Raw genomic sequence first — 144179 nt, forward strand, 5'->3', positions numbered from 1 at the left:
GACAGATGATGCATTTATGGATCACACTATGAATGCGTTTTCTCGCCCCGACGATCCAGAATCCTGCATTTCTGATTGCACCTTCTGTAAAAAGGCGACCTTGGTGTTTGACCCGTTCATGAAAGTGTCTAGTGATGAGAAGGGCTATGTGGCTTTTCCCAGGAATGATAACAGGATGCTTTTCTCCTTGTTCTATAGGAGCATGCTTGAGTCTGCCACCTACTCTCAGAAGCCCATCTCGGTCAATGAAGGGGTTCAGAGTTCTCAGTCCACTGTTTTTTTGGATTTCCTTTCCTTCAGAAAGACGAGCAAACTCAACACGGTAGCTCTCCTGTTGGATACATTGTAATATTACAACTTTTGCCTGTGAAAGTTCCTCTGGGAGTGCTTTGTCACAAAGATGCCATTTTTTACAGGTACTTGCTAACTCCGTTTCGAGTCTGAATGAATGAATGATGTGAATTAAATTGGATATAGCTTGTAAGAGACATTTCCAGGTCGAAAAGCGCTCAAAGCGATGTGAGCCAAGTTTAACAGGAAAGTCATGGAGTGTCAGATCTGTACGGTTAGAGTGTACTTCCACATCTGAATCAGGGCCAATTAGTTCGTATGATGGATTGTCTTCAAGACACTGTGAATCAGGATGAGAAAGAAATGCAGGCCCAGAAAGCCATGTAGAATCTTTCAAGTCTGAGGCAGGCACTGAACGGGTTGCGTGATCAGCAGGGTTTTGACTTGTGGAAATGTAATGCCACTGTTCTGGCCTTGTAGATTTCCTAATCCGCTGGACTCTATTACTCACGTATGCGTAAAACCGTCTGGTTTGGTTATGAATATACCCCAACACTACTTTACTGTCGGAATAGAATTCTACAGCATCTGGAGTAATATCCATCTCACCTTGAATGAGTTCTGCCACTTCTACTGCCAGGACTGCTGCTCCAAGCTCTAATCGAGGTACAGTGTGAGCAGACAGTGGAGCAAGCTTAGCCTTGCCTATCACAAACCCTACTGTACATGATCCATTGTCATTCATCACTCTCAGGTAAGCTACTGCTGCAATTGCCTTTGTGGAAGCATCTGAGAAAACGTGAATTTCTTTCCTTTTAGCTGAAGATAGCGAAACCTTTGAGTACACTCTGGGTATTTCAAATTGAGCTAGATCTTGCAAAGAGTTTTTCCAAGCCTCCCATTCAGCTTCCCTGACTGTTGGTAGAGGGGCATCCCAGTCTTTGGTGTCTGCTGTCAGGTCACGAAGAAGGAACTTTCCTTGTATTGTAACAGGTGCTGCCAACCCAAGAGGGTCAAAAACGCTGTTGACAGTTGCTAAGACACCTCTACGTGTAAAAGGCTTCTCTTCTGCATCAACACGAAAAGTGAAAGTGTCTGTTTTAAGATTCCAGCTCAGACCAAGGCTCCTCTGAATAGGTAGAGTATCTTTTTCCAGATCGAGGTCCTTGAGATATTTCACATGGTCCTCCACAGGAAAGGCATTCATTACATCAGGACTGTTAGATGCTATTTTATGAAGCCTCAGGTTGGAACTTGCTAGCATCTCCTGAGTTCTTTTCAACAGACCAACTGCTTCCACAGCTGTGGGCACTGATTTCAGGCCATCATCCACATTAAAATTACGCTCCACAAAGGCTCTTGCATCTTTCCCAAACTCAAGTTCTCCATGTTGAGCTGCACGATGAAGTCCATAGATTGCTACCGCGGGAGAGGGACTATTCCCAAAGACATGGACCTTCATCCTATACTCTGTGACATCTTTCGAGAGGTCATTGTCCTCAAACCACAAGAAGCGGAGAAAGTTGCGGTGATCTTCTCTCACCACAAAGCTATGGAACATCTGTTCAATGTCAGCAGTAAATGCAACTGCTTCTTTACGGAAACGCAGCAAAACACCTAGCAAGGAGTTATTCAGGTCAGGTCCTGAGAGAAGCACTTGATTCAAAGAAAGGCCTTTGTACTGAGCACTAGAGTCAAAAACAACTCTGATCTGTCCTGGCTTGCGAGGGTGATAGACACCAAATATAGGCAGGTACCACACTTCCTCATTTTTCATCACAGGTGGAGCTAATTCTGCATGACCTGCATCGAAAATCCTTTGCACGAATGTGATGAAATGTTCCTGCATTTGAGGCTTCTTCCTTAGTGTCTGTTGAAGTGACAAGAGACGTTTCCTACTCAGGTCCCTATTGTTGGGTAGCTGTTGGCGTGGAATACGGAAAGGAAGAGGTGCCACCCAGCTGTTAGAGCTGTCAATGAACATTTCCTTGTCCATCAGTTTCAAGAATGAACGATCTTCAATGGAAGGGGCTATCTTTTCATCGTCTTGAGTCCGTTCGAAAATAGTGTTACCCAGCAAGTACTCAGGGCAGGTGGATGGGTAAAAGCGACAGCCATGTAAAGAGATGGGATGATTTTTACTGCTTAGCTTCTCTTTCACCTGTATCTGATTAGGACATGGCTCACATATGCTTGGGCGTCCATTGAGAAGTATGTTTGTGCGGAACACGTCAACTGTGCTAGGTTTATGTGCTGACCCCAAGCAGACATTTCCCACTATCACCCAGCCAAAGTCGAGTTTTTGGGCGTACGGTGAATTATTCAAACCGTTGAGCTGTTTCCTCACTTTGTGGACTTGGATGATGTCTCTCCCTAAGAGAAGCAGTATCTTAGCACATGGATCTATCTCTGGTATTTCGTGAGCAATAGATATCAAGTGAGGGAACTGGCGTGCAATGGTGGGAGATGGGATCTCAGAATGGTCGTCAGGCATATAATTACACTCGATGAGTGTTGGAAGTGACACATGTGTCTTTCCATCCATAGATACAGCTTGAAACCCAGTGGCTCTTCTTCCTGAAGTTTCTGTTAACCCAGCACAAGTTCGAAGAGTGTATGGATGCTCTGTTCCTTTTACTTTGAATAGATCAAAAAACTCAGGTCTAGCTAGAGATCTATTACTTTGCTCATCGAGCACTGCGTACATCTTGACCATAATTTCTGGATGATCCTCATGATATACTCCTATCAAGCATATCTTAGAGCATGATTTGGGTATAGGACTGTCTCCACAAATCTCTGTGCATTGTGAAGTTACAGTAGGAGAAGGGCTTTTATCCTCCTCCCCGCCATGATCTGATGAAGGGTCTTTGTTGGCCCACGGTGGAGGACCAGGATGAAGTGCAGACATATGTCGGTCGCTTTCACATTCGTTACATTTGATTACTGCCTTGCAGTTCTTTGCCAAGTGAACCGTCGAAGCACAACACCTATAGCACACACCATTTTCTCTAAGCAGTGTTTGCCTTTCTTCTAGAGTCTTCGCTCTAAACCCACGGCAACGTCTCAGAGGATGAGGTTTGTTTTTATGTATAGGACACTGCTTTTCAACATCAATAGGTTCATTTTCGGAACTTCTTGTGGGAAGAAATCCGGTTGACGATGTTACACCCGTCTTGTGTGTAGACACGGCCATCCTTCTTTGCAATTGTCTTTTAACCAACGGTTCTGCTTTGATCTGGGTTGTACAGACTGCACTATAGCTAAAGCTTGGATCGTTTCGAGTACGTGCTTCCTGACAGACAAAGTCAGTAAGAAAGGAGAATGGAGGGAAGGTAACGTTGTACTTCCTTTTGTACTCAGAACCCTGATAAATCCATTTTTCTTGCAGGTGATAAGGCAGCTTCTCCACGATCGGATTGACTCCTCTGGAGGTGTCCAGATAAGAAAGTCCTGTCAAGTACCCTTCAGCTTTAGCAGACTGAACCTCACGTAGCAGATCTCCGAGCTCTTGTAATTTCAGAGGATCTTGTTTATTGATTTTTGGAAATTTCTCAATTTTGTCAAAAAGTGCTTTCTCAACCACTTCCGGGGATCCATACATCTCTTCTAGACGATCCCATGCCATTTTAAGCCCTGCATCAGGATACCTTATATTCACTGACCTGATGCGTCTCACATATTCTGATGACCGACTGCCTAACCACTTAATCAGTAAATCCAACTGCTCACTGGAAGAGAGTTTGAGCCCACTGGTGGCATTTAAGAAAGAGGATTTCCAAGCCCAGTAGTTTTCTGGGTGATCGTCGAATATTGTGAGCCCGGAACTAATGATCTCACGACGGGCAAGAAATCTTGCCAAATCACTCATTTCAACTTCTCCGTGGGAAGATGACTGCATAGGAACGCCGGAATTGAAAGTCTGTGCAAGGGGCCAGTAATTAACTGGACTGTACGTGGCAGACTGAGGCTTTTCAATCTTGTTAGCGTAAGGCTTTGAGACTGAATCGTTGACTTGTTCAACAAAATCAGGTGGCACACTCCTATGAGAGCTTTCCTTTAACTGCTTGTTTTCACTTCCATAAAGGTTCATGAAATCAACAGGTGGAGTGGCTAAACTTATTTCCTCAGGAGGAACAACAATGGAGTTATTTGTGTGCTGCTCCACATAATCACTCGTGCGCTGCACAGGGTCTGCAGCAGGAGCAATCGGGCTATGTGAACGATAACTGCCTTCCTCCATGCTCTCTACAGCCTCCTCTAATATTCTTGCCTCGGCCATAGCGGCAGCAGCCTCCTTTTCATGTTCTAGTGCTGTAAGACTGCCTTCCATGCGAACTTTTTCTACTTTCATTTCAGTTTCTTTCTTGACATAATATGCACGTGTACGCTCTGCCTCAGCTCTAGCTCGTTCTTTGGCAGCAGCCATGCTAGCCGATGTCCTACTAGACCTTTTTGATGATGCTGTTGAACGTGTAACAACAGAACTAGTTTTCAGCATCTTCTCAGTCTCAGATTTCCTGTCACCCTCCATGACATAAATCGCATAGATAGTACCTCAAAGTTCAAGACTTGATGAAGAAATGAAATATGAGGAGATCATTCACTTGAGAGCAGACTCTGTAGCTTGAATGAAGAGATTCCGTCTTTCTATTGCATTGAAGCTCCGTCTTTTCACTATTCTGTCCCTGATGCAAGTATGTTGCACCTCAACAGATAGTTAAACAGGATGAGGGTTGAAGAAAAAGACGAAACCAAAAAAAGGTTCTTTTTCGGTGTTTTACTTAGAAATCTTCTTTCCCACAACGTACATTTTTTTTTGTGAAACTACAATACAAACAGAAAACGTACATTAAGTATTAAGTATGAATAAAAGTAAATAGTAAGAAAGATAACAATAGTCTTCTTTGAAAATGTACAGCAAATGTTTTCTTAAATCCTATGAAATACTCTTTTTTATTAACATGGATGATATTAAATAAACACTTACAGACGATGGCCTCTTTGGCATGAAATAACAGAAGAATATATCTTTTATCAGAGAGACATCTGCTGCTGCATCACTGCTGTGGAGAAGTGAAAACTAAGATGGCCACCACGACCTCTAACCTAAGTCACATGATGCATCTTAACCAATTAAATAAAACCAAAATTAAATTACTACATAAATAGTCAGAACACTGTCGCTTCCCACATTCCTCACTCATTCTAACTTAGTATTTTGACAATCACGTCTTTTCAAACGGAGAGATATATGAATTATGAGACCCCTATCAAATCAATATTCCATCTAGCTAGTAGTAATATGTTAAAAAACATGGTCGCCTTTCGTAATTATAATTACGTTATACTGTGATATCGAACAAGTTAGTGAACTGCATTTGAAGCTACTTTACCCAGCTAGATATAAAACAAATGTACATTTACATGAGAGCTAGTCCGTCTGCGTTTTACACAAGACATCATCGTTTCACAAAATATACGGATAGATAAAGTTAGCTGAATGGATGCATACCTGTTTATCAGAATGCAAGCGAGTTCGTCATCTCTCTGTAGTTTCAACTTGTCATGAAGCTCTCTCTATCTTGGAAATGCAACTCCAATATTTACCCGTGTCTTGTTGCTTCTCTTGTCCCAAAAACATCTCGGGTCATTTATTTCACACGCACGTTTGCGCTTCACAGAACGTGCAGGCAAAGCATAATCATGATCCATAACTAAGTTATTGATTGAGGTTTAAATACGAATATAAACAATATAAATATAAAATATAATAGTCTCGATCAAGACTAGCTACTACTTTTTCTTCTTCGTCTCGTCTTTGTTTCTGTTCACCTTTGTATTTGGTGGTTCCGCAGGAAGTTAGATAAACTAGAGGGGTCAAAGTTTATATGACACCATAGACGGGCGACAAAATGGAAATAAAGAAACGTGCCGTGTCTTCTTATTAAACTATAATTTTTTCCAGATTTGAAAGTTCGTGGAAACTGTCTGGATGATGTAAGTACACAACTAAAAAATATTTATAACATAGATATAGCGATTTCTGCTATTTTTTAAAGCAGAAAATGTACATATTGCGCCTTTAAAGACCCATCTCTTTAACCTGGCTTACACATAACATACTAATATGCTTTTAATATCCAAATCCGTTAAAGGATTTTTAGGCTGCATTAATTAGGTAAACCGGAACCGGAAAAACTTCCCATAACACCCTATGTACTTGCTACATCATCACCAGATCCAGTCTGTATCCAGATCAGAGGGTCACTGCAGTCACCCGGATCCAGTACGTATCCAGACCAGATGGTGGATCAGCACCTAGAAAGGACCTCTACATCCCTGAAAGACAGCGGAGACCAGGACAACTAGAGCCCCAGATACAGATCCCCTGTAAAGACCTTGTCTCAGAGGAGCACCAGGACAAGACCACAGGAAACAGATGATTCTTCTGCACAATCTGACTTTGCTGCAGTCTGGAATTGAACTACTGGTTTCGTCTGGTCAGAGGAGAACTGGCCCCCAACTGAGCCTGGTTTCTCCCAAGGTTTTTTTCTCCATTCTGTCACCGATGGAGTTTCGGTTCCTTGCCGCTGTCGCCTCTGGCTTGCTTAGTTGGGGTCACTTCATCTACAGCGATATCATTGACTTGATTGCAAATAAATGCACAGACACTATTTAACTGAACAGAGATGACATCACTGAATTCAATGATGAACTGCCTTTAACTATCATTTTGCATTATTGACACACTGTTTTCCTAATGGATGTTATTCAGTTGCTTTCACGCAATGTATTTTGTTTAAAGCGCTATATAAAGGTGACTTTGACCTGCCCAGAGCACACAGGTCGCCCTCAGTGAGACACCACATCGCTCTGAAGACATGCACAGCGAGTAGCGAGATGCTCCAAACCTATACATAACTCTCCACATTACACTCCAGTAGAGCAGGAACTGCTGAAAATGACAACCAACCAACAAGTGTAAGGTCTCTCAGAAGTCACTGACTGCATCCGAAATCACCCCCTAAACCCTCATTCACTATTCCCTGCATTAGCTCACTCATTCAGTTCACTGGAAGGAGTGAATGAAAACCAGTGAGTGAATTTAGACATTGAGTGCAACGGAAGTTTCTTTCATAGTTTGTACAGCTGTTTAACAATCATTTGAAACCGTAAATTGGCTGCTCCAGTAGGATCTTGAACTCTGTCATGGAAATGATTTATAAACCCTATTAAAATGATTTAATAATCAGTTTATAATTAGTTTCTACCTGTGTTGTACTGGACTGTCACAGGTCGGAGTGTACCACAGATGTCGTGAGTCTCGCCCCTCCCTAGTTTCCACCTCGAGGAGGTCCCAAGAACACCCCAATGACCAGACACACGAGAGAGAGTGAATATAATTAAAACAACTTTAAATAATTTAAAAGGTGTTAAGGGAAGGAAAAAGGCAATCTAAAATCTAATAATTCTGATGAATTGGGTGGGGTGCTTACCTGACGCCGTTCGCCACGAGATTCTGGGTCCGCGGTTGGAAACACCTAAAAGGTCCACAGGTAAGTATGCAGGTGAATATATTGGGGTCTTGGCCTTTGGTGTATAGTTAAATATGCAAGAAAGATACACAATCCTTAACTTAATTTTTGTCCAGGTAAACTCTACGGATGGAGTTTACAGGTGAGTATGCAAGGGCGATGCACTGGTATTTCACTCGGGGCGTACAAGTAAGTATGCAGAAGGACAACTGGGTCTTTACTTTGGACGTACAGGTGAGTATACAAGGGCAACTAGAGCTTGACTCTGGGCATACAAGTATACAAGGACAATACGCTGGCTCTTAGCTTTAGGCGTACAGAGGGGTATACAGGTAAGTATACAAGGGCAATATGCTGGCTCTTAGCTTTAGATGTACAGTGGGGTATAAAGGGGCAACTGGAGCTTTGCTCTGGGCATGCAGGTGGGTATACAGTGACAATACTGAATGGATACAACCTACAGACCCTCGAAGAGGTGGACGTCAGGCTTTAGCCCTTTTCAGCTCGGGGGTCTAGAGAGGGTGTATATGTCACGACAACTGTGGTCTTCTTCACCCGGGACAGACTTCCCAGACCAACACTCAACACGGTCACCTCCAACAGTGGAAACACTTCCATGACGACTCAGAGCCTCAAGCTCAGACCTGTAGGACTGGTAACGGATAGACGGAGTTCCTTCACAAATCTACTTAGCTTCAGTGAATATATGGAGAAAGACACACCACCTCTCGTATTTAACCAAGATTGGATAGAAGTACAGATTGAAGTTGCTGCACGTTGGGCCTTCCACGGCCTCAGCTGGTGCCACCACGCTGGGTGACTTCAGGTAGGTTTGTGCAACCGGGTATGTACCTCAGGAATGACTCAAACGCTTCCCTCTCCTCTCTTCCAGACAACGGACCAGAGATCTAGACAGGGGCGAACCTCTGAAAGCACTCCACAAACAGGTATTCATACACAAGGGCTACACAGCTGGATGTTCATATAGCAGCCAACACTTCTCTCAGTCGTCGTCCCCCACAATATGCACACTGTTCCTTACTTGCTATTGTTGACACGTCACCACTCGGTGGAGTAGGAGTCCAAAGCCAAGAGCGGGCATGTATATAAAAGACGGTCGTCTCACAACACCGGTGCACATTCTTCTCCACAGGGTTTTCTCTCCCAGCCTACAGGGTGATTACTGACAACATGACACAGCACGACACTGCAGACTTCAAGTGTACACACAGCAAAGAAAAGGACTCACCCACTGCACTCCACACACTCACAGTGAATTAGGGTCAAAACCACATAGGACCGGGGACCAAAATGAATGGACCACATAGGACCAAAATGAATGGATTAGTTCCTGGACGTTGGGGGCACCAAAGCAACAGACGGCCAGAGGAAACGTCACAGCCACGACAAGGCACCAGACTCCTTTTTCACTGGTTCCGGCTCACCCACCAATCCTATTACGGTGGGGCCGCTCACACTGGTCACAACTCACAAGAGGTATATGGATATTCCACACTTGCAAAATAATAATGAATAAATAATAATGAATATTTCAGTTTACTCACACTTTCATTAACACTGGATCTTTCCACTTCTCTTCCAGATAACTGACATCCAACACAACTGGCAGCACGATCTCCTTCCTGCAATCCTAGCAGATCTTCAATGTGTGTTAACTTCACATCACACAATGCATCTGAGCACAATGCTCCAATAAAGATATTCGTATACTCAGCCCTGTGTGTGTGTATCTCTCTATGCCCAAGCTCCACAGTACCCCCTCTCTCTCCCCCTCTCTCTCTCTCTCTCTCTCTCTCTCTCTCAAAATGAATGGATGGATGATTCAGCTGCAGGTGCCATCTACTTGAACGCAAAAATGCAAATCTTTCGGGGGGACACACAGTGCATTATGGGTATTCTCTAGCCATAAGCAGTAAGTGTGCATTGTGGGATTGAATGATTGCACTCGAGAACATCCACTATCGCTTTGGACACCACTAAAATGGATGTCCCCTATTTGAGGGTTTATATATGAATACAGTATTGTTCAAAATAATAGCAGTACAATGTGACTAACCAGAATAATCAAGGTTTTTCGTATATTTTTTTATTGCTACGTGGCAAACAAGTTACCAGTAGGTTCAGTAGATTCTCAGAAAACAAATGAGACCCAGCATTCATGATATGCATGCTCTTAAGGCTGTGCAATTGGGCAATTAGTTGAATTAGTTGAAAGGGGTGTGTTCAAAAAAATAGCAGTGTGGCATTCAATCACTGAGGTCATAAATTTTGTGAAGAAACAGGTGTGAATCAGGTGGCCCCTATTTAAGGATGAAGCCAACACTTGTTGAACATGCATTTGAAAGCTGAGGAAAATGGGTCGTTCAAGACATTGTTCAGAAGAACAGCGTACTTTGATTAAAAAGTTGATTAGAGAGGGGAAAACCTATAAAGAGGTGCAAAAAATGATAGGCTGTTCAGCTAAAATGATCTCCAATGCCTTAAAATGGAGAGCAAAACCAGAGAGACGTGGAAGAAAACGGAAGACAACCATCAAAAAGGATAGAAAAATAACCAGAATGGCAAAGGCTCAGCCAATGATCACCTCCAGGATGATCAAAGACAGTCTGGAGTTACCTGTAAGTACTGTGACAGTTAGAAGTCGTCTGTGTGAAGCTAATCTATTTTCAAGAATCCCCCGCAAAGTCCCTCTGTTAAAAAAAAGGCATGTGCAGAAGAGGTTACAATTTGCCAAAGAACACATCAACTGGCCTAAAGAGAAATGGAGGAACATTTTGTGGACTGATGAGAGTAAAATTGTTCTTTTTGGGTCCAAGGGCCACAGGCAGTTTGTGAGACGACCCCCAAACTCTGAATTCAAGCCACAGTACACAGTGAAGACAGTGAAGCATGGAGGTGCAAGCATCATGATATGGGCATGTTTCTCCTACTATGGTGTTGGGCCTATTTATCGCATACCAGGGATCATGGATCAGTTTGCATATGTTAAAATACTTGAAGAGGTCATGTTGCCCTATGCTGAAGAGGACATGCCCTTGAAATGGTTGTTTCAACAAGACAATGACCCAAAACACACTAGTAAACGGGCAAAGTCTTGGTTCCAAACCAACAAAATTAATGTTATGGAGTGGCCAGCCCAATCTCCAGACCTTAATCCAATTGAGAACTTGTGGGGTGATATCAAAAATGCTGTTTCTGAAGCAAAACCAAGAAATGTGAATGAATTGTGGAATGTTGTTAAAGAATCATGGAGTGGAATAACAGCTGAGAGGTGCCACAAGTTGGTTGACTCCATGCCACACAGATGTCAAGCAGTTTTAAAAACTGTGGTCATACAACTAAATATTAGTTTAGTGATTCACAGGATTGCTAAATCCCAGAAAAAAAAAATGTTTGTACAAAATAGTTTTGAGTTTGTACAGTCAAAGGTAGACACTGCTATTTTTTTGAACACACCCCTTTCAACTAATTGCCCAATTGCACAGCCTTAAGAGCGTGCATATCATGAATGCTGGGTCTTGTTTGTTTTCTGACAATCTACTGAACCTACTGGTAACTTGTTTGCCACGTAGCAATAAAAAATATACTAAAAACCTTGATTATTCTGGTTAGTCACATTGTACTGCTATTATTTTGAACAATACTGTACATGCTTTGAATACATGACCGTGAACTGTTCTCACACACACACTGATCTAATCATACTCACTATCCCTTAACCCTCATTGGAAAAAAAATGGCAAAAGTTTTCTAATTCAAAATGTGAGGTGTCCTCATAAACCATATTTAAATCATAATACAAATACCTTTACACACAATTATCTTTAAAAAGCAAGCATACAAGCACATATACAGTCTCACTGCAAAACATTTTATTCTTCTCCATGGATTGAATGAGTCCAATATGAGATCAGAGATGATAGCCTAAATTACTTTCTGCTCCAAATATCATAAAGCAGACTTAATTGTATCAACTTTAATTCAACTATAATTAAGTTAAAACTGTACTATTATAATTTAGAAGTAAAATGTTTACAAATGCCGTTGTATTTGACCATTAATGTTATGGTGCTGATGGTTTTCCTGGCATGAAGTTTTCTGACAAATTTTCCTAAATTTTTTTATAAAAGATTTCACAAGATGGGTGCACAGACAGTAAAAGAAATGTACACAGCGACCACATTGGATTCAACGGAGTAAAGTCAATTAGAAGCACGCACTTACTGGGGGTGGAGCGTACTGCGCAGACTCAAACTGAGCTTGATGACATAGATGCCACGTGAGAAACCTGTCTGACAATTGTAAGTCTTCTAATAGCTGTGCCAAGAGAAATCTGAATCACCGACCGAATCTTGCAGACGTTGTTGCATAATCTTGTCCCGTTGCTTTTATGGACTCTCTATGGGCTTCTCCCTTGACTTCATGCCTCCACGTCCCCCCGATAGCCTCATAGACAGAACAAGATTGCCTGCGAGCTTCTCCTCTTGTCCATATGGTAATTTCTCTACTGTGCGACAAAGAGTCGCAGGTTGAGACACATTCGTTAGCCTATTTTTACAATAACTGCTTCTACGGGACCATAACGTAAGATACAAGGTAATTTTTGTTTTTCTTTAGAAATAATTAATGGACAAATTGAGTCTTTAAATGGCTCAGATGTAAAATTATTCGCTGTCAAAAAAAAGAATGGGAGTCAATGGAATGCTAACAGCAGGTGGGGGTCTGCTAGCCAATGGCGGCGCCCAGGGATGCTTAAAAAAAATATGAAACCCTGCCCCCCTGGATGGGTGTAGATTATCAGACAGTATGTGCCATATGTGAACTGTGAAAAATGTAATCCGTGAGATACATAAAGGCTTTACATGTAATTCTTACTTGTTGTATAACTGAGAAAATGTTATTACCAGTCCATAGGACAAATTACTAAATATGGCAAGCCGAATTGACTTATCAAGAATTCATATCCTTCGAATGAATATCAACAATTACATTTTCACTAGTTAAAATGTTTATTCTTGATATTAGGAATTCAATTTCTACTAGTAACAATTGCTATTTTTAATATCAGCAATTACATTTCCACTAGTAACAATGTTAATTCTTGATATGAACATTTATATTTTCACTAGTTAAAATGCTAATTCTTGATTTCAGGAATTATATTTCAGCTAGTAAAAATTATAATTCTTGATATCTGTAATTGTATTTTCATTCAAATTTAATTGTTGATATCAAGAATTACTTACTAGTTGAAATTCCAATTTCACAAATCAGAAACAATTCATACTAGTAAAAAACTTTATTTTTGATATCAATAATACAATGGTTACTAGTACAGACTTATCGTAAGGCATTTTAGCATTTAAAACTTGGTTTTGACTATCCATAAATGTAATTTCGTATATTCAGATTTGTAATTCGGATAGTCATAATTATAATTTGACATAATGATAATTAGAGATATCTGCAATTATAATTGCACCAGTAAGAAATTGGATTAGAGATATCTCTAAATACTTTATGACTAGTCAAAACTACATTTAAGATATCTGTAAATACTTTATAGATATCTTCAGTAGACGCATCATACATCCACAAATGTAATTATAGATATCTCTAATTCCATTTCGACTAGTCACAATTATAGTTAAAATGTTATTACCAGTCCATAGGTCAAATTACTAAATATGGCAAGCCGTATTGACTTTTATTCATTGGCAGGATATGAATTCTTTATATCAATATCTTGAGATATCTGAATTGCAATTCTCCTAGTCGAATTGCTGTTGTGTGATGTCAGAATAAATTTACTCCGCTCCTCCCCGCTTACTCTACTAACTGCTAACAACATAATAAACGTCTGCTTTTGTTGTCACGGAGAGAAAAGAAACTGGATGAAGTGCTTCATGGATTATTAAATAAATCTGGATGGATCTTGAAATTATATTTACACTGTTAAAATAGCAAGATTTTCTGCTATTTATACTACTTATTTATAGTGGCAATTATCTGCATCTCAGTATTGTAGTACATTATAAAACAGTACACAATAATAACGTAGTGAGTGTAAATGATCATTTTAATTAACATTTTTAAATGGATGCCACCTTACTGGGACAAAAAAACCCTGCCCAATGGCTGACATGAGGCTTATACATGTGTTCATTTGTAAATAAAGGCTAACAAAATGTAAACCACAGCACACGCGTCTCAACTTCAAGAAATAAAACAGGACAAAAGCATTTTACACATGCTCCAGCTACATTTTTATTTCCATACTTTTTAATGAATTCTGTATAGAAAAGTTTAAAATCACCCAAAGACACAGGACCTTTATTATACAACTCTTAGACAAAATTGTGGATGTCAATGGTTTCCAAGCTAGGATTGGTTAGATAAAATGTTTAAGGTGGGGCTCAGCAAAGGTGTATTTGCATGCACATTGTAGATATCTATAAACATATTTTGACTAGTCAAATTGTTGATTCCAGATATCTACATTGCAATTACGCCTAGTCACAAAGCTAAATGTAGATATCTCTAAATATAGTTCTTCCCAGTCAAAAATCAGATTGGGATATCCATAATTAAATTGCAGATATCTTTAAATGTGTTTTTCATATCTTTAAAAATTTGGAATTAAAGATATCTTAAATTGAATTTTGACTAGTCAAATCATATTTAAAGATATCTTGAATTGGAATTACGACTAGTCAAAACTCAATTGAAGATATCCAAAAATATTTTTCAATGACTTCCATTGAAAAATATGACTAATCATAATCACATTGTAGATTTCTTAATTCCAATTACGACGAGTCATAATTGGACTATAGATATCTGGAATTACAATTGTGACTTTTCGATGTCTGTTCTTGATATCAACAATTTAATTGTCACTAGTGGCAATATTTATTTCTGATATCATGAATGTGATTGTTACTAGTAAGAAAGCCATTTTAGATATCAGAAATTACCCTCCCAATTGTTGATATCAGAAATACATTTTCAGATATCAGAAATAAACATCACTAGTAACAATTACATTTTTGATATCAATAATTAACATTTTTACTAGTATGAAATACAAAGCTGATATGTGCATTTAGAATTGTAACTAGTAACAAATAATTTTGATATCTGTAATAGTTTTGGCGCCGTTTTAACATTTAAACATATGAATTGTTGATATCAACTATTTAATTATTGATATCAGGAATTATATTTCCACTAGTAATGTAATACATTATTGATATAAAAAATGATGTCATGACTCACAGGAATGCGTTTATCATATAAAAAATTTAATTACAACTAATAATACACATACTTCTTGATATCAGTAACTTAATTCTTACATGTTAAAATTTAATTTTCACTAGTAAAATTTTTTATTTTAGATTTCATGAATTCCCTTTTTGGATATGTGCATAATTTAATGACGAATGCAACCCTTTATGAATGTTTATGGCGGATAGATGACAAGATACAGAGCCCAACAGAGAATGGGCACATTCGATTGCCCTCTCATGAAAATAAAACGCTATTTTTAGGCTATTTTTTAATAATTATTTTGTTTTTATTTTGCCAGAGGCTATTTAACTCCAAAAAATACAAAGAATACAAAGAGACCTTGACATCCTGTCACATTCAGTGGCGAAGATGGTAGAGCATTAAGGATGTTTTTAGACGCGATGGACCCGGGTTCAATTCTGCCTTCTGCCGAGCTCTTTCTTTATCCTTTTCACATTGGAAAGGCATATATTTTCAATAATCAAAAAGTGAAAAATAATGTGAATAAGGTTAGGGCTAGTTGTAGGGGCGGCGTCCATTTAATCATTTGTAAACAAAAATTATAATTTACACTCAATGTGCTATTATTGTAGCCTATAACGTTTTAAAATGTGGCCTACTACAATAATGAGGTGCACATATTGGTCACTATTTGCAATAAGTAGTACGAACAGCATCAAACTACAATTACCTGTAAGAAAATACTCATATTATTAAAGTGTAAATAGAATCTATTGCTAATAAAATGTGCTATTTTCACTTAGTGTAAATATAATTAATTGTATTTTAAATAGATGCAGTAAATAAATGCAGTAAATGTGTATAACCGTAGTTTAATATTAAGTGCATAGAAATGTGAAATGCGTGAACATAATTTACCCCAATAAAACAAACTTGATTAAATATACAGTATCTTACAGAATTGAGTACACCTCTCCGATTTTGTAAATATTTTATTATATCTTTTCATGTGACACTGAAGAAATGACACTTTGTTACAATGTAAAGTAGTGAGTGTACAGTTTGTGCAACAGTGTAAATTTACTTTATCATTCATCTTGTCCACTGATGCTTCAAGAACTGGACATGTTAACTAAAAATAATTCCTATTAGGATACCACTCATTCATATAGCTAACAATATAAAAGTCCAGTAAACAGTTTGTATGATGCATTATTATCTGTAATGTTTTCCTTTTAGTTATATTTTTTATTTAATCTATTAGAAGAAAGTGTAATAAAACCAAAAATAAACACCTGAAAAAGCGACATGAAGTTATTTTAAACTAAATGAATGCCTTGTTCACTTTAACTTTATCCAAAGGACTTGGTGGACAATAAAAAGAAACAGCATAAACTTATTTATTATTATTATTTTTTTTTACAATTAAAAAAATAATAAAAATAAAATTAATCCAGCCATAATATAATTTTCAAGTTTGAATGACAAACATAAAATAAAGGAGAAGCCGTTTCTGCACATGGATGTTCTTCTGCCATCTCTGGCCAATGCTGACGCTAGAACGTGGCAAAATCTAATTAATATTCATGATTTCATTACCTTAGCTATTCTTACATGTAAAAATGGCATTTCTACATTTCTTATTTTTACTAGTTAATGTTATTTAAGATATCAATAATTCTATTTTCACTAGTTGCAAGGACAATTTCAGATATCAACTGCCTTTGTTAATATCAATTATTACTGTGTTACTAGTTAAAATTTGAATTCTTGATATCAGTAATTGTATTTCAACATGTTACAATTGTTATTTCTGATATCTGAAAATGCATTTCTTACTAGTAACAATCACATTCATGATATCAGAAATAAATATAGTCACTAGTGACAATTAAATTGTTGATATCAAGAATCGACGTCGGTACTAGTAACCATGTGATTATTGATATCAAAAATAAAGGTCTTTACTAGTAAGAATTGTATTTCTGATATGTGAAATAGGAATTTCTTGATATCAACAATTAAATTTGAATGGCAGCCTATGGTGACATTTAACTAGTGAAAATAAAATTACAGATATCTGAGGGTACTGAGTACCTCATACTGAGGGTGAATAAAAGTAAATTTGGCTTGCCATAACTAAAAGCCTATATTACTCAATGAGTAGACTAGCATACAGCAGATATTTTCTATTAACAGCTGAAAATCTTTTTTCTCTTATTGATATGATATCAATCATATGAACTCTGACACAGTGAAGATCAGTCACTCATGGTGTTCATCATGATTCTGAGCAGCTCCAGTTTAAGCGGATCTCGAGTGCACTATAAGACACTAGTTTGGATAAACGGACAGTCAGCATGCTAATGCTAAACTGAGAGCATGAGCTCCAGACCCCGGGCCTAAGTCAGAAGATCACCAACAGACACAGACTGCAGCAACTGATTATCATTTCAATTTATTTTAATATATTGCAATAAAGATGTACAAAGCGTTGATACCCTTAACCATTAAAATGTTAGAAAAAAGCATACATGTGACAAATAACAGTACAGTATATCAAAACATTACTGTTCCAGCTCGATCAGTCGGTCAGTTCCAGCCTCGTGGTTCAGCAGGACACAAACCACTGCTCAACAGAGCCTTCTTTAATAGGCATAGAAAAGATAGAAATGTGACCAAACACTGAAAAATCAGACCAAAGATGAGAATCTGCAGACTAAAACCTAACAACTACAAAAAGAAAATCGATTCACATGAAACTACTGTAACAGAAGAAAGAAAAAGAAAGAAAACCCCTGAAATAAATACATTTGCTGTTATTATTCCACTCCTTTGATTAATCTGGTTAGGTTAAAGATATTTACAAGGTAGTGAGGAAGTGTAGTGTGAACTAGAGCTGACCTCGAGGTGTGAACTGGTTTGGACACGCAGCAATAAGCTAACGAGAGAACATGAAACGATGAGATACGCCAGGACATGCCCAGGGCAACAGAGAAACTAAAAACACTTCTACAGAAGCACTAGAGGCTGCAGCTAGATCAGTGAGAAACACACACGTTATATGCTTGTGACTATATCTAAATATAGTGTACAAGTATCTTAATCATTCAAGATCATAGGTAATAGTTGAATTGGTGATTGAGTCGTGGTGGAGTGAATGAGTGCTGTAGCACACCAACATACAAACACAGAACACGTCAGCGTCACTAACGTCACCCACTTCAAACCAAACACATGCGGAGCACACGGCTACATACTTTAAATACTAGTTTATATCGAGAACTATAAATATGAATAATATATTCATTCTAACTTTGTCACATGGAGTATTTCTCAGGCTGTGAATCGTACGCACACAGAACTGCGACAGCACAACACACGGAGTCTGTGAGCAAAACTAGTGTTGAAACGAAAGCAGAACGCAATGGACACGCAAACGCTTATCCCATGAGGCCAACGGACCAACACGCCGCTTCATTATAGTGTTAATCTAAGACATGATGGGCCATACCACAAACATCCCAGCATTCAATCACAAGAGTCCACCGGACAAACATTCAGGAACAGAACAGAGCGAATCCGCATGGGTTTTCTCAACGGCTCTGAAGAAAAACCAACGCTAACGATGAACCCGGCACTCAGTCCTGAGTTTAGATGCACCATTTCAACGAGTCGCACGCAGTCCATCTGCATAGAGGAACAAATCTGTCTCATTCAGCGCCGGATACATTCTTACAGCTTCAAACCACACATGAACACATCTCGGGACCTGGATGTACGACTCCAGACTGCTTTATACAACGGACAGAGTGTGTAGATGGGAGGACTTCTGGTCTGGAGAACATTCGGCTTTAGCCAGTATGGCTTGAAGACAGTAATCATCTGTTAAGGCAAAGGTCTGGTCTGTAGCAGGATCTGTGACTGGAGGGCTTCGCTCTCATTTGGTTGATTGTTAGTTTGGATCTGACGGCTCTTTCTCCTTCAGACAGACGGCACTCATCAGCCTCTCTTCATCACACCAAAACCATTCAACTGCACACTAATATAGGGACAACTAATATAGTTCTGGTCAAGTTTTTTACATCAGACTACTTGAAAGATGATTGTAATCACCCTGTAGTTCAGCTCGAACATTGTAAGAAGAACATGGAGGGGCAGTTAGCGCTGCGCTAGAACTCCACAACTCATCCAATGCTTAAAGGAAGACAAAACTTTGAACTAAAATAAAATAATAATCTGCCTACAAAAAAGCGATTAAGTGTTTTCAGATGCGGCGCGGTGGAAAACTCAGTCCACTCGCGTTAAAATGTGATAAAATCAAGGAAGATTTACATTTAAAACCCAATAAAAACGAGCAGCCTACACTATTTCGTAATAAATCACCAGTCAGGGAAAAGAGTAAGATTGAATCTGATTGCACAGGAAGGCACATCCACAAGGCTATAAAAAGTGTTGCAAAGAATCGTGTTTTTCTTCAAAGTGAGGAAATAAGAAATGAGGTGATTATTGCTTCATCAAGAGCAAATTAAATAAAAAAAGAGGGAAAAAATAAAAATCCACAACGCAAAGTTGCGACAATCATAGTAATGATAACAACAATCAGTGTAACAAGGTGTGCTCGGAAACCTGTGAGCTGAGGACAATATAAACCGCCATTGATCTTTCCTGTGAGCTCTGCGGCGTGGAAGGAGTCTGTTTGTTTCAGCTCGGCTCAAGAAACGTCCATCAGCATCATTAAAATCATCATCATCATCATCATCATCATCATGAGTCTGAGAGCGCTCTACGAGTAGAAGGTGAGGACGCTCTGATGGTTCCCACGCACCAAGAGGATGGGCGGCAGGTCTTTGGATAGTGTGTCCAGCCAGGCCATGTAAAGAGCGCTGGAGACGGCTCCTTTCCTGGCCAGCGGCATGCTCCTGTGACACACACACACACACACACACACACAGTATCAGAGCTGGCTGAAACACCTCTCTCAGCACTACACCAGCAGGTGGCAGCAAGAGACCGTCTTTACGCTGGTGTTCCTAACTTACATGACGATGAGGTTGGCTGTGCTCGAGTGCTCCTTCAACAGCTCGTTCAGTCGGATCTGACGGTTACTCTGAGGAAACAAACAAATCAATTAGCAGGAAGACTGAAGATGCTGTATCTGTTAGCAGCTGAGAAAACAAACTCTGCAGACAAGCATTTGGAAACAGAAAACAGTGCCTAACCCTAACCCAACAGAGTCATTCTGAGCACTCCAGCTAGTCTGTGTCTTAACCTTAAAGTCTTAGTTCTCCCAAAAATGAGAATTAAACTGAAAGTGTTTTACTCACCCAAGGCATCCTAGGTGTATTTGTATATTTAAAAAGTTGGGTTTTGATCTCTATGCTGCGTTTCCTTTGCATGTGCAAAGCTGAGCTCATACATCATTCCCATGGAACTGCTTCTGGTTTACAACAGTGAGCTCAAGCTACAGTAAACTGATTATTACATTTTGAATATGGATATTTCTCTTACAAAAATGCATTGGTTTGCTACAGGAGGACATCGTTCACTCCCCGGAGCCGCGTGAGACACTTTTTTTTAATGGAGGGTCACTTTTTATTTCAGGTCTTTTGGACAGAAGCATGCAACAGCTGCTGAGTGCAATGATAGAGCTTGAAATATATTTTTTATATGGATTCGTCTGTAACAAGAAAGTCATATACACCTAGGATGCTTTAGGGATGAGTAAAACGCAGATTAAATTTAAATCTTTTGGATGAACTAACACTTTAACTTTGGAAAAAGCAGAGAGAGCCATCAGCCGAGCAACCATTACCTCAGTGAAGATCATGTGTGCTGCTCTGGTTCTGTTCTCAATCAGTCTGCTCTTCATCAGAACTAACAGTGATAGGTTAGGACCTGAAATACCTCACCTTGGCCCTGTTCTCATCTTTAAAGGAGTCATATGATGCGATTTCAAGTTTTCCATTCTCTTAGAAGTGTAATAAGCTGTTTGTAAATAGATAAGATTCCTATAGTTGCAAAGACTCGTCTCAAACCCAAAGAGACATTCTTTATAAAAAGACTCGTACTAAAACGCCTCGTGTAAACACGCCCCTAACATGTCTATGTCACGATGTGGGAAGATTTGCACAACGCCATCCAAATATTCATGCAAAGAAAGGCGGCGTAACTTTGAAATTCTTGCTGCTGCCATCATGTTGTAGAGACATAGTTTTGTTGTGAAAGTGAAAAGAGGACACAGCTAGAAATCAGTGGTGATGTTGTACCGACCACATAAGAATAGTTCAACCTAAATATTCAGATGTGTGCAGCACATTATATGGAGGACTGTTTCCTGGCTGTTCTGACTCACAGTCTGTAAGTACGTCTACATATATAAAGGATTTGACACTGATGATTCAAACATGAGTTTTGAGAAGTGTAAAGTAGAGCTTGTTTGTCTTTTCACCGATATCAAATGTAGACATGGTTTTGTGTTTACACAGCGCATAAAAACACAGTATAAGTCATTATAATCTGTAAATATGTCCCCAGTGGCTCATCAGTAATGGGTTTTATTGTTTTTGTCTTGTCGCGCCGGTGTTCTGACAGGGACATGCATCACAGTACGGTGAGGGGCGTAACATTTCTGTAACACACTTGATGCATTCAGCCAATCACAACACACTGAATATCTGGCCAATCAGCATACACCTCGCTTTTCTGAATTATGAGCTTTGTAAAAATCGACGTGTTTCCAAAAGGTAGGGCATAGAAAAGAAACAATAAATGTACAGTATGTGGAAAAAATAATGTTTTTTTTACCTTAAACTCTCTGAGACATGGACTATGGATTAATGTTTATTGCAACAGGGACACAATCTGTACTGTTAAAAGCACTATATAAATAAAGGTGACTTGACCAAATACGCAAAATTATGTTCTTTTTAGCAAAATCATACGACCCCCGTTAAACTTTGATTTCATCACTTGTGGGGTACCACAGGGCTCAATGTTGGGTCCTTTTTGTCCTCTCTTAACAAACTATCAACGTATTGCTCTTTTCTAAACCATTACTCAAATAAAGCGAGGTCTTTAAATCCAATATACCTGTAAATGGGAGTCAGTGCAGAGGGCAGTTTAAGATTTTGCCATTGATTTTAAAGGGTTTACATTATTGACCAACTAGTTCAAAATCTTATATTATAAAATGTCTTCAAATAATTTATTTTGTTAAGTGATAATTTCTGTTTGGTCAAAACGGTCAATGAGGAGTGGATTTCTTACACCACAAAGTGCCTCATAGTGTTGCTTTTGCATTGCACTGCATGTTTTGATTAAACAAGCAACATACACACTAACATTTAAAGGTGCTGCGACAACAATACCAAATAATTCCCTACTAAACTGCTCCTCTTTGTTGGCTAGACTAAGAGAAGACCCCGGCTGATGCTCTTTCAGTTGGACAGGACCTGATGAACACGCTACTGGATTTATTTTTATTTTATTTTGAGAGGTTCACATATTTTGCCCAGCAATTATGTTTCCTGTTGGATGGTTTAGATTGAAAATAGAATATTTTGTGCATTTCTTCCATTGTGTTGAGTACGATTTAATTTATAATTAACAGAGTAGGTCTATTTGGTAATAGATCTAGTCCCTTTGTCTGTTTGTGGTTGTGAAGCAAAGGCTCACACTCATTCATTTAGTGATGCTTAAAGTTTTGCATAATGGAAATTCGTTGTGTTTCTGCATTGGCTCCATGGCTTCAAACACCCCTAAAACACTCTGCTTGGTTTAGTCAGTTTAGTTTTAGAAATGTCCAGTTTTATATTTTAGAGAACAGAATAGAGGCAATAGTCTGGCAACACAAATATTCCTCTCTACTTGTGTTTTTCCCCCATGCTTATTCAGAGCAGGAAATTACTCTAATCAAATCTCCAACTATCATGTGAGCTCCTGTACTCATGTGCTGTGCACTTCTCAGTCTCTGCTTTGATCGATCCTCTTTAATGTGCTTCATGAATAAATGTGACAGGACGTGTGTGCTGAGACCTTGGCTTTGTAGAGCTCCAGCTCGTTGTCTGTGATTCTCCAGGGCTCTTCACTCTTCAGCCTCTCTGCAGCTTCCTGCTCCATGTCATCTTCTCTCAGCTTATACGGCTCGATCATCTGAGCAAACTCTGTCAAACTGAATGACAAACACAAGAGGTCAGCGCTGACAACGCTGAAGTGGAGCTTTCCTAATAATGAAGAAACGTGCTGATAATGATCCGAATGAGCCGTGATCGAAGATCGCTGTCGATTACTGACGTCAAACACAAGATCAACAGTTATGAAGTCAGGAGTTAAACTGTGATCTGTGAGCTGATGCTTGCTCAGGGGGTTTTCTGTGTAACTGCCAGGCATTTTGTCTGTGCACATCCAGTCATGGTTAAAAGTACGTTTTTCTGAATGGATTTTCCAAGACCCCACAAAAAGACCCCAAACGTAGAGCTATCCCTCAAATCTCTTGCATATTTCACAAACAATTAAGCGTGAAACAGTGTTGATTAATGAGATTAGTGTGGTGTGGTTCATACCCCTCTGACTTGGGCTTCGTGTTGACGTCCCCCAGGACCGTGATGTCAGAGAAATCGATCCTGAACTTGCTGAGCAGTGTGGCCATGCTAAGGACACAACAAAGTCTCATTACATATTTATCAGACAATAATAAATTATGCATGCAATATCTGCCACTTGCTCAGACGGTTCCTCAAATGCTCCTGAAAGGTTTTGTACGAAGGACTGGAGGATCCAGAAGCTTCATGCGTCATCATGACAGAGCCATGAAACTGAATGTACACATGTGCAGCTGAACATGTCAGTGAAAAACACACGCTTTCTATGAACACCTCGCTGCTGGAACACTTCTAATTATAGCTAACAAAGGCTCTGGCAGCAGCTGCGGAGGACAATGGGAAACATTTATCTCTCTCTCACACACACACATTCAGAGCGAGACCTGGCATACTAATACCATCCTCAGTCCCGCTCATCTGAACTATCTGTGAGATCATGATCACTGGATCGCAGCTGGAGTACGTACGCTCTGCGGTCATGGTCGATCCGGTTAATCTTGCCCCCGATGAAGACGCGGATCTTACAGTCCTTCCACTTCTTCTTGTTGGCGATCAGATAGGGGATGAGCAGAGTCAGACCTGACACAGACACGTTAGATCAGATTATAAACCAGAATTAACCTGCAGTAGTAGAAATCACACATACTCTACTAAACACATGAAATAACAGAGTATAAACATTACTAGGAAACGCTGTTGTACGTCACAGCTGTGAATGAAACACCGCACACACTCCACTGCTGTCATGACCAGCACGTGTGTGTGTGAGAGCTAACACATGACACTGTCTTTACAGCTTTAAAGCGGCTATAAACTTAAATAGGAGAAAGACAAGAGCCTTGTAAAACAGGAAGTTCTGGGCTTTCCATCTAACACTGGTGTCTAGGGCAGCCTCGAACCTCAACACCGATCTACATCCTGTCCAGAACACACCATTCAATGAGTAACACGATATCGGACACTTTTAGTGAGTCAGCCAGTGTGATGAACAGCGTGTAAAACAGAAATACTGGACAGCAGGCGTTTCTCAGTGATTGTCTGACAGGTTTATGAGAGAGAGAGATGTCTGTCTCACATGGAGGAGGACTGAAAACAAGAGTCCTTTCACAACCATCAAGTGCCAAATACACAGCAAAAACTGTCCATTTTACCAAGTATTCTTGCAAACACAGCCAGATATGTCTGACATGACTGTAAATGGTTGACAGGTGTCAGATGGGTGTCAGTATATTGCATCTGAGCACTGTGTCTTAAAGTGACAGCAGCCTAATAATAAACCTGCACCTGTATTCAAAGGAAGACTGGAACTTATGTTTTTAGCAAAGCATAAGACTTTGACATACACTGTACTGCCAAAAGTATTGGGACACCCCCTTCTAATGAACAGGTTTGACTACTTGAGTAATTTCCATGAGTACAAATCTTCATGTTTTAGCGTATAGTGATATTCAAGGGAATTGTGTGTATCTAATTTTATAGCAACAGTTAAGACAGGAGCGTTTTCTATTCTAACATAAAATGTCTTTGTGTATAGGGCAAGGTTCAAAAAGAAATGATTGATTGAGGCACTTCAGTCATGAGTATTGAGGGAGGAAGAGAGTGTGTTCGTTCACTCCCTCACACCTACAGCTCCTGCCAGCACCCAGACTCAAACCTGACACCTTCTGGTAACTAGTCCAGCTCTCTAACCATTAGGCCACAGCTGCCCTGAAGCTAAAACTGTAAATTCTTCTTCTGGTTTCAAGTATGGTAGGACCATCTCTTCACCACAACAGACTGCTTTGTACGCAATCTTCCTGATAGGGTAAGTATTAGTTATTTGAGGGAACGTGACAGCAGAGATAGCGTGAGAGTATGTTCACCATGTTGTCAAAGCTACTTCCACTGACCTCCGTCATCAAAGAGCCACCAGACGTCGATGGTGCCCTTGCCCTGCTTCTGCTGGAACTGTTGACTGGCGTCCAGCAGCCGCTGATCAGCCACATTCAGAGGAAGCGTGGGGCTCATCTTCTCTGAAACACACACACACACACACACACACGCTCAGACCAGATCCACAGAACCTTAACATCCACTCAGATCTATTCATCAGCAGACTGATCAAACAGACAGAAGAAAGCACAGTCTTCAGTGGAGAGAGAAGCAGCCCTGCAGGAAGACACCGAGTATTAGATCACAGACAGGAAGTGACATCGTTGGAGCTGAAACACAGGCTAGCACACGTAAAGGTGAAGGTCAGAGGTCAAACCAGCGGAAACACTCATGAAAGCAGCACGTCCTAAACGGTCACCAAGAGAAAGTGCATGCAGGTCAGAGACAGAAGGAGAGAGAGAGAAATGTCCTGCCTTTCTTCAACAGCGGCCGAGTGTAGGCTTTGCCATCCTCTTCCTCATCTGGATCATGTTAGAAAAACACAAGAGGTTACAGTCTGCTAATGCTGCAATGGGAAACATGTGCGTCAGTCAAACACAAAGAGAGGCTTGTTCTGCTGCCGTTTATTACAGGAGTCATCATCATCATTAGCACACACTGATGACATCACAGCCCCTGTCCTGAGTCAAGGACCTCACAGAGAACACCTGGAGATGACTGACGGTTTACTACCACCAATACTGCCGAGACAAACTAGTGAAAAATAGAAATACATCAACTATAATAAACCTCAAATAAAAGCAAACAAGACTTCTAGAAAAAGGGTTTAAAACTAAAATAAATAAAAATAGGTAGGCTGACTTTATTAAAAACCTTTCCATAAGAATCCTGTGAGGAGTTCAGATTCCCGAGGCTCTCTCTGTACGTACAGTGCTGGCCAAAATCATCAGAACATGCTTGTAAAGGTTTCAGTGGTTTTTGTTGAAGTGGCCATTAAAATAGCCATGAAACAAACCTGCTCAACACTGAAGATGATGGACTGCCCCTCAAACCCACTGAGCAAATTTGGGGTGAGATGGAAATTAAACGGACAGATTTTGCTTTTACTTGAGCTGCAGAAGGTGTGGGATAACATTAGTGCTGACGTTCACAGCAAATACACTGCTGTCATTGCTGCAAAAGGAGGACATGCCACATATTAAAGTTAAAAGTGGATAAAAACAGTAGGACTCGCTTCAACTGAGGTTTGTTGTGCTCAAAGCAACCATCAAATCATATTTTGTATGCAAAAAAGGTCAATATTTTCAGATATGTAAGGTGTTCTACCTCTATGTTCCTGAAATCCAATCATACTTACCAAGTGTGTGTTATTATTAATAAATAGTCACGAAATAGGGTTAGTATTGTATTCAAAAAGAAATGGCATTTCAGCACTGTTTGATGTGAGTGACAGATCTGAGTTTAAGAGAAGCGCAAATTAACTTCTCATCTGTTTTAATACACAGATAGTTTCAACCGTGCAAAAGATGTCTGTATAACAGCTTGTCAGCAATGCAGTATGACAGGTTATGTCACATTTACCTAAAAAAGTAAAAAATCCTGCGACCACTCATTAGTCAGCTAGAAAAACTAGAGGAGCATTTAGCCAAAACCCTCTGTGCACCATAGAACACATTCATGAACATTTTTACTGTGCTTCAATCTGTCAAGCTTCTATGACAGCAACCATTTAAATGTTTATATTTAAAAAAAAAATTGGAAAATAAATATTATAATAATGAAGTTCCAACTGACTCACATGTATCCTTGAGAAAATTTGGCATGTATTGTATCTGATAGGTATATTATATCATATAGACCCTTTCATATCTGCCAGTTCTGCTCATTTTCTCAAGCGGTCTCATGCGCCTGACCCCTGCTGATCATCGCTTGCAGCTATATTTGTTTTTATGGTTGTTTTCTCAGGCTTCAGAGAGCCCTCCAGTGTCAGATGGAGCTGAGAGACCTCAGAGCAATTAATCAGATGCACGTCAAAATCACAGTGTTCCCAGCCTGGATCCTTCAGAAAGCACTCTCCGTTTGTTGTGTTGCGCTGGACAGAGTAACATTGGTCAGAAAACATTGAGTTTGCATGAGATGGTTTGTGGAGGGTTTCGGATGAGAACCAGCCCCAGAAGCACACAAATGATTACTTCCCCTTGGAGCAGGAACCCCTGGGAAATAAACTCATCTGCCTTTTCACTTTCAGCTTTTTCTAGAACAAGTGAAGGTTTCAAGTTTACATGTATCTCTGTGTCGATAATGAAGACGCATTGGGATCAGCATTTATAGACATTCTGAACTCTATTGGTGTTAGACAACATGTTTCAGGACCTACTCACTGTCGAAATCATACTCTAGATTTAATACTGTCACATGGAATTGATGTTGATAGTGTTGAAATTATTCAGCCAAGTGATGATATCTCAGATCATTATTTAGTTCTGTGTAAACTTCATATAGCCAAAATTGTAAATTCTACTTCTTGTTACAAGTATCGAAGAACCATCACTTCTACCACAAAAGACTGCTTTTTAAGTTATCTTCCTGATGTATCCGAATTCCTTAGCATATCCAAAACCTCAGAACAACTTGATGATGTAACAGAAACTATGGACTCTCTCTTTTCTAGCACTTTAAATACAGTTGCTCCTTTACGCTTAAGAAAGGTTAAGGAAAACAGTTTGACACCATGGTATAATGAGCACACTCGCACCCTAAAGAGAGCAGCCCGAAAAATGGAGCGCAGCTGGAGGAAAACAAAACTAGAGGTATTTCGTATTGCTTGGTGGGAAAGTAGCATATCCTACAGAAAAGCATTAAAAACTGCTAGATCTGATTACTTTTCTTCTCTTTTAGAAGAAAACAAACATAACCCCAGGTATTTATTCAATACAGTGGCTAAATTAACGAAAAATAAAGCCTCAACAAGTGTTGACATTTCCCAACACCACAGCAGTAATGACTTCATGAACTACTTTACTTCTAAAATCGATACTATTAGAGATAAAATTGCAACCATTCAGCCGTCAGCTACAGTATCACATCAGACAGTGCACTATAGACCCCCTGAGGAACAGTTCCACTCATTCTCTACTATAGGAGAGGAAGAATTGTATAAACTTGTTAAATCATCTAAACCAACATCATGTATGTTAGACCCTATACCATCTAAGCTCTTAAAAGAGGTGCTTCCAGAAGTCATAGGTCCTCTTCTGACTATTATTAATTCCTCATTGTCATTAGGATATGTCCCCAAAACCTTCAAACTGGCTGTTATTAAGCATATCATAAAAAAAACCACAACTTGACCCCAAAGAACTTGTTAATTATAGACCAATTTCGAATCTCCCTTTTCTGTCCAAGATATTAGAAAAGGTGGTATCCTCACAATTATATTCCTTCTTAGAGAAAAATTATATATGTGAGGATTTCCAGTCAGGATTTAGACCGTATCATAGTACTGAAACTGCTCTCCTTAGAGTTACAAATGATCTGCTCTTATCATCTGATCGTGGGTGTATCTCTCTATTAGTTTTATTGGATCTGTCACGGTTCATGAATACATTGTTTCCTGCTCGGTAATGGTTTTATTTGCATTTTTGCTTCCTGTCTTCTTTCGCCCTGACAGAATGATCTGACCAACAAGAGACGAAAGACAGGGCATTAAATAGGCAGTTGGAATTGCGTGCAGCTGCCCACATGAAACAATTAACATGATGTAACATGAGACGAGCAGGAAACAATGTATTCATGAACCGTGACAGGAGCTTAGTGCTGCGTTCAACACTCTTGACAACAACATTCTCTTGAATAGACTATAAAACTTTGCTGGCATTAATGGAAGTTACTTAAGCGTACTTATCTGACTTATCTCGTCATCAGTTCGTAGCAGTGAATGAAGATGTATCATATCGATCACAAGTGCAGTATGGAGTACCTCAAGGCTCAGTACTAGGGCCGCTAGTACACCGCGGGCCGGTGAAACACTCCAATTTGAAAAACTAACAGAATGCATAGTCGATATAAAAAACTGGATGACAAGTAATTTCTTACTGCTAAATACTGAAAAAAAGAGGTGTCAATTATAGGACCTAAAAATTCCTGCACGCTTAGTAAACAAACTACAGCTAGTCCAAAATGCAGCAGCAAGAGTTCTTACTAGAACCAGGAAGTATGACCATATTAGCCCGGTCCTGTCCACACTGCACTGGCTCCCTATCAAACATCGTATAGATTTTAAAATGTTGCTTATTACTTATAAAGCCCTGAATGGTTTAGCACCTCAGTATTTGAATGAGCTCCTTTTACATTATACTCCTCTACGTCCGCTACGTTCTCAAAACTAGGTATTTGATAATACCTAGAATATCAAAATCAACTGCGGGCGGCAGATCCTTTTCCTATTTGGCGCCTAAACTCTGGAATAACCTACCTAACATTGTTCGGGAGGCAGACACACTCTTGCAGTTTAAATCTAGATTAAAGACCCATCTCTTTAACCTGGCATACACATAACATACTAATATGCTTTTAATATCCAAATCCGTTAAAGGATTCTTAGGCTGCATTAATTAGGTAAACCGGAACCGGAAACACTTCACATAACACCGTACTTTCTACATCATTAGAAGAATGGCATCTACGCTAATATTTGTCTGTTTCTCTCTTGTACCGAGGTCACCGTAGCCACCAGATCCAGTCTGTATCCAGATCAGAGGGTCACTGCAGTCACCCGGATCCAGTACGTATCCAGACCAGATGGTGGATCAGCACCTAGAAAGGACCTCTACTGCCCTGAAAGACAGCGGAGACCAGGACAACTAGAGCCCCAGATACAGATCCCCTGTAAAGACCTTGTCTCAGAGGAGCACCAGGACAAGACCACAGGAAAAAGATGATTCTTCTGCACAATCTGACTTTGCTGCAGTCTGGAATTGAACTACTGGTTTCGTCTGGTCAGAGGAGAACTGACCCCAACTGAGCCTGGTTTCTCCCAAGGTTTTTTTCTCCATTCTGTCAACGATGGAGTTTCGGTTCCTTGCCGCTGTCGCCTCTGGCTTGCTTAGTTGGGGTCACTTCATCTACAGTGATATCATTGACTTGATTGCAAATAAATGCACAGACACTATTTAAACTGAACAGAGATGACATCACTGAATTCAATGATGAACTGCCTTTAACTATCATTTTGCATTATGGAGACACTGTTTTCCAAATGAATGTTGTTCAGTTGCTTTGACACAATCTGTTTTGTTTAAGGCACTATATAAATAAGTGACTTGACTTGACTTGTGGAGAACAACCGAACTCAAAGCACCAACCTTTCTGGACGGCCGGGCTGTTCTGGACACTGGTGGCCTTGGAGGAGGGTTTGGACGAGTCTCCATCCGAGTCTTTGCTCATGTCCACTGAAACTATAACATCCTTCATCGCTGAAGAATCATCTGCAGGAACAAACGGAAAGTTAAGCACCCCTTTGAGGTTAAGGCAAACTCAAATTTAGCATGAACAGCAAGTCCACTTAATGACCATCAAAAAACGAGGTCATTAAATGGACGATTTCATCCAGCCGAACACTGAAGTGTTTTACAGGATTTAAATGGTTAAAATGCTTTGTTCCCATGAGAGGGCATGTAAAGCAGAGTCAACATTCTACTGATGCAGTTAATCACTAGTGAAGACTGATGCGTTCATGATAAATACATGAAGTATTGGTCAGATCACGCATATTCTTTAAAGGAGAATGGTTCATGTTCAGTACTGTACCTTGGCCTTGAATGTGAGAGATATCAAGTCCCTCTCGCAGTCTGAGAATGACCACACCGTACTGAAAATCAAACGCATCGCTACACACACACACACACACACACACACACACACACACACAAATAAACAAGCGTTAATGTCTCACAGGATGAAGATCCACACCATTTACTTCAAAGCTGCTTCCCCCGTTTGCTCATAAACATCTACCAGACGCTCTTCAGCTGTACATACACTAGAAGCATGTACACGTCAAGCCAAAAACTGCATCAAAATTAATGCCAGAACACAATATACATGATGACCAGATGTCAGGCAAACAAATAAACAAACCACTTTATCACTGTATAAAAGCTGCTGCCTCACTAATTGAGTGAGATTTTTATCAATAGTGGACTGATTTCAAACAGAAGATGAAACCCACTGCATCAGGTTTATGTAGGTCTCCACGTCCTTTATATCTCCGAAGCGCCAGTCGTTCTTGAAGCCGAGCACCAGCGTGTTGGGCCTCAGTCTGCCCAGACCAGCAGCCTGCCAAACACACACTCGGGTTATCTCCAGAAGCAAAAAATGACCAACCCCAAACTCAGCACTCATAGAAAGTACGTTTTTCTTTTTCTTTTTATTATAAAACATTTGGCATGTTTAGGTTCTGAATTACAGCCACAGCTAGCATGTCCAATAATGCAGAGAAAGCAGGTTTTTATTGAGGCCAATTGTGGCCCCATAATGGAGGTCATTTCAGCAAACACACACACAGAAGTAAATATTTCCAAATGGGTTAATACACAGAATTCAGTTGTGAGCAGATTATGGGCTCACGTGTACCAAGCAGGAAGCCAAGAATTCAAAGGACAGAAAAGCCCAATTTTAGGCTTATTGGTGCAAAGGAGCCTTTGGCCAATGGAAAGCTAAAATAAAACATTCAACCCTGTAAAGATGGATCTGTAGATAGGTGAGATGGTACAAATGTGTGGAATTAAAAACATGCTCAAATCAACTAGTGAGCAAGATGGTTACCACACACACACACACACACACACACACACACACACACCTGCAGCAGGTACTGGGTTCCTTGGCGAAGGTCTTCAGCCACCACAGGAGTGTAAAACGCCTTGGAGCTGTTGTGGAGGAGCCACCTTTGGTAGCGTAGCATATCGCTGCTCAGCTCTTTGAAGTTGGGCCGCCGGGAACTCTGGGAACGAACACACGTGTGCAGAGATCAGCTCATGAAGTTAAAGAGCGTGGTTCATTCTGCACACTGTAATCTCAGTCCACACAGAGCTGCTTTACTCCAACAACATGATCGTATAACCGCTGCATGAAGAGACCACTGGAACAGGGACTGCACACACACACACACACACACACACACAGGTACTCACCACGCGCACGTGGCCGCACAGCATCAGACCCACGTTCTTGGTGAAGGCATGCACCAGATGCAGAAGAGCTGGGCGTGAGTTTGGAGCTCCGGTCATCACCAGACACTGTGGCCTAGAGGAGACGGACAACGTCAGAGCATTCTCATGACCTCCAGGGTCAGCGGCCAGTCCAGAGCACAGCTCCGGCTCAGATTAGACCGCTTCAAAGCAAAAATGTTAAGAATAAACCCGGATTATACAGAGGGCGATGCGTGCTGTCAGAAAGGCAGAAATCAGCGCTCGCTCTGTTCTCAACATGAGATTCATCAGAGTCACATCAGAAAACCTCACACTGAAGATCAAAGACCTCACGATAAATCCACAGCGCTAATAATCACGCTCTTCTCTTCACCGTCAGTCAATTCCATTCAGATTATTTATGCATTGTCTTCATTTGCAAATTTTGATTATGATAAATACACTTCTTGTATCACAATCAATGGCAAATGTGATCATTCACAGGTTTGGAGGAAAACACACACACACAGACACACACACCCACACACACAGACACACACACAGACACACACACCCACACACACAGACACAAACACACACCCCCACACACACAGACACACCCCCACACACACACACACCCACACACACACACACAGACACACCCCCACACACACACAGACACACAGACACACACACACACAGACACACCCCCACACACACACACACCCCCACAGACACACAGACACACACACACAGACACACACCCACACAGAGGCCGTATTACCTGTAGGTTTTGATGTGGTCAGCTACTCCGCACAGCTGCAGACTGTGTGTCAGGGCCTGATGATACGTCAGCGCTTGAGTGGACGAGCCCCAGTTCACATCTGTAGGAACACAACAATCCCATCAAGCACTGGGGCTGCACTGAACAACAGCTGATGCTTTGTCTCACAGTCCACTCCACCTGGTTTCTTGTAGCTGACGTAGATGTAGAGGGACAGGACGATGACGTTGGTCAGGAGGGCCGCCCACCAGTTGATGATGAACATGACCACACAACACAGGATGGCCCCGGCCAGAGACACCCACATGTTGTAGTACTTGAAGCTCGGCCTCCATCCTGACACACACGGAGCAAACGCTCAGAGACTCGGTCAAACAGCAGGGCATCTGCTGCAGTACTACGGGTTAGGATGTGCCAACATAGGGAAGGTCAAAATACCCTAAGTACACCCCACAACGAGAGACACGTGTTGGAACGGAGCAACTAAACCAACAATAGTTCTTTGTGGCAGGAAAGTGCTAACTGTGCCGTTCTGCCACGTTACACAACAGTGTGGGACACAAAGGACGGCACAGGGGTGTGTGACGGGACGCCACCGCACAGAATCTGCTCAAGACATCTCATACCAGACTGATCACAGCCTCTCCGTGTCCTGAACAACCCTTACACACTGGAAGGAGTCAGTTTCACAAAAGCATGAACACAGAATTATTAAATGAAGTTAGCACCAGTTAGCATACACATGAGCTGTTACCACGACTAGGAAGGCTTCTTGAACACAGGACATGTACTAGACTAGTGGGATTTAGTGGATCACGGTTACCTTGTAAAGCTACAGACACTGCATGACGTAAAGGGTACAGAAGCGCTTTAAACGAGCCCCGTCTGAGAGTGAGCGCTACACGTACCCTTTACGTTCATGCAATCGTGTGCAGAGACTCTGTAATAAAGTGTCAGAAGTGAAGATATCTACCTGCTGGTCTTCTACAGCTTTGGTATTGAGGGACAAACAAACCTCTTCACACAAAGAATAAAGAAATACATGAAATTATAACTTCAAAACAAGAAACACACTCAATAACATGATCTCATTCAGATATGAAAATAAATGATAAAGGTCTGATTAGCACAGCAATAGGAATGGACACTCTACAGGAACACAAAAACACCTTCTTGTATAGGAGCGGTTACTTTGCAAAGTTTGGGCAACTCTGTAAAGGCCCCGACACACTCCAGAAATCACAGAATGAACCGGTGTGAAATCAGAGGTCATTCTGTGAGCTTCAAGTGAACTTGAGAAAGGTGAACAGACACAAGCTGCTCTACAGGACAAGCTGTGAAGCCGTCTGCTGTGTGAAGTGCTAGATTAATAAACGTGAGGTGACTGGAGCGCTGAATATCATGACGATCTGATGTGTTCTTAACTGCTGCTTTCTCACTGCTGGCGTGTTTGCACAAAACAAGCATATTTAAACATTCATCTAAAGCCACAGCGTGTTCATTAATAGTATACAGCTGCAAAGGATTTCAAATGTCTTCAACCAATGAAAAAGAACATGGCTATGAGTATATCAGGGCCTCCAGATGTCCATTCCCCTTAAGAGCCAGAGGCGTTCGTGCCATGACAGATTTGCTATTTACACGGCAGAATATGGCAAGCGCAAAGACAGAACGAGTCTCTGAGATAAAACGGAGCAGCTCGTGTGAGAGCAAATAGAGTCGTACACATGCCAAGACTATCCATTATGACATGTAGGCATTTATATTTATATATATATAAAATACTAAAAATTCTTATGCATTGCAATCCTTTAATGTGTAATATTTGGCATGTTTGTGTGCTGCGGTGCGTCCCTGTGTTTAATAAGCAGCGTGTACGCTCTTTAAATGACAAAGAAAAAACATTGCGCCAGACTTCAGACCAGGTTTGAGTTGGTCTGTGGTGCAGTCTATTCTCAGCTCCTTAAAATAGCAATGTTCCTGAACACACCTCTTTTTTAGACCAGCATGCCCATGGCATGTATGATAGGGCCCTTAATATTTACTGCCACGCTACTCAGGGTTTTAGAGACATAACCTCATTTAGCATGAGGGTTTCAAATCTGTGTCAATATAAATGGAAAACACTTTGCTTCACGTCCTGTGGTGGATCAGCATTTGTGAAGCTCAAGCACCTGATTTGACTGAACCTCCAATGAACAAACCGTCAGTTTCAAAGCCCCTCATGTGAAGTGTCAGATACCACGCGCTCTTCTCAGTGTGAACTCCTCAGATGTGTGTGAGCCCGAGGGCTGGGGTGTTACGTCCCACCCTGACACTAATGATGTCTGCTCACTCATCTGTGGAGACGTGACCCAGCTTGTCTAGTGAATTCAGCACAGGTGGAGGAACCTCTTACCGGGGGAATTGGCCAGCGACGCGTGAAACACAGAGAAGTTGATGAGAGCGTACGAGGCCAGGAAGAAATTGGAAATGATTGGGGCGATGACATTCAACTCCGCTGGAGAAATTAAAACAAGCATGTGTCAGAGCGAGGTGACCTCATCAACCCACCCCATTGTTTTATTCAACAATTAAAAATAATTCAATTTGTCGAGATCCTACCAATGACAATGAAGGCCAAGGCAATGCCAAAGGTGAGCAAATATCCTCGCAGGGGCTCGTTGTTCTTGCCGTAGCCCTTGCCGAATACTCCAATTCCAGGGTAGATATTGTCTTTGCATAAAGCCTGAGGAAATGGAAGAATCTATGAAACCAGCAAGACCTGTTCTGACATCACGGAGCGAAACCACACGTGTTAAAACAGACAGCAGTCTCTGAGATGAAGCAGTGCGTGAGACGCCCACCTGGAAGACCTTGGGGGCGCTGACGAGAGAAGCCAGGGCAGAGGAGAGGGTGGCAGAGAAGATGCCGGCCGTGATGAGGGGTCCGAAGCCTGACACCACACTCATGACCTGCAGAACAACACCTTCAGCCACACAACCACAGCCGTTCTCTTCCCATCCTGACACCGTTAGTCTTATCATTTCTGTTTATTGCCATGTCAGCATCTGTTTTCATGGCAGAACTTACAATGTACAAGAATTACATACACAAGAATACAAATCAAGCAGACACTTAAATACAGCACTTACAATTATACAAGGACTTTTGTAAATTAACTTGTCTGGTAAAATCTTACTAAATAACACAGAATTGCTATTGGTCCTGCACAAGTGAAATGAACACATGAGCGGGGTAAGGATATATGTCGATTTTTGCATTGGTCTGAACAAAAATAACAGGCTTACTGAAAATTAAGCCAAACTGCAATTCTTGTCTTTCCATCCCCAATTCTATTTTTTTTTCTCCCCATAGACTTCTTGAAATCATAATAAAAAATGAAAAAACTTTCTTAGACAATTTAAGACTTTTTATGGACCTAAATTTGATACAACTAACTTGAAGATTTTTTAAGGACGCGCAGGAACCCTGAACAAGTCCCTGAGTGAGCATTCTTCATAAAAAAAGTTTCTACCTGCATTAAAACCAGTACATTTCAGTAAAATGTTTAATTTGTCCAGAGTGCAAGTAAGTGCCTTAAAAATGATGCTCAGGAGGAAGCTCCCTAGGATTTGGATTTGGAGCGGAGTGATAATGTAGAAAAGGTGATGATGTACCTGGAAATCGTTGTGAAGGCCGAACTTGCAGTTCGACTTTCCTCCTCCAACAGGTCTACAGGAAGTGAAGTCATAGCCAAACTTACAGACCGCATCAGTGCAGTTTAAGCCACCGAGAGTTACGTTACTCTCCATTCCTGTAGCATCCCGCACGATGCAAGCACCTTTCAACAAATCAGCCAATACATGAAACAAATCAATCAATAATACAGGAGTAATCAAAACGATATCCAATTCTGAGAGAGTTTACCTGCAGAAATGGCCACCCCCATGTACACGAGGCCCGTTATGAGGATAGCCAACAGCGTTCCTTTAGGGATGGCCATTTGAGGATCCTTAAAGGAAAGAAACAATTACAGAGAATTTTGGCAGAGACTGTGATGAAGAATAAATGAATGCGTTGAGGAAAGGATTGCAGACACTCACTGCTAGATCTCCTGAGATGTTGGCTCCAGCCAAAATACCTGTGGCAGCCGGGAAGAAGATGGAAAAAACGGAGAAAAACGTCTGCCCTCGAAAGTCTGGGCCAAAGTTATCTGCCAAGATGCCGGCTATAAAGACAAGATGTCCGATAATAATTGCAGTAGTTAGATGATAGAAAGCACAACAGGAGTGAATCAAGTGAAAACCACTACCAAATTTTAAACTCAGAACTCAAGTCCCACAATAAACTAGGCCTTGGACAATCCTCAACTATTGTTCTTACGTGGTTTTCCCTAAAGCCTCAAGTCTTCATTTGGACATCCAGCGCCAATCAGGTAACATTGTTAAATTAAAAACTGTTAATATTATATCAAGGAGAAACTATAGCAAATCTCCAAAGCCTTGGCTTCATAGTTTCCATCTTTTTCCTTTTTCAAGGTTTCATTCTCTTGCCAGAGAGTATTTCGCAGCACAAAACGCTGTGTTCAGCACAAACTATGTTTATCAAACACAGCAGGGTTTGATCTGACGCAAACCCTTTTACATAAAAAAAAAAAAAACCACACAAACAAACAAACAGTAGCAGTTTATCATGTACATACAGCTTTGTTTTCTTTCTGATGCCCAGCGGTTGATAAATGCTGGTCTAGATAAGCTCACTCTTACCATCATAGCCGAAGAAGCCAAATTTCTCCTTGGACTCGACAGCGATGAAGGTCCCAATGAAGTAGTTAAAGATAGCAGTTACCAAAATGAACAGGAGGAATATTTGAGCCTGTGAAACAAAATCATTTTGACAAATGGTGAATTCAAGGTCAGCACTGGCTGATGATCAAAGAAAACTAAAGATACACAAAATCTCCTGCCTTGGCCTCCCACTCCATTCCAGCCACAGAGATACCAAGCAGCAGGATGACCGTAATGGTTCCAATGATCCTGACATCATTAATCTCATCGAGCATGAGTGCATTGGAATTCTAAATGGACACAAACACATGATTATTCTGTCTATAAAAAATCATAAAAGCAAACTGAATGTATGAGAGAACAGAACTGTGCCTCTTACAATGAGCAGTTCAACTACAGTTTCTGCGAAGCCCACGACGTACATGGCCACGGCCACAGCGTTGGCAAAGGCGAAAATAAGACCAATGGAGCCGCCAAACTCTGGGCCCAGACTTCGAGATATTAAGTAATACGCCCCACCTAAAGAAAATAAATTAAACAGATCACCTTCCTGAAAATACAATTCAAGGCTGATTTATCAGTTATCTTGTTGCATCATTAAGAGACCCTTTAAAAATATTCAAAAAATTGCAACAGATATCATGTAAGGGCACACAAACACTTGGACAAATTCAATTTCATTGCTAGGACTAGAGGTTGGCTGATTTATCGGTTTTGCTGATTAATCGGCACCGATAGTTGATAGCTGGAAAACTATCAGCATGGATTTTTGTCGATAACCAATTGGGTTCTCGACAAAAATCCATGCCGATAGTTTTCCGTGTTTCGTCTCTGCTGGAGCGGCTGATAGTTTCCCAGGTTGAGTCTGTTTCTGGAGCGGCTGAGAAGGATCTGTTTTCATTATACAGTGCGAGAGCGGCCTCTAGATGCTGAAATCACTGACGGCACATTCAGTCTGTTTAGGCCACAGTCTATGGTTCATACACGTGACGCTGCACGCTGACCAGAGCGAGAAACTACTGCCTTGCCTCAGAGCACCATTCACATAGTTTAACAGTAAATTACATTATATTCACCCCGAATCAGTTTTAATGAACATAATGAATTGTATATTGACCATTTCCATCAAAACTTTGTCTTTCTGTGGCTCTATTAAAGTTTGTATGCTTCATTTTATAGAACTATAATATAGATCGCTCTTTACGTTTTTTAAACACTGAACCTCAAACTTATCTTTGGCTCATTGTTTATTCCTGAGGTAAACTTGTTTCTGTTTGGTGAATAAATAATCTGTTTTAGACCGCTGCTCGAGCTGAACGCATTGTGTGTGTGACACTGGTGAGTTCTTCTACTCAACGCTGCTCTTTTATATTGATTAGATGATCACTTGAGTGTTCAGTAACAGAAGCAGTTCAAGTGTGCTGGGATAATTGTAGGGCCCTATGATTTCCGCGACGCAGAAAACGTGGAAGGAGTCGCAGAATCAATCATAAAAACAGAATTCACAGTTTAACACGTGACGCTTGCGGTGATTTCAGTGTCTGACGTCTCACTAAATGAGGACGAAAACACATGAACAACATCTCCAGAACTGCTCTGAGAGTCACTTCATGAGCATCTTGATTTGAGCAAAAGCATCATATCACATACACAGAATTGTAGAGGTATTAATTTATTTTGCAACCAGTCAAAATAAAAGTCGGTTTTGTAGTCTATTGTTCAGTAGAATGTACACGGTCTACTACTACTACTACTAAAATGAAACGAACATCACTTGTTAAGGAATAATCACACAACATTTCTTCCATGTTTTAATTTTAAATTTTAATAGTAAATCCCCCTTGTTTGCCAAAAAAAGTTTGCTTAATATTAAGTAATTAAAAGACAAATAAAATTAACGTGTCATGCCTAGATTTGTTAACAATAAAAATATAAATACACAGAATTTTTGAGGGGAAAAAATCATTAGGCTTCTTTAAGAAAAAATAAATTAAGTTGTTTTATGCATTCAAACAATTAGACATGCTAAAACAGAATTTGGGAACACAAAAAAAATATATGGTGAAAAACAATAAAACATTTCGTAGGGCCCTAATCATGTAATTTTTCTTAAACTTTTCTTAAACTTATTTGAAAATGTGTACGTTTCATGATTTTATTTAATAAGACTTATTTATGATTAATAAACTTTAATATAACTATATAAAAGGAGTGGAATGAAATTTAAATGGAAAAATCCAGAATCCAGGAAAATAAAACAGATCCCAGGGCCCTTTTAGTGGTAATTTCATCATTTACTATTACTATTACTGTTGTTATTATTATTACTTCAATTTTTTATTTTTTTTTTGTAAATAACAAATAATTTGTATTTTTTTGGTATACATTTTAAAAACATTGGTTAATTAATCTGTATTGGCCAGTGTGGTCCAACCTACAGTAGCTATCGGTATCCTGCAAAATCCAATATCGGTCGACCTCTAGCTAGGACCCACATGTTTATTGAAAAAGAAAGATGGCCATACATGTATTGCTTACTTACACATTCAGTTGTGTTATTTTGGTATTTTATCCAAGAGCAGTTCTTCATTTGGCAACTTTGTCCTCATTCTGCGGACCCAAGATTCTAAAATGCTACAGTCTTCAACTAAACTCAAATCATTAACTGATTCTGGTCCTGCCCTTGTATTTGTTCTTCATGTTAACTGCATTTTGAGAGCTTTCTGAATAAACAGTTGAATCATTCAGCCTAATTTGACTACTGGCAAGTGGGAGTAAAACGTAGAGCAGTGCGTGTTGTGGATATAGCAGTGGTAGACCAATCCATCATGTCTCAATGATATATGTCCCAGCGATAGAGTGAGAAGAGTACGGGGCCCAGCACAGAACCCTGAGGTGCGCCTGTGGATAAGATTATGTTACCAATAACAAAGTAGTACTCTCAGCTATGCTGAAACATCCTCCCATATTCAAGCCTAGTCTAAAGATTTTCCTTATAATCAGGGGAGAGAAAAGTGCACAGACTGAGTACAGATCAACTTGAGGGAGTGTTTATTACTAGATCTTATTTATTAAAGTGTGTGTGTGTATTAATAAATGACTGGAATACCAGAGAAGATCAGGCCTAATCTGATTAAAGGCTACACACCTCGGTGACGGGAAGCATTAGCAATAACACACATCAAAAATCCTGCATGCAATGCTGAAAAACAAAATATGCAAAGTAGTGAATGTAATTTTCTGATGAGTGTGAGAGAGCAGTTCTCTAAACTAAAAAAAGAGTTGCAGTGAAAGCTAAATATCATTGAGGATCTCAAACAAACCCAATCCAACACACACACATACACACTCTCTCGTGATCGGGTTAATAACTAACGCCTGAGGTGCTCATGGAAAAATATTGATTTGCTTCCACACTGAAACAAAAATGTTATCTAATGCCATCACCCTGCTCTCAGATGAAGGCCTGTAGAGAGGGACAGCTATCCATTTCTGACTTCCAGACTGCCAATGAACCTCTCAATTGCCCGAGAGAAAAACACTGAGATCTTAAAACACTCTATTGAACTTCCCCACAGGCTGTGAGAACTAGAAGCATTGCGCCAAGTACCTTACTGACCCTTCATCCGTCATTAGTGTAGTGCTAGAACAGTTAGATGCGTCACACTCATGCACTCAGGAGTTTTAAAAGACTTTGCCACCAAATATGAGAAAAACTCATGTGAAGAACAATAAATCTGCCCAATAGGGTTCATAAAATGAGAGTCTGTATGTAAAATCCTTTCATTGCAAAAACACTTGAACGAGCTGTGTTCAACCAAGTCTCTACATTTCTCACACACAACAATCTCCTTGACAGTCTGGCTTCAGAAGTGGACATTCAGCTGAGACGGCCTTGCTCGCAGTTGTTGAAGCTCTAAGACTGGCATGAGCAGAATCCAAATCTTCAGTACTTATCCTGCTTGATCTGTCCGCTGCTTTTGACACGGTTAACCACCAGATCCTCCTATCAACCCTACTGGCAAATGGCATCTCAGGAACCACACTTCAATGGTTTGAGTCTTCCCTATCAGATAGGTCCTTCAAAGTATCTTGGAGAGGTGAGGTGTCCAACTCTCAACATCTAACTACTGGGGTGCCTCAGGGCTCAGTTCTTGGACCACTTCTCTTCTCTGTCTACATGACATCATTAGGTTCTGTCATTCAGAAACATGTCTTTTCATACCACTGCTATGCTGATGACACTCAACTCTACCTCTCATTCCATCCTGATGATCGGATGGTAGCTGCTCGCATCTCAGCTTGTCTAACAGACATTTCTTCCTGGATGATGGACCATCACCTTCAACTCAACCTTGCCAAGATAGAACTGCTTGTGATTCCAGCAAACCCATCATTTCATCACAATTTCACCATCAAGTTAGGCACATCAACCATAACTCCTTCAAAAACAGCTAGAAGCCTTGGAGTTATGATTGATGATCAGCTGACTTTCTCAGACCACATTGCTAAAACTGTCCGATCCTGCAGATTTGCTTTATTCAACATCAAGAAGATCAAGCCCTTTCTTTCGGATCATGCTGCACAACTCCTTGTTCAAGCTCTTGTTCTGTCCAGGCTGGACTATTGCAATGCTCTCTTGACAGGTCTTCCAGCCAATTCTATCAAACCTTTACAATTAATTCAGAACGCGGCAACAAGATTAATTTTTAATGAGCTTATTCTATCGGTTTTCTTTTTAATTTATTATATTTAAAATCCCATGCTACGTGTACTGTGTTAAGCTAACTGAGACTTGTTATAGCACTTATATATCATTGCTTTTTTTGATTGCTTCCACTGTCCTCATCTGTAAGTCGCTTTGGATAAAAACGTCTGCTAAATGAATAAATGTAGATGTAAAATATTTTTACCACATGCAAGTAATAACTTTAAGTAACAATATCCGATGCCACCAAAATCTCTTTTGGGAATCTGTCCATTTTCTCCTCTTTGATCATCATGGGTGCATTTCTGGCCTGTCCTCTGCTGTGTTTTCAAACTCTACAACTTCCCACATTTGATTGAGGAAATAAATGCTATTGAAATGATAGAAGGAAGACGCTAACTTGTACTTTCAATGTTCACTTGTAATTTTGTTAAGAGCTCTTATTAAATAAAGCAGACTTTGGTCGACAAAGAACAACATGATGACAAGGCAACACTCAAAGGACAAATGAAAGTCTTTTCTTGTATTATATTTGTTATGCATTTTACATCTACCCGTAGATGAGCTTCCAATGTCAACCCTGTTAGGGTCACTTGTGTACAGTAAACAATTGGATGTTTATGGAATATCAGCATTTATCTACATTGTGTCATTTGTGTGTAACAGTTCTACAAACAGGCACCTTTTGAATGGATTTTGCACCAATGTAAGTCACAGTTGAAATAATGCACTTTTTAAATTACCTCCTCGTACAAAGCCATTGGTGGCGATCGCAGAGGTGGAGCAGCCCGTGATGGTCGTCACTACAGTGGCCATGATAACAATGATGCAGGAATACGCTGTGGAAATAAAAAGGTGATGAACGTCTCCACGACTCATGGTTATCAGGTTATCAGGTACAGCACTAAACACTATCCGTCTGTGGCTGGCTTCACACTGTGTGCAGCACATTTCCAGTGTTGGAGCTGCTAAATGACTGCTGACCGCTCACAGCCACACTCAACATGTGCATGAGAAATGACTGCAGCTCGATGGAAAACACAAGAGTGTGCTTGTGAATTGAAGTGCTAATTCACACGGCCGACCAAAAGTCAAACCTACCAATTCCAGCCTGGCCCACGATCCATGTCATTCGAATGAAGAGCATCACGCCCCATATGTTTAACATGCAGCGCACCTGCACAGAGGAAGGATGCAGTTTAGACTCATGCTGACAAAAACATCAAGGACCAAAGCCGTTTCCCAAACCTCCTTCAGCGGGACGATGAACGCTGGACAGGAACTCATGTGTGTTTGAAGGAGCGCTGAGGGCTGAGCTCTCTCGACGGTTGTGTGGAGTCATGTCCGTTACAACAGAAGACTTCATCACTGATACATCAACACATCTACAGCACACACAAACCTGCCCGGAGCTGCTGCGGGTTTTACTGGAGCAGTTTATTATTCAATACAAACCATTCCAGAATAATCTTTTAGTGGCGTGACAACAGCTCCAGATGGACACACTTTCACCTGTGTGTTCAGACTGTAATTCCTGTGTGAGTTTACTCCATCAGCAAGCGACTGTTTTACACTAGTTCATGTGAACATGGTCATGTGGCGATACTGAAGACTGTATGCTGTAATGTTCACTAACTGGCCTCATGTACTTCCAGTGGAAGTGAAACTATGCCTAAAACGTTTTACGCTTTTCTTTTCACTGAAGGATGAGCAGAAGTGTTCTTCTGAGGTAACGGACATTACACCACAGCCTGTCGACGGAGAACCGCATCAGTTCTTCAAACACATCTGAACACTATTCCTGCCGTGGTTTGAAAGACACTTTGGATGGAAATGAATTTTCACTTGTCGACACTATGAGAAGCTGTTTGGTGTCAAATGTTCAGACTGGGAAGGTGAAAATGAGGACAATTTTAAGGACAAGGAAGGCCTGTCCAAATATTGACCAGGAGACGAGAAGCAGAGCTGATCTGTGAACCATAAAGCTTTTAGATTCACACGCGTCTGCATGAGCAAAGCCACGGCTAGTTGAGAGTATTAGCATATTAAACATTAAAGAGCAGCACAGTTTAACACACAGCCTCTAATGAGAGTCTGGACGGAGCAGAGATACACCAATACAGCAGTTATCAGCCCCAGCAGACAGATATTAGGTTCTGTTCATTCCCATCTCTGGTGTGGTGTGTGTGGCACTGCTCTGAGACTGAAGCGTGTGTGATCGCAGGGAAGTCCTCTTACCAGCACTCCTTTGATCCAGCCGAACTTCACCACTCCTTTAGACTCGGAGGCTTCTTTAGCCGCGGCCTCCTCCGCAGGAGTCAGCTCCTCGCCGTTAGCAAAGCCATCCTCGAACGGCTCCTGCACACACACACACACACACACGCGTCTGAGTATGGAGGAACATGCAGTGAAGAAGCACTCCAGACACACATCTAAAGGGCTTGAAAGTATAGTCATATTTTGGCACTGATCTTGAAGTTAAAGTTGTTCTCATGTCATGGTTAAATCTCTAACGCTGTAGTCTGATATAACTAGGGATGTCCTGAGCGGATCTCAAGGATCGTGATCGGAGCCGATCAAGCATTATTTTAACTGATCAGTATCGCCTCTCCTCAGCGGTTATGCCTCTGTCATGCAGTAGGTGGCGCTATTCTCCTTACAGTAGATTTTCCAACCACCATTACAAGGAAACGATAATGCTCAAATGTGTTTAGCTGCCATCAAAGCAAAAGGAGAAGAGTGTGAGCGTGACGCAGGAGAACTGGTGAGGGCTGTTCTAGCGCATCACACGTTTGAGCTTCAGCGTTCGGTGTTCAGCGCACTTTTGCAACGATCCCTCACTCATTTATCATTCATCTTTATCTGCCATCAACACAAAGATGCATTGCTTTGGTAGTGTCTTACTGACATTGTGACAGTGCAAGCTCCATGCTTTAACTTTTTACCTTCATGCTGCAATTACTGCTTATTGTACATATAAAATACAAAAAGTTCACATCAGTAGACCCATATTCCACCAATGTCTGTCTAAAGTTTGTGCACATACAATGGAGTGTTTCTTGTATACACACACACACACACACGTATTTCTTTCTTTTAGTCTCTGAACAAACATTGGATTGATTTTAAGAGCTTTAAAAGGGTCATGTGGTGTTTTATTAGAGATCATTATTTGGTGTAACAGAATATGTGGAGATGTTTTAATGTCCTCTACGTCCTGTCTCTCTCAAATGCCTCGTTTTCTACAAAGCCCCTCCCCCTCACAAGCACAGTCTGCTCTGATTGGTCAGCTGACCCAGTGCGCTGTGATTGGCTGAACACCGCAAGCACTCTCTTTACATAATCGCAAGCGTCATCTTTCTAATTAAATGTAAAGACCGTTAATAATGTCCTCAGTTTTACCATCAGTTCAAGCTGAAAGAGGAACAGAGTCTCGTGACAGAAACAGTGATGAAGTATATTCGTTAAATGATTTTATGGAAGAGACATTTGGAAAAACTTTTCCTGATGTGAAAAGGTTTGAAGCTTCAGTTGTTTATTGGCAGAAGAAGGTTTGAGTCAGAGGAAGAGATTCGGTTTAAAAAAGATTCAAAGATAAGAAGAGGGAAAAGTCATGCAAAACAATTCAATATTTTGCCCAAATGAGATGCACTTCACATAAGGACTTGAATACTCTTCCTTTTCTGTCTGTCTCTTCTTTCTTAGTCCTCTTATGGAGATAAGAGTGGGCTCCTTAAATATCAATGGAGGAAGAGACCGGAGCAAGAGAGCAATGGTTGCTGAAATAATTAAATAAAAATAAATAAACATTAGATTTCCACAAGAAACCCACACAGACTGTGATAATGAGGTGGAGTGGTATAGATGGTGTTTCATCAGTCATGGAGCAAATATAAGTGCGGGGGTGGCTATTCTTTTTACAAAAAATATGGATTTAAATATTTTGTCAACCATAGAATTAGAAAAGGGTTGAGTTTTAATAGTTAAAGCAGAAATAAAGGGGATTGTAGTTTTATTCATTAATGTTCATTCTCCTAATAAAGGACCAGATCGTGTAGAGCTTATTAGCAACATGATGATGATATCTGTGTGATAATGGGTGGAGACTGGAACTGCACAACTAACTTCTTATTAGACAGAAATGGAGAAGAAACTGACCCACAGTCATGTCATGCACTTAATTAAAGTGTAATTAAAGAGTTTGAGTTAATGGATGTGTGGAGGGATGGGAATCAGATAAACATGGAGCAAGATGAGATTCCTCTGTTACTGGTGCAAGATTAGACAGATTATATGTGAGTAAAGAAGAAAACAACAGAATCAGGAATGCAATTATTCGTCCTTATGGTTTTTCTGACCATATCGTTACAATTGATTTTAATATAAATATAGTAATGTAAAATTATCGCAAGATAATTCTTTCTGTGAGAAGCTTCTGTGTAAATGGAATAAGAGTGGCTTTGGAAATTTTCCTCAATGGTGGGAGGTTGGAAACACAGATCAGGGTTTTGTCAGCAGTATTCTTATAATTCAATGGTACATATAAAAATGAAATTAAAACAACTGTACAATGATCTTCATGGTATGGAACATTTGATTGATAACGAAGGACTAATTAAGGAAATAAAGAATAAGAAAAGTGATTTGAAGGTTTTTTTGGAGGAAAGACTAAAAGGTGCTATGTAATTATAATTCTAATTAAAAAAATAAAAATAAAACCAGTGTTCAGGTTTTTGTTTTGTTTTGTTCTCCATGCATTGTTCATAGAGCTCACTGTATCAGTTCCTCAGGTGTTATATGTTTTGCCCAATATATTTATTGCCCAAGGGTCACACGTACTCCGTCTGCAGTGTGTATACAGTAAGTTATGTGTACACGGTTCAGAAGCAGCAACGAGAGCACATTATTGTAACGCAAAAGCACATTAAAATAATGCACAAGCGTGAATCTATCTACATATTTCCTTTGCTCTGTTACCAAAACCAGATGTGCGTGCTCAGATCATAGACTGTATAAGACTCAGATACACACTCCCTTACAGTGTCTCCTCTCGCTCGACCTGTGTCCTGTGCACTCACAACTCTCTCTGTGCTCACACGCAAGATATTCAATCTTTCACACCTTTCTATTTATAACCTTTTCTGTTCTCATCTTTCTACTGTGTGCAGTGTGAACGTCCTTATCTGTTAACATGGCTCAAAAAAAAATAAAAAAAATAAAAATCACAGAGTGTGTGAACCCTGAGTTCGGCATATGCCCAGTCTGCTCTGAGTGCTCTGCTCAGGTGCGCTGCATCCTGATTGGTTCAGATAACGTACTGCGGGAGGTCAGGGCCGCGGGGAATCATGCTATAAAGAGATTTAGAAAATCACACGCACTCAAATAGCAATTTTATTTATATTTCAATTCATCGCACAGCCCTACTGCTAATAATGTCCATTATTTGGCTGACTACATCTTGTATTAATTTTTCAGAAAACTCCTGTCATTTGCACATAAACTGACAGTCACCACTGATAAGCTACTACTAAATATTGTAGGAACGTTATTTTCTGTAAAGCTGCTTTGTAATGATTTGTATCGTGAAAAGCGCTATACAAATAAACTTGAATTGAATTGAAAAATACTCTACAAGTCGAGCACCAGGAATTGACGGCCTACCAGCAGAATTTTACAAGAGCTTTTGGAGCGTTTTAGACAGAGACTTTCATGAAGTAGTTTGTGAATGTATTCCTCTCACAAAACATCCAAGTAGCTGCTCTAACTCCAAAAAATAAAAAAGAGATCTGGTCTTTTTAAAAAAGTGGAGTCCAGTTTCTTTAATGCATTTAGGTTATAAAATCTAGGTTATCTGAAAGGCTAAAGAAATATTTACATATTGTGGTGAAGGAGGGACAAACATATTGCATTCCAGATCAGACAATGATAGATAATCTGCTTTTAAATGAGAGATGTTATGGATGTTTTGATGAATAATAATTCTGATGTCGGGTTTTGTCTATTGATCAGGAAAAAGCTTTTGATCGTGTGGGACATGAATATCTTTTTGAGGTTTTGGAAGCCTTTGGGTTTGTTGTATAATAATGCATCTGTTCCAGACAGGAGGTGGGGGATTGAGTAGCCCAGTAGCTGTTTAAAGAGGCGTTAGACAGGGGCGTCCTGTTTCAGGGCAGTTATATGGCTTAGTGACTGAACCTCTGATGTCATTTCAGAAATCATTTGAAAGGTTTTTATGTTTCAGAAAATGTTCAAATGTTCTGTGTCCGCTTATGCAGATGATATAACTGTGTTTCTAACAGGTCAAGAAGATATTAAAGCACTTTGTAAGAGCTTAACTCTATTTGAAAAGGCTTCTTCTGCAAAAGTAAACTGGGGGAAAGTGAGGGGTTTATTATGGGTGAATGGAGGAATGGTGGGATACCTCACATTCCAGGAGGATTGAAGTGGGCAACACAAGGTATTAAAGTCTTAGGAGTCTTCTTGGGTAAAAACCGTGAAGGGATGCTGGATAAAGTGTTAGCGAAGTTGTCTATTTTTGGCCATTACTTTAACTATCCTATAGAGGTAGAGTCCTGTAGAAGTCGGATCTACAAGCTTTACAGAGACTATTGTATGTAGAAGACATGGAGTGGAGTAATGTAGCGTGTGTTTTACAGAGAAGGACATCAAGTCTTGGATACGATAAACAGTTGCTTTAATTAGAAGAAATCAACTGGATTGGAGCAATCGGACTTCTTTCTATCGCTCCATGCTACAAGTGTGGAAAATGACTTTCTGTAAGTGGAGGATCTGAACATTTACAAGAATGGATTCTGGAGGAACCTTTGTTTCATAATCCATTTATTGAGACCAAATGTTTGTCATCAGAAAGTTTGAGGAACTGTCTGATTAGAGCTGGGCGTACTAAAGTTAAGAATCGTAGAGACGCAAACAGATGGAAAACTGAGGAAACATTACAGAAGAATCCATTCTAGACGAGAAGTGTTAGGACTTTAGGAGAAAAACTGTGTGTTCCCATTGATTTCTGTCTGCAGCGGCACTGGAGGAGTTTAAGGAAGATGATTGTCTTTTAAAACACCTGAATTGGGGACGTTTCAGGACATTGGCAAAAAAGCACTTTATTCTGTGTGTGTCAAAATGTATCACTGGTGTGTTCTGGAGGTGGTCAGGAGTGTGTGGGCCAGACTTTGGTGGATGCTGGAGATCTCCTATAGAGAAACATACAGCAGATTTACAGTGGAGGCTAATTCACCGTATTAAAGCTACGAACAGACACGCGGCGCACCTGAATACAGCAGTTGGGACAAATTATCCTCTTGTGGAATAGAAAAAACTGTGGATCATCTATTTATTCAGTGTAGGAGGTTAGGAGGTCTTTCTCGTATTTTAAAAAGTTGGTTTGAAGGCTTTGGTGTAGAATTTTCTCAAAGTTTTTTTTTTTTATTCAAAGTCTGAAATATAATTACCATGAACAAAACAAATTGTGTTTATTAAATTAATTATTGGGATCAGCAAAGTTAGCAATATGGAAAACCAGGAAGAACAAATTATTAAGTACTGGTTCAGTCGATGCAAAGTGTGTTTTGAAAGAGTTGAATTTTCAGCTATTTGTTCTGTGAGTTTTGCGTGTAAATTGTGCTGATTTTACATTTTTAACGTAGAGAAAGTTTAAATGGTTTATATTGTGATAGTTTCTGTATCATCGTGTGTTATATGATAAAATAATTGTGATAAAATAAAGGTTTGTCATGTCTCACACAGCGAGCAAAACTCCTAATTTGAACAGTCAACAGGAAATATTTAAACTAATAACGTACTTCCAGAAGCTGATTCAGAAGCACCAGTCGTAGTAAAGTCAGAATGTACTCCTCTTCTAGGTTCAGGAATCAGTCATCCATAAAATGTGTGTTGTTCTGTTGTAAGTAATCTTAAAGATTCCTGAATGCATCTACTGTCGGAAGGCCAAATAAAGTGCTTTTCCTTCTCCTAGATACACACACATCTCCAGACACAACTGCTCAACACTAACTGTGTTACTGAAACCACGCCCCCTTTCTTTACCCCTGCACGCTGGACGAGGAACATGGCCGGGTCGTCTCTGTGTGAAAGCAAACACGTCCCAGGACTGATTCTGGGATTTAATCTGGGTCAGGGACCTAGTAACATTGCGCTGTGTGAACAAAAGCCAGATCTAATGCCGTGTCATAGATGACGCACGTTATCGCGCGACTCTTTTACCGGCTGTTTTGAAGGAAGATCAACGTTTGCCACAAAACATATGTGCAAACTGTAATGAAGCAGAGATCAGTTAGTTCCTCACTTTCCGCGCTGACTCAGAGATCGTTTGCTTGCTTCAGTTAAAGTATAACGTGCCAAGCGTTGTCGACTCGTACATTACACGTCACGCGCTGATGTCACGTGTCGTTACGGGATCTTCAAGGGTTGTGTGTGAAAGCACGCACATATACCGGGTCATCACTGGCAGTGTGAAAGTGCCAAATCTAGCGACCAGGGAACAATTACAGGAACACTTTACCCCTGTATTTTCCAGAATGGCAGTGTGAAAGGGGCTTTTGTGTGAACATTTGGGCAGCGTTATGCTAATATTTCCACATAGTGATGTAGAGATGTGGGGGGGGGGGGTGTTTAAACTAGCTGTTTTAGGGGTGTGTGGACGAGTCTTAACTTTGATTCCTGTGGCTCAGTGGTTGAGCATTGTGTTAGCAGTGCGTTAACGTTGTGGATATACATCCTGAATGCACTGTATGTCACTTTGAATAAGAGAAAGTATGACCACTTTAATGTACTTGAATTGTGAATCAAACACTAGAAACACACAAGCATCTGATCAGAACTCAGTATTGACACTGACAGATACTCAATATTCAGCGACTGGGGGGAATAAATAATAATAAAATATAAAAACCGGATTGGGATATGCCTAATATAACGAAGTGGCTCAAACAAATGAAACGTAAGCATGAACACAGTCCAGCAGCACAGTCATCTGTCCTTGTGTCTGTGAAAGGTCAAACACAGGAAGTGTCCCTCCTCCACAGAAACAAAGCCATGACGAAGGCAGCTGCTCGTTATAGCTCCTGGGAATTAAACGAGCGGCCTGACATCCACACACACACTTCACAATGACAATGTGAGGGGTTTACAGCGTCCTGTCCAGCGCACATAAAGCTGTGGAAAAGCGAGCAGTGGTTCGATGCGAGCGCAGGAGCCGGGGGCAGTATTGACATCTGTTAGAGGCGTTCAATGACAGCGCTGTAGAGGACAAAAGTACAGCAGAGCCCCACAGAAGATCTGTCTTCACTCCACACCAGCACATTTCTTCAGACCCGTGTCCTTGAGCAAACGAGCGAGTGTTGATGGGACACACACGTGACTCTGAGAGGAGTGTATTGATGCCCGCTGGCTGCAGGACGGACTGTATTACACACCTAATGACTTGGCAGCACTTCACTAATATTTTACTCTTCCATTAAAAAAAAAAAGCCACAACCTTTGTCCGGTGCTGAAGGTGGGGATCTAATAACGAGAGGATTCGTTACCACACATTGTGATTAGTGGTTATTAAAAGCCATTCAAACAAACACTATTCTAGGACTAATAAAGTGACCTAATTCACAACAGCATGAACACAAAAGTTCAGTCCAGATCATTCCACTATGAAGGATTATTTTATTCTCCATTTCAATTGGACTTGATTCCTTTTTTTTCAGTTATTTATTTTGCATGTCTAATTAATAATAAGTTAAATTAATGATGACTTGTTAAATTTAACAGCAACTAGGCCAAATTAAAACATTTCTTCATTTTGTTGTTTATAACTTCTGTTTTTATTCTCATCAGTGAATATGGGAAAGAGAAGTGGCAAACAATATACTTTACCAGCAGAACAGATGTTAAAATAGTGGTGATACTCTAAAAAATACTGCAAACAGAAAACTGAAACAAGCTTTAAACTGAGAGGTTCAGACGACCAGACACTGTGTGTGTCATACCAAGAGCTGCACACACACACACACACACACACACACACACACACACACACACACACACACACACACACAGAGTCTCTCTCTCGGTCTCTCTGCTGATGAAAGATTCACATCTGCACATATCTCAGGACTCGGACCTCCCCACTAAACCAGGGCTCTATTCCCCGACTGAACCAGATCTGACCCTGATGACCCCTGACCCCTGACCCATCCTGATGAAGAGGCTTCTTCCATGAAGCAGCTCAAAGATGAAGCAGGTTTAACAGCAGGTGAATTCCCCAGCGCGTGTGCCGTCTGACATGTGCGCTTGAACACAGACAAACACAATACAGAAGTCATCCCGGAAACAAAAGCTTTAGTCTGAATACAGCATGTGTGAGTGTGTGTGAGTCAGGAGAGAGATCTATGAGCAGTGCTGTGTCTCCGGGAACACAACATAATCATCACAACCCCACCACAGTCTCCGCTAGCATCCGCTGAATGGGACGCTTTGTTTCGTTCATTACCTCTTCAAGATCTAGTCTGGTCCTGACTTGAGAACGAGCCAGAGCCACTCTAAACAGGAAGTGAGCACTTGGGTCGCCCCTAGAGGCTCAGTATATTTACAACAGAGTTCAAGTGAATCCGGATGTTCAATGAGAAATCTTGATTTTCTTCCAGGAGCCAAAGGGAAAAAGCACAAACCCCTTCAGACGGGAGGCAGGGAATGATGGGAATGATGGGAATGATGGGATGTAGTCGCGTGTAGATGTGAAGGAGAGAGCGCAGCGGCACACGAGGAGAGTGAGCTCATCTCAGTCAACACAGCGGCTCATTGTTGCTGGATCACAACTGTAACTGAAAACCACTGAAGAGCCCCCAGCAAACCCACGGCACCCATTCAGCTCATTCAGCACGCCACATTAGGAGCCAGGGCTCATCTCCCACAACTCATTCAGAAGAGATGAGAAAAAAAAGAAAAAAAGTATTACGTTTCAGTAAGAGATCTCTTAAACGCCTGATGTGGCATTTATTTATTTTAGGAAGAATGGGAAATAGCTTTAAAATGACAAGAACTAGTTTAAAATAGAGGGGAAAACACCCTAAAAGCACACATCAAACAGTACTAGTGACAGTAAAGATCTGATTCAGTACTCCTCATGAAAATAATAAACTATGAACATCTTATTCAGTAGTCACTCAGTTTGTCCAGTTAAAGTTAATAAAGTGCTCCAGGCCTCACTGTGAAGACTCCACGGCTCATAGCATGTCTGAATACACACTCCTCTCTGAAGATACACAAGGCCTTCAGTATCAAAGTGAGTATGAGAGAGAATAAACATGGACGCACAAGAAAATAAAGAGCGAGACATGCTCGATATTGAAAAGAGTTATTAAATACACAGTAAAGCCTTAATTATGATAGACACACGCACACACACACACACACAGTCAGACGATAGGAGTATGGTTTATGGTTTCCGCTTATGCAAAACTGACAGTAAAAAAGGACAGCCTCTGTAAATATACATGTTACTACAGGCTATATGTCTTAACCTGAGAATCTGTATTCATTTCATTTGTATAGTTTGTATAATATTGCATTATATAATAAGAAAGCTCACTGAATGGTTCAGTTAATGCTGACAATGGATCCAAATGAGAGAACTGTGAGGTGGCATACTTCACTGCACACAGAAAGACAAGGATAAAGGAAGATAACCAGTGATTGTGGGAAGCGTGAACTAACACTGTTAGCAAAACTAATCCAGGAGTTCAACAAGCTTTCCTGTCACAATGAGTGAATTTAGCTAGAAAGCAGGAAAATTCCAAGCAAGTGTCAACAGAGCCAGGAAAAGTGGTGAAAAGAGTGACATTATCATCTCACCCAGGGAGACACAACACGCTCTTTTATGCACACAGGAAGAACCTACTGGAGCTAAATCACACGCAGCCTTTCCCAAGGCCCACATTAACAAAACACAGACTCCTGGGAAGACTTCATGAGACCAAGTCAATCATTCTGGTTCTAACAGCAAGAACAGTACAGTGAGAAGTGAAGTTCAGTGGCATTAATCATTCTCCAGGAACTCAACAGGACAGATGATATTTTAGCATGAACTTGTGCACTCAATGCTCAGGAAGTGCTCAGAAAGGTAAGAGCAGGAATACCCAAAGTTATGGAAGACTAACAGAGTATTCCAAATTAGCTGACTCTGTACATTCCAGTTTCTTTATGATTAGATTATGATAAGAGGAGGTGCACTGTATATCATTGACTATTTGCACATGAACATTTTTATACGCAAGCCTGAATTTGAGAATAAATAAAGGCCACATGATGCTGCTGCAGAGACACATGAGAGCGCACATGGGGAGAAATGATGGGAAACTCAGATTGTGTATCCATCAGAGGAAGACACTGATCTGACAGACATGTGACCTCACTGATGATGTCGCCTGCAGAAACACAGTGACAGGCATCAGACAACCAGTCAGCACACATGACAGCCACCATACTGCTGCCCTCGAGAGCGACGGTCTCCATACTGCTCCCCTCGGAGAGCGACGGTCTCCATACTGCTGCCCTCGGAGAGCGACGTCCTCCATACTGCTGCCCTCGGAGAGCGACGGTCGCCATACTGCTGCCCTCGAGAGAGACGTCCTCAATACTGCTGCCCTCGGAGAGAGACGTCCTCCATACTGCTGCCCTCGGAGAGAGACGTCCTCCATACTGCTGCCCTCGGAGAGAGACGTCCTCCATACTGCTGCCCTCGGAGAGAGACGTCCTCCATACTGCTGCCCTCGGAGAGCGACGGTCTCCATACTGCTGCCCTCGGAGAGAGACGTCCTCCATACTGCTGCCCTCGGAGAGCGACGGTCTCCATACTGCTGCCCTCGGAGAGAGACGTCCTCCATACTGCTGCCCTCGGGGAGTGACGGTTGCCATACTGCTGCCCTCGGAGAGTGACGGCCTCCATACTGCTGCCCTCGGAGAGTGACGGCCTCCATACTGCTGCCCTCGGAGAGCGACGGCCTCCATACTGCTCCCCTCGGAGAGCGACGGTCGCCATACTGCTGCCCTCGGAGAGCGACGGCCTCCATACTGCTGCCCTCGGAGAGCGACGGCCTCCATACTGCTCCCCTCGGAGAGCGACGGTCTCCATACTGCTGCCCTCGGAGAGCGACGGCTGCCATACTGCTGCCCTCGGAGAGCGACGGTCTCCATACTGCTGCCCTCGGAGAGCGACGGCCTCCATACTGCTGCCCTCGGAGAGCGACGGCCTCCATACTGCTCCCCTCGGAGAGCGACGGTCGCCATACTGCTGCCCTCGGAGAGCGACGGCTGCCATACTGCTGCCCTCGGAGAGCGACGGTCTCCATACTGCTGCCCTCGGAGAGCGACGGTCTCCATACTGCTCCCCTCGAGAGCGACGCTCTCCATACTGCTCCCCTCGAGAGCGACGGCCGCCATACTGCTGCCCTCGGGGAGTGACGGTTGCCATACTGCTGCCCTCGGAGAGCGACGGCCTCCATACTGCTGCCCTTGGAGAGCGACGGTCTCCATACTGCTGCCCTCGGAGAGCGACGGCCTCCATACTGCTCCCCTCGGAGAGCGACGCTCTCCATACTGCTCCCCTCGAGAGCGACGGCCGCCATACTGCTGCCCTCGGAGAGCGACGCTCGCCATACTGCTGCCCTCGGAGAGCGACGGCCGCCATACTGCTGCCCTCGGAGAGCGACGGTCTCCATACTGCTCCCCTCGGAGAGCGACGGCCGCCATACTGCTGCCCTCGGAGAGCGACGGTTGCATACTGCTGCCCTCGGGGAGCGACGGTTGCATACTGCTGCCCTCGGGGAGCGACGGTTGCATACTGCTGCCCTCGGGGAGCGACGGTTGCATACTGCTGCCCTCGGAGAGCGACGGCCGCCATACTGCTGCCCTCGGAGAGCGACGGCCGCCATACTGCTGCCCTCGGAGAGCGACGCTCGCCATACTGCTGCCCTCGGAGAGCGACGGTCTCCATACTGCTGCCCTCGGAGAGCGACGGCCGCCATACTGCTGCCCTCGGAGAGCGACGGTCTCCATACTGCTGCCCTCGGAGAGCGACGCTCGCCATACTGCTGCCCTCGGAGAGCGACGGTCTCCATACTGCTCCCCTCGGAGAGCGACGGCCGCCATACTGCTGCCCTCGGAGAGAGACGGTCTCCATACTGCTGCCCTCGGAGAGCGACGGCCGCCATACTGCTGCCCTCGGAGAGCGACGGTTGCATACTGCTGCCCTCGGGGAGCGACGGTTGCATACTGCTGCCCTCGGAGAGCGACGGCCGCCATACTGCTGCCCTCGGAGAGCGACGGTTGCATACTGCTGCCCTCGGGGAGCGACGGTTGCATACTGCTGCCCTCGGAGAGCGACGGTTGCATACTGCTGCCCTCGGGGAGCGACGGTTGCATACTGCTGCCCTCGGGGAGCGACGGTTGCATACTGCTGCCCTCGGGGAGCGACGGTTGCATACTGCTGCCCTCGGAGAGCGACGGTTGCATACTGCTGCCCTCGGGGAGCGACGGTTGCATACTGCTGCCCTCGGGGAGCCCGACGGCCGCCATACTGCTGCCCTCGGAGAGCGACGGTTGCATACTGCTGCCCTCGGGGAGCGACGGTTGCATACTGCTGCCCTCGGAGAGCGACGGCCGCCATACTGCTGCCCTCGGAGAGCGACGGTTGCATACTGCTGCCCTCGGGGAGCGACGGTTGCATACTGCTGCCCTTGGAGAGCGACGGTTGCATACTGCTGCCCTCGGGGAGCGACGGTTGCATACTGCTGCCCTCAGAGAGACGTCCTCAATACTGCTGCCCTCGGAGCTCATCTCTGGAGATATTTTTTCAGAGAAGTTGCATGATATTGTTAATAAGCCTTTTAAAACACTCACTGAGTGATTACATGAGAAACTTCAGGAAGCTCCTGTTTAGTTCACTTGCTTGATGAACGGTCTAATTTTGGGTTCATCACTAGTGATCTTATATGAAGCCCATTTTGATGACAAGCGCTTACTGACTGAAACACTGAGCTCAGATGTGATGAAGGAAACGTGTGTCCACTGGGATGCTGCCTTCATTGTGCTCATGCATCACTATAGAGACCAGTGCTGCTTCACCTGTTGTTTAATGCCCATCCCAGCATCACCTGTGCAGAGATCACACGCCAACATTCATCAAGGACCTCTGCGATGGATGCATCTCAACATCTTGCCATCTTGATGAAAACACCAAATGTACAGTCAACTGATTGTCATCACATTATCACGCATGACATAGTGGTAACCAATTGCAACGCTGTGAAGTTTTGTGGCTATGAACGAGAAACAAACAATTCCAAGAGTTAACTTGTTTGAGACACATTTTTGACTGAAGTCACTGTAAGCAAAGACTTATGTTTGGCAGTTTTAACTAAACACAGTCTTCCAGCTTTGCTATGTGCTCTCTCTTATTATCTTTGGATCTGTTGTTTGGTCATGGCTCATAAAGAGGGAGTAAAGTGGGCCGTTGTGGGTCACAATATTTTGAATACAGCATTCAGACTTTGGTTTATTTTGGTCTTGTTTGTGTTAGCCGTTCTTCCCAGCGAGATCGGACAACACTGCCTCTGTGGTGCTGAGGCCGCAGGGAGACAGACCCGAGTCGAAATGATTGAGAACTCCTCTCTCCTGATGATTTTCATTAGGGCTGCGTGATAACCATATCACGATTAGACGGAAGCGCTGATAGTAAAGCACAGTTCTGCATTCAGCAGTAAAACAGAAGATTTAACTGCTTTCATCTACTAAAAAACACACGACTAGGTCTATATCAGAGTTCTGCTTATCATTTTCATTATAAAGTATATAATGCAATGCCTTTATCACCGCTCCGTGTGTGTGTGTTATTCTGTGTAAGAAGCCACATCATCTCACAGAAGGATTTGTTTCAGACACTCGACTGATGTTATGAAGTGAGGTTAGAGTAAAAACATCTTCTACAGTGTGGTATTTTCACGTGCTGAAGGATGGAGCAGGATAGTTCACGGAGAAGCTACGAGTTCATAAAAGCATGATTATATCATCTGTGGTATTTCAGGGTCCCACGGCTCTGTGTGGTAGATGCTGCTCCATCTGAAAGCAGGTGATAGTGATTAACTACTGATCACAGAAGCAGTTTTACTGACGGGACGCTCATGACAAGCATCTGATTCCCAGCTGTCAAACCGACTCAAACTGAAGTGTGATACGCTCATGAGCCGCTGGTGTCAGCATCTCAGACACAAGTATTCTCACTTTACATGACTGGAGAAGATCAGATAAGACACTTGAGAAATACTAACTGCTATAAACTTATTTTATGGTGGAGCTGTTTTATGGCAATATATTACTGCCTAAGGATTAACAATAATAATTATTCATTATTGTGATTATTTTCTTCCAGCCTAGTGTGAATGTAAGGTGCAGGTCCGAGCTTCAGTCTGGTCTCTCGGAGCGCTCCAGAATGATGAATTCACCTTCATCAGAGGTGTTCGAGATGTTCTGATGCCTCCACAGTCACGAGAAACACGTTCAGACACGTTCTTCCATCTCACCTTCTCCTGACAAAAGCAGCAGGCGGCACATGTGCAATTCCCCTGAAGTACATCATGTTACTACACTTTACATCAGCAGGAACGGGGTGTCCCAAACTCACGACGACCCCTGACCTCTTTACAGCTGCGGCCCGAGACACACACACACCTCATCATTCCTGACTTCACACTACAGAAAACACTCATTCTTCAACAGAGCCTGAATGAAGGACTGCTCAAGTTAAAGCAGACGTGATGATGTCACAGCCAGAGACTCGCGGCTCACATCAATATCTGCTCAAACACTGCCAGCAGCCAATAAAACACTTTCCATTCAGTCATGGATTCGCTGCACAGTACCTTCCTGTGTGCAGCTTCCATCGGAGAGTACAATCACTTTATCATGACTTTACGTGTTTGTTACATAACGTGTCGAAACAGACCGCTGGAATCTAAACACAGAAAAAAGGGAATCCCATCAGCCACTTCATGAAGCTGTCTGAACGAGACCAGATGAACGGACAACCGTTAAAAGGACAAACAGAAGAAAACAGCTTTGTGAAATCCCCCGGAGCTTAACTCCATCCCCAACAATACAAACAGCTGAACAGATGTATTTCTAACAGCAGAAAGCACTGGAGCTGACAGCTGCACACACACGCACACGCGCACACACACACGCACACACACACACACACACACACACACACACACACACACACACACACACAGGTCTTCCTGATCTCAGACCCAGGTGTACACCCATCCTGACCCGCTTCAGTCGCTCAGAGAGTTTAAGACGCCTCCGGCTATAAAACACACACACACACACACACACACACTCTGCTCCTCCCAAAGCTGGTTAAACAACACAAAGCAGCGGTGAGAGCGTTATAACGGCTCCAGTCACACACACTCTTCAGATGAAGTGCAGCTCTGACATGAGATTAACACACACTCTTAGAGGAAGTTCTAGTTCTCAGACCCAATCACTGTCCTCCGTCTCATGATCGCTGCACTACACATGTTCATTAACCCTGCGTGAGCTGCATCTGTTCTTCACAGAGCTTCAGTCTGCAGCTGTTTGGCTCAAACGAGTGGAAACTACTGTTAAACGCTCGTGCGTCATTACTCGTCTCAAAGAGGCTTTTCTCAAACCTGGCATCTAACAAAAGCACTTCACTAGATAAACTGCCAAGTTCTAACAGCGGTGTCGTCAGAGACCTGAATCACTGCGCCTGCAGCGAACACTGCTCCCAGGACAACTACAGCAGCTCACCACACACACACACACACACACCAGACAACACACACACACCGGACAACACACACACAGAGACACACTCACCACACACACACCGGACAACACACACACACACACACACACCAGACACACACACACACAGAGACACACACAGAGACACACTCACCACACGCACACACCGGACAACACACACTCACCACACACACACCGGACAACACACACACACACACACCAGACACACACACACACACACACACACACCGGACAACACACACACACACACACACCGGACAACACACACACACCGGACAACACAAACACACACACACACACACCAGACACACACACAGAGACACACACACACAGAGAGACACACACACACACACACACCAGACACACACACAGAGACACACTCACCACACGCACACACCGGACAACACACACTCACCACACACACACCGGACAACACACACACACCGGACAACACACACACACACACACACACACAGAGAGACACACACACACAGAGAGACACACACACAGAGACACACACACAGAGACACACACACACAGAGACACACACACACAGAGACACACACACACACACACACAGACACAAACACACACACACACCGGACAACACACACACACACACACACACACACACACACCAGACACACACACACCGGACAACACACACACAGAGACACACTCACCACACACCAGACACACACACACAAACCTCCAGCACCGAGAGCACACGGCCCACTTCTACACACTCTCACACATACAAACAAACACACACACTCACTCACAAACACACACACACACACACACACACACACAGACAGACAATCAGACACACTCTCACGTATACAAACACACACACACACACACACACACACACACACAGACAATCAGACACACTCTCACACACACACACACACACACACACAGACAATCAGACACACTCTCACGTATACAAACACACACACACACACACACACACACACACACACACACACAGCCCAACAGAGTCCAGAGGAGGAATGTAAACAGCGCCTGGCCTTGTGTTTTCACAACACTGAACTAAAGCTAGAATGATACAGTGAAGTGTTCTTCAGACATCACCCCCACCATCAGCACACACGGGTCAAAGGTCACAGCCCTGCATGCGGATTCTGAAGTGTTTATAGAGCATCACCACAAAGATAAACATTTGATATGAGGCTGTGTTTACTGATCTCATCTAACATCTGATGAAAGGAGTCCTTCAGCCAATCAGAACACATCTGAGACCGAACTATGAGCCACGTGACTAGTGTCTGCTAGAACCACTGCACTAGAGCCAGACCTGTTCAATACGAACCCACTCAACTAGTGTCAAACGTGTTTTAAATCCGAACCCACGGCACTAGACGCGTGTTATCACTGCTCTCGCTCTGAATCAGTGTGTGTGTGTGTGTGTGTGTGTGTGTGTGTGTGTGTGTGTGTGTGTGTGTGTGGTAGCCCGCTAAACCCCGTGTGTGTGTCGGACCTTGTCCAGCTCGTCGTGCAGCTCGGAGAGGGTGGGTCTGATCAGCTTCTCGCCCAGCGGAGCCGCCGTCTGCCGGTAGAAGTCGATGTTGGGCACGGCGTCGATGGTGTTGTGTCCGAAGGTGCGGAGGTAGTAGGTGTTGGTGTGTGTGTCGTAGTGATGGTGCTGCTGGCCGCCGGTGGATGAGTGCAGGCTGCCCTCGCTCATCACCGTGTCCCCGTTCTGCGCGCTGTCCCCCGGCGCCGCGTCCGGGCTCGAGGCCGCGAAGTTCACCACGCGAAACCGGCCCTTGGCTTCCTCGCCGCCGGACGCGGGATCCCGGGGCGGTTCGGCGGAGTACTCGGGTGGAGAGGAGTCCGAGGCCGGCGTGTGCGCGGCGCACTCCGACACCAGGTCCACCTGGAAGCGGCTCTGGCTCGGCGTGGGACCCGCGGGCTTCAGCGCGTCAGGCTCGGGCGCGGAGAGATGGTCGCTCGCGGCGGGGGGCGGAGGTGACGCCGACATGACAGAGAAGCGTCCTCAGAGCCGATGATGTCCGGTAAAGTGCAGCGGAGTCGGTAGAGGTGACACTGATGCTGCAGGAGGACTAAAACAACGCAACAAACGGAGAACAGCGGCGCGTGCGTCCAGTCAACAACTCCTGACAGCTGAACGCGTGCGAGGAAATATCCGACGCGCTCCAGAGGACGCTAACGATCTCCGTGAACCGAGCGTTCCGTGGCTAGCGTTCGCCGTGATGCTGCGCGACCTTGCCGCAGCTCCGCGTCTCTTCACTTTATAAGCACTGCAGCAGCGGCGATGCTGGGCGGCATCGCGAGAAGAGGCGCTCTCGCGAGACCTCCCTCTCCATCAGGGTGGAGACTCACACACAGATGAGGAGTTGAGTCACCTTGTGTTGCGACATTGGGACGAAATCTGAGAGTGTCCGTGGATCGCGGAAGAGGGATGACCGAGGTCTGGCAGAAGTTAGGACACAGGCTACTAAAACACACACAGTCTCATATGGATTCATCACTAAAAGAGCGCGATCTCGATTCAAACATATGCAATCTTGTTGCTGTGATGATTATTCCATATGTCTATTAAACATCTGAAACCACAATCATCGTAATATTTAAATCTGAGAGAGCAGCGCTCATTATGAACTTCACAAGTCTACAGCCTACACTTCTGCGAATCAAACAGTAAATGATAACGAAAGGATTAGGATAAAAGTGTATGAGTGATCGAAATGAGTAGCTGTCCTTCATAACTCATGTCACGCTCGAATAGAGCGACCAGCGACTGTTAAAATGCATTTCATTTCATGTCATTCTTTTTTTTTTTTTTTTTTTTTTTTGTAAAATAGGATCATTTATAACATTAAATAAAAAAATGTAAGAAACCTTAGCGAATATGCATTATTACTTCCCACTTCTCCACCTAGCCCACCCTCCCCTCACAAATATACTCATCTTAAAGGATTGAGATGTTTAGAGGGGTCTTCATGCTGCTGTTTACTTCCGGCGGGGTCACGTGGGTCATAATCAATCATCAGAGCCTTCACTTCTGTCAGAACTGTGCCACAATCAATCACTGCTGGGGAAAACAGTGGACATGAATCAAGTCTGCAACTCATAAAACCACATATATTATATAGAAATAGATCATCTCAAAGGAATCGTTTGATGGCAAACATGTCGAAGATTAGCTGATAGGCTGTCGATTCTTTAAACGATCAGCTGTTTTCCCACAAAAGCGGTTTATTCCTCCACTGACATCCATTCAGAGAAGCAGGAGATCAGATCATCTGTACACATGGTGTTGTGCTCAGATTCATACATTCAGAAAGATTCGTGAACCATTCTGTTCCCACAGATTATAATGCAACACCCTATTTCTAATATATTCCACATATAAACATAACTCTGAAAATCCATCTCTGATTATCGTAGTGTAGGTATACTTAATCAAGTTTAAACCTATTGTTTCTCGCAGACAGAAAACATATCCTAACTTTCCAATGAAGCCATATCAAACTGAGTTTTATTTTAGCTGTAGAGAGGTCACGGCTCTGTTTAATAATTGTAATAACATTTATCACACAGTTGTTGTCAGATTTCGTTATTGATTTTTAAATATGAAATTGAATCGTAAGCTTAGTGAACAGTTTTGGAGAACTTGATGTTTCGTCAGAGAGCTGCACTCGTGTGTCTGTGAGGCGTCTGAACGGACTGCACATATGACAGTCAGCAGAAGTGAGAGAACAGTGTTTATAATGTTAGAAATATGATATTGTTCTGATGAAAACGCATTGATTCGCTACTGGAGGCCTTTATTCACCCCCCGAGCCATGTGAGGCATGCATTATTATGGATGGATGTGCTTTATTTGACTTCTTTTGGACTTTTGGAACAGAAACACCCATCCACTGCCATTATAAAGCTTGGAAGACGAAAGTCATGTACACACAGGATGCTTTGAGGGCGAGTAAATCATGGGCTAATTAACATTTTTGGTTGAACTGAGGGAACAGATCATGGTAAAACTGAAACACACACTGATTCAAACCCCAAAACTCATGAATGTGTTTCGAGAACACCCATCCATGTTGATCTGGTGTGAGTGGACATTATTTAGCATGATGTTCACGATGTACAGGAATGAGGTTAGGGTGTAAATGAATGCTCAGTTTAGGGTGGATTCAAACTTCTGAGGTCTAGAGCGCTCACATGAGTTCAACCGGATTTTTCTATTGGCTTTTGGATTATTGCAGAGATTAAGCTCTTTGACAAACAAAAGTTAATATTTCTTCAATGTGTTGTCCATCATGTTAATCTTCATTGATATTTAGTAAATGATGAAGCCTCAATACAATTGGCAAAAGTGTAATGTCCTCACGACTTCAGCTTCAACAGCTCTTTCAGTCTCATTTCATGCATTTAACCTAAAAAACCCAACAACCTTGAAAACCCCTCTGACTTCTGGACAATGGAAGCGGAAGTGCTATATTTGTAACTCGTTTCCAGGTTTCAGATTACTAAACACGTCATCTCTTGGACCAGTACTGTATGAAGTGGATCCTGAGGTTGAGCCTGTGGTGCATTAGCATGCGTGTGTTTAGCATGTTCTGCTCTCCTCAGCCGTCACAAGCCTGAAGTGTGAAAATGAGCTGTTGGATGAGTTTAGATCAAACTTCAGGCTATTATCCAGTAGTGATGTTCTGCAGCTCCTTCAGCACACACTGTATCACACCACAGTATATCTGTACGAGACTAGTGTGAGTTCAGCTTTCGTCTGGGGTCTCAGAAAAATGACTGTTTCTGTTGTAATTATTGATTTGTCATCTGTGGTGATACTGAGGAAATCAGTGAACAGACATGGTCATCATCATGCTGCTGTAATGCTGTGTGATGCTGGGATAGTGTACATCAGTCTGAGGAACACAAGACACCACTAAACATTACTAAATCAACAGTTACCTCACTTCTACACCCCACCTTAACATTGGTTTTTAACAAAAAATGTATTTGATTGAATCAATGTTACATTGTGACTTTACATCACGTCCTTTAATCAACATTAAATAAACAAGAAAATCAATGTTGTTGCATCAGTGTAACAATATAATAACTGTCAGTGAATCAGCATTAACTGGGATTGTTTAGAAAAACTAGACTCATGACACGACAGCAGTAAAACAGCCCTGTGTGGAACAATCAGTGATCACAACATCATTCTCATTCAGTCTTCAACAGCAGATCCTGTTCCCAAACACTATTAGACATCTGATCAGGTGTAGCTGAAGTATTGGGTTCTGAGATATATTATGTGACCTATAAAAGGATTATACGTTCAACAAAAATACTAATTAAAGTATTGAAAAAATACTAGATCAAATTGGAGAATGATGAAGTCAAATTCAAACAACTGAATATCTGAATTCAACCTAAATTAAATAAAAGACATGAATAATAAAGAATACGTTTGACTTGATTTAAGATACGAATCCTTTTGAATTCACCAATAGCATGATTTTATGAAAGGTGTTGATTTCTGGACACATGACGGTGGTGTTATATATGGATCACGGAGGGAATATTAAAGGACTGATCTGAGATGACCAAGTCACATATGATGAACTGTTAGGATGGAGTGATTTAACCATCTTCCTATCAGCTTTACTAGCAGTGCCGACAGACCTCTGCAGTGTCCGTGTTGACATGTAGCTGCGTATGGAAAGATTTCGGAGCTTGACTTCAGCTGGCAGCAGAAGAACCTGAAGTGATCTGTGAACTGGCTGGATTTACAAGCTGTTAAACTGAACCTTCAGAGGCAAACGCTGCCAGTGTGATCAATACAACTCTAGGAAAAGGTTAGCACATTCAGAGTAGATGCCTCACACTAACCGTTTAAGGCACTTATTTGTATATTTCGAATATTGCAAACATCCTGCGCAGTAACAGATGCTAAAATCATAAAATGATACCATTATGATTGAAATGGTTCCGTTCATAAAGCCATTAGTCCCTTGTTCATTCCTGAAGGATTTATTTGAATAAGTCAGATGACTCAGTGATTGTTGCCATCTACTGGCGGTGATGATTTCATATTTAAAAACAAACTTCTTCATCATTTCATCTTTCTTTTTTGTTAACAATTGTTTTATTTTATTTTTATTTTTTCAGAGGTATACAATACTACAAAATAAGTAGCAAATATACAAACCTAAAACCCCGTCTATTTTGTGAGTCTATTCAGCATATGGGAAATGAAACACCCATCACCAGTACTGGAATACAGCTGGTCAATAATGCATCATATTACAATAACTATAGTGCTCCACTCGATTTAAACAATAAAGAATCAATAAGTTGTTTTACACTTATGGAACGGAACCGGACCCACACAGTAAACAAACAATAATGGTACATGCGTTAGCCGAACAAACACATGGAGTACTGACAAAGAACTGGAGTGTGTAATCCAACATATTGCTCCATCCTATATCAGGACTCAAAGTAATAAGAACGACAGACATCCTATATTAATCCACATTTCTAGACAAAAGCGGGCCCAAAGCTGATAGGTGATCTATAATGTGAACTAGCCAGACTACATTTGCACCCCTGACAGAATATTAAAGTAACAATTATTAATCTTACTTACTAGTCCAAAGCTAGTCCAAACAAACTGGGCACTGAACCATTTTTCAAAGATAACTGGTTTCCAAATCATGCATTGAACTTGCAGAGATTGGAGAAGCAGTCATCAGTGAAATGACAAGAATGCAGGAAAAGTGTGGGATTATACTGCTGTAGTACAGTAGTAAAGATGCATTATAACCTCTGATTCCTCAAAAACGAGCTACAGCGTATGAGGGATGTTTCTGAGTGATTTCCATGCAGCATGTAGATGTGCATTGTGCAAATGTTTTAACTTGTGACGTATGAACTTCATGGAAATGGGATTCAAATTATGAATGACTAGTTTCAATGGTTCAGAGTCAACTCTTTCTTTTGAGAGACAATAACTTTGCAGACTGTTTACGTTGACATACAGCTACATTGCACACTGTATGTAAGGTCATTTTCTGGGTCTTCCTCGTCATGAAGGGGAAGCTTGCAGGGTGAAAACTTGGTCCCTAAATGGAGTAGTTGTGTAATAAGACTTATCCAGTTCTGTGTCTCAGGCCAATGTGAGAATGCCCCAGTCCCTAATAGCAACCAATCACGGAATCAATGTTTAAAATTGTTAACATGTGAATGTTAATTGCAATGAATCAAAATCACTTTTGTGCCCGCTATTGATGTTGACATGTTGACATAAAAAAACGGCATTATTGTGATTAGTGATTGTTTTAGTTTGTCTCTTGGCTCTTTGTACTTTAATGTTAGGTTTTCATTGTCACTTGTAACAATGCACTAATGTACATTTGTTGAGGCAATGAAAATTGGTGATATGTGATAATAAAGTGTGAGGTTAAAGCAGTGGTATGGCTATCATACTTCTATGAATTAACAGAAAATACAACTAAAAAAACTTGTTAAATTGCTAAATCAATTAAATATCAAGATTTGGTGTATGAAACTCAACAATGGTGACAATCAACAAGAGAAAATGTTACACTGAAATGCATGCTGGGTATCAACATAGTACAAAACTCATTCATGATTCCTAGCATGCATTGCAGTTGATCGGTTTATATGAATTAGTTTGATGACCATTATTGAGGTTTGTGTGAGTGTTTATGTCTAAAACTTTCTGTATATTTTGCCACAAAATCTTTGCATTGGTGAAACAGAACATTTGCATCAGTAATGAAAGATCAACTTCAACATATAGCATTATTTATCAACTTTATTACAGCTTGACATCCATCACACAAAGTAATCTACTCTAACTTTAAACATTTTTACCTACTACTTTAAAACATTTCTTTCATTATAAATGCGTATGTGTTTAAATTGAAAACTATTGTAAGCACTGAAATCATTCAGTTGTTTCATTACGTTAACTTAAGAGGCAAGAGCCCAACTAAAGCAAACTCTGATCATGGTGGTTTTTTAAAATTGCTAAACATTTTCAACATTAATTGCAGATGCAAAAGTGATATAATTTCAGTGCCATTAACATTGACAAATTAACCATTTTTAAGATTGATTCACTTCATCCGGAAAACATATAACAAAATAAACATAAACAACAAAACAATTAAACATCATCTCTATCATGAGGCATCCAGGCTAGGTTAGTAGTTAGCCCACACAGACCCACGATACCATCCCTCATTCTAGAGGATGTATGATCACTGGATAAATAAAATGGACCACATACAACTTATGAGATCTGCACATCTTTACGTAGACATGGTTAAATGTGGGAAGTCGTGGCCTAATGGTTAGAGAGTCAGACTCCGAATCAAAGGGTTGTGGGTCCTAGTCCCGGGCCGGCAGGAATTGTGGGTGGGGGGAGTGCATGTACAGTTCTCTCTCCACCTTCAATACCAAGACTTAGGTGCCCTTGAGCAAGGCATCGAACCCCCAACTGCTCCCTGGGCGCCGCAGCATAAATGATGCACACTGCTCCGGGTGTGTGCTCACAGTGTGTGTGTGTGTGTGTTCACTGCTCTGTGTGTGTGCATTTCGGATGGGTTAAATGCAGAGCACAAATTCTGAGTATGGGTCACCACACTTGGCTGAATGTCACTTTCACTTTCATCACTTAAATGAGAATATAATGCTATTGCTATCCTAGCTGGGCTATCATACTACCGCACTGGGGGCAGAGGTGTTTGTGTTTATGTCAGCAACACTTGGTGCCAAAATGCTGCTGTTCATAAACACTGTTCTCTGCTTGTAGAGTGTATTATTAAGTGCCGACCCTTTACAGTGATTTGCTCTTTATATGAAGTGAAGTGAAATACAGCCAAATATGGTGCCCATACTCAGAACTTGTGCTCTGTATTTAACCCATCCAAAGTTCACCCATTCTCAGTCATGGTACTGCCAGCCCGAGACTCGAACCCACAACCAAAGGGTTAGGAGACAAACTCTCTAACCATTAGTCCACGACAGTGCCCCCATTGCTAACAACAGTGAACTTTACCAGGCTATCAGCGAGTAACAGACAGCACACTCGGACAGATTTCTCATCACTGCTGGGCAACAATACAGGGGACTTGGCATATACAAACAGCAAAGGAGCATACAAAGCCTTCCCCCTCCCTCACCTTGGACTTGACCTGCCTACAGACCAAGGTGAAAGTCACTAGACAAAAGAGTTACGTGTGTGGCCAGAAGGGGCCAAGTCTGCCCTTAAAGATTACTTTGACACAACAAACTGGGACACCTTGCAGATGCAGAAACTTATAACAACCATACAGATTCATATTTGGACATACAATACCAGAGACACACCAAGTCACTGGCAAGGCATCCAAACTAGAGATGCACGGTTGGCGGTTACAGCAGGGACTCCGCAGATAAACCGCGGATCAGGTGATGAAAAATTTTATTTTAATTAAATCCTGGCGGGTGGCGGGTGGTTGAACCAATCAAATTAAAAATAAATGTATACATTGTTAAATATTGTTATCTGACTATACCTACATCCCAAAAAAATCAAGCACACTTTGAAATAGTCAAATTTTCATCAGGCATTAATATGGCTAGTCGAATCTATGCCGATCAACTGCTTGTTATTATCAGAGATGGCAACGCCGGCGAAGGAGGTACGTGACAAACTCAAAAAAGGAGAATTTAAAACAAAGGAAATAGAAGGTCAGAAAAGTGTTGCCTGGAATAAGTTTTACAAAGTGGTAAATCAGGATGACACCAGTGCAGTGCATGTAATTTGCAAAACCTGTGAAGCAGTTTATGTTCATGACAGCCACAAGACGGGTACGTCTAACATGGTGCACACGTGTGCTGCTAACCCTAAAAACTCCACGAACACCTTGACAAGTTTTGTCAGTCGAGATCCCAATAGAGTACCACAGGATGTAAAATCAAAGCTGACAGATGCATCTGTGAACCTGTGCTCTCTTGATATGCGCCCGTTCGATACAGTTTCTGGTAAAGGATTCCACCAAGTGGCCCAGACGTTGATTGACATAGGAGCTAAGTTCGGTGCTGTTGACGCTGGTGCCATCTTACCCCATTGGCAAACAGTGTCCGATCGGGCAAAGAAGCAGGCTTCCATTGATAAGCAGAAACTTTCGGAGGCCATCCAGAAAGCTTTCACCAGCAACGGTGGTATTGCTGTAACCACAGATATGTGGACAGATTAATTTAACAAGAAAGCATACACAATCCTGACGTGTCACTACATCAGTCAGTAGAAGCTGGAAAATAGTATTTTGGCAACGGTGGAATTTGACCCTACCCTGAAAAAAAAAAACCAGCGAAAACCTTAATGAGCAGATAACCAGTGTGTTAACGTCCTATGGAATACACACAGACAAAATAGTTTTTGTCAGAGACCAGGGCGCGAACATAAAGGCCGCACTGCGGTCATACCACTGGATTCTGTGCTTCACACACATCCTTAACACGGTGCTAAGACATACATTCAGTACAAAGGGTGACTCCGAGTCATATGGCATTGAATAAAGAGTCGACATGATCCATTACTGCAAAGAGCTCGTTGCATACCTAAAGAGAACCGGTGCTATCGCCAGCCTAAAGCACACCATGAATCAAGAATGTGATGTGCGATGGAACGGCAAAGTCACTATGTTGGAATCGATACAGAAACAATACCAAAACATAGGAGAGCTGCTAAAGAACAATGAACAAGAACATCACCTTGGTGGCATCCACCAGGATCAACTCACACACTTGATCGACTTTCTCACCATTTTCAAGTTAGCAATCAGCAAGCTTGAAGGGGAACATTACTATGGTTTTTTAAACTCAAAAAACACTGTGAGCCCAAGTTTGGAGACCCATCTTACATGAAAAGTCTCCACTCTCATGCATCTGCCATTCTTGATGAGAAGATGTGCCCTAATGCTACTCCTAAAATCGCCACTTTTCTCCATCTGAATTTTAAGTCCCTGAAAACGCTGGTAGAAGAGGACAGACGAGAGGTGATTAAGCAAGTTCGCAAACTTCTACCAGAGGAAGGCGTCCGTTTGAGTCATGATGGAGAAGGGAGCAACCCTGTCACCGAGCCCATGCCAGCAACAGACCAAGGTCAATATTTGCCTATCAGGGGATGGCAACCTTTTCATTAGAAAGTGGCATTTTAAGTGTCACAGTGTCTGGGTTGTGTTCCCTGGGTTTCCACTAGGTGTCCTCCTTTCCCATGGTGTCTGGCACTTTATTAACTGTCTGTTCCCTTATTTGGTAACCTTCCTCCTTGTTTGAGTTAATTGTTTATTCCCCACCTGTCTCCATTTCCCTCATCACCTTCTGTGTATTTATACCCGGTCTGTCTGAGTATGTGTCACGGAGTCCTTGTCTATGTTTCACGCTTTCCTTAGTCTTGCCCTTGCCATGTGTTATTGTCTGTTTTCATGTTGTTTGGATATTCTGGTTTTGACCCTGTCTGGACTGTTTACCCCTTTGGATACACCCTGAAATAAACATCATACCTGCAATTGGATCTCTCCTTGTTTCCTATATCACCGAACGTGACATTAAGTTTCCAAATTCATCACTGTGCCATAATCCATATATTCATAGTATAGCTTGTTTGATTAATTGTATTGTAATTTATTAATAATCATTTATAATTGAGGAGCTCTTTTCCAGAATGCGATAAATCCATTTCAGTAGGATTCAGGAAAATGACATTTTTTTACGTATACCCATTTTTTTTTGGCTCAGTCTGAACAAGTTGAACAATGATTATTAAATCAAACAACAATACTGTTGATGATAAATTCAAAGTTTTTGCTATAAATCCATCAACCCCCCCCCCCCCCCCTCCACAAACACTATACAACTATCATTTTTTTCTTCCAAAAATTGATGGTTTGTCTTTTTTAAAAGTCTTTTGTCCTTTATTTTTCGTGTTTGCATTTATGAGGAAAAAACTATGTTCTCCATTACGGATGCGACCACTCTGAAAGCGGAACTAAAAGACTTTCAAACCTTCACAGAGACCTCAAACAGAAAGCACAAAGCCTTTCTTTAAAGCAAATTTCGTTTTGTATTAATTGTATCTTAATTTTAATCCATGTTTCATTAACCAATTTAGGTTAACGGTTATCTCGATTGTGTAGGCTATTTTTCATTAAGTGTAAAATATTAGGCTGTGTATACCGACGTGGATCAATTATTAATGTTAGATTTCATCAGTCTTCTGTAGGCATTTTTGGGAGAAACAAGGCCAGTCATTCCCATGACTGCAGCACCTTGCCAAGAGAATTCTGAGCATTCCAGAATCAGAATCAGAATCAGAATCAGAAAGAGCTTATTTTCCAAGTATGCTTACGCATACAAGGAATTTGTTGTAGTGACATAAGCTTCCAGTACACAGAGACAACAACACACAGGAAAAAAATAAATAAATAAAAAACAGATTTACAAATTGACAAATAAATAAGTGTATAAACAATTGTGCTATAAATGATAATGGAATAGGATTGAGTGAGATGCAGGAATGTTCTAGGATTGAGGGTTAACAAATAAATATAAGGATATTGCACGTTTATAAGCATAAGTAGGGAACATTTAATTGTTCATGAGGTAGATTGCCTGGGGGAAGAAACTGTTCTTGTGCCTTGCTGTTCTGGTGTTTGCGGTTCTGAGGCGCCGGCCAGATGGCAAAAGTTCAAAGATGGGGTGACTTGGATGTGAGGGATCCAGAGTGATTTTCTGAGCCCTTTTCCTCACTCTGGATGTATACAGTTCTTGAAGGGTGGGCAGGGGAGCACCAATAATCCTTTCAGCAGTCCGAACAGTTCTCTGTAGTCTTCTGATGTCTGATTTTGTTGCTGAACCAAACCAGACAGTTATTGAAGTACAGAGGACAGACTCAATGACGGCCGAGTAGAACTGTTTCAGCAGCTCCTGTGGCAGGTTAAACTTCCTCAGCTGGCGAAGGAAATACAACCTTTGCTGGGCCTTTTTAACAATGGAGTCAATGTGATTGTCCCACTTCAGGTCCTGAGAGATTCAGCTCCAGGTTGTTAAGACTGCACCAGACAGCCAGCTGCTCAACCTCTTGTCTGTAAGCAGACTCATCACCGTCCTGGATGAGGCCAATGACTGTAGTGTCGTCTGCAAACTTTAGGAGCTTGACAGAGGGGTCTTTAGAGGTGCAGTCGTTGGTGTACAGGGAGAAGAGCAGTGGGGAGAGAACAGAGCCCTGAGGGGCACCAGTGTTGGTGGAGCAGCTGTTTGATGTGAATTTCCCCAGTCTCACTAACTGTTGCCTATCTTTCAGAAAGCTGGTGATCCACTGACAGATAGAGCTAGGAACAGAGAGCTGGGTCAGTTTGGTCTGAAGGGCTGTTGGGATGATGGTGTTGAAAGCCGAACTAAAGTCCAAACGGTAAGCAAACTGGAGGGGGTCCAGTAAGGGTCCAGTGATGTCCTTCAGATAAGCCAGAACCAGTTTTTCAAACGACTTCATGACGACAGACGTTAGAGCCACAGGTCTGTAGTCGTTAAGTTCTGCTTTCTTGGGTTTCTTTGGGATGGGGATGATGGTGGAGCGTTTGAAGCAGGAAGGCACTTCACACAACTCCAGGGATCTGTTGAAGATCTGTGAAAAGATAGGGCCAGCTGGTCAGCACAGATTTTCAGACAGGCTGGTGTAACACCATCTGGGCCTGGTGCTTTTCTTCTTTTGTTCTTCTTGAAGACCTGGCGCACATCATCTTCACAGATTTGAAGAGCAGGAGGTGTGGAGGGTGGGAATGCAGGATGTGTTAATGGTTGTGTAGGGAGATGGTCAGAATGGGTGATGGGGGTTTCAAATCTGCAATAAAACTCATTCAGGTCGTTAGCAAGTCGTTGATTAGCCTCAGTGCAAGGGGATGGTGTCTTGTAGTTCGTGATGGCTCTTAGACCTCTCCACACTGAAGTTGAGTCGTTGGAAGTAAACTGGTCTTCCAACTTTTTAGCGTAGGTCTTTTTAGCCGCTCTGATCTCTTTGTTCAGTGTGTTCCTGGCCTGATTGTACAAGACGCTGTCTCCATTTCTGTAGGCATCCTCTTTGGCCTGACGAAGATGTCTGAGTTTTACTGTAAACCATGGCTTATCATTGTTGAATGTTAAATAAGTCCTGGTAGGAATGCATATATCCTCACAGAAACTAATATAGGATGTTACGGTCTCTGTGAGTTCGTCCAAATCGGTGATAGCAGCTTCAAAAACACTCCAATCAGTGAGGTCAAAACAAGATTGTAAATCCTGCTCTGTTTCGCTGGTCCATCTCTTCACAGTCCTTACTACAGGTTTAGCAGATTTAAGTTTTTGCTTGTAGGACGGTATAAGATGAACCAGACAGTGATCAGAATGTCCCAAAGCTGCTCGTGGAACAGAGTGATATCATCCTTTATTGTGGTGTAACAGTGATCCAATATATTACTGTCTCTGGTGGGACATGTAACATGCTGTCTCTATTTTGGTAGTTCACGGGAGAGATTGGCTTTGTTAAAGTCCCCGAGAATGATTAAAGCAGAGTCCGGGTGTTGTTGTTCTGTGTCTGTGATCTGATCAGCAAGTTTCTGTAAAGCTGAGCTCACATGCACTTGTGGAGGGATGTAAACACTGACCAGAATGAACGAGTGAAACTCCCGCGGCGAATAGAACGGCTTGCAGTTAATGAAGAGTGTTTCGAGATTTGAGCAGCACATCTTCTTTAACACAGTTACATCTGTACACCACCGTTCATTGATGTAAAAGCATGTCCCGCCGCCGCGCGATTTCCCAGTTGATTCTGATTCGCGATCCGCTCTGAACAGCTGAAAGCCCGGCAGATGGAGAGTGCTGTCCGGTATGGCGTCATTCAGCCAGGTTTCCGTGAAACACAGAGCAGCAGAGTGAGAGAAATCCTTATTTGTCCGAGAGAGCAGAAGCAGTTCGTCTGTTTTGTTGGGTAGAGAGCGGAGATTTGCGAGATGGATGCTAGGCAACGGCGTTCAAAATCCGCGCTTCCTGAGTCTGACGAGCGCTCCCGCGACAAGTGCTGCGAGCGAGCGCTCCTTCAGTGCAGCAGGGCGCGTTATAGAGGCCAGGCGCTTGAATCCTGACACTGTAGATGCTATTTTATTCCTGCATAGTGCCAAGAAAAATTCAAACTAGACCTTAGGTCAGGCATATTAAACCAATTAGCCTATGTTATCTAGCCTATACATAGCCCATGTTTAACATAAACTTTTGAGTTCTGTCAGCTAATAATTTTACATTCATATTGGTTTAGCCTATTCTATTTTGTGTGTTAGTTATTTGGCCTCGCTTTTACATTCCGAGGCTTAAGGCTATTTTGCCAGAATTTCTTTGTCGCAACTGTGATGGCGTAGTATTTCATTATACTTCAATTTTGTGGGGATGATCCTATGTCCATGAGCTATTGGGGCATAGACTTGTCATACAGGCAATTTAGCCTGGTCAGACTTTATGTTTGTTTAAAGAGGGATGGCATATTTATTTTTCTAATTTAAGTTTGTGGGGGGTTTTGGGGTTGTTATGGACAACTACATATGTGAACATTATTAGCCTATAATGTAAATGACTTGTTATTTTATTCGAGCTTTCTATCTATTTGCTAAAAAAAATAAAGTGAAATAGGCATTTAGTAAACGGAAAAATAGCAGCATGTTAAAATGATGTGCCAAAATGCGTTTTCTATTAGGCTAAAATGAAAATATTGTACAGTACAGTGCATTTAATTTAGGTTATTTATTTATTTATTTTTGTCCCTGTGTGCCGATAGGAGACGGAGTTCCCTGCTGATATTCTTAGAGCTGTCTTGTCTCGTGGCTGTCATCAGCAGCGACTTGCATTGCCCAATCAGCTGACGGCAGGTGGGTATGGATGGATGGCGCACGAATGATAAATTTTGTGATGCGGTTTCGGATTAAAGAGCCAGTAAGATGAAAATTCTAAGCTTCCTATCACTGTTTATAAGTCCTGTACAATAGGTTTAAATCCATCCAAGGTTAAAAAACATTGTCATTTTGTCAAAATATCATTTTAAAATTACCTCAATTCTCAGAGATCCCCAAATGGTTCGCGCGAGGCTGTTCAAAAGATTCAGTTTCCTTAAACCCCACCTTTCGGTAGCATACTGTGTTCTGATTGGTCAACTGACATAGTTTTGATTGGTTGTTCTGCACACAACTTCATGGTAGACAATGCGTTAGCATCTTTTTGGGGTGAATTATGTCTTATTCCTCTCATCGCGAAGCAAACAGTAAAATAAAAAACTTGAACAGTCTCGCTGCTTTTTCTTCTGTGTGTGTGTGTATTCAAGCCGTGCGCTTCAGTTTGAATCTGAATAGCGCCTTCAGCGCGGGGGCGTGGTCACATTAGATATAATAAAGGGAGACGTGAAAAACGGACATCGCGTTGTTTTCATATGGATTACTTTATCACAGAATATCTGTTAGCAGCACTTGTTACACTTCATTTTAATGACGTGTTTGTAAATGAAGTTCAGCACAGACAAAGGCTGCAGACAGCACACATATTGATAAGACGCTCGGGAGAAAACAAACACATAACTTCATAATCATACTTCGCGTTGTGATTTGGAGATGCTTGTTGGTCTAAATAAAGTTGGTAATGAACCCTCTTTTATGGCCAAACGCTTTGCACATTGTTTACAGTGATGGACAGCTACATCATACACTGTAATACAGGTAATTTTTGATTTCCCATCTGTGTGGCTCTTTAAATAATAGCCCATCCACGCATCTTTAATCCAAACTCTAACAAACTATAAAGCCCTACCATGGACCTGTGACAGTCACATATCTCTGATTAACTACCTCAATTAATTATAATAAAATTATAAAATTACCTCAATTCTCAGAGATCCCTAAACGTTTCCCGCGAAGCTGTTCAAAAGATTAATTAAGGATTCAAAAGATTAATTAAAGATCAATTAATTATTTGGCCGATTTGAGACACAAAACAACATACTGACACAGAAGATCCCACCTTTCCCACACGAGCAGATTGTGTGTCCCACCACTTCTACTCTGTGTATTTCTCTGCACAGGCCCGGTGCAGGACACCACAGACTCTGGGTGCATCCACTGCGGAGGACACGGACCTGGCCCTGGGCGATGACTTCTCCCCCTCCGGTCTTCGAGATCTCCACCCATAACCGCTTCACTCCCATCTGCGAGATGGAATGCGACGCTATGATCATCGGAGACTCCATCATCCGACATGTCTGTTCTACGCAAGCCGAAGATAAAGTGCACATTCACTGTTTCCGTGGTGCTGGTGTTCTCAATGTCTCTGCGCAGATACCCACGATCCTGAAGGCAGACGAGAGCCCCAGAGCAGTCCTGCTTCATGCCGGGTTTAATGACACCACGCTGCGGCAGACGGAGACACTAAAGAGGGACTTCAGGAGTCTGATCGAGACAATGCACAGCACGATGTCCATGGCGACGATCATTGTGTCAGGACCACTGCCCACATATTGATGTAAGGGAAACAGGTCAGTTTAGCTCAAAGGGAATCATTTAAGTTTTTAAAGGGAATTTGAACAGAATCACTGTTTCACGGCTGGTCACGGAGACGCCCTGCGATTCACTGAACGAGCCGTTTAACATTAAATCTGCGCTGGATACTAATACCCAAACTATAGTGAAAACACTATCAATTAGCACAGTAACAAGATTGTCAGTTTAAGACATTAACTTGTAAGCACAAAACACAAGATACTTCTCTTTTCAACATGAATAATGCTTTATTAGATAAATCTAAGACATATAAACTAATCTAGCACATAAACGCATGCACTCACACATTCACAAATTGCAGGAAGATCTAAAGTTAGGGAAAGATGAGTTTAAGAGAATGGTAATATGGAATCCCAAGTTTACAGCAATACGTTAAATTGCTTAGACATGAACAACGATCAATCACGTAATTAGCCCTCGCATTGAGTTCCTCAATGAGGTTAAAATTATATTAGATATACCAGTACAAACGTCTGAAGGTACATTGCCTGTGTTCCCTTTGTTGTCGATGTCGCTGATTGGCTGGAAGTTCAGTAGTCGTTGAAGTGACGTATTGAAGCCCGTGGTGGGGAGTTGGCTGAAGATGGAGTTGTGTGGCTGGTTGAAGTTGAACAGGCAGTCGAGGTCAGACTCGGAGACCAACATTACAATACTTAACTCAGAACACGAAACTCTCAAACGGAAAAGAAAAGAAGTATAGTTTGACGAGACTAGGTGGTGTTTCTTCTCATCGTGGCTAAGTAGCAGCAGGCGTGCAGGCCGAAACACGCTTGAAGGACAGTGATGACAAACAACATGGCTAAAAGCTAAAGCTAAGAAGCAAAGCTAAAAGCATACTAAACACTAAAAGCCAGATTTTATGGTATCCTGAGTATTTAAACTGGCCTGTTGGCCACACCTCAAATGTTGTCTTGACCAATCAGATATTGTCTTGGCTCAGGGGTATCATAAATCATATGTTATCTTATCAAGCTCGTGGTCCGAATTTTCCTGCTCTTGCAGGGTCTAATTTTGGACATGATTCCTATAACAAGAATATGATACATTTGACAAAAAACTGATGGTCATGACTGTTTTAAGCTAACAGATTCAAACATACATATGAGACATGAATATGTATCCTTAAGCTATCCCATAGTTATTAAAAGACATACACAATAATGATTATAACACGATAGTCAAATGTGTGGGTTATATATAAATGAATATGGAGCTAAGCAATAGACTGATATTCATTTTTAAGTCGTTTTGAGTTCATTTTGGTCCATATATATGTAGAAAAGACAGTTTCTGTGCTATTATCTGACATAGGGATGTTCAGTGGAGACCAGAGGTTCAAAGGCCCCTCCCCCCTTAGGAATTTCAGTCTGGTTCTGCTTGGTGGGGGAAGTGTTTAAGGATATGGTGTATAACTCTCATGGGTTTACATGTGATGTTCAGGCGTTGCATTTCAAATACGAACAACAAATTTGACACCAAATTTGACAATCTCTTCTCCGAATTGAAATTGTGAATAATTGTTCTAGTGGTTTTAATGTTGAAAGCTGTTCTGTGAAAGTGTTGGTTGGTTGGTTATCTTGCTTGGGACTTGTGGCACAAAATGTTTTATGACTTCCTGTTGCCTAACTGAGGAATTTGGCTCATGTTTCAACCACAGCCCTGATTGACTCTTTAATTTGTCTGGTTCGAATCATTTCTGCTACATTGACGAGGACACAAAAGGTTCAGTAGACCTTTTGCTAAATGACTTTTTTTCTACCCGCTTAGTCTTATCGTGATTAAACCAGAAAAAATGTACAAAAATAATAAACAAAAACTATTTTTTAAGTTTGGGCTCATAAACGTTAGATCACTCACACCCAAAGCAGTTATTGTAAATGAAATTACGTTTCTTCTTCCATCTAGGAACATTGCCAAGCTAAGAAATGTTACCTGTTTCTGATGGACTTTTGGTTGTTCCTAGGATAGCAAAGTCAACTAAAAGAGGTAGATCCTTTTAGCATTTGGCTCCCACAAAATCTGGAATAGCCTTCCTGATAATGTTTGGTGTTTAGACACACTCTCTCTGTTAGGTTTAAAAGCATTCAAATAATGCATCTCATAATGTGTGACTGTAGTTGTATCTGATCAAATGAGCATTATTATTCTTTAGCTTGGATTAAACTAATTAATTTTACTTGGTTGGAACAGCAGCTATGCTAATAATGTTTCTTTTTGTTTCTCTGTTTAGGTTTTACACAAGATCCAGAACACCTGAGAAGAGATTTAGCGAAGTCTGCAGCGGGAGAGAGAAGCAGGAGACGAGCGGTAAGTGAGTGGTTTGGGCAAAAACTATCAACACCTGTTTCTTGTTTCAGTAATTGGCACGGAGAGAGTATAAAACGCCAGGAGAGACGGAAGCAGTCGAGAGAGAGAGGGACTGCTGACCCGAACCGGAAACGGAAACCGGAAGGAGTAAACCGAAAGTGTTGTGCTAACGTGTCAGAGTAAAAGTCACCATTTGGTGTTTGTGAAGTTTCAGTTATTTTAAGTGAATAAATACGTCAGCGTCCAGCTGACCCCTTTGTCCTCTTCCTTTCCTCCCACAAACATATTACACTGGTGCCGAAACTCGGGAAGGAAGAAGGACCGCCGCCATGCAAAGCCCGTCCTCCATGCCACTTGCGGACATCATCGCCTCCCTCGCAGTCCTGCACTGCGAACAACACCAGGCCCTGCTGGACTTGAGGACCGACCAGGAGAGGCGCTTACAAGCCATCATCCAGGCCCAGCAGGAGGAACGCGAGAGGTTCCGGAGCTGGATCGATCGGGAGGTTCGCGCCGAGGCCGCTGGGCCGCCCCACCGCGCCCATGCACCTGCCATTGCACAAGATGGGGCCCCAGGACGATCCGGAGGCATTCCTGGAGCTGTTCCAGAAGTCGGCGGAGGGGAGCGGTGGCCAGTGCGCCTCATTCCCCTGCTCTCCGGCGAAGCCCAGGTGACCGCACAACAACTTCCGATGGTGAACCTCCTAGTCTTCGATGACCTGAAGAGGGCCATCATCCAGCGGGGCGGACGGTCGCCCGAGCGACATCGCCAGCGCTTCCGGTCCCTGGATTTGGGCGAAGCCGGTCGGCCCTTCACGATAGCCCAACAGCTCCGGGACTCCTGCCGCAAGTAGCTACTGGCTGAGGGAAGTGACGTGGGGCATGTCATCGACCTGGTGGTGCTGGAGCAATTCATCGCTTGGCTACCCAAGAAGACAGCCGAGTGGGTCCAGTGCCACCGCCCCACGTCGCTGGACTCGGCCATCCATCTGGCGGAGGACCACATGGTGGCATGCCCAGCGGTCGCTGAACCCCTGCCCTCTAACTCTCTCTCTCCGTCTCTCTCTCCCCCTTCACTCTCTCGCCCTGTCCTTCTCCCTAAGTCCTATTGACCAAGGGCACTTTGCGAATCCAAGGGCCCTGCCCAGGGGGGCGGGGCTTGTGGCTGCCGGAGGGGACAGTGCTTCCGTTTCTCCGCTCTCTCCACACCAATTACTGAAACAATAAACAGGTGTTGATAGTTTTTGCCCAAACCACTCATCTCCTGCTTCTCTCTCCCGCTGTAGACTTTGCTAAACCACGGCCCCCCTGCCACACACACTTGCTGAAAACAAATTGGATCGACGTTGCATTATTTCCTGGCATTCTATGGATTCTGTATACACTGGGCTGATAACACTCGTCGGCAGGGACGTGGATGTACCAGCTCACCAAGTCTCTGTAAAGGTGGCGTGAATCTCCAAAGCCTTTGGCCGCTGGATCGGGAACCCCTGGTGGCAGAAGGCCTGACTCAGACCAGGATAGCACTGGTAAATCTAGATCACAAACAAACAAATCCTTCCTTTTTAATGACTTTTTCACCTCCCGTGCACTGGATTTTTTAATGTGTGACTGAAACATGGCTAAATGCCAGTGAACTAAGCATTTTTCAGAAGTTTTACCGATTAATTGTACATATTTTAACTCTCCTAGGTCTTCCGGTCGAGGAGGAGGAGTAGTGACAATTTTGAAAGAAAAATTTGAATGTCGTCAACTGTCATCAGACATTTACTCCAGCTTTGAACTTAATATTCGAATTTGGTCGATTCCAGCCAGTTTTGTGTGCGGTGATATACCGACCACCTAAATAAAATAAGATTCAAGATGCATTTATTTGTCATTTGCAATATTATGATTACTGGAGTTCACTAAAAATAACATTAAAGAGGTGTGTGAACTTGCAAGCACGATGTCAGACACTGTAATATGCTCTGGTCCCCTCCCTGCTTACCGTGGTGATGAGATGCATAGCAGATTGTCATCACTCAATGGCTGGATGTCTAAGTGGTACCCACAGAATAACATAGGTTTCATAGAAAATTGGACGAGCTTTTGAGGCAGAACTGACCTGTTTAAAAGAGATGGTCTTCATCCCTCCTGGGATGGCGCCACTCTTCTGTCTAGAAATATGGCAAATAGCCTTAGTGTTTATACTTGACTAACTGGGGCCCAGGTCAGGAAGCAGACAGACTGGCTAAACCGACCGTCTGCTAGCTGCCTCCCGTCACAGAGGTCAGTTAATTCTCAGCACATAGAGACTCTTTCACCTAGATATCACACTATAGAGACTGTGTCTGTTCCCCAAACTAGAAAATACAAAAAACGTCCAAACCAAGTTAAGGTTAACAATTTGATTGAGGTTCAACAAATAAAAAACAGAAGCAATAAGGATAAACAAATGATGAAGCTTGGCTTATTGAATATCAGATCCCTTTCTACGAAAACACTTTTTGTAAATAATATGATAACTGATCATAATATATATGTGCTCTGTTTGACAGAAAACTGGCTAAAACCTGATGATTACATTATTATAAATGAGCCCACCCTCCAAGATTACTGTTATAAACATGAGTCGCGTCTAAAAGGCAAAGGTGGAGGTGTTGCTTCAATTTATAACAACATATTCAGGATTTCTCAGAGGGCAGGCTTCAAGTATAACTCATTTGAAGTAATGGTGCTTCATATAACATTATCCAGAGAAACCAATGTTAATGATAAATCCCCTGTTATGTTTGTACTGGCTACTGTATACAAGCCACCAGGGCACCATACAGACTTTATTAAAGAGTTTGGTGATTTTACATCCGAGTTAGTTCTGGCTGCAGATAAAGTTTTAATAGTTGGTGATTTTAATATCCATGTTGATAATGAAAAAGATGCATTGGGATCAGCATTTATAGACATTCTGAACTCTATTGGTGTTAGGATACACGTTTCAGGACCTACTCATTGTCGAAATCATACTCTAGATTTAATACTGTCACATGGAATTGATGTTGATAGTGTTGAAATTATTCAGCCAAGTGATGATATCTCAGATCATTATTTAGTTCTGTGTAAACTTCATATAGCCGAAATTGTAAATTCTACTTCTTGTTACAAGTATGGAAGAACCATCACTTCTACCACAAAAGACTGCTTTTTAAGTTATCTTCCTGATGTATCCAAATTCCTTAGCATATCCAAAACCTCAGAACAACTTGATGATGTAACAGAAACTATGGACTCTCTCTTTTCTAGCACTTTAAATACAGTTGCTCCTCTATGCTTAAGGAAGGTTAAGGAAAACAGTTTGACACCATGGTATAATGAGCATACTCGCACCCTAAAGAGATCAGCCCGAAAAAATGGAGCGCAGCTGGAGGAAAACAAAACTAGAGGTATTTCGTATTGCTTGGTGGGAAAGTAACATATCCTACAGAAAAGCATTAAAAACTGCTAGATCAGATTACTTCTCTTTCAGAAGAAAACAAACATAACCCCAGGTATTTATTCAATACAGTGGCTAAATTAACGAAAAATAAAGCCTTAACAAGTGTTGACATTTCCCAACACCACAACAGTAATGACTTTATGAACTACTTTACTTCTAAAATCGATACTATTAGAGATAAAATTGCAACCATTCAGCCGTCAGCTACAGTATCGCATCAGACAGTGCACTATAGACCCCCTGAGGAACAGTTCCACTCATTCTCTACTATAGGAGTGGAAGAATTGTATAAACTTGTTAAATCATCTAAACCAACAACATGTATATTAGACCCTATACCATCTAAGCTCCTAATAGGTGCTTCCAGAAGTCATAGGTCCTCTTCTGACTATTATTAATTCCTCATTGTCATTAGGATATGTCATCACTTAAATGTGGTGTGCCACAAGGCTCTATCCTAGCCCCTATGTTTTTTTCTCTTTACATGCTCCCATTAGGAGACATTTTTGAGAAGTACGACATCACATTTTATTGTTATGCAGATGACTTGCAAATATATTTACCGTTACAAAATGGAAATAATATGCAATCTCTAATGTCTTGCCTGTCTGATCTTATATCATGGCTTGCTTGTAATTTTTTATACCTCAATGAAAAAAAGACAGAGGATGTAGTGTTTGGCCCTAGAGGAACCAAAGGCGCAGCAGAGTTCAATTTTGGATCACTGTCATTATATGTGAAAGACCGTGTTAAAAACTTGGGTGTTTATATTGATAGCGCACTGAAATTGAATGCACATGTAAATTATGTGGTCAAGTCCAGTTTTTTTCACTTGAGAAATTTGGCTAAAATGAAATCATCTTTGACACATAAGAGCCTTGAAATTGCAATCCATGCTTTTATATCCTCAAGACTTGACTATTGCAATTCTTTCTATAAGGGTATTAGTCAAGCATCTATTCAACTGCTACAAAAGATACAAAATGGTGCACGACGTAGCCATGAAATTGACACTAGATATTTAGACTTTGGATACTAGAATTAGTTGTGGTGGCCAATTGGCAAACACCCTTGCCTCAGTGTTGCACCTGTCTTTCTCACAATTACAGGAATCGTGTGACGAGACATCAGTGGCTGTGACTGAATGCAGTGTGAATCCTTCCTCATCAGTGAAAGAGAAAGTAAGTGAGCGCATGTTCCTTCATTGTTTTCCTCTCTTTGACACAGGCAATATTAAAAGTGTAGGATGGTTGGGCTTCATACTAGACTGGTTGACGTGGACTGCCGTCTTAAAGACGCTTTTGTGATGTCTCCAATTCGAGTAAAATGTACCTTGCCCTGTTCATTAAGGGGGATGGGCATGACACTGACCTGAAATGTAAGGACAGTTCTCCACTACGAGGACCGTCATGTCAGGGTTAGGGTTTGAGGAAAAGATGTTGCTTTGGGTATGTGTCAGCTTCTTTATTGTGGATAAGCTTTAGACCCAATATGCACACTTTTCAATCTGGATATGTTTTGTGACTTTCAGACACAGAGACGTAAACAGTTAAGGCCCATTCACACCAACCATAACTGTATTAGGGTCCAACCAGCAGACGGTAATGTTCAGTTTATTGTAATCGCATCTTTGACCGCTGCTTATATACTCGAGCATGTTATAGCAGAATTGATAGCCATTGGCTGTCAATTAGGGGTCGCAGTACAAATATGCAACAATATATATTGTGGATAGTGACAATATGTATTGTGTATAGTACACCAGTGAAAGTTGTGCTATGTCTAACATATGAAGTTGATTTAATAAATCCTTTTTGTTATAGACGGTTTCATTGACCGCATGCGCCTGGACTTAAGTTATCTTCCGGTCTGTGTTGTGTATATCGGTCTGGCTGCAGTGCCTTCTACAAACGCAGTTAAAATCAAGGTGATGAGTAGACTGAAGTTGGGCTCAGGTGGTTGTGCTGCGGGATCTGTTTCCCATACATTTATTTATTTTTGGAGACTCCCCACAATTTTAAAACTGATCGATTTTCAAAAAGGCTTCATTGAATAAACATGAGTAACGTTACGTACTGCACGTTTAAGAATAAGAATTCCTTACATTTATATGTTTAAATATCAAAACGAGGCACAGGTGTTTTTATATCGCTGTATTTCTGAAGGAGGACTTGCATGTTATATGCCTGATAAAGCAGCGTGTGAGCCTACCAGCTCTGCTTTGTTTACAACTGTCACTGGGGAAACCTCTATTTCTCGCGCTTTATGTCTATGCTTTAAAACATCTCCTGTTGGCAAATAATGAATTTGCATTTTCATTAAGTCCGCCTGATCCACGCAGCAAACATATTTTGTTTGTTATCAAAAAATATCTACTCTAGAGGGATTTGGCTGTTGTTATTGATTCCATTTGGAAGTCTACCGAAAGTTAAGTTAGGTCCACAAAAGCGCGCATGCGCAGTAACGTTTCTTTATTTTGTTGCCGTTGAAACCGTCTATAGTGCCACCATGAAGTTCACAGTGCTGTTATCTCCAGTTTGGATTCTTGTGAAGATTGCAGTGGACCTGTGTCAAGTCGAAAATGGCTTGGCCTTTCATGCAAATGTCAGTATCTGCATCACTCATATATATATATATATGTTTGTATGTGAGTTCATTGTTGTATTGAAAACTAAATGCCCTTCTATTAAATGTTTTTTTGTGCAGTTTTATTCAGATCATTATTATTTCAAAGGCATATCTATTGTTTTTGCCATTTTAAAATGAGAAGTAACCTGGTAAAAAAAAAAAACTAAAAGAAGCATGCTTATTTTTATATTCTTTCAGTATATTCAAGATCATGGCACAAAACCTGCTTCCTGAAGAATATGACACTGGTATGTTAATTTCTTTTACATCACCTTCTTTTATATTAACATTTTCAAGTTTGTTACATCAAAACTGTGCTGGACTATAAGCAGGGTACACTATTTTTTTTTAATTAGTTTTGTTATTATTGTTTTTTTTTTTTTAAGAATCTTGCTCTGATGAAGAGTATTTTCCTTGCGCTGATAAAAACACTGAAGAAACTTCCTCTGATGACTTCATCCCTGACTCTAGACAAAATAGCGATAGTTATTATAGTGTATCTATCAATATATGCAATCCACCATACTATAAGTCCACACCAGCTTTTTCAGAGTCTTCTATGAGAGCAAAGAGTGTGCCACCACAACCCATTCCCTGTTCTTCCACTGATCTAGAAATGGTCAGATCCAGTTCTGCTCAACACCTCATATGTGATGATCATACTACAACACGCAATACTGAGATGCTTCAGAGTTTTAAGAAAACAGCAGCAGTGTCTTCTTATGAACAGTCAGAGACTGACAATGTGGCAAACCCCAAAAACACTATTTCCACCCACAAAAACTACTGTTATGTCTGCAAAAAACTTCAGTCTAAAATTGCCCGCCACCTTAAAAAGCATCAAGACAGTGAGACAGAAATTGCTGCCGCATTCTTGCTCCCTAAACACTCCCAGGACAGAAAAAGGTGACTTGAGAAATTACAAAACAGAGGCAACTATTAACATAATCAAGATGTTATGGAAAGTAAAAGTGGACCACTGAAAGGTAGAAGGCAGCCAGGAAGAACAGAAACTGAATTGAGTGCCATAACATCTTCAAAGATGTTTTCAAAGTCTGAAGCAACTGGTAAGGCCAAAGTCTTAGTTTTGGCTGATATTGCAGAGTCAACATTCTCCCAGGCAATATCTCCAGAGGTTTGGAAGATTTTGGGAAACATGAAGGGAGATGACATTTCATCTGTGGTTCGAAATGATTTCCTCATACTGCAGTTGAGTCAGTGTCTTTACAACAAGCATGGAAGTGATCCAACAAAATCCGAAATACATAAGACAGAAGGTTCGGGAAATGGGCAGACTCTTGCTCAGCTTGAGAAAAAAATACTCCATATTTAGTTTTGAAGATGCTGTGAAGCCAAACAATTTTTACAAAGTCATTGAGGCTGTGAAAGATGTTGCTGGCTACGATGAAAAGAGCCACTCTTATAAAACACCAAGCCTTGCGTTGAAGTTAGGACACTCGCTCAACAAGATTGGTGACATCATTCTCTGCAGGGCTATCGCAGCAGAGGATGATGGTATGACAAAAGCAGCAAAGCGATTCAAACAACTGTGCTCAAGTAAATGGGCAAACACGTCTCCCATGCAGCTCTTTCTACTTTGAGCAAATAAAAGTTCAACAAACCATCAACTATACCGTTCACACATGATGTGCAGCTTCTCCACCAGCATCTAGAGTAAAAATCACGCTTTTGAAAGCCTAAAAAAATCATGAGTCTTCACAAACATATGCAGAACTCGCCAAAGTGACACTTGCACAAGTAATAATCTTTAATAGATGTCGTGCAGGAGAGGTTTAAAAAATGACGCTTGAGTGTTTCAGGAAAAGAGACCAGATGAGCTCCATGATGATATCGCTGTCAGTCTCTCTCCTTTTGAGCAAAAAATGTCCAAGCATTTCAGCAGAGTGCAAATAATGGGCAAGAAAGGGATAAAAGTTGCAATTTTGTTAAACCCTGAACTTGTCAGTGCAATGAAACTTCTTGAAGTAGACCCGGACAACCCCTTCCTATTTGGAAGACCAAAGTGCTCACCCACCAGCTTCTTCAGAGGACAGGACTGCATCAGGCTTTTTGCAAGTCAGTGTGGTGCACAGCACCCAGAACATCTCCAGTCTACACAGCTCTGTAAGCGGGTGGCAACAATGTCCATGGTTCTTAATCTTAAGGATAATGAGCTTGATCAACTAGCCAACTTTTTGGGCCACGACATTCAGGTCCATAGAGACTATTATCGGCTGCCAGATGCAACAATAGAAATTGCAAAAATTTCAAAGCTGCTCTTGGCAATGGAGAAAGGAACTCTTGTCAATTTCCATGGAAAGTCTCTAGATGAAATTGAGTTTGAACGTATGTGCATTATTTTATATGATAATAATAATGTTACGGTATAGTAACAGGACAATTCTAAATTACATGTAGAGAAAAACTTTGAAGCTAATTAGGTTACTCAGAAACTATGTGTTTGAGGTGATTTTTTGAGTACCTCCCATTTCTTTAGAAAAAGGAAGATTAGGAATTGTATATGTGCACTAATGCAGGTGTGTGGGGATGTTTTTCATATGTTTTTTCTACAGATGAAATCGATCTGGATTTAGATGAGGAAGAAGTAAGCGATGACGACAATGAAGAGTCTGAGTCTGTCTCTGGAGTAAGAGGTATGTAATGAATTTAATTCCATTTAGCATCAGTGGTATAGTGTATTCACTACTTCAGGTTTCTGATTATCAGAAACAAAGTATTTGGGTTGTCAAGTTTAAATATGGTTTCATTTTTTAATGTAGGAAGCAAAGAAGGGATGGAGTTGACCCAGCACGAGACAGAAAGTTCCAACGGTATGTTTTAATGTATATTTATATATTTACCAGGGCTTAAAAAAAAAAAAAATCCAACCCTACATTTCTATTCATGCGTTCCTTGTACAATATTATCGTTCCGAGAACGGCTTGATTAGACACCATACTGGTTAATAACTAATACCAGAAATTGAATTTGGGTTGTCAAGTTTAAATATGGTTTCATTTTCTAAATGTAGGAAGCAAAGAAGGGATGGAGTTGACCCAGGACTAGACAGAACCTTACATTTCTGTCCAACGGCTTGATTAGAAACCATACTGTTTAATAACTAATACCAGAAATTGAATTGAACTTGATGCTAAGAGCTTGTGAATAAACCTCATAACTCCAGTGCATCCTCAAACTGTCGACAAAACCTCATACAGTATCTCCACCTACTCAGTCGGGAGTGAGGTGCGCATGCTTTGGAGACTGTCTTGTTTTCAGTGCAAGGGTAGTAAGGAACTGGGATCCGTTCTTCGTATGCCGCTAACTCAATTAGTGGGATTTGATTGTGGATGATTTGGCATGATCTTGGATTGTTTGGTTCTTCAGTGCTCATCTTGGACTTGCTGTCATAGTGTTGCTATAGTGGTCCGTAACTTAAACCTGCTCAGAAGCTTATTTCATGTAAACCGGATTAGATTGCATCTTTTTAAGTGGGGTTGATAATTAAAATATGTCCCAACCCTGTTATTTTATTAGTTCCTTTCTGAAACTGGGGCAATAGTAAAAAAATAATAAGTATACTTCCGGCTTTAGTCTGGTGTTGGTTGTCTAGTCATAGCCAATGCAGACTGTGCATAGCACTTTAATAACACAAGATTTTGGCCAAATGTATTAAACAAAAAACAAAGCACCCAAAACACAAAACATCGTAAATCTATTTGAGCTTGATTGACACATAAAGTGTCTGGCCATACATCATTTTATTTATTTTTATTATTATTATTTAACTAATTTCTTGAATGGCAGCAGTTAACCTGCAATTTTAGCTGTTTTCAAAACACCTGGATATTACCTGCCATGGTGACATTTCCTCAGATAAACTTCTGAGATCCAAAAGCTAATGCCAGCATATTGACATGGCGACTAACCTATCTTGACTTGACAGCTGAGCATTTGCATTTCACTCACTATGTGTCAGCGTCAGCATAGGCCTCTTTGAAATCATGATTGGTTGACTGACAAATTAAAACATTAAACAGAACAAAAAATATAGGTTAATGGTTAATGTTAATTTCAAATAACCGTTTCTGGTCAGAACAAATAAACTTGATTTCGTTTTCATTTGTATATTCCTGTTACAATTTCATCCCCCCCCCCCCCTCGGTTTTTATTTTCATTCCTCGAACTGGTTCAGAGCCCTCATATTTAATATATATATATATATCTATCTATATACAGGTCCTTCTCAAAAAAGTTGCATATTGTGATAAAGTTCATTATTTTCCATAATGTCATGATAAAAATTTAACTTTCATATATTTTAGATTCATTGCACACCAACTGAAATATTTCAGGTCTTTTATTGTTTTAATACTGATGATTTTGGCATACAGCTCATGAAAACCCAAAATTCCTATCTCAAAAAATTAGCATATCATGAAAAGGTTCTCTAAAAGAGCTATTAACCTAATCATCTGAATCAACTAATTAACTCTAAACACCTGCAAAAGATTCCTGAGGCTTTTAAAAACTCCCAGCCTGGTTCATAACTCAAAACCGCAATCATAAGACTGCTGACCAGAAGGCCATCATTGACACCCTCAAGCGAGAGGGTAAGACACAGAAAGAAATTTCTGAACGAACAGGCTGTTCCCAGAGTGCTGTATCAAGGCACCTCAGTGGGAAGTCTGTGGGAAGGAAAAAGTGTGGCAAAAAACGCTGCACAACGAGAAGAGGTGTCCGGACCCTGAGGAAGATTGTGGAGAAGGACCGATTCCAGACCTTGGGGGACCTGCGGAAGCAGTGGACTGAGTCTGGAGTAGAAACATCCAGAGCCACCGTGCATAGGCGTGGACAGGAAATGGGCTACAGGTGCGGCATTCCCCAGGTCAAGCCACTTTTGAACCAGAAACAGCAGCAGAAGCGCCTGACCTGGGCTACAGAGAAGCAGCACTGGACTTTTGGACAAATTTTGCATGTCATTCAGAAATCAAGGTGGAAGACTGGGGAGAAGGAAATGCCAAAATACCTGAAGTCCAGTGTCAAGTACCCACAGTCAGTGATGGTCTGGGGTGCCATGTCAGCTGCTGGTGTTGGTCCACTGTGTTTTATCAAGGGCAGGGTCAATGCAGCTAGCTATCAGGAGATTTTGGAGCACTTCATGCTTCCATCTGCTGAAAAGCTTTATGGAGAGGAAGATTTCATTTTTCAGCACGACCTGGCACCTGCTCACAGTGCCAAAACCACTGGTAAATGGTTTACTGACCATGGTATTACTGTGCTCAATTGGCCTGCAAACTCTCCTGACCTGAATCCCATAGAGAATCTGTGGGATATTGTGAAGAGAAAGTTGAGAGACGCAAGACCCAACACTCTGGATGAGCTTAAGGCCGCTATCGAAGCATCCTGGGCCTCCATAACACCTCAGCAGTGCCACAGGCTGATTGCCTCCATGCCACGCCGCATTGAAGCAGTCATTTCTGCAAAAGGATTCCAGACCAAGTATTGAGTGCATAACTGAACATAATTATTTGAAGGTTGACTTTTTTTTGTATTAAAAACACTTTTCTTTTATTGGTCGGATGAAATATGCTAATTTTTTGGTTTTTCATGAGCTGTATGCCAAAATCATCAGTATTAAAACAATAAAAGACCTGCAATATTTAAGTTGGTGTGCAATGAATCTAAAATATATGAAAGTTTAATTTTTAGCATTACATTATGGAAAATAATTAACTTTATCACAATGTGCTAATTTTTTGAGAAGGGCCTGTGTGTGTGTGTGTGTGTGTATATATATATATATATATATATATATATATATATATATATATATATATATATATATATATATATAGATAGATAGATAGATAGATAGATAGATATTAAACAGTTATATTATATACCTGTTTGCCCTGTAGAGAAGAGGAATAGTGTTGCTTAGTGTGCAGGTGATCAGAGTCCAAGGACGGGGTTTGTGGGAAATGTAGTGTCGTCAGTATAAGTGAATGAATGGATGCGTGTGTGTCAGTATTCAGGTGAGGGTGCCCTCTGCTGGCCAGCAGAGGGAAACACGGGGTTCGTCTCCGTGACAGAGCACTCCCCCCCCACCCGCGAGCGACTCCTGGCGCGTGGAGGCACACAACGTCGGGGTCTACCACGGGGACGAGGGGCCGGTTTACCAGGATGTAGACGATGAAACTCATTGACAAGATTGGGATCTAGGATGTCCTCCGAGTTTACCCATGAGCGTTCCTCTGGACCGTACCCCTCCCAGTCGACCAGATACTGTAGGATTCTGCCCCGACGTCTGGAATCGAGCAATTCCTGGACTTGGTAAGCCTCCTCGCCCTCTACGATGATGGGTTGAGGGGCCTGTGCACGGGACCTCCCCTCTCCCTCGTCTCTGGGACCAGCAGCGGGCTTGAGCAGGGATACATGAAAAGTAGGAGAGATAAGGTATGTGTTAGGCAGTGCCAACCGGAATGAAACTGGAGTTATCTGTCTGGTGATTTGGAATGGACCCACGTACCTTGGACTCAACTTGCGGCACGGGAGCCGGAGACCCCTTGTTGATAGCCATACCCACTGGCCTGGCTGGTAATTGTGACCTGGGCGCCTTCTGCAGTCCGCCTGCTCCTTCTGGCTCCTTACGGCGTGTTGCAGGTGAACATGAGCCTGATTCCATACCTCCTCACTGCATGCCATCCAGTCGTTTACCACCGGTACATCTGTTGGGTCTCCTGACCATGGGAACATTGGTGGTTGGAATCCCAGCACACATTTAAAGGTGGTTAAACCCGTGGATGGCTTAATAAGGGAGTTCTGTGCGTATTCGGCCCATAGTAGATATCGGGCCCAGTCGTCCTGATTCTGGTTGCAATAGGCTCGGAGGAATCGGTTTAGCTCTTGGTTGAGCCTTTCTACCTGTCCGTTAGCTTGAGGGTGATACCCAGAGGTGAGGCTGACATTAATGCTTAGGGCTTTGAAGAAGGCTGACCATAATTGAGAGGTGAATTGCGGTCCTCGGTCTGACACAATGTCCTCGGGTAGACCGTATAATCTGAAGAGCCAGTTGCATAAGTGTTCAGCCGTCTGAAGAGCGGTAGGTAGTTTGGGTAAAGGGATAAATCTGCAAGGTTCGGAGAACCGGTCGATGATGATGAGTATGGTAGTGTAACCCTGTAAACTGGGAAGATCTGTAACAAAGTCAATGGCAATGTGTGACCAGGGTCGTTGAGGAAAGGGTAATGGTTGTAGGACCTCTACTGCCCTGAAAGACAGCGGAGACCAGGACAACTAGAGCCCCAGATACAGATCCCCTGTAAAGACCTTGTCTCAGAGGAGCACCAGGACAAGACCACAGGAAACAGATGATTCTTCTGCACAATCTGACTTTGCTGCAGCCTGGAATTGAACTACTGGTTTTCGTCTGGTCAGAGGAGAACTGACCCCCCAACTGAGCCTGGTTTCTCCCAAGGTTTTTTTCTCCATTCTGTCACCGATGGAGTTTCGGTTCCTTGCCGCTGTCGCCTCTGGCTTGCTTAGTTGGGGTCACTTCATCTACAGCGATATCATTGACTTGATTGCAAATAAAAACAGACACTATTTCAACTGAACAGAGATGACATAACTGAATTCAATGATGAACTGCCTTTAACTATCATTTTGCATTATTGAGACACTGTTTTCCAAATGAATGTTGTTCAGTGCTTTGACGCAATGTATTTTGTTTAAAGCACTATATAAATAAAGGTGATTGATTGATTGATTGATTGATAGGAGACCGGCGGCAGATTGTTTGGATGCCTTATTGATATTATAATTATTGCATCGCTGGATGTACGTTGTTGTGTCCTTGTGAAGAGTTTCCCACCAGAAGCGGTTCTCCAACTGGTTGATGGTGGCAGTGATACCTGGGTGACCGGATGATGGATGGCAGTGGACTTTACTGATAACCTGATCACGCAGACTCTCAGGGACGAAGGTTTTATCAGCTGGACAGGCTACTGGGTTTTCATTTTGCTCCCTGTGTTGTTGGAGTAAAGTCATGATATCCCATTGAATGGGAGCAACCACCACATGGAACGGTAGAATGGGTTCTGTGACAGATGGAACGTTCTCCTCCTTGAATTGACGTGACAGGGCATCAGCTTTAGTGTTCTTGGAGCCGGGTCGATAGGTTATCGAGAAGTCAAAACGTGTGAAGAACAAGGACCATCTGGCCTGATGGGGATTAAGGCGTTTTTGGCGATGCGTAAGTACTCCAGGTTCTTGTGATCTGTTAGTACCGTGAATGGATGTGTGGCTCCTTCTAGCCAGTGCCTCCACTCCTCAAAAGCTGCCTTCATGGCCAGAAGTTCCCGACCCCCTACACTGTAGTTGCGTTCCGCCGAGTTGAGTTTCCTGGAATAGAAGGCACAGGGATGAAGTTTAGCTGCAGGAACTGGGCGTTGTGACAGGATGGCACCAATGCCTGTGTTGGATGCGTCTACCTCAACTATGAAAGGTAATGTGGGGTCAGGGTGACAGAGGATGGGCGTGTTGCTAAATCGCTGTTTCAGGGTTTGGAAAGCTTTGTGAGTGGAATCTGACCATTGGAGTCGATGAGTTCCCTTTTTGACCAGTGAGGTGAGCGGGGCGACAACAGTGCTGAAGTTACTAATGAATCGTCTATAAAAGTTTGTGAATCCCAGAAATCGTTGCAATTCCTTAAGGGTTGAAGGTTCAGGCCAGTTGAGCATGGCGTTAACCTTCTTCTCGTCCATGGCCACCCCGCCGGGACTGATTATGTATCCTAGGAAAGTGGTAGAAGTTGTGTGGAACTCGCACTTCTCAGCTTTGGCGTATAACTGGTACTGGATGAGGCGTTGGAGAACTGCTCGAACGTGTTGGATGTGTTCAGGAAGGGTGTTAAGAGTAGATCAGGATGTCATCGATGTATACGATCACAGATATGTTCAGCATGTCTCTGAAAACCTCGTTGATAAATGATTGAAACACAGATGGACTGTTGGCTAGTCCAAACGGCATCACAAGATATTCGTAGTGTCCAGTGCTGGTGGAGAAGGCGGTCTTCCACTCGTCTCCCTCCCTAATGCGGATGAGATTGTAGGCGCACCTCAGGTCCAGTTTAGTGTAGTATTGGGCGATACGAGTTGCTCGAGGGCTGAAGGAACCAACGGGAGTGGGTATCTGAACTTCACTGTCATTTCATTTAGTCCGCGATTGTCAATGCAGGGGCGGAGACCACCATCCTTCTATTTGACGAAGAAGAACCCGGATGCAGAAGGGGATGTGGATAGTCTGATGAACCCTTTCTGGAGCTCCTCCTTGATGTAATCCTTCATGGCATCAGACTCAGGTTGAGATAGCGGGAAGATGCAACCCTTTGGAGGAGAATGCCTAAGCAGGAGGTCGATGGCACAGTCATATTTGCGGTGAGTAGGTAAGGTGTTGGCTTGTTTTTTACTGAAGGCCTCCAGAAGATCTGCGTATTCCTCTGGCAGATCGGGAATGGACTCTTGAACAGAGGTAATTGACACAGAACAGACAGGAATAGGTTTGACCAGGGAAAGACAGTTCTGTTGACAGTAATTGCTCCATCTCAACACTTGACCTTCCCTCCATGAGATCTGGGGGTTATGCAGACGTAGCCAGGGTAATCCAAGAATCACGGGTGTGTGAGATGTGGGGACGATGTAGAATTGGATCCTCTCCTTATGTAATAATCCAGCCGCCATTACGACATTGCGGGTGAGGTGAGTGATGGATCCTGAACCCAGTGGTCGACCATCTATTGTCTCCACTGAGAGAGAGTTAGAGCATGGAATGAGTTGTATGTTACACTTCTGAGCGAACTCTTCAGAGATGAAATTGCCTGCAGCCCCAGAATCAAGTAAGGCTGAGGTGAGAACTTGTTGGTTGTTAATCCAAAACTCAACGGGAATGTTTACACTCTGGGTATCACACAGGGAAGTGAGAGGAGTACTCACCGAGTGTTGGGAGGATGTGCCTGTACGAGTGGGGCAGTTGTTGCGTTGATGGCCAGGTAATCCACAATACATGCATAACCTATTGGAAATCCGTCTATCTCTTTCCTCCGTAGATAGGTGGTATGTGTTGACCTGCATGGGTTCAGTAGATTCCTGAAAAGGCATGGGTGCTGAGTGTTCAGTGCGACGGGAGCTGGATCGCCGGGCACGTTGTAGATTATCAATGGATATGGTCAGTTCGATGAAACTGTTGAGATCTCTGCCCACGTCTCTGCATACTAGTTCCGTCTGCATATCATAGTTTAGTCTCTTGAGGAAGAGTACTTTTAATGTGTCGCTCACCCAGTTAGTTTGTGCCACCAGTGTGCGAAAACGTAGAGCATAATCCGCTGCCGTCATTCTGCCTTGTGACAACTCCAGTAAATGATCTCCAGCTCCTTTTCCCTCTCTAGGATGATCGAAAACTGCCCGGAACTGCTGTAGAAACTCCTGAAAGGAGGTAAATGCCGATCCATCGGATCCCCACACGGCCGTAATCCATTCAAGTGCTCTCTCAGTCAAAAGTGAACAAACAAAGGTGATCTTCCCAGTATCCATAGTATACAGTGAGGGTTGCTGTTCCACACACAGAGAGCATTGTAAAAGAAACCCCTTACACTTGCTTGCATCACCATTGTATTTATCCGGGAAGACAAGACGGGGAGTGGCCTGAGATGGCGTTCCTGCCGCGTGGGCAATGGCGGATGCTTTCGGCGTTGGTGCAGCCACGGGAACTGTGTGGAGATTATGCACGGCCTTGACGAGTTCCCCTGTGATCGATGTCAGTCGATTCAGCTGGAACTGATTGGCCGCAATCTAAATGGCTTGGGCCGCCATGGTGGTTTGGAGACCTTCGAAAGCCGTTGGATCTTTTTGTGGCGAAGTCTTCTGTAATGAACCAGAACACGACAGGGGATCCATAATGCAGGCTTTATTTTAAAGGCTCGTAGTCGTACAGGCAATGGTCGGAACCAGCAATCATAACAGCGTGGGAAGAACAGAGAATCAATAATCAAATAACAAGCAAGGGGTCGGTAGGCAGGCAGCAAAGGTACGTAGAGATATCAGGCAGAATCGGTAACAGGAAATCAAACACGGGTAATAATGCTCAGAAATGACAGACACAGCAAATCAAGACTTCGCATTTGAACTGTGGTGGAAGTCCAGCTTATATACACAGTCTGATGACGATCACCTGTGCAGGTGATCAGAGTCCAAGGACGGGGTTTGTGGGAAATGTAGTGTCGTCAGTATAAGTGAATGAATGGATGCGTGTGTGTCAGTATTCAGGTGAGGGTGCCCTCCGCTGGCCAGCAGAGGGAATCACGGGGTTTGTCTCCGTGACACTGGGTGAGGCTGACAGCTCCACAGGTAATGTGTGCGCACATATTTTTTATATTTATTTGAGAAAAAGGATACATTTTGATTTTGGGTTCATGTTTTTTTTTTTTTTTTTTTTTTTTTTTTGCTTCCACAGTAATTCAGTATAAATGTGGTCCTTTTCGTGTTACACAGGACCAGAGACTAGATTTCCCTGTGTGCTTATCTGCTGATATTTAACATGGTCCGAAACTGTTTGGATTGTAGGGCTGGAATACATTTTAATTATTGCTTTTTACCCCTCAGGAAAAAGACAAATGAATGAGGATGAAACTGAGAACTCCAGAGGTATTTAAACATTTGGGTGTATTAAAGTTATTCCAAGTAAATACATATAGGTGTATAGGTATGCATATGTGTATGTATATGTTTGTTTGTTTTACAGAGACCAAATCGAGGAGAATTATGAAAAGGCCATGGAGCCCAAATGAAGTGAATGCTGTCATGAAACATTTCAGAGTCCATATTTCAAAGGGACACCTCACAACAAAGGCAGAGTGTGAGCAGTGCAAGACTGCTGAGGACCCTGTTCTGAGAGAAAGAACGGCCCAAAATATAATGGATTTCGTGAGGAATCGAGGTTTGATGTTGAAAAAGAAATGTTCTAAGAGTTCTTCGAGAGATCAGTGCCATTAATGTCTGTAGGTTTTGTTCTGTAAAGTTCTCTAAAGTGTTGCTGGGCCAGAAGAGGCTTAGTCAAGACTATATTTAGTGTTTAAGACATCCTTTTATTTACTTTTTTTTAAAACACTGTTTTGAAAGAAATGTACAAATACATGCATTTACTGGAAGGCAATTTAAATTGGTTTTATTTCCAGTGTTGCTGAGGTCATTTTGAGGCACATTCCTTTATGCACTTCAGTCCCATAAAAGTGTTTATTAGATCTCAGAAATTGCCCTTTCAGTTTTATTTTGGGTTTTATTGGTTGTCTGGTTGAATTTCTTCATCTAATTGCCCTTAAACTAGTCTTGTATGAAGTGTACAACTTGCTGATCTTTGATCACTGAATTTTCTCCAACCAGGTTCATTTTGCACCAAATGTGTACTGTATGTTGGCTGATATAGCAACAGCACATTGTAGCACTATTTCCTTAGGTGTGCGTATTACTTTTACAGGTTTAGTGGCAGCAAAAAGATGCACAATCATTTGTGAATTCACTCTTTAATGTAGAATAGTTGATTTGGTATGGTTAGCATGGTTAGTAGAGTTAACTCTAATACAGGTACTCCTGCTATGTGTGGAGTTAATAGTGATGTCCAGTTAAACCCAAAATGTCCTCGTAATCAAGGGTTAGTTAGGGTTGTGTGTGTGTTTGAGAGTGTGTGTGAGTGAGGTCCAGTTAAACCCAAAATGTCCTCGTAATCAAGGGTTAGTTAGGGTTGTGTGTGTGTTTGAGAGTGTGTGTGAGTGAGGTCCAGTTAAACCCAAAATGTCCTCGTAATCGAGGGTTAGTTAGGGTTGTGTGTGTGTTTGAGAGAGTGTGTGAGTGAAGTCCAGTTAAACCCAAAATGTCCTTGTAATCAAGGGTTAGTTAGGGTCCAATCTTCTCTTTTCACAATAACAAGGAAACCCAATCAAATGGAAATTATTAGCTTTATTAAAAACTATTTTTAGACAAAACCTCTTAAAATCGAATGAATAAATGAAGACTGTAACATTCAAGGTCCAATTATAAAAAGTACTTGTGTAATTTACAATAAAAACCATCTCAAACTGTTCAATAACATATCTCATCCATTTTTTTTTTTTTTAAATGCGTGCATGAATTTGTGTATTCTTACTGGGGGGGGGGTGAATGCATTTGTCAGTGATGGTTAAATAGTAAACTCTCCTTTTGTTTTTTTAATATCTAATTTTTAAAGCTAAAATTTTCCGTATTTCACTTCCCCTCTTCTCTCTTTGCTCTTCACACCTGCTAAATCTCACATTACAAACTTAAAGAGTTGTTGGGCGTCAAATTAGCTTTAGAGGAGTGGCGTCATTGGCTGGAAGGCTCAAGGGGTACCTTTCATTGTTTGGACCGATCATAAGAATTTAGAATACATTAGAACTGCCAAAAGACAAAAAAACGGTGGGCACTTTTTTCGGTCGCTTTGATTTTACTTTATCGTACCGCCCAGGTTCCAAAAATGTCAAACCCGATTCTTTATCACGTCTTTTTGATCCCTCCCGACTCCCGAGTACATTTTACCTGAGAAAGTAGTGGTCTCAGCACTCTTATGGGAGGTCAAGTCGAAGGTCAAGATGGCCTTAGAAGGGGTAACGCTTCTGCCCGGTTGTCCGATAAAAATCTTTTTAAGTTTAAGCCAGGCCGACCAATTGCTGATAATTTTTTTTTTTTTTTAGTGCTGGTATTGAAACAATCTTAAGTGATGTGGTACTCTCATGGGTAAAGTTAAACTATGATGCTCATGTATAACAATGTGTGTGTGCTAGTAGATAAAGTCCAGATAAACCAGGGTAGTCCTCATAATTAAGCGTTAGGTGTGTGTGTGTGTGTATGTGTGAGATGTCCAGATAAACCGGGGTTGTCCTAATAATTAAGGGTCAGGTGTGTGTGTGTGTGTGTGTATGAGTGATGTCCAGATAAACCAGTCCTCATAAATCATAATTAAATCAGGAAACGCCCACTCCTGCCCTGTCCTTACAGTGCTTTAGTTTGTCAGGTCTTCATATTTCCAGACTGTTTCATTAGAATTGAATTCTGAGCAGTCAGATTTTTATTCCATGCCATAAGGAGCAGTTTAATATTTCTTATTAATCTCTATCTCTTATTAATCTCACTTTTTTGGTGAGAACAGCCCGGTAGTAAAAATGAGGCTACTGTCGGGTGGGATCTCCGATGGGAAGTCCTCAACAACATCATCGACTCTCCTTCCGGTGAAACTGCGGTGGGAGAACACACGCCCTTCTGGACTCTGGAGCCGAAGGTAATTTCATCGACTCACTCCTTGCACGTCACCTGAACATTCCTGTCCTGCCTGTGTCTCTTTCCATCCATGTCACTGCACTCAATGGCCAGGAACTGCCTCACGTCACCCACTACACTGAACCCATCACTCAGCTCACTTCAGGCAATCATTGCGAAGCCATTTTCTTTTTTCTCATGGACTCCCCCGTAGCTCACATTGTCTTAGGTCACCCCTGGTTAATGAAACATAATCCATGAGTGGATTGGGGTTCCAACACAGTCACATTGTGGAGTGAAAGTTGTCATGAGTCGTGTCTGGTTTCTGCTTGTCCTGTTCCAGTCTCTGTCTTCCAGAAGGAGAACATGCTACTATCAAACGTGCCCACAGAGTATCTGGACCTGAAGGAGGTGTTCAGTAAGTCCCGTGCTGCTTCTCTTCCTCTGCATCGCCCCTACGACTGTGACATAGACTTAGTGCCAAGTCTCGGCCTAAAGTTATACTCTCCAAGTTAATAGAAATTATACTCTCTTTCTATTCCAGAGAGGGAGCCCATGGAGAAATACATTTCTGATTCCTTAGCATCTGGGTTCATCCGCCCTTCCTCTTCTCCAGCGGGGGCTGGATTCTTTTTTGTGGGTAAGAAGGATGGTTCTCGGTGACCTTGTATTGACTACCGAGAGCTGAACAACATTACGATAAAGAACACCTATCCTTTACCACTCATGTCTTCAGCTTTTGAGAGGTTACAGGGAGCATCGTATTCATAAAATTGGATTTACGTAATGTTTATCATTTGGTCCGCATCAGGAAGGAGGATGAATGGAAAACCGCCTTTAATACCCCTAGAGGGCAATTTGAATACTTGGTGATGCCTAAGGGCTCTCCAACTCGCCCGGGGTTTTCTAAGCACTCATTAATGACGTGTTGAGAGATATGGTAGATCAGTTTATATATGTTTACCTCGATGACATACTAATTTTTTCTTCATCTCTCCAGGAACACGTTCAACACGTCAGACGAGTGCTCCAGAGATTACTTGAGAATGGTCTTTTTGTCAAGGCAGAGAAATGTTTATTCCATGCACAGTCTGTTCACTTCCTAGGGTATATCGTCTTGTCCGAGGGAATACGTATGGACCCTGACAAAGTTATGGCTGTAATAGATTGGCCATCTCCAGATTCACGTAAGGCCCTACAGCGTTTTCTGGGATTCGCCAATTTCTATCTGCATTTTATTCGCAATTTCAGCCAACTTGTCTCACCTCTGATGGCCTTGACCTCTCCCAGTACTCCGTTCAGGTGGTCGGATGCAGCTGAGACTGAGAATTATGACATTGGTAACAGAGTGACCGAACCGTTTATTTGTGCCGGAGGAGTTAAGGTCCGAAGTCATTCAGTGGGGTCACTGCTCTAACGTTTCGCCCTTTTTCTATCGTGTTTAATGATTTTGATTTATATGCACAAGGGAGAGAACAAGAAGCGCTCATGCTGTTTGAAGACTGTGAGTGTGCGAGTGTTAACTTTGGGTGATGCTCCCACCCCCAACTTTATGTGATTTTTTTTTTCAGCATGTTAGACTTTTGAAATTGAATGATATACAAACTGCCATCGTATTAGTCTGCTGCTGCTAGGGGTGCATGCTTCCCCCTTAATGTGATTTTTCAGCATGTTATACTTAAATTGAATGATATACAAACTTCCATCATATTATGCTGCTGCTCGGGGTGTATGCTCCCCCCCCCCCATACTCTTCCCTCAAATATTTTGCATAAGCAGCTAAGCAACATGCTTGTTGTATGCTTCTCCGAGTTTCGGTGATGCTTCCCCCATAAATATAGTATCAAGCAACATTTCTCATTGCTGACCATTCAAATTGCATCAGTTGTGTTGCTCCTTTAATCATAAAACTCCTTTTTGAATGCAGCTCTCTGGTCTCTCTTGGTCGAGTTGTAATGAACACTGAACATGAAATATACTATAGTGCACAGTCAAGCACTAAACCAGGGCCATATTGCTTTTCAAAAATACAAGAGCTGTGACCATTTTATGAGTTAAGCATGCACAATGTGGTTCAATTCAATTCAATTCAAGTTTATTTCTATAGCGCTTTTTACAATACAAATCGTTACAAAGCAACTTTACAGAAAATTATGTTTCTACAATATTTATTAGTAGCTTATAAGTGGTGACTGTCAGTTTATGCATGTTTGACAGGATTTTTAGAAAAATGTATACAAGATGTAGTCAGCTAGACGATGAACATTATTCATATTATTAATTAATAATTATTATATGATGCAGTCACACTTGTAGCAATATTTGTTAGTCTGTTTGTTGATTCAGGGTTAGCATCATCTGGGGTCCTCTGAGGGTCAGCATCATCTCTTCTCAGGTGTTCTGGATCCAGACTGGAGCTTGTGTAAATCCTAGTTACCACGGGATGTAAATCCCGTGGAAAAACATAGAAACAAAATAGAGACATCATTAGCATAGCTGTTGATCCAACAAAGTAAAATTAGTTTAACCCAAGCTAATGAATAAAAATGCACATTTGATCAGATGCAACTACACTAACAATTTAAGAGATACATTATTTGAATGCTTGGCGAAGAGATGCATTTTTAATCTAGATTTAAACAGAGAGAGTGTGTCTGAACCCCGAACATTATCAGGAAGGCTATTCCAGAGTTTGGGAGCCAAATGTGAGAAAGCTCTACCTCCTTTAGTTGACCAAAAGTCCAGTGTTTTGTGACCTTAGGGTGCGTGATGGGTTTTAGCGTGGTAGAAGGCTAGTTAGGTACGCTGGGGCTAAACCATTTAGGGCCTTATAGGTAAGTAATGATAATTTGTAACTGATACAGAACTTAATAGGTAGCCAGTGCAGAAACTGTAAAATTGGGGTAATATGATCATATTTTCTTGACCTGGTAAGGACTACCTGTAGCTTGTTTATTGAAGAAGCAGGACAACCACCTAGAAGTGCATTACAATGCACTTCCTCATCATGTGGTCTCATGATGAGGCCACTTTTGCTAAAGACACGCTAATAAGACAGCACTTTTACAACCACAGAATAAAGCTGTAGGAATCTCTTCCTGTTTGTCGACCAAAATTCAAGTGCTGGATTTGTATCTGTGTCTTGAATGGTATCAAAGTACTTGTGTATCTGAGCTGAAATGCATGCATCCTTAGCTGAGTGGCTCAGATGCTTGTGGGCTCGGTAGAGAGCTAGAAGTCGTTCTGTGGTTTCCTTAGTATCACCTCCAGAATGCAACATGTCTCCATCTGCTATCTGAAAAATAAGAAACATACAAATAAAACACGTTAAAATGCATTTGGATTTAAGGACAAGTCAAGTTAAGTCACCTTTATTTATATAGTGCTTTAAACAAAATACATTGCGTCAAAGCAACTGAACATGCCTTAGGAGAAACCAGGATCAGTTGGGGGGCCAGTTCTCCTCTGACCAGACGAAACCAGTAGTTCAATTCCAGGCTGCAGTAAAGTCAGATTGTGCAGAAGGATCATCTGTTTCCTGTGGTCTTGTCCTGGTGCTCCTCTGAGACAAGGTCTTTACAGGGGATCTGTATCTGGGGCTCTAGTTGTCCTGGTCTCCTCTGTCTTTCAGGCAGAAGTGTAGTGGTAAAAAAAGAGGTGGGTAAACTATAAATTGTGGGTGACCACATTGTGGTCACGGTAAGGTGGCCCACTGTATGTGTATCCTGATGACATCGCTATAAGCTATCATTTGATGTTACTACCAAGGGTATCACTGGTTGTTCCCTCATATAGGTCACACAATCACTATTCAATTCATACATTAATCTAAGTTCAGTCAGGACCACTTGAGTCAAAAATACCATAGACAATTATTTAGTCAAATTTGTATATCTTTTATTTGCATGAATGTTAAAGTTACATTTGGCGTTATGGCTCTGTTCTGAGTTACCCATCCTTTTCATGAGCTCCATGAAAGCTAATCAGGTAACAGCAGCAGCTTCTGGGGACAATTTCCCATTTAAAACTGGGAGAGCAGCAAATAAAATTCCCCCCAAACAGACCATACCAGGCTAAATCGAAGAGCCAGCAGAGGATCAAAATGAACGTTTTAAGAAGCCTGATGTATCCAAATAAACTGGAGATGAGATGAATGGCTGCTGTATGAGTGATGATTTCTATTCAAAATAACATACGTTATTATTATTATTATTATTATTAATTGCCAGATATCCATTTTTGAATCTTGATGCAGTATGTTGCGTGTCGTTCATTTTGAACGAATCTTTAATATAACTCGGGTCTACCGAGTTGTCTCAGAGAGTGAGTCGTTCATTTTGTGTTGACCGCACATGCACATTACACAACATATGGGTTCTGAATCGACAGGTGAGGTCTGAGTCTTTTATTCTTCCTGTCAGTCCTATAGAGATGGGAAGAGAAAAGATTAGTTCATTTTGCTGAACGAGACTCAAAGATCTGAGTCAGTAAAACAATCAGAACTTCCCACTACTGGCAACACCGCAAGCAACACTGACAAGTTGCAGTGCAATATGAAAGACTTCGTCTTTAACACCAAACTATGGAAGCATATGGGTAGCATTATTCAATTTGGGATGTAATATGCAAAATGACAATGCAATATGTAAAATGCAAATGCATTTCTGTATTTACATTTACATTTTCCAATACATTTGTGCAACGTTTGGTGCAAAATGAAAATGAAAATGAAAATTAAATTACATAATTTTCATTTGCCATTTCCTACACCAGATTTAATATGTAAAATGAATATTAATTTTAACGCTCTATAAGTTGCAAAATTAAAATTAAAATGTATTACAGAAATGATTAGATATGTCTAACATGTTCAAGCAAAAACTGTGGCAAAATGATCATTTAAATGCTATTTTTCTTAAATGCATTAACACTCACAGTCAAGACACTTACGATTGCATTTTCATTCAATGTCCCGCAATGAATGCAGCAAAATTCAATGTGCACATTGAAAATGCATTTCGAGCCGATCACATCTCCGCCCCCTCCCGCCCTGTCAATCACTGCGTGAACAAGGCGGGGCTTACAGAAGGTCAGAGACTCAAATCTCAAGAAGAGGATACAAGTGAACAAGGCGAGCAAAGTGAACAACCTATGAAACTAATAATGAACAATATGAAACTAAAACGACACAAGCTTCATTTAAAATGTCATAGGAACTGTAGGCTATTTAGAGGTGGATAAACTCAATTTAGAGGTGGATAAACTGGAGGTGGGTAAACGCTATTTCCGAATTTGGGAGGTGCGTAAACGGCGTCTCAGGTCCTTTCTAGGTGCTGATCCACCATCTGGTCTGGATACGTACTGGATCCGGGTGACTGCAGTGACCCTCTGATCTGGATACAGACTGGATCTGGTGGCTACGGTGACCTCGGAATAAGAGAGAAACAGACTAATATTAGCGTAGATGCCATTCTTCTAATGATGTAGCAAGTACATCGGGTGGTATGGGAAGTGTTCTCGGTTCCGGTTTACCTAATTAATGCAGCCTAAAAAATCTTTTAACGGATTTGGATATTAAAAGCATATTAGTATGTTATGGGTAAGCCAGGTTAAAGAGATGGGTCTTTAATCTAGATTTAACCTGCAAGAGTGTGTCTGCCTCCCGAACAATGTTAGGTAGGTTATTCCTTTTAGGTGCCAAATAGGAAGTTGATTTTGATATTCTATGTATTATCAAGTTTTGAGAATGTAGCGGACATAGAGGATTATAATGTAAAAGGAGCTCATTCAAATACTGAGGTGCTAAACCATTCAGGGCTTTATAAGTAATGAGCAATATTTTAAAATCTATACGATGTTTGATAGGGAGCCAGTGCAGTGTTGACAGGACCGGGCTAATATGGTCATACTTCCTGGTTCTAGTAAGAACTGCTGCATTTTGGACTAGCTGTAGTTTGTTTACTAAGCTTGCAGAACAACCACCCAATAAAGTATTACAATAATCTAACCTTGAGGTCATAAATGCATGGATTAACATTCCTGCATTTGACATTGAGAGCATAGGCCGTAATTTAAATATATTTTTTAGTTGTAAAAATGCAGTTTTACAAATGCTAGAAACGTGGCTTTCTAAGGAAAGATTGTGATCAAATAACACACCTAGCTTCCTAACTGAAGGCCTAACTGAATTGACAGAGCAGCCATCAAGTCTTAGACAGTCTTCTAGGTTATTACATGCAGAGGTTTTAGGTCTTATAATTAACCTCTGTTTTTTTCAGAATTTAGCAGTAAGAAATTACTCGTCGAAGAAATATAGAGCTGAGTATCATCAGCATAACAGTGAAAGCTAACACCATGTTTCCTGATGATATCTCCCAAGGGTAACATATAAAGCGTGTAGAGTAGCGGCCCTAGTACTGAGCCTTGAGGTACTCCATACTGCACTTGTGATCAATATGATACATCTACATTCACTGCTACGAACTGATGGAGGTCATATAAGTACGATTTAAACCATGCTAATGCACTTCCACTGATGCCAACAAAGTGTTCAAGTCTATGCAAAAGAATGTTGTGGTCAATTGTGTCAAATGCAGCACTAAGATCCAATAAAACTAATAGAGAGATACACCCACGATCAGATGATAAGAGCAGATAATTTGTAACTCAAAGGAGAGCAGTCTCAGTACTATGATACGGTCTAAATCCTGACTGGAAATCCTCACATATACCATTTTTCTCTAAGAAGGAATATAATTGTGAGGATACCACCTTTTCTAGTATCTTGGACAGAAAAGGGAGATTCGAGATTGGTCTATAATTAACTAGTTCTTTGGGGTCAAGTTGTGTTTTTTTAATAATAGCAAGTTTGAAGGTTTTGGGGACATATCCTAATGACATTGAGGAATTAATAATAGTCACAAGAGGATCAATGACCTCTGGAAGTACCTCTTTTAAGAGCTTAGATGGTATAGGGTCTAACATACATGTTGTTGGTTTAGATATTTAACAAGTTCATACAATTCTTCCTCTCCTATAGTAGAGAATGAGTGGAACTGTTCCTCAGGGGGTCTATAGTGCACTGTCTGATGTGATACTGTAGCTGACGGCTGAATGGTTACATTTATCTCTAATAGTATCGATTTTAGAAGTAAAGTAGTTCATAAATTCATTACTGCTGTGATGTTGGGAAATGTCAACACTTGTTGAGGCTTTATTTTCAAATTAGCCACTGTATTGAATAAATACCTGGGGTTATGTTTGTTTTCTTCTAAGAGAGAAGAAAAGTAATTGGATCTAGCAGTTTTAGATTCTTTTCTGTAGGATAGGTTACTTTCCCGCCAAGCAATACGAAATACCTCTAGTTTTGTTTTCCTCCAGCTGCGCTCCGTTTTTCAGGGTGCTCTCTTTAAGGTGCGAGTATGCTCATTATACCATGGAGTCAAACTGTTTTCCTTAACCTTCCTTAAGCGTAAAGGAGCAAATGTATTTAAAGTGCTAGAAAAGAGAGAGTCCATAGTTTCTGTTACATCATCAAGTTGTTCTGAGGTTTTTGATATGCTAAGGATTTCGGATACATTAGGAAGATAACTTAAATAGCTGTCTTTTGTGGTAGAAGTGATGGTTCTTCCATACTTGTAACAAGAAGTAGAATTTACAATTTTGGCTATATGAAGTTTGCACAAAATTAAATAATGATCTGAGATATCATCACTTGGCTGCGTAATTTCAACACTATCAATATCAATTCCACGTGACAGTATTAAACCTAGAGTATGATTTCGACAATGAGTAGGTCCTGAAACGTGTTGTCTAACCCCAATAGAGTTCAGAATGTCTATAAATGCTTATCCCAATGCATCTTTTTCATTATCAACATGAATATTAAAATCATCAAATATTAAAACTTTATCTGCAGCCAGAACTAACTCGGATGTAAAATCACCAAACTCTTTAATAAAGTCTGTATGGTGCCCTGGTGGCTTGTATACAGTGGCCAGTACAAACATAACAGGGGATTTATCATTAACATTGGTTTCTCTGGATAATGTTATATGAAGCACCATTACTTTAAACGAGTTATACTTGAAGCCTGCCCTCTGAGAAATCCTGAATATGTTGTTATAAATTGAAGCAACACCTCCACCTTTGCCTTTTAGACGCGGCTCATGTTTATAACAGTAATCTTGGGGGGTGGACTCATTTAAAATAATGTAATCATCAGGTTTTAGCCAGGTTTCTGTCAAACAGAGCACATCTAGATTATGATCAGTGATCATATTATTCACAAAGAGTGTATTAGCTTTATCATTTGTTTATCCATATTGCACCTTTTTTTTATTTGTTGAACCTCAATTAAATTGTTAATCTTAACTTGGTTTGGACGTTTTTTGTATTTTCTAGTTCGTGGAACAGACACAGTCTCTATAGTGTGATATCTAGGTGAAAGAGTCTCTATGTGCTGAGAATTAACTGACCTCTGTGATGGGAGGCAGCTAGCAGACGGTCGGTTTAACCAGTCTGTCTGCTTCCTGACCTGGGCCCCAGTTAGTCAAGTATAAACACTAAGACTATTTGCCATATTTCTAGAGAGAAGAGCAGCACCACCCCAGGAGGGATGAAGACCATCTCTTTTAAACAGGTCAGGTCTGCCCCAAAAGCTCGTCCAATTGTCTATGAAACCTATGTTATTCTGTGGGTACCACTTAGACATCCAGCCATTGAGTGATGACAATCTGCTATGCATCTCGTCACCACGGTAAGCAGGGAGGGGCCCAGATGTGACGGTTGGGTTTTAGGAAAAACACAAGGAGAGGGTAGGATCCAATTGCATGTATGTTTAATAAACAAAAAGGGTAAATACAAAATTAACAGTCCAGGAAAACAAACAAAACAAAACAAAAGAGGGAACCGGATGAAACGGGAACTCGGAGGAACGAGACGGTAAGGGGAAGTCTCGGGAGACGAGGACATTCGTACACATAGGGTAAGGACTCCATACAAACAACAGAGAAGGACAGCTATATATAAGGAGATTAATGACTAAGGATTACTGTGAAGACAGGACCAGACTAGAGGAATTAAAGTGCCTATGGTGAAGTGCCTAAGGAGAAGTGAGCTCACTAGGGGACACCCAGGAAAACAGAGACTGACAGCGTGACACCAGAACATATTACAGTGTCTGACATCGTGCTTGCAAGTTCACACACCTCTTTAATGTTATTTTTAGTGATCTCCGACTGGAGAAGTTGAACATCATTAGCTGAGGGCCGTTAATGTATGCCTACTGCATATTTTTATGCTCTGCAGTATACAGTGTATATAGTAAACAATTAAGAAGTTTGCTTCAGAATAAAATGCAGACAAATCATTTTTAGGTTATTAAAGCAAATAAAATGAATTACCTATAAGTGTTCTTTTCAGATCCTCTCTGAATATCTTCACAGAATCTGTACTCTCATTGTTGTCTACATCTAGATCGACCCAGTTCAGGCCAAACTGAGGAACAAACATTGTTGCCAAGAAATAGACATTATGGTTGAACTGGTCCTCTTTCCCAGTTTGCTCAACCATTTTGGTTCTCACAAAGATCCCAGAGAATCTCTTTAAAAGTGATTGCCGAAGGGCTGTGGCTAGTGGCTGGCAATGGTTTCGTTACTCTGATATTTGTAGCAGAAGAGTGTTTAAATCAAGTACAGTGGGGACCACCATACTAATAGTGACCATTTGTAAGGTCTGTTGCTTCCGCAAAAGGAAAGAGAACAGAAACTAAATCCTTCAGTTGATTCCATTCACAAACTGAAAAAAGAACATGCTGAAAGTCTGAACTGCAAATTTGTGTGAGATCCCTATGGTCAAGTGCTGTAAGGGCCTGTAGCTATTTGAATGTACTGTTCCAGCGTGTGGATGTACAGTAGCTGCAGGAATTGATCTATCTGTCCCAAATGTAGCCTCAAATCATTCTTTAAATGTAGTACTTGTGTGAAGTAATGAGGTTAATTTGGACATTTTGGCAAGTGCTGAAGAAAAGGCCTTGGCTTCTTTCATTACATCCTGTACAACTAATTGCAGAGAATGTGCAAAACATGACAGCCTTTGTCTTGTTCTGACCATGATAGTCTCGTCTTCCCAGGTCACATCCTCCCAAAGACTCTCATCATCTAAATTTTCCTCTTCTGCATCACTGCCATCACTGTGCTGCTCTTCCTGTGGTAGCTTGACTTTGAATGCACACTTCATATTGGCTACATTATCAGTAATAATGTACCTGACTTTACTTGCTATGTTATATTCATCAATGATCTCGTCAAATACCATTGCTATGTTGTCTCCAATGTGTCTCCCACAAAACCTCCAACAGTCTAAAAGAAAGGATTCCAGCTGATTTCCATCTTGTTTAATCCATGGGCTGTAACACCGAAGAAGGACCGCATGGTTCGATCAGACCATATATCAGCAGTTATGGACACAGATGATTGGGTCTGGAGCTTCCTTTTAATTGAATCTTTCACCTGATAAACCGACAAAGGAATGTGTTTTTCAGTGATTGTTTTTCTTACAATGGGAGTGTATTTGTTGTCCATTACTTTCAAGTACTTGATTTAAACAATGAGGAGATCCTTAATTATGGCATTATGAATTTCTTGTTGTCTTGGAGAACTTGCATCATAAAGATAAAAATATAATCTAAATAAAATATACAATCGTACCTTGATATATCTCAGGTTCAGCATCATCAATGGATCTGTCAAATTCTGTTGAAGTATCTGCATAGAATAATCAGAGGTTAAAATGTTGTGAAAAAATAAAATAAATAAATAAATAAAATTATAAAATAAAATTATAATAAAAAAATATATAATAAATAAAATAATTCAATATATAAATAATAATAATAATAATAATAATAATAATAATAATAATAATAATAATAAATGAATAAAATAAATAAATTAATTGGACCAAAAGATGGAACCATATTATCTTACGGATAATTTAATAAATAATTACTGTTGTGTGAATTTACTCTCTGTGGTGGTCGGATCAATGCAACCATTCTTTTCTTTCTCAAGGGGCTGTGTGATGGATTTCGGATTTATTGCTAGCACTGCTAGGACCAGCTCAGACATCACTTTCACACTCGTCCTGGTCCACGAAATTCGGTTGTGTTATGATAGAAAAATAAAGAAAATCATTTCTGTTGTAATTAAGTTGTCATCATCTGCATCAGAGTATTTAGCTATAGCTAACAGTCACAAACAAATCTGTTACTGGTCCACTCACAAATGCAAAGAGTATAGAAAGTCAAAAGATGTAACACATTTTAAATTGTATAAAACTTGTCTTACCATTCTGGGTACCCATTTCCCAGATGATATGCACACCTATTATAAATAATTAAATACAATTATGTGGTACTTATTTAAAACAGATTCACGTTCACACACACACAAATAGAAATAAAACGTGAAAAAAAAATGTATATACAAAGTCAGAGGAAATATTCATTTTTAAAAATATAAAATAATTATGTTACCATTTTGAGAGACTTGGCCTTCAATCATGCAGACATTTTCTATAGATAAATATAGGATAGTTTTCTAATTGAGATATTTAAATGGATAGATAGCCTCAGAAAATTGAATCCAACATGTTTACAGTTATCAGTAACTCCCCCGGTTTTTCTTTTTGCCCAGCTGTCTTTCAGCAGTTTGAGCCGGTTACATTCTCCTATCTTTTTGACATCGTTAAACAGCTACGTCCTACGACCTGCCCCCTTGACAGTATTCCTGCACGTTTAGTTAAAGATGTCTTTGACACTGTTGGGCAAAGCATTGTATCTTTGGTCAATACATCTCTCAGCTCAGGGTGTGTACCATCTGTTTTTAAACATGCCATTGTACAACCACTACTGAAAAAGAATAACTTGGATCCTTCCAATTTGTCAAATTTTAGACCTATATCTAAACTCCCCTTTTTATCGAAAGTCTTGGAGAGAGTTGTTTTTAATCAACTTCAGTCATTTATTGATGAATTTAGTATATATGAAAATTTTCAGTCTGGTTTTAAGCCCCGTCACAGTACAGAAACTGCTCTTTTAAGAGTTTCTAATGATCTTCTTTTAACTGTGGACTCTGGTAACTCTGCTGTTTTAGTCCTTTTGGATTTTACTGCGGCCTTTGATACGGTCAATCATTCTATTCTTTTATCTAGACTTGAACACTGTGTCGGTATTAAGGGCATAGCCCTTAAATGGTTTCAGTCATATTTGACAGACAGAAGTTTTTCTGTTCACCTCGGTGAATTTTCATCATCTGCCCACCCTCTTTTTTGTGGCGTCCCTCAAGGGTCAGTATTGGGCCCTATGTTGTTTTCTTTGTATATGCTGCCCTTGGGGTATATTTTTAGAAAGCACAATATCACTTTTCACTGTTATGCAGATGATGTACAGATTTATTTGCCTGTCAATACTAATAACAAAGCTTCGTTTCTTTCATTACTGAATTGCCTGAAAGATTTAAAAATATGGTTGGATCAGAACTTTCTTTGTCTTAATGAAAATAAGACTGAGATTGTTGTGTTTGGTCGTCCTGGGGATTTAAGTGCTTGTGTAGATGCACTTGGTAATTTAGGGTTATTTGTTCGTCCATTTACCAAGAATCTCGGTGTGATTTTTGACAGTGCTTTTAAATTTGAAAAACAGATTAGTTCTGTTGTAAAAGCCAGTTTCTTTCAACTAAGACTGTTAGCTAAAGTCAAGCCCTACCTGCCACGTAAGGAGTTTGAAAGTGTAATTCATGCTTTTATAACATCTAGACTAGACTACTGTAACTCTTTATATGTTGGTCTGGATAAGTCATCTCTTCAACGCTTACAGTTAGTCCAAAATGCAGCAGCTCGGCTTTTGACTGGGACTAAAAAGTATGAGCACATTAGCCCTGTCCTAGCTTCACTACACTGGCTTCCTGTCCGCTTCAGGATTGATTTTAAGATTTTATTGTTTGTTTTTAAGATCTTAAATGGGTTGGCGCCTGCGTATTTATCAGAGCTTTTACATGTCCATGCCCCCGTTAAAGCATTGAGGTCATCCAGTCAGGTGCTCCTCAGTGTTCCAAGAACTAAGTTAAAAAATAAAGGTGACCGGGCTTTTTCAGTGGTGGCACCTAATTTGTGGAATAGTTTACCTGTACACATAAGAACTGCTCAGACTGTTGGAATTTTTAAGTCATTTCTTAAGACACACTTGTATTCCTTGGCTTTTATATCAAGCTGAGCTGTGACATTGGTATGTTTTTACTGTATTTGTTTTATTTGTATGTGACTCTCTAGTTTTCTTTTCTAGACATTGTTAAGCACTTTGGTCAACCATGGTTGTTTTTAAATGTGCTATATAAATAAACTGAACTGAACTGAACTGAACTGAACATGTGGCTCTGTGTTAACTCGGAGGTTCAAATACCGACCAAAATTAAATAATGTTTAGTTAGAAGATAAATTTTAAACGTATAAAGAAACTACTTTACCATCTTTTTCCTCGATCAGCTGTGCTGCCACTACAAAAATAAAAACAATTAAATGAAAATCACTTTCTCGTGTAAAATTATCCATGTATTAAATACATAAAAAAGATTAACTTACATTTATTAATCTGGCTAAAACCATTTTTCTCTGTGTGTCCTATAAGATTAAATATATTAAAATAAAAAAAAAATGGAAAACGTCTAATCACCCTTTAATCCTTAAATGTAAAACATGTCTGTTTTAAATAAATTATTTAACTTACTTTGGCATTCCATAGTGTCTCAGGAACAAAAAAATACAAGGCCAGTCGTTCAAAATACGATCAGAAAATGCATGGGATTAAGAAGTGCCTGACTTTTAAACTAGCCGGTGGGGGGCATGTCTACTTTTTATATTAAAGGCATTTGAGAATACCAACAGAATATTTGTTTTTCGTACTGAATATATACTTTAAACCGTGAATAGAGCAAATCTTGTGAAGGGTGTAATTTTTTTAATAACCACGAGATGGCAACCGAGCTCTATGGTACAGATCCTCGTCCTGATGCTGTGAATGTTCCATCAATTGTTTTATAAATATTGGTTTGTAAAACGTTTAAACTTAAATGATACAATATCACATTTAAGGCTGCGATAATAACTGACAAAATATGTGTTTTCATATTGAATATCAACTGCCTCTCATACAGAAAGCTAACAACCAATCAACATTCAGTATGCAAATCATGACATGTTAATCGACAACATTACAACATCTGGAATAATTCGTAGGGCAAAGTGCACATCTGGAATAATTCATAGGTCAAAGGTTACAACAATCATAATAGATGACGTTTTCTGGCGCATATAGTTTTCTCACAACAGTTTTTTTTCTACTGGGTTTTGTTCATCAAGATCATTTTCAGAAATGAACACAGTTAATGAATGTTGAATCATAAATATAATCAGCAGAGAGTGCAATTATAAACACACTGAGGCTTTGAAAGTGACTAGTGAGGAGATGAGTTTATCTGATCAGCCTGATAAGGTCTAATGTCCCAGACAATTGTAAGCAGTCGCCTTTTCAGCAGTTGTAAAAGCTTTACTGATGCATTTTACAGAATAAAACACAAACTCAAGAATATCTTGAGCTTATGTTTTAGAGCAGAGTGCTACTGTCCTGCAGATTTCGGCTGCAACCCCAATAAAATGGGTGTGTTGGAGCAGGGTTGGAACTGAAGTCTGCAGGATGGTAGCTCTCCAGGAGCAGGGTTGGAGATGCCTGGTTTAGAGAGATTAGATTAAACACAATCAGCCCACCATCTTATTATACACCAATCTATTATAAACAGCTCTTTAATTAATGGGGTATTTTCAGAAAGTTTCAAATATGCTATCTCATAGCTCTATTGAAAGGCCCTCATCATGACCCCACTGTGCATAACCATCATCGACCTATTTACTTCACCCCCTGAACCTATCCATTTTGGTGTTCCTCGGGGATCCATTCTTGGCCTTTTTTTGTTTTCCCTCCACATGCTTCCTTTGGGCTCAATACTGCAGAAACATAACATTAAATATCAAAGATTCAGTTTCCTTAAACCCCACCTTTCGGTAGCATACTGTGTTCTGATTGGTCAACTGACATAGTTTTGATTGGTTGTTCCGCACACAACTTCACGGTAAACAATGCGTTAGCAACTTTTTGGGGTGAATTATGTCTTATTCCTCTCATCGCGAAGCAAACAGTAAAATAAAAAAAACTTGAACAGTCTCGCTGCTTTTTCTTCTGTGTGGGTGTATTCAAGCCGCGCGCTTCAGTTTGAATCTGAATAGCGCGTTCAGCGCGGGGGCGTGGTCACATTAGATATAATGAAGGGAGACGTGAAAAACGGACATCGCGTTGTTTTCATATGGATTACTTTATCACAGAATATCTGTTAGCAGCACTTGTTTAGTTTTAAACAAGACATGTCAAGCTTTCTATAGTTATCTCTCTCATGTCTCTTCGTTGAGTATTCACGGAGTTACACTTCATTTTTATGACGTGTTTGTAAATGAAGATCAGCGCAGACAAAGGCTGCAGACAGCACACATACTGATAAGACGCTCGGGAGAAAACAAACACATAACTTCATAATCAAACTTCGCGCTGTGATTCGGAGATGCTTGTTGATCCAAATAAAGTTGGTAATGAACCCTCTTTTAGGGCCAAACGCTTTGAAAATCGGCTTGTACTCACCGAGATTAGAAAAGCAGTCATCAGTGAAATGTTGTGAACACAACAAAAGGGATTTGTTGTACTGCTCTGGTATTGTGGTAAAAATGAATTTTAGCCATTGGTTCTTCTGATGTTCATTCTTTGGCAGTGAAAATAAAACAAACTTGCCTTTACAATTAAAAACACACTGTCTCCTCGACATGATGCTATCACACCAACCAGAGCATCTGTGTGGGGGGTGGGGCAGGTCATAGTTCCGTTTCTCCCAAGACGGTAGGCGGAGATTATTATGCAAAGTGTTCTAGTGACGTACATAGAGATGGGCAAAAGATTTGAAATCTATAACGACTCGTTTCAGCAATTCAGAGTCGACTCCTTACTTTAGAAGCCAATAACTTTATAAATCGTGTACTTTTTGGTTTAATTACTTTGCACATTGTTTACACTGGTGTACAGCTACATCATACACTGTAATATTGGTAATTTTTGATTTCCCATCTGTGTGGCTCTTTAAGTAAAGTAAGTTAAGACCTCCATCCATCTATCCATCATCTTCCACTTATCCGGGGCCGGGTCGCGGGGGCAACAGTCTAAGCAGAGACGCCCAGACTTCCCTCTCCCTAGCCACTTCTTCCAGCTCTTCCGGGGGGACCCCGAGGCGTTACGTAAATCCAGTGTGTCCTAGGTCTTCCCTGAGGCCTCATCCCAGTGAGACGTGCCTGGAACACCTCCCTGGGAAGGCACCCAGGAGGCATCCGAAATAGATGCCCGAGCCACCTCAGCTGGCTAGTCTCGATGTGGAGGAGCAACGGCTCTACTCTGAGCTCCGCCCGAGTGACCAAGCTTCTCACCCTATCTCTAAGGGAGCGCCCAGCCACCCGACGGAGAAAGCTCATTTCGGCCGCCTTTATCCGGGATCTTGTCCTTTCGGGTCATGACCCACAGCTCATGACCATAAGTGAGAGTAGGAACATAGATTGACCGGTAAATCGAGAGCTTTGCCTTACAGCTCAGCTCCTTCTTCACCACGACAGACCGGTACAGCGACCGCATTACTGCAGAAGCTGCACCGATCCGTCTGTCAATCTTACGTTCCATCCTTCCCTCACTCGTGAACAAGACCCCAAGATACCTGAACTCCTCCACTTGAGGCAGGAACTCTCCACCAACCTGAAGTGGGCATTCCACTCTTTTCCGACTGAGAACCATGGCCTCGGACTTGGAGGTGCTGATTCTCATCCCAGCCGATTCACACTCGGCTGCAAACCGTCCCAGTGCACGTTGAAGGTCCTGGTCTGAGGAGGCCAACACGACAACATCATCCGCAAAAAGCAGCGACAAAATCGTATGGTCCCCAAACCGGACACTCTCCGGCCCTTGGATGTGCCTAGAAATTCTGTCCATAAAAATTATGAACAGAACCGGTGAAAAAAGGCAGCCCTGCCGGAGTCCAACATGCACCGGGAACAGGTCTGACTTACTGCCGGCAATGCGAACCAAGCTCTTGCTCCGGTCGTACAGGGACCGAACAGCCCTAAGTAGGGAGCCGCCGATCCCATACTCCAGGAGCACCCTCCACAGGATGTTGCTAGGAACACGGTCGAATGCCTTCTCCAAGTCCACAAAACACATGTGGACTGGTTGGGCAAACTCCCATGAATCCTCCAGCACCCTGGAAAGGGTATAGAGCTGGTCCAGTGTTCCACGACCAGGACGAAAACCACACTGTTCCTCCTGAATCCGAGGTTCGGCCGAATTCTCCTCTCCAGTACCCTGGCATAGACTTTTCCAGGGAGGCTGATATGTGTGATCCCCCTATAGTTGGAACACACTCTCCGGTCCCCCTTCTTGAAAAGAGGGACCACCATTTCTGGGGAATCCCAGAAACCTCTGTAGGGCCTTACGAGAATCTGGACTTGGCCAATCTATCACAGCCTTAACCTTGTCAGGATCCATACGCACTCCCTCAGATGAGACGATGTACCCTAAAAAGGGGACGGACTGTGCATGAAAAACGCATTTCTCCGCCTTGACAAAACGCCCGTTCTCTAGCAACCTCTGAAGCACTCGTCTGACATGCTGAACGTGTTCCTGGAGAGAAGAGAAAAAGATCAATATGTCATCCAGGTAAACATATATGAATTGATCAACCATATCTCTCAGCACGTCATTGACGAGTGCTTGGAAGACCGCGGGCGAGTTGGATAGCCCGAAGGGCATAACCAAGTATTCAAAGTGCCCTCTGGGGGTATTAAATGCGGTCTTCCATTCATCTCCCTTCCTTATGCGAACCAAATGATAAGCGTTACGTAAATCCAATTTTGTGAAGATGGATGCTCCCTGCAACCGTTCGAAAGCTGAAGACATCAACGGCAAAGGATAAGTATTCTTTACTGTGATGTTGTTCAACCCTCGATAATCAATGCACGGTCATGAGGAGGAATGTTATTGTCTCAGTGTGGTTGCCAGACTTGATGAGAGTGATGGGTTCAGTAGCATGAGTAATGTTGGGAAGCTGTTTCCATTAAGAGCATTGACAGAAATCTTGTACGTGAGAGGGGTGATAGGAATGTGAAGACAATGAGCCAGTTCAAAATCCATAAAATTACCCTCTGCCCCCAAATCCAGTAAGGCCTTGGTGTCATGTGTGTTGGTTGCCCACCTTAGTCTTACCGGAAGGAGAGTAGATGATGATGGGGATGATGAGGTCTTCTCAGCCAAGATCCCACCCGATAGTAGCCTCCTAGTTACTACCGGGCTACATCCTTTAAATGGGCATGAGTGGATAAAGTGGCCCGCCCTCCCGCAGTATAGGCACAGTTCTTGGGATCTCCGCCGTTCTCTCTCCTCCCGGGAAAGCCGAGCTCTACCCACCTGAATGGGCTTCGGATCGTAAGAGGGAATGACGTATCCAGGAATTCCGAACCTCTGGTCTCCATGCCGCGAACTGGATGGTCTTGTTGGAAATGGCCCTTACATTGGTTGAACGTCCGAGGCTGTAATGCAAAGTGCATAGAACATCGGGTCAGAAAAGCTCTGCAAAACTCTGGTTCACCCTGAATAACCTTCTGGTGTTGGCAGTCTTGGTTCTCGCCGCGGCTGCGGCTCTGGAAGAGGGGGTGGAGTTGGAGGTGTGGGTGGCGCAGTGGAGACTCGTAGCTGTTGTATCTGCTGGGTGAGCTCGGACACCTGCGTATCAAGCGCTTGGACCGCCCTCCCTGTGAGTGAGATGTTCTCCTCCTGGGTGTCCATTCTAGCTATGCTTTGAGCCGCAAACTCGTCCCATGTGGAAGCGCCTGCTACATCCATAATGGTCAGATCGTTCTGTTACGTATGACAGAGACAGGATGTAATCGCAAGGCGTATTTATTGACAAACAGCACAAGAGTCAGATATATATGAAGAATCACAGGAAACATAGGCGGGCGGACACAAGGCTGATGGAATGGTGACGCAGGGACTTGAATCCCGGTGTGTGTGTAATCCTCGTGACGGTGCTCGGTAATCCAGTGCTGAGTGAAGATCCAGGAACAAATGACGATAACAGGAAGACTCAGGCAGGAACTAAGGACACAGGAACAGGTACGGGAGCACACCGGGGAGAAACAACGATCTGACAACATGAAACACAAGTTACTGAACTTATATAGGGAACAAACAATTGAAACCAGCTGGCACTGCTGATCATCGCTGATCAGTGACCACGCCCACAGACACACGCACAACAGCACGCTAGACGAGAGAGAGAGAGTGAATTCATGAACCGTGACAAGATGAGCACATCACAACATGAACAGACATCTGAGTGAGTGATTATGTAAAATAATTGTTAAAATCACTGTCAACACTGCTTTAAATTAATGTAAGTAATGTAAATAAAATAATCTACATAGATTACTTAAACATAAATGATCTTTCATTTGATCATTAGTACTGTTCTTAAATTGTGGAACATTTGTGTTAGATAAAAAGTGAGTTAACACAACATGTAAATGCAGTATTGAGCAGATAAATCACAGAGGTGACTGAGGGACAGATGAGACACTTGTGTTTATCTGCTGCAGAGAGACTGATGAAGGAATGCTGCCATCAAAATCTCAGTGAGTACACTACAGTCATCAATAAAACATTTTAAATCTTAAGTTGTAGTTTATTTAATTATTGTAATTTCAAACAGAGTTATTGCAGTACTTTTCTGATTCTTGATTGCTGTACATTTGCTGCAGATCTTTTGTGGTGGAGTAGATGACAGCGGCATTTGTGGGGTAAAAAAGAAAATAGAAGGAAAACCTGAAACCAAAATATAATGTAATGCTGGGTGTAATAAATTTCTTTCGTGGAAAGAAGGAAGGAGACCAGGGTCAGCGTTTCTGAGGCTTGTGGGAATTTATTAGCCAACACAAAAATAAAACTGTCGCGCCACGTGTCCATACGCTAAATTCAATCCACTGCTGCGCAATTCACAGTCTTTCTGTTTCCTCTTTGAGCTCCCATGAGTCCTCAGCTCTCTCACTCCTTGTCGGTTCTCGGCTGGCTTAAATACCGCTTCCCTATGGCAATCACTACAATGAGAACCAGGTATTCATTGTTTTTCACTTGACCCACTTACCAGCGCTCATCTCTTCACTCGCTCTCCCGTCACAGACCTCGCTGAACCACGCCTCCCCTGCCACATACCCCCACCATCCCAACTCAGGCCAGGGAGCCATCCGGCCTGCAACCCCCCCCCCCCCCCATTCCTTGAGAGGACGTCGCCTACAGCCATCTGCGCCCCCGGCCTGTGAATCACCTTGAACTTAAATGGCTGTAAAGCTAGATACCAATGGGAAATTCGCGTGTTGGTATCCTACATGTGGTTGAGCCACTGGAGGGGCACGTGGTCCGAGCAGAGGGTGAACTCCCATCCCAGAAGGTAATAGCGAAGTGTGAGGACCGCCCACCTAATGGCCAAACACTCTTTCTCTATGGTGCTGTACTTAGTCTCTCTCTTTGAGAGCTTCCGACTAATGTACAGCACCGGGCGGTCCTCCTCCTCTAACTCTTGGGACAGGACAGCACCCAGCCCCCTGTCCGACGCATCAGTCTGCAAAAAAAAGGGGAGAGAAAAGTTAGGAGAGTGCAGGAGCGGTCTGCCACACAGGGCACTCTTAACTCGGGCCTCCCGGGGCCATGGAGAGGGATTTTTCTTTAATGACCCCTTCTGGTTTGAGATCTTCCTCTCTGCTCACTGCCGTCACTCCATTTGGAGGTTGAGGTGGTAGATTTGCCACGAGTCGCCTCTATCTGTTCTTACTGCTTTATAATTGAGATATCCTACTCACTGTGTGACCTCAAAGGGTCCTTGCCACTTTGCTAACAATTTGGAGCTGGAGGTTGGCAGTAATACGAGCACTTTATCTCCTGGTGCAAATTCTTGAAGCTTAGTTCCACTGTTATACAACTGGCTTTGTCTGCCCTGGGCCTGAAGCAAATTCTCCATAGAGAGCCGCCCCAGTGTATGGAGTTTTGCTCTCAGGTCCATGACATATTGAATTTCGTTCTTGCTATCCAAACGTCTGTCCTCCCAAGTTTCTTTTAGGACATCTAGCACCCCGCGGGGCTGGCGTCCATACAGAAGCTCGAAGGGGGAAAACTCTGTGGAGGCTTGGGGGACCTTGTGCACAATGAATAAGAGGGGTTCTAGCTACCTTTCGCAATTTTTAGCATCTTTTTGTATGAATTTACGAATCATTGTTTTCAACATGCGATTTAACCGTTCCACCAGTCCGTCCGTTTGTGGGTGACAGATGCTGGTACATACCGCTTTAATGCCCAACAATTCATACAATTTGCATAACGTGCGTTACATAAACGCGGTGCCCTGTTTGACAGAAACCTGGCTAAAACCTGACGATTACATTATTTTAAATGAGTCCAGCCCCCAAGATTACTGTTATAAACATGAGCCGCGTCTAAAAGGCAAAGGGGGAGGTGTTGCTTCAATTTACAAGAACGTTTTCAGGATTTCTCAGAGGGCAGGCTTCAACTCGTTTGAAGTAATGGTGCTTCATATAACATTATACAGAGAAACAAATGTTAATGATAAATCCCCTGTTACGTTTGTACTGGCTACTGTATACAGGCCACCAGGTCACCATACAGACTTTATTAAAGAGTTTGGTGATTTTACATCCGAGTTAGTTCTGGCTAAAGATAAAGTTTTAATAGTTGGTAATTTTAATATCCATGTTGATAATGAAAAAGAGGCATTGGGATCAGCATTTATAAACACTCTGAACTCTATTGGGGTTAGACAACACGTTTCAGGACCTACTCATTGTCGAACTCATACTCTAGATTTAATACTGTCATGTGGAATTGTTATTGATAGTGTTGAAATTATGCAGCCAAGTGATGATATCTCAAATAATTATTTAGTTTTGTGCAAACTTCATATAGCCAAAATTGTAAATTCTACTTCTTTTTACAAGTATGGAAGAACCATCACTTCTACCACAAAAGACTGGTATTTAAGTTATCTTCCTGATGTATCCAAAGTCCTTAGCATATCCAAAACCTCAAAACAACTTTATGATGTAACAGAAACTATGGACTCTCTCTTGTCTAGCACTTTAAATACAGTTGCTCCTTTAAGCTTAAGGAAGGTTAAGGAAAACAGTTTGACACCATGGTATAATGAGCATACTCGTACCCTAAAGAGAGCAGCCCAAAAAATGGAGCGCAGCTGGAGGAAAACAAAATTAGAGGTATTTCGTATTGCTTGGCGGGAAAGTAACCTATCCTACAGAAAAGCATTAAAAACTGCTAGATCCGATTATTTTTCTTCTTTCTTCTCTTTTAGAAGAAAACAAACATAAGCCCAGGTATTTATTCAATACAGTGGCTAAATTAATGAAAAATAAAGCCTCGGGTCACGTGACCCAGAGCGAGATGGCTGCTTGAGTACTCGGCTCCGCTCTAATATTCAACTAATTAACGTTTTTTCCTCCGAATCTTTCGTTTTAAACAATTTTACAGACCTTCAGTCATGTCTGACCCCACTTCGGACAAGGATTTTCCGATTTTCGGATCAACACGCTCACAGAAAGCAAAAGAAAAAGACAAAAAGAAGACCACTCATTCCTCGCCGCTAGCAGAAGCTAATGCTAATCCAACAGAAGTTGAATCGGACATGGCGCTGGTACTTTCTGAAATAAGAGCCAATGGTTCACGTCTTGAGGGAATAACTAATAGGCTGGAGGGAATAGCTGGATCCGTCTCCTCTCTACAGAATTCGTTTGCGGCTCTTACTGAGAGGATTGACGGCATTGAGACCCGTTTAACAGAAGCTGAAGGGAGAATTTCATCTGCAGAAGACTCAGTGGCAGTGTCCGAGAGTCAACTTGCTAATTTACATACCAAAGTGGAACAGCTTCAGTCAAAAGTGGACGATTTAGAGAACAGAGGTCGACGAAAAAATTTGAGAATAGTTGGCCTACCAGAAAGAGCGGAAGGTTCCGGTCCACTCGTATCATTTCTCCGTTCCTCTATTCCCAAATGGCTAGATCTGCCTGCAGACTCTCTCACACTGGATATTGAACGGGCCCATAGATCTCCTACTTTTGCGCCCAGTAATCCGAATTCACCCCCGAGAAGTGTTCTGGTTCGCTTTTTGCGATTTACGGAAAAGGAAACTATTCTGAGGGCAGCGTTGAAGAAGAAGATTATTCATGATGGCGCAGAGCTTCGGTTTTACTCAGATCTTTCTTCGAGTGTCCTGCAGAAACGACGCGAGTTCAACTCAGTGGTCAAGATCATGGTCTCCCGTGGCATATATCGCGGATTCGCCTACCCTGCTCGGCTAAGATGCTTACACTCGAGACAGATCCGCTTGTTTGATGATCCGAACTCGGCTCAAGTTTTTCTCGACTCTATGGACAGATAATTTTTTTTCTTTTCATCTTCAGCTGTAATAAACGCTATATTTTTCGGAGGATTTTTTTTTTTCTTCTTCTTCTGAACCCGCCAGACTTGTAAGTGATTAAGGGTAGCTTTTTTATTTTTTTTAATTTTTTTTATACACTTTATTGTTATTATTTATGTATTTTTAAGGTTACTTTTGTTGCTACTTTTTGCTGCTTTCAATATTTGCTACCTTGAATCACTGTTTTTTTTTTTTTTTTTTTTTTTTAAAGGGGATCTAGATGTTGTAGGCTCAATTTTCCCTTTCCTGTACCCCCTTTTTTATTTATTATTATTATTATTTAATCATTGGGTTCAGTAATTTTAATTACGTATTGGATTTTATTCATATAGGAGCGATTCTTGAGAGGGCTTTTTTCCTCAGTGGCATTATTACGATGATATCTTTATTTATGTTCCTTATCTCATTTTGTGACTTAGTGATGTTCTTTGTGCCCTATCGTTTGGGGATGGTGCCTGGGGGGGTGGATTTTGACATTTCTCAAAAAGGAACATGTGTCCATTGCTTTGTTACAAGAAACCCACTTATCGGACACTGAACATTGTAAACTCAAAAGAGACTGGGTGGGTCAGATATATTACTCCTCTTATACGTCAAATAGTAGGGGGGTGGCAATTTTAATTCACAAGAACATTTCATTCAATCTGGATTATGTAGAGTCTGACTCTGAGGGGAGATTTGTACTAATCTCGGGCTATATTTTCGGGGTGCATCTCACTATTGGAAATGTATATGCCCCAAATATTGATTGCCCCAATTTTATATCTGAGACCGTTTTGCATTTTAACCAGTTTTGTGGAAACCTGGGGTTCTTAGGTGGTGATTTTAATTGTATAATTGATAATAATTTGGATAAATCCACTCCGCAGACCACGACAGGTCACAAATCCTCCCGTACTTTACGAAATGTTTGTAAAGATTTAGGCCTAGCAGATATTTGGAGGGAGCTACACCCGAAAGACAGAAATTACACATTCTATTCTCACCCCCATAACTCTTATTCCAGGTTGGACTATTTCTTTGCACCATCTGAATGTATTCACCAAGTGAAATCCTGCTATATTGGCCCTATTGCTTTGTCCGACCACAGCCCTGTATATTTAGACTTGGATATCAATTTGTCCATTCCTAAATCCAATTATTGGAAGTTTAATACTTCACATTTAAATAATGACAGCTTCTGTACGTTGCTTAAACAGAAAATAGTTCAGTACTGGCAGGAAAACCATAACTCTCAAGTTTCTTCTGCGACAAAGTGGGATGCCGCTAAAGCGGTGTTACGGGGCCACATTATTTCCTATTCTTCTTTAGTGAGTAAACTCAAGACCAAAAAAAGGAAAGAATTAGAGACAGAGGTGATTCACCTAGAAAATCAACACAAACAAACACCAAATCAAACCAATTGGATTCAGCTAAACAGAGCAAAAGCAAAATTAAATTTAGACCACACAGAGCATATCAAGAAATTACTGTTTTTTAGTAAGCAAAAATATTACGAATTCGGAAATAAACCTAGTAGTTTACTTGCATATCAACTTAAAAAAACACAACAAGAAAGAGTTATAAAGGCAATCAGGACACCAGAGGGCAAGGTCTCTTTTGATCCTCAGACAATTAACAATACTTTTTCAGATTTTTACAGGACTTTATACAAAGCTGAAGGCTGTTGTTTAATGAAAGATATATCAGATTATCTGTGTAATTTTTCTCTTCCTGTTGTTTCTGAAACAAACAGAGCTCTTTTAAATGCCCCTTTCACTAAGGAGGAAATCTGGCAAGCTATTCAGTCCATGCCATCAGGCAAAGCCCCAGGCCCAGATGGGTTCCCGCTTGAATTCTACAAGCAATTTTGGCAAGATATTAGCCCAATTCTAATGCCTGCAATTAATCACCTTTCAGAGCTAAACTTAATGCCTGAGTCTTGGTCCTCTGCCATCATCAGCCTCATTTTAAAAAAAGATAAAGACCCTTTGGATTGCTCCTCTTACCGCCCAATCAGTTTATTGAATGTAGATTACAAAATCATAGCTAAAGCATTGTCTCGACGACCTCGAATCCGTCCTTCCTTCTATCATTTCCCCTGATCAGACCGGGTTCGTAAAATCTAGATATGGTTCTGACAATATCCGTAGATTACTGAATATTCTAGATTATGTACATACGACCAAGGATCCCACATTAATTGTTTCGCTTGATGCCGAAAAGGCATTCGATAGGGTGGAGTGGCCTTTTCTTTTTGCCATATTGGAGAAGATAAATTTAGGACACAATTTTATTAATTTGGTTAAACTCTTTTATTCCCAGCCTATGGCGTCGGTTAATACAAACCGTCTAGTGTCTGGCAGATTTCCGGTTGGTAGAGGCTGCCGCCAAGGTTGTCCACTTTCACCTCTTTTATTTTCTTTGGTAATTGAACCTCTGGCTGCAGCAATGAGGGCCAATACTAATATACAGGGTATCAGAGTAGACTCAGAAGAGCATCGTATTTCTCTTTACGCTGATGATGTGTTATTATATTTTAAATATACAGAGACTTCCATTGACACAATTCTATCGATTATTAGTGAATACAGTACTTTCTCTGGGTATAAAATTAATCTGAATAAATCTCAGGCTTTATACCTGTATGCTCCCCCCGAGGCTGCTTTGGGCTCTCCGTTTCGCTCTGCTCCCTCAGGTTTTCAATATTTAGGAATAAACATTACACCCAATTTGAGTGATTTATTCAAAGCTAATTACACCCCATTAGTTACCAAAATTTGTCAGGACCTGTCCGATTGGTCAAACCTCCCTATTTCTTTTTTGGGCAAGATTAACGTCATAAAGATGAACATCTTACCTAGGTTAAACTTTTTATTTCAAAATCTGCCCTGTTATTTAACTGCTGTTTTCTTTAAAAATGTAAATTCCACTATATCAAAATTTATATGGAATAAAAAAAAGCCCAGACTCAAATTTTCTATTTTACTGAAACCCAGAGAATTAGGAGGGGTCGCACTCCCTAATTTCCAGTTATATTTTTGGTCTGCCCAGATTAAAAATATGATCAATTGGTTTCTAAACAGAATGGACTCACAGTGGGTAGGGATTGAGGCTTTGCGATGTTTTCCAAATTTGTTGTGTACCCTACCATTTATTTACAATATACATAAAATTGAATCAGTATCTAATATTTTTACGGTATCAAACACTCTCCTAGCATGGAAAGATATTTTAAAGTATTTGAACATTCCAAACATCCCATCTTTAAAATCTCCAATTTCATTCAACCCTGATCTACCCCCTGCTATCCAGAAAATTGGACTTCGTTCTTGGAGATTGAGGGGAATTTTGGAGCTAGGTCAGCTTTTTGACAAGGGCCATCTCAAATCTTTTCAACTGCTAAAACAAGAATTCAATTTACCTAATAAGGATTTCTACAAATTTTTGCAACTACGACATTTTCTGGAATCACTTCTAAAGGATGAGAGAATACACTTAGATCTCGTTGACATAGAAAAACAACTGTACTCTTCAGTTTCTCTTAAAAATAGGATTTCTGTTTTTTACGCCATGTTTTCTAATGTCGGTTCCTCCTCCTTAGATCCTCTGAAACTAGTATGGGAAAAAGATTTTGGAACTAATCTCAGTGACGATGACTGGGTTTCGGCCTGTTCTGGCATCTTCTTTAGAGGCGCATCAATATCAAACCATGAGCAAAGCTTCAAGTTCATTTACAGGACTTATTTAACACCGGTTCACCTCCACAAGATCTTTCCTAATGCTTCCCAACTGTGTTTCAAATGTAAGTCTAATATTGGTACGGTCATGCATGTGTTCTGGGACTGTGATATGATCAAGACTTACTGGAAAGAGATACATAAAGCTGTTCAGAAGATTATTGGTAAATCTTTTGCTTTATCCCCAAGTATCTATCTCTTGAACTGTAAAGCTGAATTACATCTCAACCATGATCAAGAATGTGTGTTACATTTCTGTGCCTTTTTGGCGAGAAAATGTATGCTTTTGTTGTGGTCCACTCGACATGTCCCTTCCATCAATATGTGGTTGAGTCAAGTTGCCACATATCTACCTTTAGAAAAACTAACCTGTGATTTACACCAGAAGTCTAACGACTTTTGGCGTGTTTGGTCCCCTCTTTGGAATTTCCTTGAGAAAGTATGTTGATTGTCTTTATTTCTTGATTTTTGTTTGGACTGGTGCTATTGCCCTTCATTCAACCCTTGAACTATCATTGTATAACTTTATGATAGACTGTATGATGGATGACTGTGTATACTGCTATGGGACACCTGTACCACGGTTTTGTTACTGTAAAACTATAAACACATAATAAAAAAAAAAAGAAAAAAAAAAAGAAGAAAAATAAAGCCTCAACATGTGTTGACATTTATGAACTACTTTACTTCTAAAATCGATACTATTAGAGATAAAATTGCAACCATTCAGCCGTCAGCTACAGTATCGCATCAGACAGTGCACTATAGACCCCCTGAGGAACAGTTCCACTCATTCTCTACTATAGGAGAGGAAAAATTGTATAAACTTGTTAAATCATCTAAGGGAAGTTTCTCAAACAAATTTCGGGAGGAACATGCACGGATAATTAACACGGCCAGTTCCTCATTAGCAATTACACAATTTACCAATCAGCTCAAGAGGAAAACGCCTATAAATAATCAAGTAAGTCCTTCCTTCACTATCTCTCGATTTCCAGAATTGACACATCATATCGCCGCAGCATGTCTGAGACCGAATCATCCTCTGATGATGATGACACCTTTCACGACGCTGCTCCGCATGCGTCCACAGCCGAAGTTTGGGACACCAACGCCCCGCAACACACTCCTACTGAGCCAGCGGCCGCACCGCGGGGTCGCAGATCTTCCCGCATTACCACCGCTCAAACCTCCAGATGCAGGGATTCCACTTCACCCATCACCAGCATCCTCTCGTGCCTCAGCTCTCTCCTCCGCTCCAGCCACGGAGAAATGGACACCGACAAGTCTACGCCAGGCACTCTCAAACGCCGGCATCACCGTTCCTCGCCGGCTAAACAAGGCGGAGTTACAAGCCCTCTACTTATCCCTCCAGGCGAGGGCGCCACCGTCAATATCCACTCCTCCATCTAAAGCCAAAGACAAAACAAATTGGGGCCGCTATGCTCCTTATTCCCGGCCTGATCCAACGGCAACACCTTCAAGGACGGAGTCCCGTTCATCAGGCTGAAACAAAAGGCCTCCGGCAAGCCGGGGCCAAGCGTCAGATCCAGCACAAAAAGACCCTCGATCCTCCAAACGTCGGCCAGCAGATCCTCCAGACGACACACAGGCGCACGCCTGCACAAGCCGCCAAGGTAGCGCGAGCACGCCTCTTACTCCCAGTCCCAGTGTTTTCCCACCCTTAATCCTCTCCCCTACCCATGGCCCCCAGCCCCGCCATCCTGCTCTAGGGCGAGGCCGCCTCAGTAAATGGCAAAAGCCCCAACATCCACCATTCCCTCCCTTTTTGATAACATGTTCCTCGCCACCGGAGCTGACCACAGCAAAAGGCCCCCTCCACTCATGGCACAGACTCCAGCACCCATTATTCCTCCTCTCTTTCCTGGGCTCTCTTCCCGTGCAGCTCCCGCAACCGTTCCAAGAGTGAGCCGGCTTCCGCAGGCGGTTCCGTCAGCTGTTACTCCTTCCTCCATGTCTTATGCCCGTTCATCCTTCTCCCTGTCCTCAGCTAAGCTCCTACCAATGCCACTAAACGCCCCAGCCTTGGATCCTACACCCGTCTCCAGTAACATTCGGAGCCAAATTCTCTCAGGTGCGGATAAAGATCTTTTTTCCTGTCTCCTATTTCGCCCGCATCCTCCGACCGCCAAATTGACTGCGGCGAGTTCTCACTCACTCTAAAAACACAGCTCACATTCAGTCCCGTATTCTTTCATTTCTCGAATTCGCCATCGCTTTCAATAGCTACTCCGAAGTAATCTGTTCCTCTTTTCCACAAAGGAGATACGAGCTCAGCGACTATCTCACAATAATCGCCGCGCTCGCGTTATCATATGGGGGTTCCCATTTCTACACCTACCATAAATTATTCTCGGCAAAATGCGCCATCCGAGTGTCTCAGTGGAATCAGTGTCCTTATTGGGGAGCTTTGGAGACTGAACTTCAAAATCGGGTATTTTTAGCTTGCAATAACATCACATGCGCAGTATGCCAATCCATCGCACACTCCTCTACAACATGCCCTTTTGTCAACCCATCCATTCCTCCCTGTGCCGAACCATCCCAGCCCAAGTCCACCAGTTATGTACCAAATTTCCCAAACAATCGTTCCCTCCCCAATTCCTCTAATCGCCGCTCCCCTTCTTTCTCTGACAGGCAACTCTGCATCAGCTTCAATGCCGGAAGGTGCTCAAGACAACGCTGCCGGTTCATGCATATTTGCAACTTTTGCGGCGGCGCTCACGCCCGCTTGATTTGTCCTGTAAAAAAAAAATGTCAATAAAAATGAAAAACAATACTTATCGACTCCTGTAAATATTTTTCGTCTATCTTCCGAATTGCTCCATCACCCCAACCCAGATTTTTCTAACTACCTACTGTCAGGCCTCTCACACGGTCGAAAGTCTCCCCTCCCAAAGCCTCATATGCCCCAACCTTCAGTCCGCTCTCACGGAACCCGAAACAGTTGACCTGTTAATTAAGAAAGAAATAGACGCTGATTTCATGATCGGCCCTTTTTTCGTTCCCCCCTTCAGCATCAATCAATCAATCAATCAATCACCTTTATTTATATAGTGCTTTAAACAAAATACATTGCGTCAAAGCACTGAACAACATTCATTTGGAAAACAGTGTCTCAATAATGCAAAATGATAGTTAAAGGCAGTTCATCATTGAATTCAGTTATGTCATCTCTGTTCAGTTTAAATAGTGTCTGTTTTTATTTGCAATCAAGTCAATGATATCACTGTAGATGAAGTGACCCCAACTAAGCAAGCCAGAGGCGACAGCGGCAAGGAACCGAAACTCCATCGGTGACAGAATGGAGAAAAAAACCTTGGGAGAAACCAGGCTCAGTTGGGGGGTCAGTTCTCCTCTGACCAGACGAAACCAGTAGTTCAATCCCAGGCTGTAGCAAAGTCAGATTGTGCAGAAGAATCATCTGTTTCCTGTGGTCTTGTCCTGGTGCTCCTCTGAGACAAGGTCTTTACAGGGGATCTGTATCTGGGGCTCTAGTTGTCCTGGTCTCCGCTGTCTTTCTGGGATGTAGAGGTCCTTTCTAGGTGCTGATCCACCATCTGGTCTGGATACGTACTGGATCCGGGTGACTGCAGTGACCCTCTGATCTGGACACAGACTGGATCTGGTGGCCACGGTGACCTCGGAACAAGAGAAACAGACAAATATTAGCGTAGATGACATTCTTCTAATGATGTAGAAAGTATGGTGTTATGTGAAGTGTTTCCGGTTCCGGTTTACCTAATTAATGCAGCCTAAAAATCCTTTAACGGATTTGGATATTAAAAGCATATTAGTATGTTATGTGTATGCCAGGTTAAAGAGATGGGTCTTTAATCTAGATTTAAACTGCCAGAGTGTGTCTGCCTCCCGAACAATGTTAGGTAGGTTATTCCAGAGTTTAGGCGCCAAATAGGAAAGGGATCTGCCGCCCGCAGTTGATTTTTATATTCTAGGTATTATCAAATTGCTTGAGTTTTGAGAACGTAGCGGACGTAGAGGAGTATAATGTAAAAGGAGCTCATTCAAATACTGAGGTGCTAAACCATTCAGGGCTTTATAAGTAATAAGCAATATTTTAAAATGTATACGATGTTTGATAGGGAGCCAGTGCAGTGTGGACAGGACCGGACTAATATGGTCATACTTCCTGGTTCTAGTAAGAACTCTTGCTGCTGCATTTTGGACTAGCTGTAATTTGTTTACCAAGCGTGCAGAACAACCACCCAATAAAGCATTACAATAGTCTAACCTTCAAGTCATAAATGCATGGATTAACATTTCTGCATTTGACATTGAGAGCATAGGCCGTAATTTAGATATATTTTTGAGATGGAAAAATGCAGTTTTACAAATGCTAGAAACGTGGCTTTCTAAGGAAAGATTGCGATCAAATAGCACACCTAGGTTCCTAACTAATGACGAAGAATTGACAGAGCAACCATCAAGTCTTAGACAGTGTTCTAGGTTATTACAAGCAGAGTTTTTAGGCCCTATGATTAACACCTCTGTTTTTTCTGAATTTAGCAGTAAGAAATTACTCGTCATCCAATTTTTTATATCGACTATGCATTCCATTAGTTTTTCAAATTGGTGTGGAAATATAGAGCTGCGTATCATCAGCATAACAGTGAAAGCTAACACCATGTTTCCTGATGATATATCCCAAGGGTAACATATAAAGCGTGAAGAGTAGCAGCCCTAGTACTGAGCCTTGAGGTACTCCATACTGCACTTGTGATCGATATGATACATCTTCATTCACTGCTACGAACTGATGGCGGTCATATAAGTACGATTTAAACCATGCTAACGCACTTCCACTGATGCCAACATAGTGTTCAAGTCTATGCAAAAGAATGTTGTGGTCAATTGGGTCAAACGCAGCACTAAGATCCAATAAAACTAATAGAGAGATACACCCACGATCAGATGATAAGAGCAGATCATTTGTAACTCTAAGGAGAGCAGTCTCAGTACTATGATACGGTCTAAATCCTGACTGGAAATCCTCACATATACCATTTTTCTCTAAGGAATATAATTGAGAGGATACCACCTTTTCTAGTATCTTGGACAGAAAAGGGAGATTCGAGATTGGTCTATAATTAACAAGTTCTCTGGGGTCAAGTTGTGGTTTTTTTATGAGAGGCTTAATAACAGCCAGTTTGAAGGTTTTGGGGACATATCCTAATGACAACGAGGAATTAATAATAGTCAGAAGAGGATCTATGACTTCTGGAAGCACCTCTTTTAAGAGCTTAGATGGTATAGGGTCTAACATATATGTTGTTGGTTTAGATAATTTAACAAGTTTATACAATTCTTCCTCTCCTATAGTAGAGAATGAGTGGAACTGTTCCTCAGGGGGTCTATAGTGCACTGTCTGATGTGATACTGTAGCTGACGGCTGAATGGTTGCAATTTTATCTCTAATAGTATCGATTTTAGAAGTAAAGTAGTTCATAAAGTCATTACTGTTGTGGTGTTGGGAAATGTCAACACTTGTTGAGCCTTTTTTTTCGTTAATTTAGCCACTGTATTGAATAAATACCTGGGGTTATGTTTGTTTTCTTCTAAAAGAGAAGAAAAGTAATCAGATCTAGCAGTTTTTAATGCTTTTCTATAGGATATGCTACTTTCCCGCCAAGCAAAACGAAATACCTCTAGTTTTGTTTTCCTCCAGCTGCGCTCCATTTTTCGGGCTGCTCTCTTTAGGGTGCGAGTGTGCTCATTATACCATGGTGTCAAACTGTTTTCCTTAACCTTCCTTAAGCATAAAGGAGCAACTGTATTTAAAGTGCTAGAAAAGAGAGAGTCCATAGTTTCTGTTACATCATCAAGTTGTTCTGAGGTTTTGGATATGCTAAGGAATTCGGATACATCAGGAAGATAACTTAAAAAGCAGTCTTTTGTGGTAGAAGTGATGGTTCTTCGATACTTGTAACAAGAAGTAGAATTTACAATTTTGGCTATATGAAGTTTACACAGAACTAAATAATGATCTGAGATATCATCACTTGGCTGAATAATTTCAACACTATCAACATCAATTCCATGTGACAGTATTAAATCTAGAGTATGATTTCAACAATGAGTAGGTCCTGAAACATGTTGTCTAACACCAATAGAGTTCAGAATGTCTATAAATGCTGATCCCAATGCATCTTTTTCATTATCGACATGGATATTAAAATCACCAACTATTAAAACTTTATCTGCAGCCAGAACTAACTCGGATGCAAAATCACCAAACTCTTTAATAAAGTCTGTATGGTGCCCTGGTGGCCTGTATACAGTAGCCAGTACAAACATAACAGGGGATTTATCATTAACATTTGTTTCTCTGTATAATGTTATATGAAGCACCATTACTTCAAACAAGTTATACTTGAAGCCTGCCCTCTGAGAAATCCTGAAAACGTTGTTATAAATTGAAGCAACACCTCATTTGCCTTTCAGATGCGGCTTATGTTTATAACAGTAATCTTGGGGGGTGGACTCATTTAAAATAATGTAATCATCAGGTTTTAGCCAGGTTTCTGTCAAACAGAGCACATCTATATTATGATCAGTTATCATATTATTTACAAAAAGTGTTTTCGTAGAATTGGATCTGATATTCAATAAGCCAAGCTTTATCATTTGTTTATCCATATTGCATTTGTTTTTTATTTGTTGAACCTCAATTAAATTGTGAACCTTAACTTGGTTTGGACGTTTTTTTGTATTTTCTAGTTCGGGGAACAGACACAGTCTCTATAGTGTGATATCTAGGTGAAAGAGTCTCTATGTGCTGAGAATTAACTGACCTCTGTGACGGGAGGCAGCTAGCAGACGGTCGGTTTAAGCAGTCTGTCTGCTTCCTGACCTGGGCCCCAGTTAGTCAAGTATAAACACTAAGACTATGTGCCATATTTCTAGACAGAAGAGCAGCACCACCCCAGGAGGGATGAAGACCATCTCTTTTAAACAGGTCAGGTCTGCCCCAAAAGCTCGTCCAATTGTCTATGAAACCTATGTTATTCTGTGGGCACCACTTAGACATCCAGCCATTGAGTGATGACAATCTGCTATGCATCTCGTCACCACGGTAATCAGGGAGGGGACCAGAGCATATTACAGTGTCTGACATCGTGCTTGCAAGTTCACACACCTCTTTAATGTTATTTTTAGTGATCTCCGACTGGCGAAGTGAATAACAATCTTATTGTATTTACGTTTAGCATTAGCCAGCACTTTTAAATTTGCCAAGATGTCAGGCGCTCTGGCTCCCGGTAAACATTTGACTATGGTGGCTGGTGTCTCTGTATTCACGTTCCGTACAATATAATCACCAATAACTAGAGCACTTTCATCAGGTTTCTCAGTGGGTGCATCACTGAGTGGGGAGAACCTGTTTAATGTTTTGATCGGAACAGAAGAGCGGTGTTTTGACCCACGACTACGCTGCCTCACCGTCACCCAGTTGCCCTGCTGCAGGGGCTCTGCTGGAACCGGACAATGTACAGGAGTCCCTGAGCTAGACGCATCCAAAGCCGTATCTAGAGCCCTAACATTCTTACTGTCCTCAATTAAAGTTTGGATGCGTGTCTCTAATTCTGAAATCTTCTCTGTCAGCCTAACTATTTCCCTGCATTTATCACATGTGAATCCCTCATCAGCGACAGAGATAGATAAACTGTACATGTGGCAAGAGGTGCAAATAACAATTGCAGGAGAAGCCATTACTCACCGTGCTTGATGAAATATTCTTACTGCGGTTGTTTGATGAACTTGTGAAAAACTGCAGCGTGAGAGAGGAGAGGAGAGGAGAAAAGAAAACGCTAATGACAAGCTAACGAGTGCTAACGCTTTGCAGGTGTACTGCAGTCACCGCAGGTGTACATCTTCCGCGTCAGCCCCATAGGCGTAGCAACCAGAAAATTTTCTGGTAAAAAACACCTCATCATCGATCTTTCTTCCCCGCATAATTCCCCACTCCCGAGCATTAACAGTCTCATTCCACTCGATGAATTTTCTCTTCACTACCACGACATCGACCAAGCCATCACTATGATCAAAGACGCAGGACGCTGCGCTTGGATGGCCAAAGTCGACAGCACCTCTGCGTTTAAAGTGATGCCCATCCACCCAGATTTTTGGCACTTATTCGGCGTCTATTGGAGAAATAAATTTTACTTTTCCGTCCGCCTCACGTTCGGCTGCAGAAGCAGCCCAAAGATTTTCGACATGTTGTCAGAAGCAATTTGCTGGATCCTTTCCAACAATTACGCCGTACCCTATTTAATTCACCTCTTAGACGATTTCTTTATCATATCACCGCCTGACTCCATCCCAGCAGCAAACCTTATGACAACTGAAAAGGTTTTTGCAGAGCTTGGGATTCCCCTCGCACGGGAAAAAATGTCAGGTCCAAGCACTTCCATCGAATTTTTGGGAATCAACCTAGATTCACAAAAATTTCAAGCTTCTCTACCTCAGGAAAAAAATCGACAGAACCATTCTGGTGGCTTCCACTCTATTAGCAAACATGAGCTGATATCCGTTCTCGGTCATCTAAATTTCGCGATGCACATAATCCCTCAAGGCTGCCCTTTTGTCTCTCACCTCCTCTCTCTCACATCCTCCGTTCACGAGCTAGAGGACTGATTATTCATAACCAATCTATGCCGCGATGAGCAGGCGAAACCATTCCCAACCCCAGTGCCTCCTTATTCAGAGCTAATATTTACCTATATTGGCTATATATACTGGCAATATTCAAGGCATTTCCCCCAGTACCCTGCAGTCATACTTCACAGCATGGAAATGCTTTAAAGCATTCCACTCTGCCTATAATCTACTGTTCCCTGATTTTTCCCTGCTCTCCATCACCTCATTTATATCACACCTCAACATTAACAAAACCCTCCAAGTCAGCTCCATCAAAAGCTATCTAAGTGGAATCCAATTTTTCCATAAACTCATATTTGGTTCACCCTCACCCCAAATAGCCAATTCACAGACCTCCCTTCTCATCAAAGGCATTCAAAGAGCCCATCCCACGCGCCCACACTCCAGGCAGCCCATAACCTTTGAAATCCTGACTAAATGCATTTCTACACTTCACAAAGGTTACTATTCCATCCACACTGCTCGAACGCTAGATGCCATGTTTATCCTAGCCTTCTTTGGCTTTCTCAAATGCTCAGAGCTCACTACCACTTCCAGCTTTAAACCAAATATCCACCCCACCATTTCTGATCTAGCAGTCCTGGACAATGAAGCCATGTCATTTCATATAAAGCGAAGTAAAACAGATCAGTCCATGAAGGGCCACTTTATCTATATTGTTGACCTTCAATCACCTATTCTCCAATACCAAACTCTCCTAGCCTTCCTCTAGCTCAGGAAGGCCCAAGCTAAATCCCTTTCCGACCCTCTTTTCACAGATGACTGTAGCCGCCCTGTCTCCCGTTTTTGGTTCCAAAAACACTTAAAATCTGTCTTACGTCTGTCCGGCATCTCAGCTGATGATTTCTCCAGCCATTCCTTCAGAATCGGTGCAGCCACCACAGCGGCTCAAAATGGCCTTTCCCAACATCAGATCCAAACACTCGGTCGCTGGTCATCAGAAGCTTTTAAGAGCTACATCCGATCAGACCGCTTAAATCTCAAGAAAGCCCACCAAACCCTCATCAGCCATCCGTTTTTTTCCCTAGCCATCTCCATTTCCCAATCCAACAGCACCCTGCTCCTTCAGGAGCCATTATATATCTCCCCCACTGCTACAGCAGTGTCAGCTCCCGCAGGAGCCTTTACATATTTCCTCACTACCGCAGCAGTATCAGCTCCCTCAGGAGCCTTTATGTATCTCCTCACTGCCGCAGTAGTATCAGCTCCCGCAGGAGCCTTTATGTATCTCCTCACTGCCGCAGCAGCATCAGCTCCCACAGGAGTGGGCTGGGGTGGGGGGGCTTCCCCCGCGCTCGGGGGTTTTGCCAGGCTCGGAGCTCTCTCCCCGGACAGCATGCCAAATATGCTTAAACCTTTATTTAATTATGAGTAAATGTGAACTCGTGAAGGTAAGTTTCTCAGACAAATTTCGGGAGGAACATGCATGGATCATTAACATGGCCAGTTCATCATTAGCAATTACACAGTTTACCAATCAGCTCAAGAGGAAAACGCCTATAAATAATTAAGTAAGTCCTTCCTTCGCTATCTCTCGATTTCCAGAATCCCTCCGCCACCCCAATCCCGCACCCTCACCCAAGTTTCTACTCCAGCCAGGTAGAATCACTCGGGGGAACACTCTGGGCTGGGCCGGCCTCCGAGCTCAGACCCCTCTCCCAAGGGTAACATATAAAGCGTGAAGAGTAGTGGCCCTAGTACTGAGCCTTGAGGTACTCCATACTGCACTTGTGATCAATATGATACATCTTCATTCACTGCTACGAACTGATGGCGGTCATATAAGTAAGATCATGCTAATGCACTTCCATTAATGCCAGTCTATACAAAAGAATGTCGTTGTCAATTGTGTCAAACGCAGCACTAAGATCCAATAAAACTAATAAAGAGATACACCCACGATCAAATGATAAAAGCAGATCATATCTAACTCTAAGGAGAGCAGTCTCAGTACTATGATACGGTCTAAATCCTGACTGGAAATCCTCACATATACAATTTTTCTCTAAGAAGGAATATAATTGTGAGGATACTACCTTTTCTAGTATCATGGACAGAAAAGGGAGATTCGAAATTGGTCTATAATTAACAAATTCTTTGGGGTTAAGTTGTGTTTTTTTGATGATAGGCTTAATAACAGCCAGTTTGAAGGTTTTGGGTACATATCCTAATGACAATGAGAAATTAATAATAGTCAGAAGAGGATCTATGACTTCTGGAAGCACCTCTTTTAGGAGCTTAGATGGTTAGAGTCTAACATACATGTTGTTGGTTTAGATGATTTAACAAGTTTATACAATTCTTCCTCTCCTATAGTAGAGAATGAATGGAACTGTTCCTCAGGGGGTCTATAGTGCACTGTCTGATGCGATACTCTATCTGACAGCTGAATGGTTGCAATTTTATCCCTAATAGCATCGATTTTAGAAGTAAAGTAGCTCATAAAGTCATTACTGCTGTGGTGTTGGGAAATGTCAACACTTGTTGAGGCTTTATTTTTCGTTAATTTAGCCACTGTTTTGAATAAATGCCTGGGGTTATGTTTTTTTTTTTCTAAAAGTGAAGAAAAGTAATCGAATCTAGCAGTTTTTAATGCTTTTCTGTAGGACAGGTTACTTTCCCGCCAAGCAATACGAAATACCTCTAGTTTTGTTTTCCTCCAGCTGCGCTCCATTTTTCAGGCTGCTCTCTTTAGGGTGCGAGTATGCTCATTATACCATGGTTTCAAACTGTTTTCCTTAACCTTCCTTAAGCGTAAAGGAGCAACTGTATTTAAAGTACTAGAAAAGAGAGAGTCCATAGTTTCTGTTACATCATCAAGTTGTTCTGAGGTTTTGGAGATGCTAAGGAATTTGGATAAATCAGGAAGATAACTTAAAAAGCAGTCTTTTGTGGTAGAAGTGATGGTTCTACCATACTTGTAACAAGAAGTAGATTTTACAATTTTGGCTATATGAAGTTTGCACAAAACTAAATAATGATCTAAGATATCATCACTTGGCTGCATAATTTCAACACTATCAACATCAATTCCATGTGACAGTATTAAATCTAGAGCATGATTTCGACGATGAGTAGGTCCTGAAACGTGTTGTCTAACCCCAATAGAGTTCAGAATGTCTATAAATGCTGATCCCAATCCATCTTTTTCATTATTAACATGGATATTAAAATCAACAACTATTAAAACTTTATCTGCAGCCAGAACTAACTCAGATGTAAAATCACCAAACTCTTTAATAAAGTCTGTATGGTGCCCTGGTGGCCTGTATACAGTAGCCAGTACAAACATAACGGGATATATCATTAACATTTGTTTCTCTGTATAATGTTATATGAAGCACCATTACTTCAAACAAGTTATACTTGAAGCCTGCCCTCTGAGAAATCCTGAAAACGTTGTTATAAATTGAAGCAACACCTCCTCATTTGCCTTTCAGACGCGGCTCATGTTTATAACAGTAATCTTGGGGGGTGGACTCATTTAAAATAATGTAATCATCAGGTTTTAGCCAGGTTTCTGTCAAACAGAGCACATCTATATTATGATTAGTGGTCATATTATTGACAAAAAGTGTTTTCGTAGAAAGGGATCTGATATTCAATAAGCCAAGCTTTATCATTTGTTTATCCATATTGCACCTTTTTTTATTTTTTAAACCTCAATTAAATTGTTAATCTTAACTTGGTTTGGACGTTTTTTGTATTTTCTAATTCGGGGAACAGACACAGTCTCTTTAGTGTGATAGCTAGGTGAAAGAGTCTCTATGTGCTGAGAATTAACCGACCCCTTTGATGTGAGGCAGCTAGCAAACGGGTGGTTTAGCCAGTCTGTCTGCTTCCTGACCTGCTATGCATCTCGTCACCACGGTAAGCAGGGAGAGGACCAGAGCATATTACAGTGTCTGACATCGTGTTTGCAAGTTCACACACCTCTTTAATGTTATTTTTAGTGATCTCCGACTGGCGAAGTCGAACATCATAAGCGCCAGCATGAATAACAATCTTACTGTATTTACGTTTAGCATTAGCCAGCACTTTTACATTTGCCAAGATGTCAGGCGCTCTGGTTCCCGGTAAAAAATTGACTACGGTGGCTGGTGTCTCTATATTCATGTTCCGTACAATAGAATCACCAATAACTAGAGCACTTTCATCAGGTTTCTCAGTGGGTGTGGGAGTGGGGAGAACCTGTTTAATGTTTTGATCGGAACAGAAGAGCGGTGTTTTGACCCACGACTACGCTGCCTCACTGTCACCCAGTTGCCCTGCTGCAGGGGCTCTGCTGGAACCGGACAATGTACAGGAATCCCTGAGCTAGACGCATCCAAAGCTGTATCTAGAGCCCTAACTTTCTTACTGTCCTCAATTAAAGTTTGGATGCATGTCTTTAATTCTGAAATCTTCTCTGTCAGCCTAACTATTTCCCTGCATTTATCACATGTGAATCCCTCATCTGCGACAGAGATAGATAAACTGTACATGTGGCAAGAGGTGCAAATAACAATTGCAGGAGAAGCCATTACTCACCGTGCTCGATGAAATATTCTTACTGCGGTTGTTTGATGAACTTGTGAAAAACTGGAGCGAGAGAGAGGAGAGGAGAAAAGAAAACAGTGATAGATTTGAATGAAAACGTTAATGACAAGCTAACAAGTGCTAACGCTTTGCAGGTGTACTGCACTCACGGATATAAAATAAAAGTGAACGATCAAAATTAATCTGATAAGATTGATTGATAGTATCAGAAATATGGTGTGAATTAAGTTATAATTATCACTTAAAAAACAGAAAAAAAAAAAACAGAGAGTGGTAGTAAAATAAAAATTCTAGAGAAAAATAAAATAAAAACAGCTACACGGAGCTACGATTAGCTACAGAATGCCAACAGGAGATAGAGAAAACACTGTCCAACAGCGACACCCACCATATCGTCTCCAAACACCTCTGAATGCATCTTCAGGATGTTTTCCAAACTGCTAGGTTCTGTCGCTACTAAGTGCACCTCCTGCCAGTTTAACTTTATTTTCTCTAGCCATGTTCGACCCATTAGAGCTGTGTGACTACCACCTTTCACAATATACAGTGGTAATTTTACCTTTTGATTCAGCTCAACAGTCACGTCCACAATCCCTGAAAGATGTACGAGTTCTCCTGTTTATGATTTCAGGGTCAGGTTTGCTTCCCTGGGAAGGAGGTGTGGCCACTTCTCCTGATTAATTGACTCTGCCATGAGTGATACAGCTGCGCCTTTGTCCACTTGCATCGGAACGGCCTCTCCGTCATCCAGTAGCCATCAGAATCTGAAGACACAGACATAACATTTGAGAGCTCATTTTCATCAGATTAATTCTCGTTTCCCTGTGTGGCATTCCGTATTCCTAAGTTAACTACAATAGCAATAATGGCACTACCCGACTACGCCACCCCGGAAATTGGCCGGGGACCTACAGTTACATAACTTTAAAGCACACAGATTTGCAGTGGCTGAGTCAGATAACAGATAAGGATATGCGTTTCACAGATTTATTCCTCAATACATACAATAAAATACAACTTTTAATAAATCACCATAAAAAGATTGCATCAATCATGGAAGAGGTTACACAAACACACAACCTACTCAAGAATTGGGGCATTCATCTTGCCTGTACAATAAACAGTAGCTAACTAACGTTACCTGTGCTCGCACCACACCACACCAAATTCACCCACTGTGAACACTGTAGACCAATAGCCGAACCACCACCACGCACACAGAGGACTCTGGTTACTACTAGGACCCGATTCTGAGTGGAAGAGAAAACCATATAACATACCAGCAAACAAACAGATACACATTCCATGTTATGGGCAAACAAACAGATACACATTCTATGTTATGGGCAAACAAACAGATACACATTCCATGTTATGGTTGGTCAATTAACACTCATCACATGCTACCAGAATGAGTCAGTTTGTCGCAATGATGCAATCATTCACTGGCGGATAGTTAGTTGACTCTGGCGCCCAGCACTGTCTCAAAAATATTCTCAATTTACAATACAACAACATACCTCAAAACACATTTATAAACAAAACTCACAGACACATATTAACACACAATAATAATGACAAACCCAGTAGCTTCTCGCCAAAATACTTGAATCTCAACGTCAAGTCAAAAGGTTAAATTTAGATGCGTCACCACCGGCTGTAAGCGCACTACTGTTCCGGTTGTCACGGAAACCCTTGTACACTGGGCTGAAATCCTCAAGCAGAGATACGGATCAACAGTCGATGCATCATCCCAGTACAAGGGAGAAAGAGGTCTAAGAAAGCCTGCAGAGAAGAATACAACTCCATTCAGAATTTCTACGTAAGGTTAGCAAACCATGACGTGACCAACGTTGATTCAACATGATTTTAGCATACATACCAGACGTAGATGGGGCAACAACCAGAGACGAGCTAGCTAGGCAGTCGATACACATAATGCACTTTTGAAAGATGCTTTGACAGATTGCTTGTGTTTCCACCCTTACATGCAAATATTGTTTTGCACTTATGACAACGAGGGGTTGTCAGCATTAACTTTGGAACGTTTTGCTCTCTCTGCCATCGTCACTCTTTGTATTAAGCGGGAGTTTTCGTATTGTTATGCGTGTACCGTGCTCGTTCTTGTGGCGTGTGTGTGTGTGACTGACAGACAGCCTCTGCGGCGTGCATGAGAGTTCACGCAGATCTCACGGACAAACCTCTTAATATGATCGCACATTAGAAATGTTTGGCGTGATAAAATGTGCACGATAAC

General features: G+C 41.7%; 1 protein-coding gene across 2 annotated transcripts; it reads right to left on the minus strand.

Moving 5' to 3' along the window:
* Window positions 1-17543: 17543 nt before the first annotated feature.
* On the minus strand, window positions 17544-63620 carry LOC113109500 (solute carrier family 12 member 2-like). 2 transcript variants are annotated; one of them, XM_026273053.1, is made up of 27 exons: window positions 62412-63618; window positions 45269-45388; window positions 44132-44207; window positions 43774-43869; window positions 38702-38841; window positions 38502-38612; window positions 38302-38410; window positions 37639-37763; window positions 37463-37547; window positions 37213-37376; window positions 36400-36507; window positions 36158-36281; window positions 35952-36053; window positions 33734-33889; window positions 33554-33653; window positions 32773-32884; window positions 32442-32582; window positions 31809-31915; window positions 31388-31467; window positions 30943-31065; window positions 26053-26100; window positions 25597-25719; window positions 24175-24286; window positions 23669-23755; window positions 23142-23277; window positions 20147-20214; window positions 17544-20026 (listed from the first exon to the last, which is right to left on the minus strand). In XM_026273053.1, exons 1-27 carry the CDS (start codon window positions 62913-62915, stop codon window positions 19891-19893), a joined length of 3393 nt encoding a protein of 1130 aa, XP_026128838.1. In that variant the 5' UTR covers window positions 62916-63618; the 3' UTR covers window positions 17544-19890. The 2 variants fall into 2 exon arrangements, with proteins under 2 accessions (XP_026128838.1, XP_026128839.1); XM_026273054.1 differs by lacking the exon at window positions 26053-26100 and having other exon boundaries at window positions 62412-63620.
* Between the last annotated feature and the right edge of the window lie 80559 nt (window positions 63621-144179).

This window comes from Carassius auratus, chromosome 10, assembly GCF_003368295.1.
Source record: "Carassius auratus strain Wakin chromosome 10, ASM336829v1, whole genome shotgun sequence".
Classification (NCBI taxonomy): Eukaryota; Metazoa; Chordata; class Actinopteri; order Cypriniformes; family Cyprinidae; genus Carassius; species Carassius auratus.

What these genes read in the sequence shown, in the direction of transcription:
- LOC113109500 (XM_026273053.1), bottom strand. Translation starts at nt 62,915, where the DNA reads ATGTCGGCGTCACCTCCGCCCCCCGCCGCGAGCGACCATCTCTCCGCG. An exon ending in TGTGCGGCCACGTGCGCGTG is followed by an intron (nt 32,583 to 32,772) that starts GTGAGTACCTGT and finishes GTTCGTTCCCAG; the next exon opens with AGTTCCCGGCGGCCCAACTT. An exon ending in CTCTCACATTCAAGGCCAAG is followed by an intron (nt 31,066 to 31,387) that starts GTACAGTACTGA and finishes TTGTTCCTGCAG; the next exon opens with ATGATTCTTCAGCGATGAAG.